We start from the raw sequence: 144,179 nt of genomic DNA, 5'->3' as shown, positions 1-144,179 counted from the left end.
AGGCGGAGCCGCCCGCGAAACTACAGCTCCCAGCGCGCCGCGCGGGCCAGCCAGCCAGCCCACTAGGCTACATGTATCCGAGCGCAGGGAGAGGGAGCAGCCAGACAACTGGAGCTGCAACTGCTGGTGAGGGTTTTGGGGGGGGGGGGGGGGGGTGGTGGCGGGAGATGCTGGTGCAAGCAAGGAGTACACAAGACAGCGATTTTCAGAGAGAGGAGGGGAGAAAAAATCTGCAGAACAAGTGAGAGCGTCAAAAAAAATAAGCAAATAGAGACAGAGAGAGAGAGAGAGAGAGGCATTCATTCATCACAGATAATACAGAGCATTTGCAGCCTGTGAAAATTGCTAGTGATATCATAGCTTGTTGAAGGTATCTCTTTTCCTCTCTTGACCTCTGTCTTTTTTTTGGGAGGTGGGGGCTGGTTGGTGGGGGAGGCTGCATGTCTGTGTCCAGCTGCAACTGCAAGGAGGGGAGCTGCCAATAACTTCTTGTTTCTCAGCAAAAAGCGGATGCAGTGAGTTGCAGTGAGTCTATAACCTGCACGGTTGGTGCACGGTGGGGGTGGGTGCTGGGGATGTGGACTCTATTCTTTTGGCGACCCAATGTCTCAGAAATCATCATAACTTTGAATCAGAATGCGAACCCCTTCCTTGTGGTGCGCTGGAGTTGTGTGCGCCTCTGCTCATTTGTTGAGCGGGTCATGTAATCCGCGTCTCTCTGCAGCTCAGCGGCTGTCAGTGTCGCTAAAAGCAGAGAGCTGCGAGCGGGAGCGGCCAGGGGGACAGTACAGGCACGATGGGCCGAGCAGCCGGCATCTGTGCTGCATTGACCGTATTTGGAGGGAAAAAATAATGCAATCATTAACAAAAAGATAACCCCCCCCCCACCCACCGCCACAAAATCAGGCGCTATAACCGTTTTCCACAGTGCGCGTATTGGCGTTGGTTTTGTTGCCGCGATCAATAATAGTTTATTTGCTCCCGAAAATGACACTTAAGACTGTGGGTCAGAGTTAACTAGTTAGAGAATTACAAGGGACCAAAGACACCGCCGGGGTGAACGCGAAAACAAGTCGTGCCATTGCCGAATCTCGTTGCCCTTGTCCCATCTTTCTCTAAATATTTAGCTAAGCTTTTTGAGATCTGATCAGCTGCAGGGACAACCACAAAAAAAAAAGGAGCAGCCTTGCTTATTTTGGAACAGAAGTGACTGCAGTGATGAAGCTTGTTTGGCTACAGCAGAGTGTCCTGCGTTTGGGTTTTGGAACTATGTCCTTATTTTAGTATATATCGTTTTAATTGAAGGTCCCTTTAATTCGCACATCGCCATATCGAAAGCCGTTGAAACAGACTTTGGAAATAGCGTAGTGCGGGAAAGTGACAGCACTCACACCTTTGAAATTAAGCTTATAAATCCCCAATTTTTTTTTCTCTGAAAGAAATTTCATCCCGTTTTCTAATATAAAGCCAAGCATCTGCCTCCTCGCGGTAAAAAAAAAAGTTGTCACGTTCATATCAGGGTGAGTATTTCCATAATGTTAAAAGTAGTCGGCTGAATTGCTTGAAAAATGTACAAGTGTGGGGCACTTGGAGACAAAGAAACTGGCTTGGGAAGATTCAGTCTCGTCTGTAGGTTCCACTGTATTGTGTATGCTACAGAAGGTATTGTGTAACAGAAGGGCCGCACGGACTGGTAATGGAGTTGAGGGCAAGAACGAGCCTTTCACTACGGATCAAATAGTTCATGTTAAACATGTGCATTTTTAATTTCTTTTGTCTTTTTTTTTAAAAAAAAAGCTTCCTTTTCACAGAATCGCACAGTGCAGAAGAGTCTGCACCGATACGCTTACCGTCGATCATATTTTCAGATGCTCCCGTTTATTTCTTGACTGGTTGTAGAAAAATAACTTGCTGTGAGAGGAATATGCAATATCATCTGCTTATTCTGTCTCAAGACATTTCATGAACAAAGTCCCACTCTCCCTTGCCCCTCCCCCCCCCCCCCCCCCCCCCCCCCCTTCCCCAATACAGCTTTCTGTAAACTTATCCAGAATAATAAAGTTGAAAGACTCCAGACAAATCTCGGCTAAAAAGGATGTGCCTGTGAAATCGGTAAACTGAACTGATTTGTCACAGAACCAAATGGGTTTTCTTGGTTCTTAGGGGTTAAATAGGAACATTTGGCTTGCTGCTCCTCACAGGAGGATTACATGTGTTGAGAGGGTTTCTGTTGCTTTCTTTTTAGATCATAGAATCATAGAAGAGTTACAGCACAGAAGGAGGCCATTCAGCCCTTTGTATCTGTGCTTGCTCTCTGTCAGAGCTACTCAGCTCATCCCACTCCCCTTCTGTAGTCCTGCATTTTTTTTTCTCTTTAGATAATTATCCAATTCCCTTTTGAAAGCCAGGACTGAATCTGCCTCCACTGCACTCTCAGGGAGTGCATTTCAGATCATTGCATAGGGGTTTTCCTCTGTTGTTTTTTGGTGATTACCTTAAATTGGTGTCCTCTGATTCTTGACCCTTCTGCCAACTTCACGTGTTATTTAGGCAAATAATGATGGGAGCATGTTGATGAATTGTGTGAATCAATACTTGATAAATACCCTTGGCTCAGCTCATCTCTAAGTCACAAAGTCATGAATTCAAGTCCCACTCCAGACACGAGCACATAATCTAGGCTGACACTCCAGTGCAGTACTGAGAGAGTGCTGCACTGTCAGAGATACTGTCTCTCAAATGAGATGTTAAACCGATGCCCTGTCTGACCTTGTTTCTGGACATCACTGATCTAGGAGCACTATTCAAAGTAAGCAGAGAAGCTATCCTGGCAAATATTTGTCTCACAATCAAGACCACTGTAATAGATCATTTGGTCATTTATTTCATTGCTGTTTGTGGGAGTTTGCTGTGTACAAATTGGCTGCTGTGTTTGCCTTCAATGCAACAGTGACTGTTTCAAAAAGTATTTCATTGCCTTGGGATATCCTGAAGATGTGAAAGGTGGTGTAAAGTCCTATCTTCGTACCACTTGCAAATCAATAAGTTTTGTTTACAAGTTGTAAGAAGCAACTGCCACCTGTAACTACACCCAGCATGTGATAACTTTGGTAATATTCAAATTCACTTCAATCTTAACTTCATTATTTTTCTTTTGCAGGTAATGAAGTAAATAGTTGGCTGTCTGCCGGAAGTGACGGCGTGTTGCACAACTTGTCCCTCCCGAAGGAGCACCAATAGATTAGCAGAGCTTTAAGTCAGATAACAGGGCTTTTCAAGAGAAGGAAATAATACAATAAAAGCCTACATTTCTGGGAAACCTAAAATTCTTTTTTTTAAAAGAAAAGAGAGACTGCTGTCAGTGTGAAGATGGAGACAGTTTCCCAAGATTCACAAATGGAATGCCAGATTTGTTTTAATTACTACAGCCCACATCGCCGCCCTAAGCAACTGGACTGTAAGCACACCTGCTGCTCTGTCTGCCTTCAACAGATGAGGAGCAGTCAGAAGGAGCTGATGTGCCCCTGGTGTCGGAGTGTGACCAAACTCTCCCCCAGCCTCTCAGTGTCTCAGCTGCCTGATGACCCAGAAATAATCACAGTGATCAGTATCCCCCACACTTCAGACCGCACCCCAGTCTTTATCAGGCTCCCAAGCAGTGGTTGCTACATGGTCCCTCTGACTGTAACTAAGGAGAATGCTCTGTTGCCAGGAGAGGGGGGTTGCCGACTGTTGCCAGGGAATCAGCGGAAGACTGTAACTGCTGTGCTCATCCCCGGGGAACAGCAGCAGCATCGACAGCACCCGATGCAAAATGGACTGAGGGAGGATGAGGAAGAGGATGAAGGCAGGGAAGGTATCAAAACTTCCACTTGCTCAGGCGTTTGCACTGTGCTACTTGTGGCCTGTGTCCTCCTTTTCCTACTTGGTATCGTCCTGCATAATATGTCCTGCATATCAAAGCGATTTACTGCCATTTCTTGTGGCTGATATGACTGCTAACCTGCAGGAGGCGTTCAAAATTTACCCATGTGCGTGATACCCGGACGATGGCTGAACTGAAGAACGCAAACCATTTAATCTCTTAAAGCATGGGCTACAGATCAGTGCTGGGGAAGTTGAATAAACACATAAAACTGCAAGAAAGATTCATTTGGGAAGTGATTTGCACCTAAGGTGTAATCTGGTAGATCAGCTGACAACAGTACTTTGTGGTGGATTTTGAAAGGGTTTTGCCTTTGAAAGCGTGCACAATTAATAGAAAGTGATTTCCTTTATGTGGCATTGTATTTCTAAACCTCTATTAATTATAGTCTCCCTTTTAATGGGTGATGCAATAAAAGTATTCACAGTGTAACTTGAGTCCGCCTGCTGTTGATGTTGGTAGGCAGCATCAGTTTATACAGTGAAATCTAGACTATCCTGTAAAACCTGGATTTTAATTCATTGTAATTCTTCCAGTTGTAGCAATCTCCTCCAGAAGTAAAGCTCATATTTTGTCACCAGCATCTGTGATGTGAAAAGAGGATTTAGACAAGTGCAATACAGTTGCAGTCAAATTTTAAAAAAACACCACAAATTTATTTGGGGCTAAATTGTATAAATTGGTCTATACTTTTAATATTTAAATTTTTAAACAAACTGTTGGAATTGAGCGTTTAGATTTGTATATACAAGTGTAGCAGTTTTTAACTCTAGTACTTAACACAGTGGTATATATTCATAAGGAACATAAACTAATTCAGACAACTTAGGTCAACTGGAGATAGTTTGCCATATTTTATATGTGTGCAGATATTGAGAACAAACGGTAGACTGAGTTGTAATTATACTTTATTTTGCTAGTACAAGATAGAACTATAATGGTGGATTGTTTTAGTTCATAATTGACTATATGATAGTTCATCTGTTTAGAAAACATATTCAATATGTCCAATTGGACATCATTTTCAATAGAGATGAATTTCAAATTGTGAGTTAACTTAGTGGCAAAGTCAATTATCGTTTTTAAGTATCAAACATTCAATGTGACAAAACTGATTTTCGGGCTGTTTGGGATTTTGCCAGATTTATTAAAAGTACTGGTCTTTGAATGCATAACATTTTAAATTAGAAAAAAAAACATAAATTCATTTGCTATTAAAGATGTAATTTGGTGTCCTGTGGTTATGGTGCTTGATGTTTGAAAAGGCTTGAATAGCGTTGTTGGAAGTGACTGCAAACTGTGGCAAGGAATACCACAAAAGCAATGTTTGGAGATTCAGGTGATGTCGAGCGAGGAGAATGATCCATTATGACTTAAGATGACATGGCAGAGAAATGAAATGAGACATTATGGATGGAGCTAGGTTGAAATGTTAAGCGTGCATTGTCAGCCTTTATTCAGATTAACAGGTAAAGAATAATTGTGCGCTCTGCTTTAATTTAGGTTTTGTTGGTTTTCTCTACAAGAAGTCAAAATCCCATTAATCCAAAATTTTACACAGTTCCTTCCTACAGATTTCTAAGTAGAAAATTCAGACATATTTTGAGGATGAAGCACAGAAATTTCCCTAGAAATCCTTTTAACCAATTATACCTGTGGAGCCATTGTTTATTTTACTTATCTGGGTATTTTCATTTACAGTCTTCATTCTGATCCCAGTGTCAGGATTTTATTGCGTCTATGCTAGTTCAGTGGGTGCAAGAGGTAGCAGATCCTTTGTCTCGCAAAGCAAGCAAAAGTGGTTGATAGGACGGTAATAGGTCTCAGTTAATATCTCACAATCACTGCTGCCTGCACACTTTGTGAAATGGTTTTAACCTTTTCACTGGGTTATTTGGTTTACAGACCTGTCATTGTGACTAAGCAAACTGAGGTATATGAACTGCCAGTGTGTGCACATACCTGTGGTAACCTGCCAAAAGATATGTATTTTTAAGAGAAAGTGAAGCTGCTGTTCATAGTTGCTGACTGTTGTATTGTCACTGTGCTCTAGTAACAGAACAGAAATGCATGGAGCTGCAATAGAGCATTTTTTTCCTCACTGACCTATTTTTTACGAGCAGTGCTCTAAACCTGCCTATTATTTGTATTAATGTCCATTTTTGTTTAATGATGATTGTAAGGAGTGCATTGATATAAATAGACCACTGTACTGTGACTCTGGTTGTATTGACAACGTTACTCGAGACTTTATAATAAACTTCAATAAACATTATCCAATTTGTTTATTCAAGCAACATCACACTCGACAAACATTCCTGGAAAGAAACAGTTGCTTAAATTATTTTCTACTTTTGCAAATATGCAAGAGAAAAAGGCAGTGGAGGATTTTTGGTTTTGATTTAATTATTTGCCACAATCTGGTGGAATCGTTTTTCCTCTGGGATTTTTCTTCAGCAAACACGGAATTCTGAAGTACAAAATTTGCATCAGTAGAATTTATTTTGTTAACGGGCAACTTTATTATGGTGGAACGGTATTTTCTATACGCCAGAGGATCAGCTGGGGCCTAACCAGCGAGAAACTTAAGTGCTCACTAAAATGACTCTCTGCTTGTATCCTCTAGGTCGGAACTTTGGAGGGGTGGCAGTCGCAGTCGAATTGCCACTCTGTTCCCTTCTAGTTACCTTAGTCAGGAGCTGCACATTTCCCTCCTGACTTTCCAACTCGGGCCGGGTGAGAAAAGTGCAATGCAGCAAGTCCCTCAGGCCCTCAGTGCAGCGCCAGGGGAAGTGAAGTCACATCCTCTTTTTACGGCACTGGGTAAGTTTAAAGGTCCTGACCACTTTGAGAAACCAGGGAGAAGGAAAATGGATCAGGGGTCAGCGGTTAATGTGGGGAGGGGTGAATAATGGGTCGGGTGGTGGGGTACAATGGGTCAGGGAAGTGGTCGGATGGTCAGTCAGGGGTCGGGGGTAGTTGGGTTCAGGAGGGTAGTAGGGGGGCGGAGGGTAGTCAGGCAAGTGGGAGTTGGGGGCATCGTGGTCAGGAGAGTAGTTGGGGGTTGGAAGTAGTCAGGCTTTCGGGAGTGGGAGGTAGTCTGGGGATTGGGAGGGTATTTGGGATGTTGGGAGGGTTGTCGGGGGCAGTAGGAGAGTAGTCGGGGTTGTGGGGGGGTTGTTTAGGGATCCAGTGGTCAGTCGGGGCTCAGTACTATGGTTACCCAGAATTTAGAAGTGGTTTTAATCCTTCTGACTTTTCCTGGGTAACTATTCTAGTAAAGAGAGTCAGAACCATCCAAAGTCTCTGATTTAAGTTGGAGTTTCAGATGGTTCCCAGTGCAGGGTAATTGCCCATCGGAAGTTTGAACTTCCTGGCAATTCCCATGCAGTCCTTGTGTGGGGATTTCCAGGAGGATCCCAGCTCATCTTCTGGGGTACCACCGGGGTATGACCCTTCCGGCCCATTTTTTATTCTTTCACGAGATGTGGGCTTCGCTGGCTGGGCCAGCATTTATTGCCCATCCCTAAATGCCCTTGAGAAGGTGGTGGTGAGCTGCCTTCTTGAATCGCTGCAGTCCATGTGGTGTAAGTACACCAATGGGGCTGTTAGGAAGGGATTTCCAGGATTTTGACTCAGAGACAGTGAAGGAATGGCCGATATACTTCCAAGTCAGGAAGGTGGATGGTGGCCTGGAGGGGAACTTGCAGGTGGTGGTGTTCCCATGTATCTGCTATCTTCCTGCTGTCTGCAGCTTTCTTCCTGACTATCCAGTACACGATCAATTTTTGTATCTGCAAACCTCTTGCTCACCTCCTCTCCATTTAAGTCTAAGTCATTGATATATACCATAAACAGCAAGGTACCCAGTACCTCACTGGAAACAGCCTTCCAGTCACAAAACACCTGGCGACCATCACTCTTTGTTTCCTTGTCTTTTTGTTGTACATCAAATAGCTTAGGTATTTAAGACACAAAATGTTGAACTTTGCCACATGGTAATGTCCACCTTTATCACTGAAGTCTTTTATGGAGCACCTAGCTCACGTCCCATGTTTGAATTGTTTGAGTGTTGAGTGTATTAGTCTGTGGTTGGAAAATATGTTCTCATTGCTGCTAGCTGGGAATTATCCAGAGTTGCGTCAGGCTCAATTACTGTCTGCTGCTTTTAGTAATCAGGATAAGCATTGACTAACTGGCAGAAGGTTTTGTCAGTGTTACTGCATCACTCAACATCCAATCTAGTGTGCATTATAGAAATTATACTGCATTATATTTACAGTAACAGATACAATGTTAACCAGCGTTAAGTGTCACCTTGGCTCAGTGGTAGCACTCTTGCCTCTGAGTCAGAAGGCTCCAGGTTTTAGGTGCATAATCTAGGCTGAGACTACCGCGCAACGCTGAGCAAGGATTGTATTATTGGAAATGCAGTCATTTAGAGCAAACTGTTAAACTGAGGCCCTGCCTGACTGTTCAGGCGGAACTAAAAGATCCCATGGCAGTTTTCAAAGGACAATGGGGTGTCCTTGACCAACATTCTTCCTCGACCAAAAGCAAATTTAATGATCATTCATCGTATTGCTTCAGGGACCTTGTTGTTGGGTGTAAATTGGTTGCCAAGTTTGCCTGCAAAAAACAACTTTGATTACGTTTCAAGTTAATTGGCTCTGGAGACTTTCTGGATGTCCTGGGAATGTGAAAGATGCTACACAAATGCAAGACTTACTTCGAATGCTCTCAGCCATTGGCCAACTGACCAATCCCAGTGTTGAGTCAGAAGCAGCATTATTTAAGAGAATATCATTTTAATTTTGTGAACTCTCCTGGTTCTACGCGAGTCTTTGATCTTTTATTCTTTAAGTCAGTCTTCTGCAGCAACTCTTCAAAATACCCTGTATCTCAATTCTCTGGTGCATGGTGGCACCCTGCATCAAAACTCCAGCAGAGTTCTCTTTTCACTTAAAAGTAACAAACAAAGTAAGATTAGCTGGCTGAAAACAAACCTTGCACCAAAATATATATAAAAAAGAAAAGTTATTCCACGAATAAGAATAGTTGTGACAATAGCTTCAAAAGTGAGCACAGTGTGTTGTTTTTGAAACAAATTTCGTTTCTCCCAAAGCACCCTGAAGATGACATGCCAGGTTGGCTCCAGATATCTCAATACCTTAATCATTTCTTTACAAAGGATCACAAAAAAGTTGTCTTGTATAAAATGAGTTCTTAAAAATGGGGGACAGTAAGCCTGTCAGAAGTTTGTCACTTAGACCTTCAATTGGAAGGAAACAAGGTCAAATTCCAGCCCTGACTATTGTATGAATTTCTGTGATCTCACCGACCTGAGTAATTAGCCCCAATCTCATTGCTGTGAAGTCCGTCGGATTTTAGTTGTACACTAATCTTCATAATGATGAGAGGGCAAAGCTACTTTTTCAAGTGGCATTGACCCTCTTGCTGAAAGCACTCCCTCTGGTTACAAAGGTATGTGTGAGGGAGAAAAATGTTATAAAAATTAAATAAACCTCTATCGTTTTGTCCAAAAAAGAATTTATAGCTTGTCTTAATAAGTTGCTAACTCGGATCTGATGGCCATAATTTCCTGTCAAAGTAATAGTGAGGCCAATGGCGCAGTTTATTATTTATGTGCAAATGCCACCGCAGGTTCAGATGTGGGGCAGTGTGAGATGTGCCGCTCCAATGTTAACTCCATGAAAATAGCATTTTGCTGTCTTTCTGTTGAAATACAGTGGCATCAAGTTGCAGGACTCATGCGGAAACTACAAACTAAGCTGACTACAGGGAGTTAGAGCTGGTCTGAAGTGAGGCTAGGAACCTGGTTTAAAGCCAGTTAAAACCCACACATATTTAAGTAAACCTAGATTAGCTGTCTGAGATTCTTTTAACAATGTGCAAAGTGCTAATTACTGCCAATGAACCTTTCTGGGACCCAAATTTAACTATTACAAGACTGGAGTGTCCTTCCTTCAACTTTGAATTGTTGGTGGAGATTTTAAAAAGGTGAAATGTAATTTTTTTGAAAATACTTTTCCTTTCTATCTCTTTTTCTTTGTTCCTTAATCCAATGATTTTCTTTGACTTTCTGTACCTGATTTGATATTGAATTTACCCAATCTAATTTACACTTCCTCCTCAGTCCTTGTGCTGTTTATTTCGCAATCCTTTGATTAAGGAGAGACTGATTGCACTCAAAACACTGTTATCAGCTCACACTTTCAGCAACTTGTTATGCAAAATATCATTAAGATAAAATGGCAAGGGCAAGTCTAAGTAACAGCAGACACTGTTAGATTCATACCTGTAGCAATTATGGTGCAATATTTAGGAGCTATGAAAGAACATGGGTCAGGGAACTTGATTTGGAAAAGTAGGCAAAAGTTCCATATGCCCCGATCTTTTTGTCTCCGGATGGTTGTATCCTGAAGATACCCCAGAAGATGAGTTGGGTGACCCCCTGGAAGTTCCCATGCAAGGATTGCATGGAATTGCCCAGCAAGTTTCAACTTCCGTTGGGCAATTACCCTGCATCCGGAACCCTCCGAAACTCTGAGTTAAATTGGAGACTTCAGATAGTTCCAACTCTCTTAGCAGAATAGTTACCGAGGAATAGTGTCCTAATAGTTACCCCCAGCTATCCCCCCAACCCCCCAGACTAACTGACTACCCCCCCCGCAACACCTGACTACCCGGCCCCCCCTCCATGACCACCCGACTGGCCCACTCCTGCTCCTAAATTCTATGTTCCTTTGACTACCCCCCCCCAATCTCCCAACAACCCCTCCCACGCCTACCTCTCCAATCCTGACACCCACCGCCCCCGACCACCTGCCTACCCTCCTGAGCCCCCCCAACCACCCAACTATCCCCCATCTCCAACCCCGCTGACCACCCGACTAACCCCCACGCCCAAATACACTCTCATCCACCCTGACCCCGTTACCTCCGATCACCTGACCATCTGCCCCAGCCGCCCCCCCCGACCACCAACCCACTTTGAACACCTGACACCCTTGACCCATCCCGACCCACCCTAACCTCTCAATCACTTACCCCTGATACTTACCTCCTCTCCTAGCATGTCAAAATGGCATTTAAACAATGGGACATTTAAACATATTAAAATACAGCAGCCAGTGGTGTATAAACGGGGCATAACCTTGTTTCCCCCTGACACTCCTACACTACACTGAAGGACTCCAGGAGTAGCTACACTTCACATTTCTCAACAGACCAGCGCTGGAAGTCTGGAGAGAAATGCGGAGCTCCCGACTAAGGTAGGAAGAAAGGAGTGGGAGTGGGAATCCAACTGTGACTGCTGTTTCACGGAAGATTTGGTCCATAAAGATTCTTGGCCATTGGTGGGACTAGCTAGAGACGATGTGAAAAAAAAAAGTCTTTAGTGAATGCTCAGCCTGACGTGATGGGAAAGCCAAGCCCCATCTCAACGTTATAAAAGAAGTGGCAACATTAATGAACTGAGGTTTTGGATAAATTATGGAGGAAGGTATGTCAGAACCTCGAGTGACATGGTAAACATCAAAAGCTGATGAGCGAAGTGTTCACAGCGTGTTCAGTCTTTAAAGGTAGTGAAGAATACCAGAAAAATGTGAAGACTTAAGATTTCAATGATATGGCTGGAGAAATGAAAGAATTGCTCATCTTGCCGTGATGCGACTGCTCATCCTACAACATGGACCAGCTGCTCTCATTGATGAAAGATCGGGTCAAGGACAGCGATGTGAGATTTGGCATTATCAATTAAAACTGATGCGAGAGGGAAGGACGTATGAGAAGGTGGAAGACCTACAAATGAATCACCCCTTTTAGCAGTCAGAAATATTCCAAATGCCTGAGATCAATTGTTACAAGATGTTTCAACTTTAAAGATGTCCAAAAATTGTCATCAGGCTAATTGGTTTGAGTTTCATGGATCAACTTTTGGCACTGTTATTCTGAACAGTTGTTCTGTGCTTCATAAGCCTGGAATATTTTAAAAATAAATTGATTCTAGGTTCAAATCCCTTTAAGCAATAATAATGAATAAAAGGTCCTACACATATTCTTGATTGAGCATATATTTCTGCCTTCCAATTAAAGGGATAATTTTATGGTTTTAATCAAGATAATTATATTAGCTTTAATGTAATGTTCTCAGGATGAATGGGGGCACAGAATGTACAAAGCTTTATGCAGTCACTTTTAGGCTAGAAAAATAATCGTACTGGCTTAGCTAAAACTAGATGCCAAAAGGTCATCAACCTGAAATGTTTACTCTATTTCCCTCCCCACAGATGCTGCCTGACCTGTTGAGTATTTCAACAATTTTCTGTTCTTATTTTAGATTTTCAGCAGCAGCAGTTTTTGTTTTTATAATCTATGAAAATCTACATAGCCATCTATCACCATATCCTGCATGGTCTGCTGGTGTGGGCATGATCACTCAATGTTCAATATCCTCAGCTGACAGCCCTTTCTTTTGTCCAATTTACCTATTGTTCTCGGGCAGTAGTTCGTTTCTCCGGCCAAAGTAAAAGGCCTAAGGGCACTATTTCAAAGAAGAAATGGGAGTTACCCCTGATGTCCCGGCCAATATTTAGCCCTCAACAAACATCAAGAAAAGCACAGGGCCACAGCCATTCACAAAGCTCCTTCGACAGCACCTTCCAAACTCGAGACCCCTACCACCCAGGAGGACGAGGGCAGCAGATGCATGGGAACACCAGCACCATCCTGACTTGGAACTATATCGCCCATTCTTTCAATGCCACAGATCAAAATCCTGGAGCTCCCTTCCTAACAGCATTGTGTGTGTGTACCTACACCACACTGTAGCAGTTCAAGAAGGTGGTTCACCACTACCTTCTTAAAGGTAATTAGGGATGGGCAATAAATGTTGGGCTTGCCAGCAATGCTCACAACCCACAAAAGAGTCAAAAAGTGATCTGGTCATTATCACATTGCTGTTTATGAGACCTTGAAATTGGCTGCTGCACTTCATACATTATAATAACAACAGTACTTTAAAAAATGCTTGTAAATGCATTTTGGGAGATCATGAGACTGTGAAGGGCAAAACATAAATGCAAATCTTTTATGGTGCTCAGACAGTTTTTTTTAGTTCTTCAGTAATACTGTGAACCAGAAAAACTCATACTTACCACAACTATTTTCAGACTTGATCATTGCCGTCTACTCTCAGTGTGTTACTCTGAGAGCTGAAACATGTAACTAAAAATATGCAAAATTTGTGAATTTGCTGAAGTCTGGTCGGTGCTCGTACATTTGACATGAAGAAGTACCAAAGGGTCTCTGTGGCATAAATCACAGCTGAAATAGAACTGTAAGCATAATTTTTCGTACAAATTGATGTTCCCTGGAAATATAATCCCCTTGACACAATATCATGTGGAACACTATAATTGCCTTTGCTTCCTCTGAGGATAAACTCTGGGCACCGACCTAATAATTTGCTAGTTGATGTGATAGCAGCTCTAATTGTAGCGGTAGCGTTGTGGTAGTGCCACTGGACTAGTAATCCAGAGAGCCAGGGTAGTGCCAGGGGACCAGGGTTTGTATCCCACCATGGCAAATAGTGGAATTTGGATTACATAAAAAAAAATTCGGACCATGAAACCATGGTCGTAAAAACTCAACTGGTTCACAAATGCCTTTTGGGAAGGAAATCTGCCATCTTACCTGGTCTGGTCCAGATCCACAGCAATGTGGTTGATTCTTAAATATCCTCTGAAATGGCCTAGAATGGTATCAAATTGATAAAAAAAAGTCCAAAATGAATGAAACATGGTGGACCACCAGGCATCAACCAAGGCACCAGAAACAACAACGGCTAGCTCAGCCCTGTCGACCCTCTACTAACATCTGGGGGCTAGTGCCAAAATTGGGAGAGCTGTCTGACAGACTAGTCAATCATCAGCCTGACATAGTCACCCTCACAGAAACATATTTTACAGATAAGGTCCCAGATACCACCATTACCATCCCTGGGTATGTGGTGTCACACCGGCAGGATAGACCCAGCAGGTTTGGTGGCACAGTGGTATACAGTCAGGAGGGAATTGCCCTGGGAGTCCTTAACATCGACTCTGGACCACATAAAGTCTCATGGCATCAGGTCAAACATGGGCAAGGAAACCTCCTGCTGATTATCACGTACCACCCTCCCCCTCAGCTGATGAATCAGTGCTCCTTCATATTGAAAACCACTTGGGAGAAGCACTGAGGGTGGTACTGAAGGAGGCAGAATGCACTCTGGGTGGGGGTTTTCAATGTCCATCACCAAGAGTGGCTCGGTAGCACCACTACAGACTGTGTTGGCTGAGTCCTAGAGGACATAGCTGCTAGACTGGGTCTGCAGCAGGTGGTGAGGATGAGATCAAGTATGTTTTCCCTTTCTTGGTTCCCTCACCACCTGCCTGCCACAGATGCATCTGTCTATGACAGTACCAGTAGGAGTGACAATTGCACAGCCATCGTGGAGGTGAAGTCCATTCTTCACATTGAGGATACTCTCCATCGTGTTGTGTGGTACTACCATCGTGCTAAATGGGATAGATTTTGAACAAATCTAGCAACTGAAGACTGGGCATCCATGAGGTGCTGTGGGCCATCAGCAGCAGCAGGATTGTACTCAACCACAAGCTGTGACCTCATGGCCTGGTATATCCCCCACTCTATCATTACCATCAAGACAGGGGATTCAGCCCTGGTTCAATGAAGAGTGCAGGAGGGCATGCCAGGAGCAGCACCAGGCATACCTAAAAATGAGGTGTCAACCTGGTGAAGCTACAACACAGGACATCTTGAATGTCAAACAGCATAAGCAGCAAGTGATAGACAGAGCTAAGCGATCCCACAACCAACGGATCAGTTCTAAGCTCTGCAGTCCTGCCACATCCAGTTGTGAATGGTGGTGGACAATTAAACAACTCATTGGAGGAGAAGGCTCCACAAATATCCCCATCCTCAATGATGGAGGAACCCAGCACATCAGTGCAAAAGATAAGGCTGAAACATTTGCTACAAGCTTCAGCCAGAAGTGCCGAGTGAATGATTCTTCTCAGCCTCCTCTGGTGCTCCAGAACTTGCTGTGCCCCTAGCCAAGCTGTTCCAGTACAGCTACAACACTGGCACCTACCTGGCTATGTGGAAAATTGCTCAGGTATGTCCAAAAAGCAGGACAAATTCAACCCGGCCAACTACCACCCCATCTGTCTACTCTTGATCATCAGTAAAGTAATGGAAAGGGTCATCAACAGTGATATCAAGCGGCACTTACTCAGCAATAACCTGCTCACTGACGCCCAGTTTGGGTTTCACCAGGGTCACTCACTCCTGACCTCATTACAGCCTTGGTTAAAACATGGACAAAGGAGCTGAACTCCCTGAGGTGAGGTGAGAGTAACTGCCCTTGACATCCAGGCAGCATTTGACCAAGTGTAGCATCGAGGAGCCCCAGCAAAACTGAAGTCAATGGCAATTAGGGGGAAAAGTCTCCATTGGTTGGAGTCATACCTAGCACAAAGGAAGATGGTTGTGGTTGTTGGTGGTCAGTCATTTCAGCTCCAGGACATCACTGCAGGAGTTCCTCAGTGTCCTTGGCCCAACCATCTTCAGCTGCTTCATCAATGACCTTCCTTCCATCATAAGATCAGAAGTGGGGATGTTTGCTGATGATTGCACAATGTTCAGCACCATTCCCGACTCCTCAGATGCTGAAGCAGCCCATGTCCAAATGCAGCAAGACCTGGACAATATCCAGGCTTGGGCTGACAAGTGGCAAGTAACATTCACACCGCACAAGTGCCAGGCAATGACCATCTCCAACAAGAAAGAATTCAACCATCGCCCTTTGATGTTCAATGGCATTACCATCACTGAATCCCCCAATATCAACATCCTGGGGGTTACCATTAACCAGAAATTGAACTGGACTGGCTATATGAATGCTGTGCCTACAAGAGAGGTCAGAGGTTAGGAATTGTGTGATGAGTAACTCACCTTCTGACTCCCCAAAGCTTGTCTACCATCTACAAGTCACAAGTCAGGGGTGTGATGGAATACTCCCCACTTGCCTGAATGAGTGCAGCTCCCACAAACTTGACACTGTCCAGGACAAAGCAGCCTCCTTGATTGGCACCACATCCACAAACATTCACTTCCCCCACCACCGACGCACAGTGGCAGCAATGTGTACCATCTACAAGATGCACTGCAGGAATTCACCAAGGCTCCTTCGACAGCACCTTCTAAACCCATGACCACTGCCATCTAGAAGGACAAGGGCAGCAGACACATGGGAACACCACAACCTGGAAGTTCCCCTCCAAGCCACTCACCAGCCTGACTTGGAAATATATCGCCGTTCCTTCACTGTCGCTGGGCCAAAATCCTGGAACTCCCACCCTAACAGCACTGTGGGTGTACCTACATCACATGGACTGCAGCGGCTCAAGAAGGCAGCTCACCACCACCTTCTCAAGGGAAATTAGGGATGGGCAATAAATGCCGGCCCAGCCAGTGAAGCCCACATCCCGTGAATGAATGAATAAAAAAAAATTCTCAATCTAGGGCGGGATAAAATGCCCAGAAGCTGTTTGAAGGTTGAGAAGCTATGGGCAGAATGGTGCCCTTGATGGATGGGCGGGCCCCACCGGCTCGGAGGCGGGCGGGCAGCCGATCACCACCGCTGAAACGGGCCCCGCTGCCATTTTGAGTGGGCGGGCCAATTAAGGCCCACCCAGCAGGCTGCCCGACAGGAAGTGCCATGTGCTTCCTGTGCGCGGTGGGGGGGGGGAGTTCCCCAACTGTCAGAGTGCGCTCTTTCGTGCGCATGCGTACATCTCCCTGAGACTAAGTGCTGCCTCAGGGAGATCGCGGAAAGGCTGGCAAATATAAAAAAATAGAACAATAAAACATTCATTAACATGTCCCCCTGATGTGAAAATGTCACACGAGATGGGACATGTCAACGAAATAAACACAAACTTTATTAAACTTTTTTTAAAACCGCCATCAAACCTCATCCTGCCACTGGATGAGGTTTGTTAAAAAAAATCACCTACCCGCCTGCCCGTTGGACCCATGCGCCAAGCCGAAGTTGGCAGGGGCCCCTCAAAATCGTCGGCGATTGGCAAGTTAAGGGCCTTAACGAGGCCTTTAATTAATGGTGGGCGAGCGTCCCACTGTATAGCGCGCCCGCCGACCGAAATATCGCGATGCCGCCCGCTGACATCGGGATGCTCGCGCGATGTCAGTGCGCGACATTTTAAGCGCTGGCCTGCGGGCTCCGCTACCCGCACGCCAGCCAGAAGATTCTGCCCTACGTGTGCGGCTGTCAGTTATTTGTAGTTGCATTAGAGGGAGCTTGTGGCAAACTCTCCTGTGCAAATATCCTTGGAACAATACTGCTTCCCCCTGAGGGCAGATCCACAGCAGTTGCCAGCCTTCAGGGATCTCGTTGTAAATCGCCCGCCCACACCCCTCGCTTGCCTCGGTGCCCACCCCACCCCAGCAGTCCTGAGCCTCTCTCAGTGCGTGTTTCACGCCGGCCACCGGTTAGTTGGCCAGCTAGCGAGAAATCGCGGTCAGAAGCGTACATCGCGTCCGCTTCCGAACACACCCATCATGCTTGCATGAGCGCATAATTTAAGCCCCTATGCTCGACAGGTCCTTGGCACATATACAATCCCACCTTCCTGGCTTTGCAAGGTAGGGAGAGATTTCAAGAGGCAAAATACTTCATTTTTTCCATTTCAATCTCTGAAAATCGGCGTCAGTGCTCATCCTTCCTGCTGTATTTCAGAATTCACGTTCCGCCACACTTTGTGCACATGTCATTCTTCACTTTGGCTCAAAGTTCATTTCTCTAAAAGAAAAATGAATCAGAACTCTGGAACAATGAACAGGGAGAAACGGAGGTATCAGTCAAAATGCAGAAACATCTCACCACAAAGATATTGTTCATAAGATTTTTCTACAGCCAGCTCACTGCAGGCGAGTTCACTGAACAAATGCGAAGGTTTATAACCTGAGTAACCAGTGAAAGCGTACACATTTTGTGGTATTTTCCTTTTGTATCTTTATGTATCTTTATTAACATAAATCCTCAGACTCTCTGAAAAACCCAAAGGTTTAAGCTGATATTCCACCCAGAGGGGGAGTCTATCAGTTAAAGAAAGACACACACGTGTGCTTTCAATTTCTGAAATACCTATCTGTCTCTGCGTTGTTGAGATATTCTCAGCTTGCCCCAGAATGACTTTCTGAGTTAATCAGTGCTGGGATTCAAAGTGAATCATTCCTCAGGCGACAGCAATTTGAATTTTCCAAATTACAGAAACCGACCATAAACTTCAGAATCTTTATGTGGGAAGGTGTTGGGGTAGTGGGGAGGAGGCGGCGGGGAGGTTTGGGGTCGGGGGAGGGGTTGGCGGGGGAGGATGTTGGTGGGGTAGCTTTGAGTAGAAAATTTTGCAAGTGCTTATTTTAACTTCAGAGATGCATTGAGAAGCTGGCTGATCCTGTGTGTGATGTTGACTTTTCAAAATTTGCAATATATTGTCCTGGCAAAAGTTTCTGATGAGAATAATAGAATAAGACAATTTGTAAAGGTGGAGGTTTGCTCTTGTCAAAACCACTATGTTAAAGAATAGGTTAATCCCAGAAAAAATATTGGGATAGATTATCATCTTCATTGCCTGGTCAATAATCTGATGGAATAGATCAAACACCAGTTAAAGAACTTCTCTGGGTTTCAGAATGACAAGTGGGTGGGTTCTGTAACAGATGGGTGACAATCTCACCAAGTTACTATTCAGGAGGTGGAGAGGGAAATCTAACCCAGCACAGTCAGGAAAGGCAAGACCCTGTTAACACACTGGTGATGTTAATAAATGAGTTCTGGATCTATGCAGTCGCAACACGAGTGGTATTCACCACTAAGAGGACGCTGCTGTAAAGCCAAAAAGACATTCTGCCCATCACACAAATGAATAATGTGGTATGTGAATTTCAGTGCCAGTGTGATGCCAGGAGTGTAGGCTTATGTCCCAAAGACAGGCGGATCATATCAAACAGCATGTCCCAGCTGCTGTTCATAGCGGGTGGGGTACAGACCATACGCAACCAGCCCGTGCTTGCAAAACTCAAAACACAATGTCCAACATTAGATGTGATTCTGCGATTGGACAACATTTACTAAATAATCCTCAGGGTGCTAAAAATTACTCTGACAACCAATTTAAGATTGTCATTCAGGCTTGCAATGTGGTGCATTTGTGTGTACTGGAAGCTACATATATTAATACACAGGGCCCTTTACTTTACAGACAGAAAGAACATGTACACACATTGCACAAAATAAGTGACAGCCATTGTTAGTCTTGAACTTCAAAAGGACATAGACATATTGGTGGATTGGGCAAACAAGTAGCAGATGAAGTTCAATGCAGAGAAGTGTGAGGTGATTCATTTTGGCAGGAAAAATATGGGGAGACAGCATAAGATAAAGGGAGAAACTCTAAAGGAGGTGCAGGGACAAAGAGACCTCGGTTATATGTACATAATCATTGAAGGTGGCAGGGCATGTTAAGACAGCAGTTAAAGCATGTGGTATCCTAGGTTTTATTAATAGAGGCGTTGAGTACAAGAGTAAGGAGGTCATGTTAAACTTATATAAGGCACTAGTTAGGCCTCATCTGGAGTTCTGCTTCTAGTTCTAGGCGCCATACTTGAGGAAGGATGTGAAGGCATTGGAGAGAGTACAAAGGAGATACACAAGAATGATCCCAGGGATAAACAACTGTAGCTATGAGGATAGATTGGAGAGGTTGGGTCTGTTTTCCTTGGAGAAAAGAAGGCTGAGAGGAGACTTGATAGAGGTATTCGAGATCCTGAGGATATGGACAGAGTAAGTAGTGAGAAACTGTTCTGACTCAATAGTACGTCAAGAACTAAAGGGCACAGATTCAAAATAATGGGCAAAATGAGGAGAAGTGATGTGACGAAATATTTTCTTACTCACAGGGTGGTTGGAGTCTAGACCGAACTTCCTGAAAGGGTCATAGAGTCATAGAGGTCCACAGCACAGAAAAAGGCCCTTCAGCCCATTGAGTCTGTGCTGATCAAACAAGTACCTAACTATTCTAATCCCATTTTCCAGCACTAGGCCCATTGGCTTGTATGCCATGGCATCACAAGCGCACACCCAAATGTTTTTTAAATGTTATGAGGTTTCTGCCTCTATCACCCTTTCAGGCAGTGAGTTCCAGATTCCCACCACCCTCTGGGTGAAAAAAATTCTTCCTCACATCCCCTCTGAACCTCCTGCCCCTTACCTTAAATCTATGCCACCTGGTTATTGATCCTTCCACCAAGGGGAAAAGTTCCTTCCTGTCTACCGTATCTATGCCCCTCATAATTTTATACACCTCAATCATGTCCCCACTCAATCTCCTCTGCTCCAGGGAAAATAACCCGGGTCTATCCAATCTCTCCGCATAACTAAAACTCTCTAGCCCAGGCAACATCCTGGTAAATCTCCTCTACACTGTCTCTAGTGCAATCACATCCTTCCTATAATGCGGATTCCAGAACTGCACGCAATTCTCTAGCTGTGGCCTAACCAGCATTTTATACAGTTCCAGCATAACCTCCCTGCTCTTATATTCTATGCCTTGGCTAATAAAGGCAAGTATCCCATATGCCTTCTTAACCACCTTATCTACCTGTCCTGCTACCTTAAGGGACCAGTGGACATGCACAACAAGGTCCCTCTGATCCTTATTACTTCCCACGGTCCCTTGTATTCATTGTGTGTTCCCTTGCCTTGTTTGTCCTGCCCAAGTGCATCACCTCACACTTATCTAGATTAAATTCCATTTGCTGCTGATTAGCACATCTGACCAGCCTGTCTATTTCCTTCTGTAATCTAAGGCTTTCCTCCTCACTATTTACCACCCCACCAATTTTCGTGTCATCCAATAACTTACTGATCAACCCTCCTACATTCAAGTCTAAATCGTTTATATATATCACAAACAGCAAGGGACCCAACACTGATCACTGTGGAACCCCACTGGACACAGGCGTCCAGTCACAAAAACACCCCTCGACCACCACCCTCTGGTTCCTGCCACTCAGCCAATTCTGGATCCAATTTATAAAATTGCCTTGGATCCCATTGGCTGTTTCCTTTGTTATCAGTCTCCCATGTGGGACCTTATCAAAAGCCTTGCTGAAGTAGACTACGTCAAATGCATTGCCTTCATCTATACAACTGGTCACCTCTTCGAAAAATTCAATCAAATTGGTCATTCATGACCTCCCCTTAACAAAACCATGCTGACTGTCCTTGATTAATCCCTGCCTCTCCAAGTGTAGATTAATTCTGTCCCTCAGAATTGCTTCCAATAGTTTCCCCACCATTGAGATTAGACTGACTGGCCTGTAGTTCCCTGGTTTATCCCTTTCTCCCTTCTTGTACACCTCAATCATACAGTACCACATTGGCTGTCCTCCATTCCTCTGGCACCTCTCCTGTGGTCAGAGAGGTATTGAAAATTATTTCCAGTGCCCCTGCTATCTCCTCCCTTGCCTCACTCAACAGCCTGAGATACATTTCATCCGGGCCTGGAGATTTATCTACTTTTAAGCCTGCCAGACCACTTAGAACTTCCTCCTTTTCTATGCTAATTTATTTAATGATATCACAGTCCTTCTGCCTGATTTCCATACCCACGTTGTCCCTCTCACTTGTGGACACCGACACAAAGTATTCATTTAGAACCCTATCTATGTCTTCTGGCTCCACACACAAATTACCACTATGGTCCTTAATGGGTCCTATTCTTTCCCTAGTTATCCTCTTACTCTTAATGTACTTGTAAAATAACTTTGGATTTTCCTTTATTTTGCCTGCCAATGTTTTTTCATGCCCCCTTTTTGCCCTCCTAATTTCCTTTTTAAGTTCCCCCCTACACATTCTACACCCCTCTTGGGCTTCTGCTGTTTTGAACCCTCGGTATCTGCCATAAGCCTTCCTTTTTCTCTTTATCCAATCCTGTATATACCTTGACATCCAGGGTTCCCTGGATTTGCTGGTCCCACCCTTTATCTTTACTGGAATATGTTGGCCCTGTACTCTCCCTATTTCCTTTTTGAATGAGTCCCATTGCTCTGACGCAGATTTACCTAAAAGTAGCTGCTCCCACTCCACTCTGGCCAAATCATATCTGATCTTATTAAGCTTGACCTTCCCCCAGTTTAGAGCCCTGATTTCTGGCTCATCCTTGTCCTTTTCCATAACAACCTTGAATCTAATTGAGTTATGATCACTATCTGCAAAATGCTCCCCCAATGATACCTCTACTACTTGCCCAGCTTCATTCCCTAAAATTAAGTCCAGGACTGCCCCCTCTCTTGTAGGACCTTCTACGTACTGGCTTAAAAAGCTCTCCTGGATGCATTTTAAGAATTCCACTCTCTCTAAACCTATCACACTATGACTAACCCAGATAATGTTGGGGAAGTTGAAACACCCTGCTATTACTACCCTATTATTTTTACACTTCTCTGAAATTTGCCTACATATCTGCTCTTCTATTTCTCTCTGACTGTTTGGGGGCCTGTAGTACACTCCCAGCAATGTGATTGCTCCTTTTTTGTTTTTAAGTTCTACCCATATGGCTTCATTTGAGGAGCCTTCTAAGATGCCATCCCTACTTACTGCTGTAATTGATTCCTTGACCAATAATGCAATACCCCCTCCTCTTTTATTCTCCTTCCCTGTCTCGCCTGAAGACCCTATATCCTGGAATATTGAGCTGCCAATCCTATCCCTCTCTCAACCATGTGTCTGTGACAGCAATTACATCACACTTCCATGTATTAATTTGTGCCCTCAACTCATCTGCCTTATTCATCAGACTCCTTGCATTAAAATAAATACCATCCAACCTTGCCAAACTCCCTTGTGCCTTAACTGGCCTATTATTTCTATGCCTTCCAGACTCACTTGCTCTCTCTTCTAATTTTGGCTGTGCATCTCCCCCTGCTAAACCACCTCTCATGATCCCATCCTCCTGCCATGTTAGTTTAAACCCTCCCCAACAGCACTAGCAAACCTCCCCGCAAGGATGTTTGTCGCATTCCGGTTTAGGTTCAACCCGCCTGCCTTGTACAGGTCCCACCACCCCCAGAAATGGTCCCAATGTCCCAGAAACCTAAAGCCCTCTCTCCTGCACCATCTCTTCAGCTGCACATTCATCTGGACTAACCTCCTATTTCTATACTCACTAGTGCGGGGCACCGGAAGTAATTCAGAGATTACTACCTTTGAGGTCCTGCTTTTAATCTGCTTCTGAGCTCCCTAAATTCTGCTCACAGGACCTCATCCCTCTCTCTACCTATGTTGTTGGTACCAATATGTACCATAATCTCTGATGTTTGCCCTCCCCCTATAGAATGCCCTGAAGCTGTTCTGTGACATCCTTGACCCTGGCACCAGGGAGGCAACATACCATCCTGGAGACACATCTACGGCCGTAGAAATGCCTGTCTGTTCCCCTTACTATCGAGTCTCCTGCCACGATTGCTCTTCCCCTCTTTTTTCTACCCCCCCCCCTGCAGCTGAGCCACTCACAGTGCCATGAGTGTGGCTGCACTCCCCAGAGGAACTGTCACTCTCATTGTTTTCCAACACAGAAAAATGGTTTTCGAGTGCGATACACCCTGGGGATTTCCTGACTACCTGCCTGACACCTTTCTCTGATTGATGGTCACCCATTCTCTCTCTGTTTGCACTTCCATAAGCTGTGGGGTAACCACGTCCTAGGGAAGAAACTTTATCAATAGGATACCACATTCAAAACTGTGTTTGGGTTGCATAAGAGATTCAGAATGCAGTAAACACTGCTGCACAAATGTGCTTTGACAGATGTGCAGAGACATGAAGGTGGAAATTGCATTTTAATATGCATGATAAGAGCAGAGTTGATACATCCATGGTAATTGTAATCTACGTGGTTCACTTGCCTTTCTGGATCTTTCCAAGTCTCAGTGGAAATTATTGAGTGTAAAGAAGTGCAAATTCTACAACTAGCCCTGTAGGAATAGAATTAATTTTGGAAAAGTGAAAGGGTAGCTTGACTTTATTGATTCAGAGCTTCAGCTACAATTCAAGGACATGTGAGAGACATGGTTTACTGACCATTATTTTGAATGGCCAGAAAATCACAGCCAGCTTGCCTCCAAATTTTCAGTTGATGTTTGAGTACCAGCATGTCAGAAAATCACTCCACAGATCAAGAGATTTTAGGAAATATGATCCCACAAACAAATCCTAGTTAATGCTTTACGGCTGTCCAAATCATTAGAATGATACGTTTGATAGTGATACTAAGAGCTATATGGTTTTATTCAGCAGGAATTCAAGCCTTGGATGACCTTTACTTGAAATCATCTGCTCTTTGCTTGGTGATAAAGATGTTAATGGCTTTTGAGTATATTCAGTGGTGCAGAAAATACAGACAAGTTTCAGGATTTTCTAAAACAAAATCAGAAACAGAAATACCTGGAAAAACTCAGCAGGTCTGGCAGCGTCGGCGGAGAAGAGCACAGTTGACATTTCGAGTCCTCATGACCCTTCAACAGAACTAAGTAAAAATAGGAAAGGGGTGAAATATAAGCTGGTTTAAGGGGCAGATTTGCACCTCATGTTTTGTGGAAATCAGGAGTGATTTCCTGACATGCTGCTACTCAGACATCAACTGAAAATTTGGAGGCAAGCTGGCTGTGATTTTCTGGCCATTCAGGATTTTCTGTTGCTTATTATTGCAATCTCATACTTACTTTGTTTTTGGGAAATAACCTTTCTGTGTCGGCTATGAACTACACAGAACAAAGGACTTAAACCAAATTATCGGTATGGAATCATGGTTTGTATTTATCAGGCAGAGTGGCAATTAAGCGACCAATTAGCTGAATTCGAGCAAAGCACAAGTCAGGGTAATTGGAAAAACATGAGATAGGTGTGTATTCCTCCTATAGTTTACTTAAGTTATTTGAAAGTACCTGAAGCTCAATCAGCTAACTAGACTCAGCTGATATACCAATTCAGTAATGTTGGCAATGCTTTTGGAGTGTCTTAAAAAAGTGTGTTAAATCACTAAAATCAAATTAAATATTGTTGAAAAGAAAGACGCTTTGAGGAATAGGCGTGAATTGGTTATCAAGTCAACTCTGACTGGCCAAGTCATTGTCATGGAGAAAGCAACAGACAACTATAAGTTCCCCAACGCTCTGGGTGACTCAAAAAAAGCACAAGGTTTGAACATATTCCTTTTGTTTTCGCAGAATGGGTCCCTATGTCTGAATGTTTGTTGCTTCTAGCAAGCATAAATGAGCCACATTATGAGCTCAACTGATTATCTTAAATTGGTTGTTAGTGTAGTTATTAGCACACTCAGGATTGTTCAGCAAGCGCTGCCCAATTGCGGGATCACATCCAACAGTAGACTGGTTTGTCCTGATGAGTGCAAGATGAAAAGCTTTGGCAACATGTCTCTCTTTTCAGCAATGTTCAAGTTCTGCACTACCAAGAGAAGTACTAAATTGTTAATAATGGGTAAGCAGAAAATAATCCATTCTGCTCATGCTCATTCCATGAAATGTGCTCCATTCAGCATGGGTAATGTGTGCACTCAAATTATCCTTTATTTTTAAACTGCTCAAACATCAGGCTTAACTGTGAGGGCACCTGGTTCAAAATAATGGCTGACTGATTATGCAGTGAATCATATTGTGGAATAGTTCAGGTCACTGCTCTCCAGCTCTGAAGACAAAAGTTAAGACCAACCTGATTTATGCATGAGTGCATCTGTCCATGTGTGTTGTCTGCTGTGAGAGGTTGGGTTATATGTGAAATGAGTTTTTAGTAACATCGTATTAGTTATAGAGGGCAGGAGTGTACAACAAATCACTTCCCCTGACATATCTGTATGGCAGCGACCAGTAATTTCAATTCTGACAGCGTGCAAAAATTGAAAGCTGCTGAAAATTTATTTCATTTACTTTTTAAATATAATTTTGAGTTATTTTTTTATAATTGCACCACTCAAAATGAACAAGCATCAACGTGCAGAGAAAGATGTGATGGTGTATGTGAGACAAACTCAAATCTTGACATTTCATTATGCTGGTAAGAACTATAAAAACTTCTATATATAAAAAACACATTAACAACAGATTCCAAGCCCCCCTTCTTCCCTTTGATACTTACTGGGATTAATATTTCTGTTTGTGTGTTAGTTTATTAAAGATGTTGTCAGAGCTATCCTTTGTCAGTTGGAACAACAACAAGATTGTTGGAGAACCTCTTCTTTCTTAATTTAATTGAGACATTAAGAAGCTAACAGGACACAGAGATATACCACTAAAAACCAATTTATTTTGTTGCTTCTACACAAGCAAGAAAAATATGGACATTACAGTTCAAGATTTTTCTCAACACCTTTATTAATGTGGAAACCTTAGATGACAATCTCCACAAGCAGAATGAGTCTGGCATGAACTGAAACCCATGTCTTTATTCTTTGTTTTACTGTTTACTGATTCTGAACTACCGGGGCCCTAAGCTCCACGATACCCTCTGTAAAGCTCTCCACCTCACCAGCTATCTATCCTCCTTTTAAGATGCTCCTTAAAGCCTGCCTCTTTGACCAAGCTTTTGGTCATCTGTTCTGATTTCTCCTTAAGTGGCTCAGCTTCAAATTTTGTTTGATCTGTGTCTAATAATTAACCCCAATCATTGCAAGTTGATGACTGGGCATTGCTCATGATGCTTACTATGCCCTCAAACTCACTGGACTATTAGCAATATTTCACCACTGGACTATTTTATTCAAACTAAAATAATGCAAAAAAATGCTAAGTGGAAGTAAAACATGTTTGCAGGCTTCTAACCAGCGCACCGTTTAGATAAGAGAAAAGGATTTGATCTGAGCTAGTACTGTCTGTTGCTTTGGAGCCCCTTGTCTTGCAACACTTTTGGAAGAAAACAGTTGAGCCTTCCTTTCCTTGATGTGCAATGCATAGACCCTGAAATTTAATGGGGGCTCGAGAGATCTCTCACAGTAACATTAATGGGAGAGCAACATAACTCCAGAGGAGCAGAGTAAATGGTTACAGATCAGGAGAAACTCCACAGAATGGTCTTGACAAGGCACATGTGGAAAGGATGTTTCTTCTCATGGGTGAGTCTAGAATTAGGGGTTTTAAAATTAGGGTCACTCTTATAGGACAGAGATGAGGAGAATTTTTTTTCTCTCAGAGGGTTGTGCAACATTGGAACTCTTTGCATCAGAAGGCGGTGGAGGTGGGGTCCCTGAATATTTTTAGGGTGGAGTGTTATGAGATGTGTTATGTCACAGTGGATGATAAATGCCAAGCTGTTCAAATCCCAGGGGGAAACTTGAAACTGCTGCCACAACTGTTTTGCAATTTGTATTTTATTTTGAGTTGCGTGCCCTGAATTCAGAAGTAGTAAGACCACCACAATTTCAGAGGTTTTTAGAAAACTAAGTTAAACCTTTATTAACAAAAGAAAGATTTCAAGCACATACATTGGTCTACAAATTAATACTATAGTAACTCTTAAAATACCTAATTAATCTGGTTCCCAGTTACATCTCCATTAAGGCAACAGCAAAAACAAATACATTTAAACCAACCCAAGCAAAGCAACACAATACCCTGGACAATGAGTTTCAAAATGAATTTTCTCAGCTTCAGTTCCTATAGACAGTCACTTGGTGTACAAAGGCTGGAGGCTTTTCACACTTGTGTTAGATCTTAGAATTCCTTCCTCCTTACAAATAGCCTTATCTCCTTTATACATATTTCTCCCTTTTTAATGTAAACTCATTGTTCCCATACGTTTTTGCAACTTTATTTTTCTCATAATATAAATCTTTCATAGTACTAATTTTATCAGTAACCTTTGGGAAAAATAAACATGATATTTGTCTTAGTTTCTTCTGGCTAGGTGTAACATCATATTAACTCTTTGAAATTCAAACTAATCTAATTTATCTAAAAATGCAGATGTATCTTAAACCTTACATTCTAAAACTTCAGCCATGTTTACATATTTAACATCTCAAACCTAGCTTCTTTTTGATAACTCAAAACTTCCAGACCCGTCGTCTCCAAGTCAATTAAATCCCCTCCCACATACGCATACACACAAAGAAACTAATCCAAACCCCCACTATTAACCCACTTTTACAACAAATCACAATAATATTATGAAAATTATTATATTTTCATGACAATGTGGCAGGTGATATGTGCCAGCAGACCAAATCCGCAAGGGAAACTTGGTTGCGCTATCACAATGGCTTTGCAATTTGTATTTATTATGAGAAGATGTGTGCCCTGATTTCATAACTAATGAGTCCACCAAGACGTTTAGAGATTTAAAAAATTAAATTAGAATATTTATTAACAAAATAAAAGATTTCAAACACATGCATTAGACTACAATTACTTAATACTATAACAAATCCTAAAATCCCTAATTGACCTGACTCCCAGTTACACACCCACTTTAAGGCAAGTGTCCAAAATAGATTTTAGATTTAAAACAAAACCAACAAGTCAACACAATATCCACTTGATAGTGGAATTACAAAAGGCTTCTGCAACTTCAGTCACTTTACATAGCAGACTTATACACAAATTGCTGGAGGCTTCTTGAAGGCTGTTTCACACACTCCTGTTAGATCTTACATAGCCCTCCCCTCACCTGGCCTTTCATTCTCCTTTATATATGTTTCTCTCTCTTTAGCATGTAAATTATATAGTTCCATATGCCTTTGAAACTATATCTTTCTCATAACATAAAAACTTTCATGTTGCAAATATTGTCAGTTAGCTTTGGGAAAAATAAACACACACCTTAGCCTTGCTTATCTGGCTAGTTGTAAACAGACTAATATCCCTTTGAAACCCAAACAATCCCTTCATTTATCTAAAAAAAATGCAAATTCCCTTCATACCTTACATGCTAAGCCAGTAAACATATTTACTCATTAGCATGTCAAGCACATTTCTACACCTAGTTTCTTTTGATGATTTCAATCTTGCAGTCTACTTGATTCCAAATGTAATTAAATCACACAGACAGAACCACCTATACTTACACCCATAAACCTACTTTACAATGAACCAGAAAAATATGAAAATTATTATACTTTTGTTACGAGGTAGATAATTTCTTGTTAGGCAAGGGAATCAAATGTTATTGGGTGTAGATGGGAATGTGGAATTCAAATCACAAGCAGGTCAGCCATGTTCTTATTGAATGGTGAAGCAGGCTTGAGGGGCTGAGTGGCCTACTTCTGCTCTTATTTCATATGCTCATATGTATGTTCGTATTTGAGGCCTCTGGTCTCTTAGGAATGAATCCCTATGCATGGAATATGATTGGGATTTGCTTTGGAAACCTGGGAGACTTCACCAGAACTAAAAGTGCTGAAAATTTTCCCAGAATGATACCGTTTAATCACTTTGAAGAAAGTGTAGGTAATCACTCATTGCCGAAGTTGGCCCCACGACATACTAATGAGAAATTAAACACAGAGTATGATCATTTTTAACCTTAAGCACTCTCTGCACAGAGCTTTGCATGTCAGTCACACATTGGAAATTCAGTTGCTCTCCCAAGTCATGACTTTATAATTTTCCACCCAATAATTTTAATGAATGGAAATTAATGGTTTGAAAAATTGGATGCACACCTCCACATTCCTGATTTGCCCATCCAGCATGCAGAACACTGAAACAGGACAAAAGTTTCAATTCCAATCGCGCCTAAGCCAAAGCACCTTTAATTTTCTCTTAAGAACATTAGAAATAAGAGCAGGCATGGGCCATTTGGTCCTGCGAGCCTACTCTGCCATTTAATAAGATCATTCCTAATCCTTGACCTCACCTCTACTTTCTCATACTATTCCCACATTAATGATCACTTGATAGTACAGAACTTGAGTATTGGTGAAGAAAGAGAAGCATGCTGTCAAAGTTTTTCATCTCGTTCTCATCAGAGCAGACACAAGAATACCACATCTCAAAGGGAACAACAATTTAGGTGCTGATTGGTTGGCAAATGGACTCTGATTGGTAGAGGCATTGCCATGGAGAATGCACCAGGGAACAGTTAACAGCCAAGCTTTTGTTTAAATTCAAACCAGGCAAGTCAACTCTGATTGGTCAAGGCATTTCCCTGAGGAATGAACCAGGGAACAGTTGTCCCCCAAGTTACCCTAGCCTCACATTGGCACAGAAATTCATATGCCACACTACTCATTTGTGTGGTAGGCAGAATGTCTTTTTGACTTGATGGCAGCATCCTATTCGTGGAGAATACCACTCGTGTTGTTAATCTGAATAGACGGGGCACTCTTCAGGCCCAATATGATGCCAGGTATGTAGGCTGGATGTCCCTATGCCTGCTGGATCATATTGAACAGCCTGCCTCTTCCGTTGTTGACAACGGACAGAGTACTGACTGTATGCAACCAAATAGTGTCCAACATTAGACGTGATTCCGCAACTGGACAATTCTTACTAAACAAGCCCAATAGAATTACACCAACAACTCATTTAAGATTATCAGTCAGGCTCGCAATGTGGCTCACTTATGCTTGCTAGAAGCTACATATATTCATACGCGGGGCCCTGTCCTTTGAAAACAGAAAAAAGCATGTCCAGGCATTATGCAACTAAACATGCCCAGGCATTTTCAACCACACAAAAGTTTTGGGGATAACTGTTCCCTTGTGCATTCTCCATGGCAACACCTCTAATAATCAGAGCCCACTTGCCAACCAATCAACATCCTTTTCTCATGCAATTTAAATTGTTGTTCCCTTTGAAATTTGGTATTCTTGCAATTCTGTCCTGATGAGAGCAACATGAAAAGCTTCGACAATATGTCTCTTTTTTCAGCAATATTCCCATACCCTTTGATTCCCTTAATGTCCAACTGAGCATCCACAGCCCTCTGTGGTTGAGAATTCTGAAGAATCACAACCCTCTGAGTGAAGAAATCCCTTTTCATCTCAGCCCTAAAAGGCTGACACCTTATTCTGAGAATATAAGCCCTAGTTTTAGATTCCAAAACATCTTCACTTGCAAACCTTCTTTCAGTTAGATCACCTCTCACATTCTAAACACTATTGAATAGAGGCCCATTCTATTCAATCCCTCCTCGTAGGACAATCCTCTGATTCCAGGAATCAATCTAGTGAACATTCATTGCATCCACTCTAAGGACAGTGTATCCTTGCTTATGTAACATTTTCAGCTTTGATGGTTTCCTTTAACAGAATATCTCCTTTTTCTTTGTAAAGGTGCAATCTCCATTGTAAACTAAATAGTTATATTATGTTGTGCAAAACTCAAGGACAGAAATTCCTTTTTTGGTGATAGTGGGTACCAAAGTAATAATCAGTTAAATACTTTCAGGATTCAACACCTTAGATAGCTGACAAGTTAACAGAACTGTATTGGAAAACTATGTGGTTAAAATCTAGATGCTTTTATTTAACAATGTTTCTCAAACATATACGACTTGTACTTATGAGCCAATGCGGATGAACTTCTCGCCTTCCTCTGGGAGGATAGAATTAGTCTTCTGAGGTGTTAGTGTGTTAATTATTCTTCCTGGATCCTCTGCTTCTAGGTAAAGGCACCCTCATCCTGGTGACCGAACCTGGCTTAAATCTTAATCTTAGTGTAACTTGTACATCCAATATTTGCCTTTACCTGCCAGGTATTTTAAGAACTCCTACACATCTTACTGCAAAGAATTTTGTAAGAACCACCAAAAGAGCCACAACTAAGCTTGGAACTAAGATTGAAACTTATTGCCAAAACACTGTCTCATATATCATTCGTTTCCAAAGGAAGCTCCTCATACCGATTGACAAATTTGAGTGACATTGTGAGCAAGGTTCAGTCCTTCCAATGTCAATCATCTCAGACAACTTCATTGGTATGCTGTTGATAACCAAATCAATAAATCACTAGTGCATACTCATGCCAGATCATTGCTTACTCAGGTGTTTGCTACTAAAGAGGATGCCCACAAGTCCCGATAAGGCAGGACATCTTTATGTGCCCTCTGTGAGACATCTCCAAGGTTGTGATTGTGATGCTTGGTTTTTTATCCCTGTTAAGGAATTCTTTGTTTGTATAAGCTTTCCTGGTTTTATTAGCTATTTTCTTTCTTAGCTTTCCGTCCGAGCTTTCAGTCTGACTACTGACTACAATTTAGATAATAACAACAACTTGCATTTATCCATCATCTTTAATGTCGTCAAATATCCCAAGGCGATTCTCAGGAGTGTTATCAAAGGAAATCTGACAGCAAACCACATAAGGAGATATTAGGACAGCTTAGTCCAAAAGATAAGTTATTGGGGTTCTCTTAAGGAGGAGAGAGGTGGTGAAGTTTAGAAAAGGAATCCTAGAGTTTAGAGAGCAGACAGCTGCAAGCATGGCTACCAATGGTGCATCAGTTAGAATAGAGGATACTCAAGAGGCCAGAATTGGACAGGGCCAGGGATCTTGGAGAGTTGTAGGGCTGGAGGAGGTTGGAGAGACAGGGAGAGGCAAGGCCATGGAGGCATTTTAAAACAAGGGTGAGAATTTTTAAATTGAGATATTGCCGGACCATGAGCCAGTGTAGGTCAGCAAGCATGGTGCAAGTTAAGAAACAGGTAGCAGAGTTTTGGATGGTGCTAAGCCTACGGAGGGCAGAAGGTGTGAGACCAGCCAGGAGTGCATTGAATTAGCCTAGAAGGGATGAAAGGACAAAGGCAGGAATGAGAGCTTCAGCAGCAAACGAGCTGAGACGTGGGCAAAGTTGAGTGATGTAATGGAGGTGGAAATAGGTGGTCTTAGAGGTCGGAAACTCATCTTGGGATCAAATATGACACCAAGATTGTGAACATACTGGCTTAATCTCAGCCTGTTGCCAAGGAGGGGGGTGGAGTCTGCTGTCAGCAGCTAGGGAACTGAGTTTGGAGTGGGGACTGTAAACAATGGCTTCAGTCTTCCCCATATTTAATGATAGGAAATGATGACCCATTGCTCTTCCCAATGAGCCCTGCCCCCATATTTTGTTCAGCTCCATTAAGGGGGTGCCGTTACATTCTGCTTTCTGATTCTGATGAAGTGTGTATCTCTCAAATGCTAACTGAACGTTGCCGTTACATTCTGCTTTCTGATTCTGATGAAGTGTGTATCTCTCAAATGCTAACTGAACTTTGCTCTTTTCAGATGCTGACAGACCCGTTGTATATTTACAGCAAAGTTGTTATGTTTTTTTAAAAATTTGTCACATTAACATTGGCTCTCACATTGGTCAAGCAGGCCACGATTTAGGGCAAAAACAAAAATACCTAGAAAAACTCAGCAGGTCTGGCAGCATCTGCGGAGAGGAACACAGTTAACGTTTCGAGTCTGTAGGTCTTTTCAACAGAACTAAGTGAAAATAGAAGAGAGGTGAAATATAAGCTGGTTTAAGGAGGGGTGGGACAAGTACAGCTGGATAGAGGGCCAGTGATAGGTGGAGATAGCCAAAAGATGTCATAGACATCACGATTTAGGGGTTTTCGTAGGTGCCAAAATCATATCTTCAAATCTTTAGAGTGTCTGAAATTCCCAAGTGAAACAAAGCACATTTTTTTTACATTTAAAAGTCTTATTTCAAAGAGCACTGATTAAGCCATCTCCTGCCCAAGTCAGAATTTCATTAAGCTACACAGCATGCATAAAACTGCAATTGTCAGGAATCAGCTCACCTCCTGCAGTTCTTACCATCGTTATAAGATCGTACTATCTGGGTACGTGTCCTAATTTTACAGCATCAGCAGAGACAATAGAGACATTTCAAATTATTTTAGTTACATCCATCCAATGCAAGTGTCACTCTATGTAAAGTGTCAGCTTTCAACTAATTGTTTGAGCAAGGTCCATATTATTCTTTAAAAAAGATCCCACATTCCCATCTTTCTGACTGATAAGGAAACCACCCCTGAGTATAGAGTTTATTTAAGTTCATTAAGTAGCTCCTTGGTTCTAGTTTCAGTTGGGGGTCTCGTGGTGGTAGGGAGGGGGAGCAGTGGGTATGTTTTATGGGGCCTAAAATGAGCACAACAAAAATCTTGGATATTGCTAAAAAGAAAGACCTTGCTGAAGCTTTTCCTCTTGCACTCAAGACAAACGCAAGAATGCCAAATTTCAAATGGTCATATCAATTTATACCTCAGGTGATGGTGGCATAGTGGTAATCTTGTTGAACAAGTAAACCATAGGCCTAGGCTATGCTCTGGGGGCTTGGGTTTAAATCCCACTATGGCAGCTGGTGGAATTTAAATTCAATTAATAAATCCAGAATGCAACATTAGTCCCAGTAAAGGTGACCAGGTAACTATCATTTATTGTCATAAAAACCCATCTGGTCCACCTATGTCCTTCAGGCAAGGGAATCTGCTGTCTGGCATATATGCGATTCCAGACCTACAGCAAAATGGGTGACTTTTAACTGCCCTCTGGAATGGCCTGGCAAGTCTCTCTGTTCAAGGGCAATTAGGGATAGGCAACAAATGCTGGCCTTGCTAGTGACACTCAAATCCCATGAAAGAATAGATCATGAGAAAAGGGTGCTGACTGGTTGACAAGGAGTAATAATAACAAAAATCAATTTAGCAGGATAGCCTAATTTGCATAGGTGCTCAGATTTACTTGGAATTTAAAGGGACCTCTGGTTGCCGCTCACAGGAATAGCTTCCAGACGTTTCAGGGATGTAGAGTTGGAAGGAGCAGGAGGAATCCTCTAGGCTACATAATAAGGCTGCAGGCCGCTGCCAGCTTTCCCTCACCCCTTCTCATGAACTCTGATCACTTCTTCTCTCCTATTGGACTTAAATCTGGGCCTAGGTACTGCCTGCTATTGGCTCGGGCCCACGAGTTGCTACGCGCCAGGCTGCAGCTCGCCTGAATTATTACGGTGAAGCCCAAAGATAAATATAGGGTGAACCTTGGGCCTCTTCATTCTGGAGCCCTGTGGCCAAGTCTCAGCGACATCGTGCCCGGTCTCAGGCACTAATGAGTGTAGGCCCCGTGAAGTCATGAAAAAGATTTCATGCAACGAGTGGCTCTTCCGTGGTATTGCACACAGTAAGTCAGAGATTGGATGACTTTCTAACTTGACTGTGTTGGCCTGCCCTTGATGTTCATTTGTCTCCTGCTCTGTGTCTATTTGTCCCTTAGTTTCTGATACCAGCTGTGTGATAATATCCTTGATGGATATTTCCTATTGCTCACCCCATATCTGTTGTTTTTTCACTCTTCCTCACTTTTATCATGTCTGTGTGCTTCCCTTGAAGTCCTCACATTGCTTTCCCCTCATTGTTGCTTCCAATCGCACTTTGAAGTATGTAGTGAAAGACTGAGCTATCTCCCGCATGCCATTTCATCGTTGACTTCTCTATGTTGTGCTCTTCCATCCAGAGTGTTCCAGAAAGCACCTTCCAGCTAATGGAGCACAGTGATTGTTGTAATGTAGGAACAGGAGGCAAAAGCATGTTGAGCATCAGGCATCAACTACAGAGCCCAAGGAAGTCAGAGCCACAACAGGAGAAAGTGTACTGGAACTGGGCCAGGATGGATGGGATTTGGAGCGAGTACAACTCAGATTCACCGGAAATGATACTGGGCCTAAAAGTGTTAAATTACTTGGAGAGTTTGGATTCTCCTGAATGTAGAAGTTTGAGGGACGATCTGAAAAATGTTAAAATTATTTGGTCGCTTGGGTGTAGAGAAACTAATTGCCTCTGCTGAGAGTCAAAAGTTAAATCAGGTGGAACATTGTCATAAAAACAATAGTAAAACTCACAAACTCTCTCTCCCAAAAGGCTTTGGCATGCTGGAGACCAACTGAAATTTTCAAAATTAAGAGGGTGGAATTTTGTCAGGCAAGGTGAGGTCCAGGTTAGCTATGATCTAATCAAATGGCAGAACAGGCTTGAGTGGCTGAATGGCCACATCCCATTCCTAGAAATTGGAGGAAACCTTGGAGAAATGGGCGAAATATGTCTGTCTTCCAATCTGCCGATCTTCTGCAGACCTAAGTCTTGCAAACCCTCCAGGATTGTGCTAGGGTATCCAGAACCAGAAAGGTGCAAGAATTCAAGCATTTAAGAAGCAAAAAATATCCACTTAGTATCTATGGTGCAGCAAAGAAACAAGAACAAGGATAGCTATGGGAAAGACTATATTTAATAAGAAGAAATGGTTACTGCCTGAAAGCTGAATAAACAAGTGGCTTGTAAAGAGCTTGATTTGGAGTGTTGTTTTGTGTGGAAGTGAGACTTGAACCTCACCAAAAGAGGAGACCAACTTGCCGTAATACCTTTGAAATGTGGGTTTGGAGAGGAACAGAAATCTGTACAGAAAAAGTAACAAATTATGAATTTCTGAGGAGAGCGAACAAACAAAAAAACTCACTGACTGTAATTAGGAAAAAGCAGGGAGGCTGGTCCGAGACTAGTGAGAGATGTGACAGAGGTAATATTTCAAGGAAAATGAGAATATTCAAGGAGAGGAAGAGAATATCAGTGCTGGATGGCTTGAAAATTGATGGAAGTTATTGACAAATGAAAAGACTGGCATGGGATTGAGAGACGTACATCCTATGTTACAATAGTGGCCATCATTCAGAAGTACTTCACTGGCTGTAAAGTGCTATAGGATATCTGATGGTCATGAACACAATATATAAACACAAATCTTTCTTTCATCCTTTTTACAATATTCTCATTTTTAAAAAAAATTCATTCGTTCATGGAATGTGGGTGTTGCTGGCTAGGCCAGCATCTATTGCTCATCCCTAATTGCCCTTGTTCAGGGAGCATCTAAGAGTCAACTATATTATATCGTAATAAAAACAAAAAAACTGCGGATGCTGGAAATCCAAAACAAAAACAGACCCTTCGACAGAACTTGAGTTCGAGTCCAAGAAAGAGTTGAAATATAAGCTGGGTTAAGGTGTGTGTGTGGGGGGCGGAGAGATAGAGAGAGAGAGAGGTGGGGAGGGGGGGGCGGTCTGTGTGGTTGTAGGGACAAACAAGCAGTGATAGAAGCAGATCATCAAAACATGTCAACAACAATAGTACAATAGAACACATAGGTGTTAAAGTTGGTGATATTATCTAAACGAATGTGCTAATTAAGAATGGATGGTAGGGCACTCAAGGTATAGCTCTAGCGGGGGTGGGGAGAGCATAAAAGATTTTAAAATATTTAAAAATAATGGAAATAGGTAGGAAAAGAAAAATCTATATAAGTTATTGGAAAAAAACAAAAGGAAGGGGGAAGCAGAAAGGGGGTGGGGATGGGGGAGGGAGCTTAAGACCTAAAGTTGTTGAATTCAATATGCAGTCCAGAAGGCTGTAAAGTGCCTAATCCTCCAGTTTGCGTTGGGCTTCACTGGAACAATGCAGCAAGCCAAGGACAGACATGTGGGCAAGAGAGTAGGGTGGAGTGTTAACATGACAAGCGACAGGGAGGTTTAGGTCATTCTTGCGGACAGACCGCAGGTGTTCTGCAAAGCGGTCGCCCAGTTTACGTTTGGTCTCTCCAATGTAGAGGAGACCACATTGGGAGCAACGAATGCAGTAGACTAAGTTGGGGGAAATGCAAGTGAAATGCTGCTTCACTTGAAAGGAGTGTTTGGGTCCTTGGACGGTGAGGAGAGAGGAAGTGAAGGGGCAGGTGTTACATCTTTTGCGTGGGCATGGGGTGGTGCCATAGGAGGGGGTTGAGGAGTAGGGGGTAATGGAGGAGTGGACCAGGGAGTCCTGGAGGGAACGATCCCTATGGAATGCCGACGGGGGGGGTGAAGGGAAGATGTGCTTGGTGGTGGCATCATGCTGGAGTTGGCGGAAATGGCGGAGGATGATCTTTTGAATGCGGAGGCTGGTGGGGTGATAAGTGATATTGTATCGTACTATATTTTTCTGCTTGCAGTCAGCCAACAGTTAATGTTCCAGCACTGTATGGCAACAAGGTGGGATAATCAATGCAGAAATTTTCATATGCCATAGATCCTTTAAAAAAAATTAATCCCGATAATAGTGAAAAAGTATTATTGCAGCTCTCGCAGGGAGTTGTTTGCAGGTTCATGGCCTACCGGTAGGTGGGGACTGTGGGGCCTGATGGTAGATGAGTTGGAATTGCATCCATCAACCTTCCATAATCTAACTCTATGATCACCATGGTTTATAGCTGCTCTGAAAATTCACATTTGCTGTAATTTGCAGCAGTGTGACAGCATGAACAAAGTAAAATCAATGCGGGCTTAAGTTTGACTGAAAACCTTCACCTTCCAATGAGTTGAGTGACTTGCATTTATGTAGCGCCTTTCATGACATTCCAAAGCACTTTACAGCTAATAAAGTACTTTGAAACTGTAGTCACTGTTATAACATAGAAAACACAGCAGCCAAATTTGCACATAGCAAGCTCCCACAAACAGCAATGAGCCAAATGACCAGATAATCCTCTTTAGTGATGTTGATCAAGGGATCCATGCTGGCCAGGAAACTGGGGAGAACCCTCATCGCTCCTCAAAACAGTGCCACAGAATCATTTGCATCCATCTGAGAGAGAGTAGACATTGCCCCAGTTTAACATTTCATCTGAAGAACAATATGTCCAGTACAATACTCCCTCAGTATACCATTGGAATGTTAACCTAAATTTTTGTACTCAAGTCTCTGGAATTGAACCCACAACCTTCTAGCTTAAAGGCAAGAGTGCAACTCACTGTGCCATGGCTGACAATCCAAGACAGCTATTATGTGAATGACTGGTGTGAATCTCAGCACTTATTCCAAATTCAATGCAGGTTTTGGGCAGTTGAGTTCATATCAGCCAAGATATGAAGCTGAATCTCAATGACCTCAGAAAAGATGATCACTTGAGTTTAAAACAGCAGGAATTCAAGATGAAATCTGAGAACATGTGGAACGATTGACTGTAGGGTAGGAAGCAGAAAATACTAGGGAAGTTATCATTAAATAGTACAGCACAGAAGGAAGCCATTCAGCCCATCCAGTTTGCACAGCTCTTTCAAAGAGTGATCCAGTTACTCCTCCACTCTTTCTCCATGTCTCCTTCAAGTATTTATTCAATACCCTTTGAAAGCTATGATTGAGTCAGCTTCCACTGTCCTGCCAGGTGCTGGGTTTCAAACCCTAGCCACTTGTTGCATAAGAAAAATGGAGGTCGTGGTGTTTTGGGTTGGGCCTATCTTTGGGCAGAGACCTGAAGAGGAAACCCTTCACGCCACACCTCCGTCAGATCTCCTCCTAGCCTTCTCTGCGCTAAGGGGAACATCCCCAGGCAGAAGAGGGCTGATTGGGAGTACCTCACACATTGGTGACGTGATACTTATTTATTCTGGTTTGCATTAGTGATTAAGATTTTTGCTCAACACTCTTGTTTGGATTTGTAAAATCTCTCAAACTGAGGGGAGGGGGGGGGGGGGGGATGGGGAGGATGCCGGGTGAGGGGTAGAAGTTGAAACTGAGGAGGTAGCAGATATTTACCAAATAATTTAAACAAATATGTAAATTGGCAGAACAGTGGTAAATAACATTTAATACAGACAAGTTTAGATTATTACCCACAGGAAGAAAAAAATGGGAGACATATATCACCCATGAATTAAGAGTGAAATTTAAAAGGTGAAAGTTGATACTCCTGAGATTTGAGCACATAATTTAGGTTGACACTTCAGTGTAGCGCTGAAGGAGTACTGCCATCTTTTGGATGACATTGCTGCAAGGTCTTGTGTACTTTCTAAGGTGCTTATAGGACCTCCTGTGACATCATTTGAAGAAGAGTTGGGAAGTTCTCCCAGAGTCCCGGCCAAATCGGTACCATTAAAACAAATTCTCTGTCCATTGCTATTTGTGCGATCTTGCTCGGCACAAATTGGCTGCTAAATGTCACTATATTACGACAATGACTGCTATTCCAAAGTAAGGGTTTCAAAATCATGAGGTGTCTGGAGAGAATGGATAGAATGTTCCCCCTGGTGGAAGGATCGAGACGGGGAGGGTTAATGTAATTGGCAATAGTAGGAATGGAGCCACAAGGAGAAACTTTTCCAATCAGCAGGTGGTTGGGATCTGGGATGCTCTACCTGAGAGTGTGACAGAGGCAGGCACAATCAAAGCATTCAAGAGGGAATTGGATTATTATCTGAAAAGCAAGAATGTGCAGGGTTGTGGGGAGAAGGCGGGAGAATGGCCTTAGGTGCATTGCTCATTCAGAAAGTCAGTGCAAACATGATGGGCTGAATGGCCTCCTTCTGCACCTTAACAGTTCTGTGATGCTTCATTGATTGAGAAGTATTTTGGGATATTCTAAAATTGTTAAAAGCACCACAAATAGATTTGCTTAATTATTTCAACCACTTTGGACCAGCAATCAATAAGAAGTATAGGCCGAGAAATTCACCTGCTCAGCACCGCCCCCTCACTTAGAAACCCTGGCCCAGGAAATGAAGCTCAATCTCCAAGACACTGTTGTGAACCACCCAAGAGAAAAATCGTAGAGGCATTAAAAATATTGGGCTGGATATTTTGATGCCAAAAGCAGAGAGTGTCGGAACGTCTGACACTGTTGCACTTTAGGACTCATCAGAAGTTCTGGACATGCACATGCGTGGTAACTGCCCTGGAAGTTAAAACTGGCTGACAGGTTGCCTGGGACACCATGAGAATGTCCGTGACACCGAGCTCAGGTTGGAGACTTGGGCTAGCTACGCGATACTTATCTGAATACTTAGCGCTGTTTAATTCCTGCTGTAAGTCAGTGATTAACAGCGGAATCTAACCAACCAACCCCCATAAATACCCCCCAAACCCAATGACCCACACCCCTTGTGATGACTCTATGGAGCAAGTTGGTTTTGTCAAGAAACAGTTAAACTTTATTACCGAGACGTTTTCAGTGCTTGCACGCTCGACCAGATCTCTCATCAGAAAAGACCCACCCCTCGGATTGCCCGCACTAAGAGCTCACTGGCGGAGCCCCCACAGTATATCACATGATCCATCATTGGCTGAAGGGAGTGACTGTACATCCAGTTAGCACACCCCTGATCCTATGACCTACCCCCTGCTGCCCCAAACCGGCCAACCATTTGCCTAAGACCCAGCTACCCACCTCCCAACTCCCCAAACTGACTATCCACCTTCTGAACCCTCTGACCCGTCTAATCCCTCCCAACCCGATTACTCACTCCCATCCCTCCAAATATACATTCACTCACTCAGTTACCCAAGCACTCACTCACCCACCCACTCACTGACTCACCCACTCACTCACCCACACATTCACTCACCCACTCACTCACTCCACCCACTCACCCATTCACTCACTCACCCACTCACTGACTCACCCACTCACTCACCCACGCATTCACTCACCCACTCACTCACTCCACCCACTCACCCATTCACTCACTCACCCACTCACTCATTCCCTCATCATTCACTCACCCATGCACTCACTCACCCACACATTCACTCACCCACTTATTCACTCACTCAATGGCTCACTCACTTACCCTCCCTCTTACTCGCCCATCCACACATTCACTCACCCACTCACATCCACCCACTCACCCAAGCACTCACTCGCCCGCTCACCCATGCACTCACTTGTCCACTCACCCACTCACTCATCCATGCAGCACTCACCCACCCATTCACCCATCCACTCACTCACTCACCCACTCATTCACCCACCCACTCACCTACCTATCACTCTCTCACCCACTCACACCCACTCCCCTACCCGCTCACCTGCCCACTCACCCATCCATCCACAGACCCACTCGCACATCCACTCCGGATCCAACTACTGACCCTCTGAACCCCTGATCTGACTACTCCCTCTTGACCTGACAACCCACTCCCACCTCAACAAACCATTCAAATAGTCATTTAGTAGTACAGAGCTTGAGTATTGTTGAAAAAAGAGACATGTCGAAGGTCAGTCACCATCACTGGTACTTTCTTCATGACAACACCTCCACCGATCAAAGTCCACTTGCCAACCAATCAGCTCTCTCTTCACATACTGTATAAATTGTTGTTTTCCCCTTATATTGGTATTCTTGCGGTGTCCTGATGAGTGCAAGATGAAAAACTTCGACGTCTCTTTTTTCAGCAAAACATCCATTCACTCACTTACCCACACAGTCACCCACTCACTCATTAACTCCACTGATAACTTTTAAGACCATTAAAAACTTACTTAAGTAGGCCAGCTGATGTAATAAGGGAGCGTGTCCTCTCTGCTGCTCCTCTTCACCAGTGCTTTCTGTGTATGGCTGCATCGATGGATTGTAGCTGCAGCCGGGACTGAAAGACCCGACTGTAAGGATGCAAGAAGGTAGGGTCGCAATTATCCACACAGTCAGTGGCGTTGTCCCCAGCATCACTGCTAACCACAAGATCTGGGCCATTGTGTGCCTTTCAAATTTCTGTCTATCAATTCTATATATTAAAGGTGGGAGGAAAGTGGCTGAGCAACAATTGCAGAATCATCCAATTGGGTAACAAAGAGTCTATTTGCTTTCTGATTGGCTGTGGGAAGGCAGGATACATTGAGGGTGGATGTGTGGGTGACCAATGGCAAAACTGTGGATACTGGGCAGTTGGAGGTCAGAGGTCAGAGGAAAAAACCTCCAGGGATACGTATAACCAGAGGTGGGAACCCTCAGCAGAGTTGGTCGGTGGGATGGAGTTGCTCCGGGCTAGTGAGAGTGGAGGAGTGACTGACTCAAACAGGGAGCACATTTCAACTGTTGGACATTTAACTGGAGGAGATTGTTGCCTTTAACTGAGAGAAGTAGTGACAAAATTGGTCAGGTTTTACTTTTATTAAAACAACTGCTAATGCACTGACAACCAGCACATCAATATTCATTTTTTAAGAAATTAACAAATGTACAAAAAAATTCCATAAACAAGAAAATACACCATTTGTGGTTTAAAGGTTCATGTGTTCTCCATAGCTGCATCAGAATTCCCTTTTCAGGTACAACAGTAATAGTACAGATCAAACCAGGTGAGTAATAAAACTGCCTCTACTGCAGCAAGTACAGGAAACACAAAGATAAAACACTCTGAAGAATGCCCTTCTCTTAAATCCTGTGGGCACTACACACCCAGACTAAATTCAGAATCGGCGGATTCATTTGTTTCTGAAATGTCTCCTGGGCCAGTGAGATCGAGCAGGTAAATATTCACTTTCAAAGCCAGTTGGGTGCATAAAGCACGTCCAATAGCACCGGAGAGAGTGGAGTCTGTAATTCAATAAGCATTGCTTGTCTATTTACAGTTCTCTGATCCAATATTATTTAGCTACATGTACAGTCAGTGAAAATGAGTTTTGCGTTTCTCACTCCAACTTAATGTCACTATTTTTGTGCCCTGTCTGTGTTTAAATGCAATTTTTTTTGTGTTACATTTTAAAACTCTTTGTTTGATCCCTGCTACTATCTAACACTTGATTCAGCTGACACTGGGTGACAGTCAGAGTCTCCGATTCACTGGCATCCACTAAGCCAGTGTTTAACAAACATCTGGTGCGCGTCGCTGGACTCTGCTGTGTTTGTCCACTTCCACAGCCCCTCTCTTATGGGACTGCCTGACTGACTGCTTCAGGATTAGAGCATTGAGCAATGTGACCGAGAATAGTTTGAGTACTGAAGCAAGTAGGGCTTTAAGAAAGAAAAAAAAAAATCCAGATTTAGTTCACTTCATCAATGACTTCCCTCCATCATAAGGTCAGAAGCAAAATGGCACAGTGTTCAGCTTTATTTACAGCTCCCATATGATGAAGCAGTCCATGCCCACACACAATAAGAGCTAGGCAACATTCAGGCTTGGATTCCTAAGTGGCAAGTAGCATTCGCACCACACAAGTGCCAGGCAATGATCATCTCCAACAAAAAAAAGAGTCTAACCATCTTTTCTTGATATTCAATGGCATTACCATCGCTGAATTCCCCCAATATCAACATCCTGCTGGGGGTGGTTACCATTGACCAGAAACTGAACTGGACTAGCCATATAAATACTGTGGCTACAAGAACAGGTCAGAGGCTAGGAACCCTGCAATGAGCAACTCACCTCCTGACTCCCCAAAGCTTGTCCACCATCTGCAAGGGCCAAGTCAGGAGTGTGATGGAATACTCCCCACTTGCCTGGATGAATGTGGCTCCCAACAACATTCAAGAAGCTCAACACCATTGACACCACCTTCTCAAGGGCAATTGGAGAAGGGCATTAAATTTTGGCCTTTACAGCAACACCCACATCCATGAATTAAAAAAACAGGCTTGTGGGTTCAAACCTGGGGTAGTCTGGATGGGTGTTACACCTCAAAGCTGTGAACTGTGCCTGTGTATTTAGACTACATAGGTAGAGCTTGCATGGAGATGGGGTCTCAGCTGGTCTGACCAGTCTTTCAGCATACATCCACATTGTCAGTTTGTGTGATTCTTCTATGTACAGGGGAATTGTTTTTTTTTGACAAATTGTGATTAAACCAAGTAGAAAAGAGAGAGCCTTGTTCATAGCTCAACAACAGTCTGCTGGGTTACAACAGTGCAGCTGTACGAATCTCCACATTGGAAATTAGCCTGCTTACTGTGTGACTAAAGCAGTGGTCTGATTAATAAGCGCTGCACTTGCGCACGTATTTACAGTGAGTTCTAAAAAGGAAAAAGCAAATTTCAAATGTAGGTCAATCCCATTCTGATTGAAGAATGTATTCGCCTGAGAGGTGGGGGATGTGCAATGCTGTTGCTCAGCGTTTGATTAGTGTTCAGTATTACACAGGCAAGATCTAACCGCTTTAATTCTCAGAGACTGAGCAACCTTAATGTCTTTCATTTTCTGTTCTTCTTCCCCCACAGGCGAATAATGACTTCAGCAAATCAGGGTTATTTTTCCATCGTTTTTCTCTCATGTGACTGTGCTGTTACAGCTGCAGTTCTTACATGGTGTGATTAAAGCTGGTAGAAAATCCAAAGACACTTCAGCCTGACTATGGGCCTTTTAGGCTGAAATGGAAGGAGTTCCACATTTACACAGTTTGTCGCAGCTCAAGAAGCTTCCACTCACTGGCTACAACGAGTCTTCGGTACGCTCAGAGACCCCATACATGTCGGCCAGCTTCTTGAACCGAGGACCCCAGTCGGTGAGGTAATCGTAATTGAGGTCTGAGTCTGTTGTGGCCGACTCGAAGGAGCTCAGCGATTCTGCAACGGAGCCATTCCCCTCGAAGGCATAAGTCTGCAGGGAATCGAAAGGGGGGGCACAGGGGTCTGAATTGGCATCGTGCAACTTTGCAAGAATGTAGCTGTTTACATTGTCGTCCCCTGCTCTGGACTGTGACACGTATCTGGAGAGGCTTTCAATTTCAGGCAGCATATCCCTCCTGGATTTTGTCATCTGGACTTCTCTGGGATTCCACAAGGCAGCAATGTCAAAGGCCTCTGTGTCCTCTTCTCCCCCACCCTCATCATCGTATCGTACAATATTTTCATGGATGTTTTCCTCATTGTCGATGATCAGGGATTGCTTCTGGTGTCTCCTCATTGTTAAAATAAACAATACCAACACTGAAAGGCAAGCACAAGAAATGGTTGTAGGTTAATTGTGATTGGGTCAAGGCTCTTGTATTGTTGCAGAAAAAAAAAAGAGATATGCTTTGAAGCTTTTCATCTTGCACTCATCAGGACAGATGCAAGAATGCCAAATTTCAAAGGAAGCAACAATATATACTGTGTGAGAAAAGGATGCTGATTGGTTGGCAACTATTGTCAACTGGTGTATTCTCCATGGCAATGCCTCGACCAATCAGAGTCAACTTGCCAACAAATCAGGACCCTTTTCTCATGCAGTATAAATTATTGCTCCCTTTGAAATTTGGTATTCTTGTGCCTGCCCTGATGAGTGCAAGACGATTAAGCTTTGACAACACATCTCTCTTTTCAGCAATACTAAAGCTCTGTACTCTTGTATTACCTAAAGAGGGACACTGGCCTGAATGGACCCAAAAGGTAGGGAGGTCATTCCTACTTAAGGTAATTATATAAAATGGGGGCTATCATATTAGCTGCCTTTTACATTATCACCTCCCAATTTCTTTATCACTGAATTCAGTGCAAGAGAAATTTGGGGGTGGGTGTAAATTGACTGAAAAATCATTATAATGAATTCAATCTAATCAATTTGGCACTATTGCCCAAGTCAAAATATCCACCAACCCCACCCACCCTACCCCACCCCACCCCACCCAACCCAACCCCACCCCACCCACCCCACCCCACCCCACCCGGAGACCTGTCAGACTCCTTCCTCTGAGGGAAGTTTATTCATAGTTTTCAAAAGACAATCAGCTAATTATCTGAAGAGAAAAGATTTGCAGGGCTATGAAAAAAAGGCAGGTGACTAGGACTAGGTGAGTTGTTCTTGTAGAGAGCTGGCACAGACACAATGGGCCAAATGGCCTCCTTGTGTCCTGTAGGCATTTTATGATTCTATCTTCAACCACACCCATCCCTCCGCCCCCAAAATGTTGGCCTGGGATTTTAATCTGGAACTCCTCCTCTCTCATGGTTTCAGGTGGGGTCGAGAGTGCATCTGTTGTGAACTATTGTAACTCTTTCAAGTACAAACCTGTTTCCATCTGTTTCAGATGAAGTTACATTGTTTCATAGTTTTCCATTGTGAGATTTGAACTCTTGATACTCTTTTGAGTAAACCTGTTTCCATCTGTTTCAGATGAAGTTACATTGTTTCATAGTCTGCCATTGTGAGATTTGAACTCTTGATACTCTTTTGAGTAAACCTGTTTCCATCTGTTTCAGATGAAGTTACATTGTTTCATAGTTTTCCATTGTGAGATTTGAACTCTTGATCTTGGGGTTACAAACCCAGTACCATAACCACTTGGCCATTTAGGCCAAGCCTCATTTGCTGTGCTACGCAGGGTATCATGATTGTGTGTGACAGGTTGGATGGAGCAGAGGCTCTTTTCTAACCCATCTTGGTCATAGCAGAGAAACTATGGCCAGGTACATAAGTCAGGTTGGAGGTGTGATGGCTATATAGTTTCACCACTAAAAAGGTATCTGTCTGAACCCATCGATGTTTATAACAACTCTACCATTCCTGTAACAAAAAACATGGCCATATGATAATATCCTTTCGTAAGTTTTTAAATGTTCCAGGAATTTGAAAGAAGCAATTCTTAATCTTAATCCTACAGCACAGAAAGTTTGAACAAAGCACGTACTGTGTTCTGATAACTGACTTTGTACAAGGTGTGTCATCGGGGAGTTAGCAAATCACAGAATCTCACAATGCAGAGGAGGCCCTTCGGCCCATTGAGTCTGCACTGACAAGTGAGAAACACCTCACCTATCTACCTAATCCCATTTACCAGCACTTGGCCCGTAGCCTTGAATGTTATGATGTGCCAAGTGCTCATCCAGGTACTTCTTAAAGGATGTGAGGCAACCCGCCTCCACCACCCTCCCAGGCAGCGCATTCCAGACCGTCACCACCCTCTAGGTAAAAAAGTTTTTCCTCACATCCTCCCTAAACCTCCTGCCCCTCACCTTGAACTTATGTCCCCTTGTGACTGACCCTTCAACTAAGGGGGACAGGGAACACCCTGTCCATACCCCTCATAATCTTGTACACCTCGATCAGGTCACCCCCCCAGTCTTCTCCGCTCCAACGAAAACAACCCAAGTCAATCCAACCTCTCTTCATAACTTAAATGTTTCATCCCAGGCAACATCCTGGTGAATCTCCTCTGCACCCCCTCCAGTGCAATCACATCCTTCCTATAAAGTGGTGACCAGGACTGCACACAGTACTCCAGCTGTGGCCTCACCAAGGTTCTAAACAACTCCAACATGACCTCCGTACTTTTGTAATCTATGCCTCGATTGATAAAGGTAAGTGGCCCATATGCCTTTTTCACCACCCCACTAACATGCCCCTCCGCCTTCAGAGATCTATGGACACACACGCCAAGGTCCCTTTGTTCCTTAGAACTTCCTCGTGTCATGCCGTACATTGAATACTTCCTTGTCAAATTACTCCTTCCAAAGTGTATCACCTCACACTTTTCAAGGTTAAATTCCATCTGCCACTTATCTGCCCATTTGACCATCCCATCTATATCTTCCTGTAGCCCAAGACACTCAACCTCACTGTTAACCATCCGGCCAATCTTTTTGTCATCCACAAACTTACTAATCTTACCCCCTGCATAGTCATCTATGTTGTTTATATAAATTACAAATATTTGGGGACCCAACACAGATCCCTAACAACTAAAGGTGCCAATTGGAAATGACCTAAATTGTGCAGCCCCACTCTCAATATCTCAGCTGCACAGCTTCACAAAATATAATTTTCATTGCCTTGCATCACCAGAACTGAGGGAAAACTATGTTGTTGCCTGAACTGTATCTGACACACAGGTCTGTCATATGAACATACGAATTAGGAACAGGAGTAGGCCATTTGCTTGCTCGAGTCTGCTCTGCCATTCAATAAAATCAAGGCTGATCTGATTATAGCCTCAACTCCACATTCCCACCTACCCCCTCGTTTATCAAGAATCTATCTACCTTTGCCTTAAAAATATTCAAAGCCTCCGTTCCACTGCCTTTTGAGGAAGAGAGTTCCAAAAACTCATGGTCCTCTGAGGGAAAAAAATTTTTCTTCATCTCAGTCTTAAATGGGCAGCCCCTTATTTTTAAACAGTGACCACTAGTTCTAGATTCTCCACATCCACCCTGTCAAGACCCCTTATATGTTTCAATCAAGTTGTCTCTTACTCTTCTAACCTCCAGTGGATATAAGCCCTGCTTGTCCGACCTTTCCTCATGATCATTGTCTTCTTTAGACTGTACACTGTTTTGTATACAGAAAGTTCTGGGGATTTAAGTCCATTTTGCAAAACCTTAGAACTGATTTTGGCACAGTAGAAGTGGAAATCCAAGATAAATCTCCAGCCCATGCTCTCATCATCTGTAATGTGGAGGATTCCATGATCTCCCAGGCAGTGCCTCGAGCCCAAGCAGCTCATGATTTTGGGTTAATTGATTTTAATGTTTGGAATTCAATGAGTTTATCATTTCCTGAGATATGCTCCCTCCAATGTTGCTCCGTGCTGGAAACGAGAGGCTACAGTCTCACCTCAAAAGAACCAATTGATGAAAGGCTCAGTTTAATGGATGCAAGCTACTACCTGGAAAACAAATCCTACTGAAACATGTTCAGTAAAATCTTTATTATCTGGCATAGTGGGGAATCAAAAAATGCAGTTTAACAGGAAGTTCCATTTACCAATGGAATATAGAACAACACTTGAAGCATATATTTGCAAGTGCTCAGGAAGTAACGAACAGTATTCTTTGAAGCTTCTAATCTTCAACAGTATGTTAAAACATTAAGTATAAAATGATAGTGTACAGGTTCAGGTTCCGGATATTTTCGGAATTCCTTACGGTTGGTAAAGTGATGATTCGGACTTGGGGAACATCAGAAACTCTGGTTAGTAGAGTATTCTGGCTAGTTGAGAATTCCAGTTGGTAGAGAATTCTGATTAGTTGAGAATTCCAGTTGGTAGAGAATGCTGGTTAGTGGGGAATTCCCGACTGTGGACTTCCGGATAACACAAAGTTTACTGTGTCAGGAAACCATAGGCTCGCTCTCCTTGATGTAGCTGGTAAAATAATTTCTGATGGATGGAAAATCACCATTGGGATGATATCTGAGATTTCCGAATATGTAATCGTGTCAGGTGAAACTCCCACCAGGAGCACAGCCTCTTAAATTGGGCCTTTACTATTCATCAGCAATCTCTGCAGGATTAATTTATCCAATAGTCAACTGCATTCAACCCTCAGTCTGCCATGGCAAACAAAAAGTATCTGCTCAGCAACTACATTAAGGATCAAAGATAAGTTAACACCCTCAAGATTGCATTGTAGGTGGTTTGGCTTTAGAAGGTGTTACAAGATGCAAATAAATAGGAACATAGGGAGGCCATTTAGCTCCTCAAGCCTGGTTCACCATTTGGTGGGATCACGGCTGATTGGTGACCTAACTCTATTGGCTGGAATTTACCAGTTGCCATGTTCCCTGCCCCTCCCCCTCCCCGACTAAAAGGTCAGCTGGAAACCCACCCACAAAATTGCTGGCAGCCCGGCAGCCATTTTACACCTGGTGAGGTGTTAATTGGCTCAGGGTGAGATTCCCATCTGCCTTAGAGAGCTGGCCGCACTAGGTTTGAGTGGTGTCTACTGCTGGGATTACACCCAGTCCCCGAAGAGGAGGTGTTATTGTCATGAAGCTACTACCTGGGAAACCAATCCTACTGAAACATGTTCAGTAAAACCTTTATTATTTGGCATAGTGGGGAATGGGTGGTGCCGGTGAATCAAAAAATGCAGTTATGTAATATGTAATATTATTGGAAAATACTTTTCTTTTAAAATAGAGGTTTAGTCTGTGGTTGTGTCTTAATTGGATTAAAGACAGCTAGTCTGGGTGCTTTGATGTGTACTAGTTTTGCTAATGTAAGAGGGATAGCCTACATTTGCATTTTTTGAACAGAGAATTCAAGAAGTGGGGTGAAAACTGATGCCTATCTAACAGACACCAAACAATATGTTATATGACAAGTAAAATTGGTACTATAAAAGGAGTTTTATTGTTAGAAGAGGCTGGTGATACAATGGGGATTTACATTCAATGGGTGGTGGTAGGTATAACTTCAGTTTTCGGGAATGTAGAGGAGATGCAATGTAACATTAAAGCAGCTGTAAACCTCCAGCTGTCTCTACCGGAACCAAAGTGAAAAGAACCTCATTTTGTATTTGTACGGTGAAAATGCTTTGCCTGGTGTCTGGTTAAGTCTATGGGTTGCTGTTGCCTTAATGGAGATTAGTTTGGGAATTTGTTAAAAGTTATGATAGTAGTAATTTGTAGCCATGTGTATATATATTTTAACCTGTGTAAATTAATAAAATGTTTCATTTAGTTTAATGTAAAATCTCAAGAACTGGTGGTCTGATTCCTGAATTTAGAGTCACATCTCAAACATAACACTTAAAATTATAAGTTATGATAGTTGTTTAAAGTTTCCTTCTGGGATTTTTAAATAACTCAGCTTTACCAACTGCATTGGTCATAACAGTTATGGAGGCTGGACTGAAGGTAAGTCCAGGCTATTGGTGGGGCCTGGAGGGGGTTGGGGGTCCAGGTTGGAGAGGCCAGGAGGGAGGGTTAAAGGGCATGACTTTGGGGAGGGATTGCCTCTGATGGACACAGGGGACCCCTGAAGGACACCAGCCTTTCTAGTTAAAAACTGCTGGGCTACCCGCTTGGCGTGGGACTCCCCTTGCCTTGAACTAAATTGTGGTGAGGCCGGATGACTTAAGTGGCCATTAATTGGCCACTTAAGGGCCTGAATAGGCCCAAGGGTGGGCAGGCTGCCCGATTCCTCAACTGTAAAATGGGAGACAGGTCGGGGATGTTCAAGAAGGTGGTGAGCAGGCCACATGTTGTATTTTATAAGCCCCCATCTTCTAACCCGCTGGCAGGGGAGCATAAAATTTAGCCCCATATATCAGCTTTCACCCTATATCACTCAGTTCCTTTGGATAACAAAAATCTACCAATCTCAGTATTAAAATTAACAACTGATCTAGCATCATTTGCCATTTGTGGGAGAGAGTTCCAGACTTCTGCCACCCTTTGCGTGAAGAGGCGTTTCCTAATTTCCTAATGAAATGTCAGGCTTTCATTTTTTGGACCAATGTAAGGACTATGGATAAAGACATTAGCTTACCCAGAAGTATGAAGATGCAGCTGAGAATAGCGATAAGTGCACCTCTGCTCAGGCTGACTGGAAGACTATAGGCCTCGACATTACAGGACCTAACATTGCCGTCAGTGTCACAGCCACACACTCTGATCGTCAGAGTGCTGGTGCTGCTCTGCATTGGAAGGCCAGCATCTGCGATGAGAATGGGCAGGTAATAGGTGCCTTGCTCCTGGTGCTTGAACCCGCCTCTCCTGGTCAGGATCCAGGCAGTGTTGTCTGAAAGGATAAAATACAGCACAGGATATATAACGGCGTTTCATTAGGTATACAAAATTCACCATTTGCAAGGTACCATTTTTTATTCATTCGTGGGTGTTGCTGGCAAGGCAACCGAGAGGTTTGCCTGGCCATTTTAGAGTCAATCGTGTTGCTGTGGGTTTGGAGTCACGTGCAGAGCAGATTTTCAACGCTAAAGCATATTAGTGAGCCAGATGGGTTTTTACAGCAATCCATGGTTGCCATTTCTGAGAGTCATTTTTCATTCCAGATTTATACAATGAACTTAATTTAAATTCCTTAGCTGTCATGGTGGGATTTGAACTCGTGTCTCTGGATTATTAGTCCACTAACACAACTGTTATGCTACTGTACCAGTTGCAGGTCATTTGTCACCACAGGTCCATATCAGTGTTTACAAAGGAACATAAGAAATAGGAGTAGGAGTAGGTCATTCGGCCCCTCAAGCCTGCCCCAGCATTCATTAAGATCACGGCTGATCTGCCTCCAGTCTCAGCTCCTCTCTCGTGCCAGCTCCTCATAGTCCTCAACTCCCCGATATTTCAAAAACCTATCTACCTCCTCTTTAAATACTTTCACTGATCTAGCCTCCAGAGCTCTCTGAGTTAGAAATTCCAGACATTCACTACCCTCCGAGAGAAGAAATTCCTTTGCATCTCAGTCATTTTTAAATGAGTGTCCCCTTATTTTGTAAATATGTCCCCTAGTTCAAGATTCCCCCACTAGTGGAAACATCTTCTCAACATCTACCCTGTCAAGCCCACGCAGAATCTTATACGTTTCAAAAGGATCACCCCTCATTCTTCTAAACTCTAATGAATAAAGACCTAATCTGTTTAGCCGTTCTTGATAAGTCAACCCCTTCATCCCAGGAATCAGCCTAGTGAATTTATTTGCCACATGAACCTCCTCCACCCTACTCATCCAACCCCATCAACATATACTTTGAGACCTTACAGTTTACAATTGTTTGGTTTATTTTAGAAATGCATTCCAGTTTATTATGGTGAACATGGAAAGTGTTAGCTCCTTCCCCAGTTTCAGCACTAAGGGCTCTTGAGTCTGGTATAGCAGTGAGATAAGAAAGGAATTAAACTCTCGGTGTGTCCCGCTCTAAGCTCCAGAAGAATCTTCTCCTCCACTGTTGCAGCAGTGCAACATATTCCACTGAAAAATACAAGACTCTGAAGGGGCTTGACAGGGTAGACAGGGAGAGGTTGTCTCCCCTGGCTGGGAAATCTCAAAGAACGCAGGGGAGCCATCTAGGAGTAAGGAGTCAATCACTTAGGACTGAGATGAGGCAAAATTTCTTCACTCAGGGTTAGGAATCTTGGGAATACTCTACCCCAGAGGGTCGCGGATGCTCCGTCGTTGAATATATTTAAGATCGACATAGGCAGATTTTTGTTGTCTCAGGGAATCAAAGGATATGGGGAGTAGGTGGGAAAGTGGAGTTGAAGGCCAAGATCAGCCACATTAAGTGCTGGAGCAGACACGGTGGGCTGTATGGTCTACTCCTGCTCCTATTTCTTATGTTCTCATTTTCAATATTAGCCAATCCTGTTGCCTCTTGATAGCCACAATCAGCTGAGTGCCAAATTAGAGTTGGTTTTATGCGGTGGACCCCCACATATCAGTGACAAGGTGATTCTGCTTTATTTTCATTGTCAAATGCTAATAATGAGAGGAAACCCAAGCTATCAGACTAGGTACCAGAGATAATGCTCGCATTCTCATTGTTTATCTACATTACACTCATTATTTCCTGTTGCACATTAAATTTGCTTACTTCTCATGCATGCATTCTCAAAATGAGCACACACTAAAGAACACACTGCTTAGTGGTTTCTAAAGAGCATTCAAGGCCTAGATTTATTCAAGTTTGCTTAAGCTTACAGAGATTACATGTATTATTCACAATGATGCTTGCAGTGAGTTAGTTTGCTAAATTAATAGCAAGATGTAAATGTTTAAACAAAGCATTGACAGTGTGGTGGTGCTGCAGCATCGCTTATTCATTCAACTTAACCTGGACGGCCTGACCTGATCCTGACCCAGTGATAGAACCACCCTCGCCCTCCTCCCAGTGACAGCCAGCATCCAGTTCAGCTTCTTGTAGTAACTTAACCCAACGGTCCAGAACAGATAACACTGAAAAGAACGAACCCGCATCCAAGGGGACACCACTGCTATAGAGACAGTGGACAAAGATAGTGAATGAAGTTGTCAGTGTTTGGGTTATAATGGAGGAAACACAGCATCTAATTTGTGCACAGCAAGACTCCACTAACAGCAATGCGATATCGGCTAAACAATCTGTTTTTGGCAACGTTGGTTGATAGGTCAATCTTGGCCTGGACACTGGGGGAAACTCCTCCCTCTTCTTCTTCAAAATGATGCTGGGGAATCTATTATGTTCATCTGAGGGGGTAGATGGGCCCTCGCCTACAAATACAAGAACATAAGGAACAGCAGCTGGGTTAAGCCATCTGGTCCCTCGTGTCTGCTCCATCATTCAGGAAGATAATGGCGGAACGTCTACATCAGCTGTGCCTTCCTGCCCACTCCCAAAACCTCTTGACTCCCTTAGTATCCAAGAAAAAGTCTCAACACTTCATCAAAAGACAGGAGCTCTGACAATGTAGCTCTCCTTTAGCACTGGAGCATCAGCCTGGATTTTCTGTTCAAGGCAGTGGGGGGTGCTGGGGTGTGAGGGTAATGTAGTGGGATGGTGAGGGGCACTGTGGCTGTCACCTACCCACCTCCACTGCTATTTTACCAGTAGTGAGGTAGGCGTTGGGCAGCCCACCCACCTTTGGTCCAATTGAGGCCCTTAAATGGCCAACTAATGGCGGCTTAAGGGCCTTTCCTCACTGCCTTTGGTATTTTACCAGCAAATGGGGCCCCATGCCATGGGGAGAAGCCGTCAGGTTTACCCTGATGGCCTGGCTATGGGCTTGGTGGGGGGAGGTCCCTCATATTTGGGCACTCAATATCACATGTAGGGCCCGCCAATAGAAAGGGCTGTCCCATCCCCTCTGGCCTCATGATTGCTGCTATCCCCTCACTTCATTCCTTGCTGGGGCCTGCCTGACTGGACATGCGTGAGGTCACTCCATTTACCGAGAACTCTGGCCGTCTGATTGGCTGGGCAGCCTTGGAGGTGGGACATCCTCCCTTGGGTTGTGGGGGGAGGTGTGGAAGCCACCGTCTTGGGCAATTAACCACCCGAGCCACTCAAAAATATTTCCTGGGCTGGCTCCTGGGTTTTGAGCCAGTGGGCGAGGCTACCGTCTACGTGTATTCCCGAGTCTCTGGAGAGAGGCTTGATGCTGCAACCTCCTGACTCAGAGGCGAGAGTGCAGCCCACTTACAACTGCTGACATCCTTGTACAAACATCTCAGTCAAATCAGCCAAATCTCACACATCATGAATGGTTGCTTTCGGGAGGGTTGACTGTGCCGGGGACGGGTGGGTTAAAAACAAATTGCAAGAACAAAGGAACAAAATCTTAGAATCTTCCCCAATCTAAATACATCACCAGTAGTCACAGAATCAAAGAATGGTTTCAGCGCAGAAGGAGGCCATTCGGCCTGTCGTGTCAGTGCCAGCTCTCCGAACGAGCAATTCACCCAGTGTTACTCCCACACCTTCTCCGCGTTGCCCCGCACATTCTTCCTTTTCCTACAATAATCCAATTCCCTCTTGAATGCCTCAATCGAACCTGCCTCCACCACCCTCCCAGGCAGCACATTCCAGGAGTTGATAAATTAGGCAAAATAATGGACCTGGTCTCCTGAGATAAGTGTCACTACTGGACAGTGCTAAGTTAGCCGTATTTCAGTTCTGCCTCATGATTTAGCCAGTTTCTCCATTCCGCCACAAAGCACCTCGAACAATGTTAACAATGCCTGAATGCATTGTTAGCAGATTTTCAATGTGCATATGAATAAAAAAAGATTATTTAAATACAAATAAATAAATGCATGAGCTGCAATTCTGCCACAATTTCATTCATTTGAGTGTGTGACCATTTTATCCATATAAGTTGTGGCTTTGAGGACTACCATTGAAATTATTATTCCCACTAACATTTCCTCTATGCTAGTCCTTATAAGGCCCTACCTATCTCCGTTTAGAGTGGTTGATCTGTTAACCACACACAGCTTCATCACTCAAATAAGCTTTGAGCGTCAATGACAGTGGATACAAAATCACAGGCAAAACACTTGCGATTTTTAAATAAGTTGCCTGCTAGGTGTGTGCGTGGGGGCTGCAGAAAGTTCTAGTAAGACATCCACTGACCTTAAAATAAGGAGAAGAGAAGAGTTGCATTTATACAGAATTTATCAAGCTTCTGCAAAATGTCTCAGAGCACTTTACATTTAGTAAACAATTTTGAAGTGCTATGTAAGTCAGGTCTAATGACAAACTATTATACTTTTTTTTAAACAAAAACTCAATACAATAAATACAATGCTTATGTTCAATGATGTAAATCTGTGGTTGACTCGTCAGCTGCAAATTCATTTGTTTGAGTAAATGTTACTTATTAATTGCAATACACATTACTATTCATGCTAAGACTGGTTAATTTGAGTGGGGGAACTGCCAATGAAAGTCAAGGTGAGGGAGTGTGAGATTATTGCCGGGATTCATGTCACTTAATTGCTATAACCAAGACTTGGGACATGATGGGGCTGGGTTGGGTTATTTCTCAGGTTCATATGTTAGGGAAGCTTATAGGGTTGGATTTATGGTGAACTATTAGAATTAATTTTCAGAAAAATGTAAGGTAGCCATGTCAGATGGTCATGGATTTTAATCAAACTATCCAACAGGATCTTCGTCAGAAGCTGTAGTGTACACGAGGCATATATACAGTGATTAGCAATCTCTGCTTTTGCAGAATCCTAGTCCACCAGAGTCATCCCAGGAGTTCTGAGGCAACTCCTGATCCCAGTTGTGTTTGGGTTATTTTGCATCATCTGCAAGATGCACTGAGGCAACTTGCCCAGCCTCCTTCGACAGCACCTTTCAAATATGCGACCTAGAAAGGACAACAGCAGCAGATATATGGGAACACCAACACCTGCAAGTTCCCCTCCAATTCACTCACCACCTGGATGTGGAGCTTCATCGCCATTCCTTCACTGTGGCTGGGGTAAAATCCTGAAACTCCCTCCCTAACCGCACCGTGGGTGTACCTACACCACACAGGCTGCAGAGGATCAAGGAGGCTGCTCAGCACCACCTTCTCAAGGACATTTAGGGATGGGCAATAAATGCTGGCCCAGCCAGCGATGCCCATGCCCTGTGAAAGAATAATTTTTAAAAATTCAGTTGGGTTTCCCTCCCTCCCTCTGAGACCCCATCTGGGAGCAGTCCGAGGGTGGATGAACATTGAGCTGCTGCAATGCTGACTTTTGCTGGGCAATGGGACACGATGACCAGGTTCCCACCGAGACAACATTAACAATTGTTTTGTACGAAGCCCGAGTCCAGCTTTCTAGAATGTTGACCTAACTCCTACCCAAACCCGGTGACAGAAGCAAAAGTAGCACCAAAACTAACAATGCATTTTCTCCTAAATTAAAGATTTTTGCTTATCAAGTTAGTTCAAAGCTTTGAACTTAAGGGAAATTTCACGAGTAGTTAATTTCTGCACACCTGAAGCTGAACTCACTCTCTTCAGTTCTCGCCTTGTTAACAGTGCTATTTGTCTCTTTGATAACATGGTGGTTATCATTGAAATGGCAATACAAATGCTTATACATTTTGTGGGGTAGACTATTGAAATAATCTAATCTTGTGGACCAAGGGTGTGCACATTAACACAAGGTAAAAGCACGCAAACACACTGCACACAAAGAGTCCTCATGCTGAATTTCATGGATCCCTTGAAAAGATCCCATGGCACTATTTCGAAGAAGAGCAGGGGGCTTCTCCCCAGTGTCCGTGTCAATATTTATCCCTCAATCAACATCACTAAAACAGATTATCTGGTCATTATCACATTGCTGTTGGTGGGAGCTTGCTGCGAGCAAACTGGCTGCCGCCTTTCCTACATTACCCCAGTGACTACACTTCAGAAAGTACTTCATTGCTGTAAAATGCTTTGGTCCAGAGGTCTTGAAAAGTGCAATAAAAATGCAAGCCTTTCAGTTTAGATTCTAAGAGCTAATTTCAAAGCTGCTTATCCATTGCTTTATGGATACTTCAGTGTTTTATTTCACACTTGAAACACGCTTGGGCCATTTTTAAAGGACGGCATGTTTGGTCCCTTTTGATGACACTAATGATGTTGGTGACATTGGTTTTAAGTACACTGTACAGCTCTGTGGCTGGCAAACAATGCAGGTTGTGAAACGTGAGACAATGTGAAACCCAATAAGCATGCTGAGGGAAGCGATTAAATACCACTGTGGTATAACAAAGAGTGCGTGCCTGGTACTAAGATAAAGACTTTGTGCCAGGCACTGCTTTGTTTTTCTTTGGGAGAATTCTAATACTTCCAGTGTTTGCTTTGTCCAAAGCAAGTTACTCTTTTGAAACTCTTCATGTTTTGCTGCGTTTCCAGAACAATAGGCTGCTTTGAATGTCCATTGCTGAAATATTCAGATATCATGAGCAAAATGTCATGCACAAGTAAACACATAACAACAATTCGCCAAAGGCCAAATACAAGCACGAAACAGAAAGCTGGATCAAAGACAAAGACAAAACTCAAAAAGGAACCATTCAGGTTTTTTGTTTTGTTCTCCTGTGTATAGCCCTGAGGAAAGTTGCAATGTGGGATTAATGATCGCGTAGGTAAATTCCATTTACCTTGATTATCACGCACAGTGAAGTTTGGATTGTTCACTGCTTCAGGAGCCAAGCTGTAGTAGAAGTGATGACCGCCCTGAGGGTTATCCATGTCCACCGCACTGACCATCTGAATCAGCTGTTGAAAAGGAGCAAATTGAAACTCTTCACACAAGCTATTCTCTTGTCAACAGCAGCTGATATTGTGCAAATCTTTTTCTTTTTTTTACAACAGGTTAATGAAAAGTTGCTCCAAACAATTATGCACCTCAGTGATAACTGCCTTAGACATGTAAATATGGCATAGCTTTCTGTTATGGTCACTGATTAAGTTGATTTAGTGTGATAATGCTGTAAATCAGAATTTCATACTATGCTTCTCAAAGGTAAAAGTATGTTTTTCTTAAAATTGGTTTATGGGATGTGGGTCTCACTGCTTAGGCCAACATTTGTTGCCCATCCCTAATTGCCCTTGAGAAGGTGGTGGTGAGCTGCCCTTCTTGAACTGCTGCAGTCCATGTGATGTAGTTACACCTATAGTGCTGTTAGGGAGGGAGTTTCAGGATTCTGGCCCAGCAACAGTGAAGGAATGATGATATATTTCCAAGTCAGGATGGTGTGTGGCTTGAGTGGGACTTGCAGGTAGTGATGTTCCCATGCATCTGCTGTCCTTGTCCTTCTAGATGGTAGAGGTAGTAGATTTGGAAGGTGCTGTCAAAGGAGCCTTTGAGCAGTGCATCTTGTAGATGGCACACACTGCTGCCTCTGTGCATTGGTGATGGAGGGAATGAATGTTTAAGATGATGAATGGGGTGGCAATTAAGCAGGCTGCTTTGTCCTGGATGGTGTCGAGCTTCTTGAGTGTTGTTTAAGCTGCACTCATCCAGGCAAGTGGAAGGTATTCCTTTACACTCTGGGCAACCAAGTTTTGGATGAGCTATGGAGGATGGAATGTGGGGCTGGCCAGGAGTGCATTGGAATAACCAAGTTTGGATGTTTAAGGGATGCTAGTTTTGAAGGGGGTGAGTGCCCTGTTGCAACACTTTATAAATTAGACTTGACTGACCCTTGCAGTTAATCCCTGTTTTTAGTAATCTGGGCTCTGAACTATTGCTACTCTCCATTTATGGGGCAAGAAGTCAGAAGGGCAGTACTTTTCAAATCGCAGAAGCAGTAAAAATATTTATTTTGCCCTTTCCCTGTTCTTGTCACTATAGTTCCACTGGCATCCCTGTCCAACACACTTCCCAAACAAAAGCAGAAAATGCTGGAAAAACTCAACATCTGGCAGCATCTATGGAGAGAGAAACAGAGTTAACGTTTCGAGTCCGTATGACCCTTCTTCACTGCCGAAATGATTATTCTGCAGAGAAGCAAATTACTGCAGACACTGGAAATCTGAAATAAAAACAGAAAATGCTGGAAAACTCAGCAGTTCAGGCAACATCTATGGAAAGAGAGACAGAGTTAACGTTTCAGGCTGATGACTTTTCATCAGAACTGGGAAAGGTTCAAGATGTAATAGGACTTGAGCAAGGGGTGGGTGGGACAAGACAGAGGAAGGTCTGTGATAGGGTGGATGACCGGAGGGATTGAAGAGTCAGTCTTACAGGGCCAAACAGAATGAGGATGGGGCAAGAAAAGAAACAAAGGACCAAATGATGTGCCCAGCACAGGTGTGCTGCTGTCTGAAAGCAAAAACAAGAGAAAAAGCAAAACTTGCAAAGTAAAGGAAAATGGGAGGATAATGTTTATGGTCGGAAATCGTTCAACTCAATGTTGAGTCTGAAAGGCTGCCAAGTGCCTCATCAAAAGATGAGGTGCTGTTCCTTGAGCTTATGTTGAGCTCCACTGGAACAGTTCAGCATATCAAGGACAGAGATGTCAGCATGAGAGCAAAGTGGAGAATTAAAATGACAGACCAGCAGAAACTCAGGGTCACTGATTTATTCTGCAGATTCCATTCACTCTCACTGGGATAGAACATCACAAGTACCGACTGCTTTTCACTACCTTGCCCCTCTGCTTTCTTTTGCATCTCAGCATGGAAAGAGATCATTGACCCAGTCACAGAGGGGCTCAGAGCCAACCCTGATCTTATCCAGATCCAATGTCTTTGCATGTTCTCCCCAGCAAGGGTCATGATTGGTGGTTGGCTCCTGACTGGTCATCCTCCTCTTCTCACTTTGGGCTATTAAAGCCAATTGTCAAATTCAACTGCTGCACAGTACAGGATCACCCTCCTTACAACAGGCCTGGAACTACATAGAATTATGAAGAACTTACAACACAATAGCAGGCCATTCGGCCCAACAGCTCCATTCTGGTATTTATGCTCCACATGAGCTTCCTCCAACCCAATTCATCTTATCAATTAACAGATCCTTCTAGTCCTTTCTCCCTCATGTGCTTATCTTGCTGCTCCTAACAGGCACCTCTGCTATTCACCTCAACTACACACCTACAAATGTGCTTTCGGGGATCTTGTGGCACAGTGGGTAGTGTCCCTGCCTCTGAACCAGAAACTCCAGGTTTGAGTCCCACCCCAGGACTTGATTGGCAAGGAATGTGTTCCTAATGCAGCCAAACAGGTCGATTACCAACCTGAAAAACCTTCCAACATGTGCCAGTGAGTGGTTGCAAGAGCGGGAGATTCTTGATCAGCCATGTGATGGATAAAACATTGGAGTCTCTCCCATCACTATCCATAGCTCAAGACTAACACATTAAAGGTGCATGTTGCCACAGCAACTTGGACTCCCTCAGTGAACTCTAACACACCACCACCACACACGTGACAGACACATGGGAACACCACCACCTGGAAGTTCCCCTCCAAGCCACTCACCATCCTGACTTGGAAATGTATCAGTGTTCCTTCACTGCCGCTGGGTCAAAATCCTGGAACTCCCTCCCTAACAGCACAGTGGGTGTACCTACACCACAGGGATTGCAGCAGTTCAAGAAGGGCAGCTCAGCACCACCTTCTCAATGGCAATTAGCGATGGGCAATAAATGCTGGCCTAGCATTTAATGAATAATTTAAAAAAGGCCATTTGGCCCATTACACCTGCTCCACCGTTCAATAAGATCATGGCTAATCTGATTATGATCTTAACCCTACTTTCCTGTCTTCCCCCCAAAACCCTTGACTCCCTTGTAGATCAAAAATCCATCAATTTCACCCTAAAATATATTTAATGCCCAGCTTCCAGAGTTCCCTGTGGAAGAGAATTCCAAAGACAAATGGCCCTCTGAGAGAAAAAATTTCTCCTCATTTCCTTCTCAAATGGGACACCCCTTATTTGTAAACTGTGCCCCCTAGTTCCAGATTCCCCAGGGAGAGGAAACATCCCTCCAGCATCCATCCTGTCAAGCCCCCTCAGAATCTTGTAATGATTCAATAAGATTCTTCTGGACTCCAATGAGCAAATTCTTGACCTTTACTGTGCACGTCATGATTCACTTTCTGACCACCCTGGTTTCTCTCCACCTTCCCCTCTAAATTAGGGAATACTAGATTCAATCTTGTATGAAGTCGATGCTTCATTAACAATTCTGAAGGTGTTAAACCAGTGGTTGCGTGAGGAGTTGTGCGATAGCTGAACAGGAATCTTGAAATTTGTGTTTCTAACGTTCCCTCTGTTAGTTTCTTCATGCCTGTTTTAAAGGTTTGTACTACTCTTTCTGCTAACCCCATTGGATTTGGGATGTTGCGGTGCTGTTCTGATGTGCTTAATCCCATTTAGGTTCACAAATCTTTGCAATTCAGTGCTAGTAAAAGCAGTACCATTGTCTGACACAATAACTTCAGGTAAACCATGAACACTGAAACTCTGGCGCAGTTTTTCAATGGTTGCAGACAAAGTGGGTGATCTCACTTCAAACACGCCCATCCATTTGGAACGTGCGTCAATAATCACAAGAAACATGGTACCTAGAAATGGACCTGCATAGTCTATATGTGGACTAACCCAGGGTTGACCATTGCCACGGATGCATTGGAGCCAAAACGGGCAACTTCTGTTGTTGCTGGCACTGAGGCAGTGTTTAATCATTTTTTATATTTCACTGTCTATACCTGGCCACCAGATATAACTTCATGCAAACATTTTCATTTTCGAAATACCAGGATGCACACTATGAAGTTCTTCTATTAATGTTTCTTTTCCTTGCATAGAGACAATTACTCTTGTTTCCCATAATAAGGTACCATCTTGACAACTCAGTTCAGATCTACGTATAAGGAATGGTTTTAATTATTTAGGAACTTGTGCATTTGGCCATTCTTGTAATACTTGTTCGCGGACTCTTGCTAAAATTGGATCCTGACTTGTCCGATTCTTTATCTGTCTCGCACAGACTGGTGAGTTCAGGAAACTCAACACAAGTACTACCCCTTGAGGTACTGGAACATGTGTAATATTATCGGGCAAAGGGAGATGACTGAGGGCTTCTGCATTTGCTATATGCACATTTGGGCGGTGCATAGAAGTGTACTCATATGCCGACAAAAATTAAAGCCTATTTTTGAATTCCAGCAGAGGCTATTGGTGGGATTGCCTTCAAAAAAATTACGTGAATGGTGTTGCTCTGAAGGGATAAAATTTCTCTATGATTCAGAAACGGGAAAATACCGGCCTTCTTGAGCAATTAACAGCCCGACTAAATTGCATATTTGAAAGGCGCCCGTTCTCGCAATCTTATTAGCTGAATAGAGCAAGTGTTCCTTGCTGAAAGAGAAATTTTGACCCCCCTCTCGGGCATCTCCTGCAAAGGCAGAGCCCTACTTTGTGGCTTTCAATCAAAAGTGGAGGCCCAGACTTGGTGCTGAAATGTCCATCAGTGCTCAGATTCCAAACAGACTCAGAAATCACAATTTCAAACGAGTGACACCGAGAGTTATTGACCTCAGTGAAAGGCAAAATTGGAGGTGGATTAACTTCGTGCCGCTGTGTCAGACAAATACTCTGCCCTTCAGGAGAGTTCGAAGCTGCGCATTGGTGATGCAAACGACATGCTTCACTGTGATGTTTATGATTGTAGGCACTTTCTTTTACCAGGTTTGCCGTTTTTAACTCTTTAACTCTCATTAACTTTAGGGAAGAAAATGGAAAATGGGAAGATGGGATCAGGAGTTTCAAAAACCAGAATTTTACGGCTCCCCCACCAGCCTGGGAGTAGGGGGGGAGTGGGGGGGGGGTAGGGGGGGTGGTGGTGGTGGTGGTGGTGGTGGTGGTGGTGCAGGTGGGACGCGTCTTAAAATTGTCTGGCATGGCGGGGGCACGTTTCATTCGCCTCCCCTGGAATTTTTACCTGTGGCGGGTCAGGGGTTGGGCGGCCAGTCTGACCTTGATTCGATTGGGGCTTTTAAGTGGCCAAATTAAGGGCCAGAAATGGGCCTCTTCCTGCTGCTGCTGAATTTTACCAGTGGTGGGGTGTGCCCATTAAAGGTAATCCCCACCCTGGCTTATTCAACGCCTCCCAGCCACCTGATTGCAGCCACCCTTTCCCCACCCACTTCACTGGAGTCCTGCCTCACTGGTCCGGGCGAAATACACCTGATCACAGCCTCCCGCCTCACCCTCCCCCCACCCCCCCACCCCTTCGCCCGCCACCCCCCCCCCCCCCCCCCCCCCCCCCCCCCCCCAGGCCCCTTCACCAGGCCCTGCCTAACGGGACCCAGATAAAACACCCCCTCTCACCTTGGCACGACGATCCTTGTGCGGGAATGGCTGCAGTTCCAGCAGTGGCCAACATTCCCAATGGCGCTGCTGAGACTGGAGACCTGCCTCCAGCAGCTCTTGGAGACAGGGGCAGAAGCCACGGCCTGAGCCAATTAACATGCCGACTGCTGCAAAATCAGTTTGGGGCTTCCAGCCCTGCGGAGGCGAGCTTGCCCTGCCTTTTCAGCGAGGGGCGGGGCCACTGCCTTCACATAAAAATTCGGCCATAGAATCATCGAATGATGCAGAAAGAGACCGTTGAGCTAATCTTGCCTGTGCTAATTCTTTGGTAGCACCATCCAAATATCTCACTGCTCTGCTTGTCCATCATGGCACTGCTACTCCTACCAGGAGACCTGCTGTCTTGGTATGTCACCTTCGCTTGTCTCGCGCCATCTCACACTTCCACTGTAGCCTATCTGCAACCACTCTGTAACATTCATCACGCGCCTACATCTAGGTCAACTCCTCTTTCTGCTGCCCTCCACTTTCCCCTCTGGAAACGATCTCCGTTGCTTCTCAGCTCTAATCAAATGACCAAAAACACCGACATTTTCTTTTCTGGATGTCACTTTCCAGAGTCCATTTTGCTCTTGCAATTTCGAGCCCTCCTTGTTTGCCTTCTGGTCTGTATATGGAGCTTTATGCACACATATTAGCATCCACCTTTCAAAGGCCTCGATTTTCTTCCACAGATCTTTATCTGTTGTCCGGGTTTCTCAGGCAAACAGAAAAGTTCTCCCACAGGTCTGTAAAATCTTCTCACATTCAGGAGAAAAACTCAACAGTGTACATCAGGGGCTTACCTGAGACTATGAGATGTAAAGAATTTTCTGACTGACTTTCCAACAGCCAAAGCACATGCAGATCAGGAAATCAGAAGCACACAGGCTGTTCTTTAACAGAATAGCTGCATGTGCGCAGTTTCTGGATCTGGGTTCCCAGGAGAAGGATTGAAGGTGGAGGGGCATGTTAATGAGGTGGTGAAAAAGGCATACGGGACACTTGCCTTTATCAATCGAGGCATAGATTACAAAGGTAGGGAGGTCATGTTGGAGTTGTATAGAACCTTGGTGAGGCCACAGCTGGAGTACTGTGTGCAGTTCTGGTCACCACATTATAGGAAGGATGAGATTGTACTGGAGGGGGTGCAGAGGAGATTCACCAGGATGTTTCCTGGGATGAAACATTTAAGTTATGAAGAGAGGTTGGATAGACTTGAGTTGTTTTCGTTGGAGCAGAGAAGACTGAGGGGGCGACCTGATCAAGGTGTACAAGATTATGAGGGGCGTGGACAGGGTGGATAGGGAGCAGCTGTTCCCCTTAGTTGAAGGGTCAGTCACAAGGGGACATAAGTTCAAGGTGAGGGGCAGGAGGTTTAGGGGGGATGTGAGGAAAAACTTTTTTACCCAGAGGGTGGTGATGGTCTGGAATGCGCTGCCTGGGAGGGTGGTGGAGGCGGGTTGCCTCACATCCTTTAAAAAGTACCTGGATGAGCACTTGGCACCTCACAACATTCAAGACTATGGGCCAAGTACTGGTAAGTGGGATTAGGTAGATAGGTCAGGTGTTTCTCACGTGTCGGTGCAGACTCGATTCTGCACTGTGTGTTTCTGTGACTCTGTGAGAAGAGACTTGGGAACCAGGAGAGAAAAATTGGAAAGTTTACCCTACCTATAAAAAAACTGTAGATTGTTTCACGTAGCTCTCCTCTCCGAGTTAAATAAAATATGAGCTTGTCTTGTGAATCTCTGGCAGACGTGTATATAAACTCTGTCAAATGATGCTAGCGTCCCTTCTCTTACCTGACCAGGTTTAACATTTTCACAGATGTAGGCTTCACGGTCCTTCACAAACTCTGGTGCATTGTCGTTGATGTCGAGGACTTTAATTGTGACTGAAACACTCCCAATTTGTGTGGGGTTCTCTGAAATGAGACAGGCACTATCTAAACAGCTGGTTTGACCAAACTTTAACATCTAACATTATTTAATGTGCTCTGGTGCCAAACCCAGAGCTGGTGTTAGTCAAAGCCATGGGCAGGAGTTTCTGGCCCCGCTTGCTGCCAGGATCGCTTGGTCCCTCCGAAGGTCAATGGATTTTAGACTGGTCCCCGCCGCAGGTCCCACAAGGCAGGGCCAGAAAATCTCGGCCCATGTTTTTTAAATTTTACTTTGCCGTCTCAGTTTGGATTTAAACACGTTCAAACTTTGCTGAAGGTAGTTTTATTCTGGCCTAAAGACGGGAAACAAGGTGAATTTATGTAGCGCCTTTCATTACCTCAAGTATCCCAAAATGCAGCCAATGAAGTACTTGTAAAGTATAGTGCACAGCAAGATCCAACAAACAGCAAGGCGGTGATGACCAGATAACCTGTTTTTTAATGATGCCGATTGAGGGAGAAATATTAGCGTGACAGACAGGGATAGCTCGCCTGCTCTTCTTTGGAACAGTACCATGGCAATATCAGCCTCCACTGACAGAGGCAGCTGGCACCTTGGTTTGATGTCTCATCTGAAAGACAGAACATCTGACCATGCGGCACTCCCTCAGTACCAGGGAGTTGAGAACTTACTGTAACAGGGACTTTATAAAACTCATAAATAGTATGGAAATGATTGAGAATTTAATGAACTCACCCTGGCAACACATGGTCTATGGACTTTCATACATAATGCAGAGTGCAGTAGACCTTCATTTTTAGATTAAGGAGACCAGCATTTTGCAACATAGTGAATTGTTTTTATACTGACATGTTCATAATTGTGCATCCTCTTTATTATTTATACTTTATTTTAATGATTGTCTATAATTATGTCATGAATTATGATTGTCTCTCCATCTGTCCATCCATCTGTCTGTCTAATGGTTAAACGATAATGTAGATGGACATAAGAGGAGGTGATATAAACATAAAAATAAAGGTGTTTGATACAGTGCCACTCAACAGACCTGTGAGGAAAGTTATAGGTCATGGAATAAAAGGGGCAGTAGCAACGTTTATACAAAATTGGCTGAGGGATAGGAAACAGAGAGTAATAGTTATAATTAGAGTATTTTTCAGGCTGGAAGAAGGTTTGTAGTGGGGTTCCCAGGTATTGGTATTGGGACTCTTGCTTTTTCTGATATATATATAAATGATCTGGATCTTCGTGTGCCGGGGACAATTTCAAAGTTTGCAGATGACACAAAACTTGGGAGAATTGTAAACTGTGAGGAGGACAGTGTAGAACTTCAAAAGGACATTGACACGTTGGTGGAGAGGGCAGGTAGGCGGCAGATGAAGTTCAACACGGAGAAGTGTGAGATGATACACGTTGGTACAAAGAACATGGGAGAGACAGCATAAAATAAAGGATACTATTCTAAAGGGTGTGCAGGAGCAGAGAGACCTGGATGTATATGTACATAAGTCATTAATGGTGGCAGGACAGGTAGAGAGAGGTGTTTCTAAAGCATACTGTATTCTTGTCAACATTAATAGGGGCATAGAGTACAAGAGCGGGGAGGTTATAACGAACTTATATAAGACACTGGTTAGACCTCAGCTGGAGTATTGTGCACAGTTCTGGGCGCTACACTATAGGAAGGATGTGAACGCAGTGGACTGAGTGCAGAAGAGGTTTACAAGAATGGTTCCAGGGATGAGTCACTCCAGTTATGAGGAAAGATTGGAGAAGTTGGGACTGTTTTCTTTGGACAGGAGAAGGCTAAGGGAAGACTTGATAGAAGTTTTCAAAATCATGAGGGGTGTGGACAGAGTAGATAGGAAGAAACTGTTCCTGTTCGTAAATGGATCGAGAACCAGAGGGCTCAGTTTTAAAGTGTTTTGCAAAGAAGCAAATGCAAGGTGAGAAAAAGCTTTTTCACACAGCGAGTAGTTAGGGTTTAGAATACGCTGCCTGGAAGTGTGGTGGACGCAGGTTCAATTAAGGCATTCAAGAGGGCATTGGATGATAATTTAAATAGAAACAATGTGCAGAGTTACAGGGAAAAGGCAGGAGATTGGCATTAAGTTAAAATGCTCAGAGAGCCGATGCAGACATGATGGGCCGAATAGCCTCCTTCTACACCGTAACATTTCTGTGATTCTGTGATATGAGGGAAAGAAAAGTGGCTTATAGCTTACAGAATTAGATGAGGAAAGATAGGAGGATCTCAAGTGCATAAACAACAGCATGGACTGGTTGGGCCAAATGGCCTGTTTCTGTGCTGTATAACCTATGTAAGATTTTTATGCTTAAATTGCTGGAGTGGGACTTGAACTCACTGATCCACATTTGCACTTGGTCAACAGCAAGTAGAATAACTTATCCTAAGAATCAAAATAACTTTTACATGAGTTTGCTGGTGTTACAGATTTGGCCTTGATGTTATTATGCACGGATTGGAAACTCAGTGAGGTTGATCATTGCTCTTGAGGTTTGTTCACTAGTTTGATCCCTGGAACGAGAGGGTTGTCCTTTGATGAGATGCTGAGTAAACTTAGTGAATACTTTCTGGAGTTTAGAAGAATGAGAGGCGATCTCATTGAAACAAAGAAGATTCTGAAGGGTGTTGATAAGGTAGACACAGAGGATTTATTCCCTTGGCTGCGGAATCTAGAACACCTCAGTCTCAAGATAAGGGGTTGATTGTGTTGGACTGAGATGAGGAGAAATTTCTTCACTCAAGGTTTGTGAATCTTTGGAATTCTCTACCCCAGGGGATTATGGATGCTCCATATGGAGTACATTTAAGGCTGAAAAAGGCAGATTTTTGATTTCTCAAGGGAATCAAGGGATCTGGGGAGTTGGGAAAAGAGGAGTTGAGGCAATAAATCAGCCATGACCTTATTGAATGGTGGAGCAGGCTCAAGGGGCCATATTGGCTAAACTTGCTTCTATTCCTTATATTCTTATGTTGATAGTGATTTTCTGCTCACTCTGTCACTCACTATCAGCACATATCAGAAATTTGTGAGCATGGGATCTCCCAATACAGAGCCTTAGTGAGACTGCATCTGGAGTGCTGTGTACAGTTTTGGTTTCCTTACTTAAGAAGGGGTATAATTGTATTGGAAGCAGTTCAGAGAAGGTTCTTCTGATTCCTGGGATGAAGGGGTTATCTTATGAGGGAAGGTTGGACAGGTTAGGCCTGTATCCAATGGAGTTTGGAAGAATGAGAGGTGATCTTATTGAAACACATAAGATCCTGAGGTGACTTGACAGGTTGGATGCTGAGAGGATGTTTCCCCTTGTGGGGGAGTCTAGAACTACAGGACACAGTTTAAAAATGAGGAATTTTCAATTTAAGATGGAGATGAGTAGAAATTTTTTCTCTCAGAGGGTCATCAGTTGGTGGGATTTTCACCTCCAGAGAGCAGTGGAGGCTGAGTCATTGAATATATTCAAGGCTGAGTTAGACAAATTTTTGACTGACAGGGAAGTCAAGGTTTATTGGCGGGGAAAGTGGAGTTGAGGCCACAAGCAGGTCAGCCATGATCTTATCGAATGGCACAACAGGCTCGATGGGCCAAAAGGCCTACTCCTGCTCCCAACTCTTGTGTTCTTGCAGCACAGGGGCTTTCTTGCCCTCTCAGTACATACTCCGAAAACTAGGTCATGAAGCCAGTACACGCTCCATTTATGACACTCATCATCCTGATCATTTCACAGCTGAACAGAAGTGCATGACACACCACGTAACAGGGAGCGAGAGAATATCTGACCCTCATGTACAACTGAATCTCTGACTTGGGCAAATACACCAGGGCAGATTAGACAGGTTACTGCTCCACGTAAAGAGCTTTACTTTTCATAATGTATCTTTAGGAGTGTGTTAATCTTCATGTTTAAATTTCAAACGTGAAGTCCCTGTCATGCCGGATACACTGTTTTGTAAAACTTACCCAATTGCTTGTAAAATACGGAAGGCTTTTCCCCTCGAGGCAATTAATATCTTTAAAATACTGCGCAGGGTAAACTAATAATATGTTTATTTAAAGGCCTCTTTATTGCTCCTCTGATCCTGAAAGCATATTAACTTTTACTTTCAGTGCAGCCTCCTTGCAAAGCTGCTCATCAAAAAGCACAACGTTCACTGCAAAACTTTATTGACGTGGGAAAAAAAATGGCTGCATACGAAATAACATCTAAACTGTCGATGGTTTGAAAGGCTCCTTGGAAATTTGGCTCTATGCCCACTTGCTCCTGACAGGGTATTTGAGCACATTTTCCATGTCAGCAACTCCTATTAATTCATGTTGCTTTCAGCTGCAAAACCTAATCAAACCGAATTAAAGCAAACAAACCCTTAGCACACTAAAAAACTCTCATTTTTAATCAAATGTTGGATGATCTTCAGATACGTACTCATTTCCATTGCCAAGATTGTGATATTGTGCCATGAGAGTTGCTCGCGGTCCAATGATTTTGCAGTCATCAAAGCCCCAGAAGCTATGTCAATGTAGAAGAATCTTGTGGGATCGGTGGATCGATCGATTGAATATCTTTGAAAGTGGAAGACAAGAGAGGAAAATGCACCATTAATAATCCACATAATTTTCTTACATCTGCAGAAAGCGATTAAATATAACTTAGGATCAACCCAAATTTCCCAGATAACGGTTTCCTCTTTTCAAAATTCGCTGGTTAAATATTATTCCAAGAGTCTTCTGAAATGGATTTTAAATATAGCGTATTCACCCTCCTTGAGCACTGTGTATAGTTTTGGTCTCCTTATTTAAGGAAGGATATAATTGTGCTAGAGGTCTTGTGGCACAGCGTGGTGCAGTGAAGTGGTTCAAGACGTACTTCAGGACTTGATCGCCATGGAAGGTGTGTTCATAATCAAGCCAAGCAGGTTGGGTATCAGCCTGTAAATCCTGCCTGATGGCAGGTAGTAAGAGTGAAAGTTTCCTGGTCAGCCATGCTGTGGAAGGCCATTGGCATGGACTTACCAAGGCTCCTTTGACAGCACCTTCCAAACCCACAACCACTACCATCTAGAAGGACAAGGGCAGCAGGTAGTTGGGTACACCACCACCTGGAAGTTCCTCTCCAAGTCACCCACCATTCTGACTTGGAAATATATCTCTGTTCCTTCACTGTCGCTGGGTCAAAACCCTGGAACTTCCTTCCCGACAGCGCTGTGGGTGTACCTACACCACACGGACTGCAGCGGTTCAAGAAGGCAGCTCACCACCACCTTCTCAAGGGCAACTAGGGATGGGCAATAAATGCTGGCCCAGCCAGCAAAGCCCAAATCCTGTGAATTCATAAAAATAAGTCGACTAATTCAACAGAAATCCATGGTTGCCAGCACCCTCCTAGGGCTTGGTACCTGGAGGAGGAGATACTTGCATTGGAGGCAGTTCAGAGAAGATTAGGCTGATTCTCGGGATGAAGGGGTCACCTTATGAAGCAAGGTTGGGCCTATACTCATTGGAGTCCAGAAGAATGAGAGATGATTTTATTGAAACATTATAAGATTCTGAGGGCGTTTGACAGGGTCGATGCTGGGAAGATGTTTCCTCTCCTTGGGGAATCTAGAACTAGGCTGCACAGTTTAAAAATAAGGCGTCTCCTATGTGAGAGGGAGATGAGAGAAATTTCTCCTCCAAGAAGTTCATTAATCTTTGGAATTTTCTTCCACAAGGAGCTCTGGAGGCTGGGCATTGAGTATACTCAAGGCCGAGATTGAGGGATTTTTGATCTACAAGAGAGTCAAGGGTTTTGGGGGAAGACAGGAAAGTGGAGTTAAGGCCATAATCAGATCAGCCATGATCTTATTGAATGGTGGAGCAGGCATGATGGGCCAAATGGCCTTTTTTTTTTTACAGGATTTGTTGCCCATCCCTAATTGCCCTTGAGAAGGTGGTGGTGAGCTGCCTTCTTGAACTGCTGCAGTCCATGTGGTGCAGGTACACCCACAGTGCTATTAGGGAGGAAGTTCCAGGATTTTGACCCAGCGACAGTGAAGGAACGACGATATATTTCCAAGTCAGGATGGTGAGTGGCTTGGAGGGAACTTCCAGGTGGTGGCGTTCCCATGTATCTTCTGCCCTTGTCTTTTAGATGGTAGTGGTCGTGGGTTTGGAAGGTGCTACCTAAGTAGCCTTGGTGAATTCTTGCAGTGCATCTTGTAGATGGTACACACTGCTGCTGCTGTTCATTGGTGGTGGAGGGAGTGAATGTTTGTGGAAAGGGTGCCAATAAAGTGGGTAGCTTTGTCCTGGATGCTGTTGAACTTCTTGAGTGTTGTGGGAGCTGCACTCATCCAGGCAAGTGGAGAATATTCCATTACACTCTTGACTTGAGCCTACTAAATGGCAGTCAAGATTTGGGGGGGTCAGGAAGTGAGTTACTCGCTGCAAGATCCCTAGCCTATGACCTGCTCTTGTAGCCACAGTATTTATATGGCTAGTCCAGTTCTGTTTCTGGTCAATGGTAACCTCCAAGATGTTGATAGTGGAGGATTCAATAATGGTAATGCCATTGAATGTCAAGGGGCGATGGTTAGGTTGTCTCTTGTTGGAGATGGTCATTGCCTGGCACTTGTGTGGCATGAATGTTACTTGCTGCTTGTCAGCCCAAGCCTGGATTTTATCGAAGTCTTCTGCATTTGGACATGGACTGCTTCAGTATCTGAGGAGTTGCGAATGGTGCTGAACATTGTGCAATCATCGGCAAACATCCCCACTTCTGACCTTACAATGGAAGGAAGGTCATTGATGAAGCAGCTGAAGATGGTTGGCCCTAGGACACTGAGGAACTCCTGCAGTGATGTCCTGGAATTTAGATAATTTACCTCCAACAACCACAACCATTTTCCTTTGTGCTGGGTATGACTCCAACCAGCTGAGAGTTTCCCCACTGATTCCCATTAACTCCAGTTTTGCTTGGGCTCCTTGATGCCACTCTCAGTCAAATGCTGTCTTGATGTCAAGGGCAGTCACTCTCACCTCACCTCTGGAGTTCAACTCTTTTGTCCATATTTGAACAAAGGCTGTAATGAGGTCAGGAGCTGAGTGGCCCTGGCAGAACCCAAACTGGGTGTCAGTGAGCAGGGTATTGATAAGCAAGTACCACTTGATAGCTCTGTTAATGACCCCTTCCAATACTTTACTGATGATTGAGAGTAGACTGATGGGGCAGTAATTGGCCGGGTTGAACTTGTCCTGCTTTTTGTGTACAGGGCATGCTTGGGTAATTTTCCACATTTCCGTGTAGATGCCAGTGTTGTAGCTGTACTGGAACAGCTTGAGCTGCTCCTTATTTGTATTATCCTATGAGACCTCAGTTCATGAAGGAGCCTGAATTCAGAGACAAGTCATAAAACAGATGTAAGATCTTACAGATGCAAAGCATCTTGGAGTTTAACATCGGTTTATTATTTTGTACACAAAATATAGTGGATTGAATATTTCACAGCTTCTGACATTAAGTCAGCGTATTGTGCACAGATTTAATATGGAGCCTTTGCGTATCCTACAATATCAAAGTATGGGGCAACAATGGAAGGAGTTCTTTTTTTACTTGTTCATGGGATATGGGCATTGCTGTCAAGGTCAGTATTTATTGCCCCTTCCCAATTGCCCTTGAGAAGGTGGTGGTGAACCATAGATATGAAAATATGTCCCACTACATGCCCTAATGCTTGCTGCTAGGAGATGCTCAAGTATTTACATAGTTGATGGTTTCATAGAATCATAGAATAGTACAGCACAGAAGGAGGCTATTCGGCCCATTGTATCTGTATCAGCTCTGTTAATGAGCAATCCAGTTATTCCCACTACCTGTTCTTTCCACATATCCCAGCAATTTTTTCTTAATCAAGTAATTAACCAATCCCCTTTCGAAATCTACAGCTGAATCTGTATCCACCACCCTATCAGGTAGTGTGTCCTAAATCCTAGCCACTTGTTATATACCAAAGGTTTCCTCATGTCTCCTCTTGGTTCTTTTACTAATCACTTTAAATCTGTGTCTTCTCATCATTTGACCCTTTTGGCGTCCTCTGGTGGAATCATGGGTCTGAATTCCCTCACTTCCTGCTGCCTGGCAGCCTGAGCCACACCCAAACCTTACAAAATGAGGGAAAGGGTAGGGGTGGAGGGTTGAGGCACAAAGACAACCAGCAGGCTTCTTGGGACACCCCTGTGCCCTGATGCAAGCACAGGGAATTGAGGGAGGATGGCTGAAAGCATGCGCCATCCCCAATTCCCCAGCCTTGCTATCAGTGAAACACTGGAGCTCGAAAACCTACTTCAACCACCAGGGGCTATGCTTAGAAACTCCACCGCAATGTCAAAATGGGTGGAGATCCATTACAATAGATCTCATCATTTTACAGACATGTCCCCCGTTGGCAAATGTCATGAACAAAAATTAAAAATTGGCTCAGCTGCTTATCACTGGACAGGAATAGGTCATTTGGCCCATCAAGTGTTTACCTTCATGGGCCCCATCTTTGTCGAATCCCATTCTCCTGCTGACTCTCGGTATCTTCCAATGTTCCTCTTTTCCAAACGGCTGTCGAGTTCCCTTTTACATAATTTATAGATGCTGCAATGGCTTTTAGCAGAGTTTCAAAATTCAAACCACTGCCTGCGTTTTGAAAGAAATTGCTTTTTGAAGCTCCCCCTTTGATTCTAATGCACTGCTTGCAGCCGAATGTCAATCATTCAGCAAGACTGTGCGTTTAGTTTGTACAAAGATACACGAGAAAAAAAAGGGCATTGGAAAAACGGATTGAGAAAGGGCTATTCAGCTCATTCTATTCTGGATATGATAACCCTGTAACTACATCAGTTTGGTTTGCTCGAACAGTTCGATCTTTCTTTTAACATAAAGAAATTTAAATCACCTTTTCGATGGGATATTTACAAGTCCTTAATAAGCTGCAAGTCATTCTAAACGACAGGATTTGCACCGCTTAGCCCTACAGCTGAGATATTTAGTTGCAAAGCACCTGCTTTGGTTGATTGTGCTCTCACCTTTGAATCAGAAGGTTGTGGGTTCAAGTCCCACTCCAGCACTTGACCTAAGCTGGCAATACAGCGGCAGTACTAAGGGAGTGCTGCACTGTTGAAGCTGCTGTCTTTTGGATGAGACAAAGGGTGGAATTTTACAGGCCCTCCCACCGGCGGGATTTTCCGGTCCCGTCGCAGTCAATGGACTTTTGAAGAGCTTGCTGCATTTTACAGCCATGACCCCGCCATGATGAGTCTGTAAAATTCCACCTGTAAACTGAGGCCCCAAGCGCCTGGTTAGGTGGGTGTAAAAGGTTCCGTGGCACTGTTTTGTAGAAGGGCAGGGGAGTTCTCCTTGGTGTCCCGGGCAGTATTTAGCCCTCAATCAACATCCCAAAAACAACTTACCAGGTCATTATCACATTGCTGTTTGTGTGAGCTTGCAAGTGTGCAAATCGGCTGTCATATTTCCTACATTATAAGAGTGAGTACACTTCAAAAGTACTTCATTAGCTGTAAACATTTTGAGACGTGTGGTGGGTGTGAGGAGCGCAACTGAAATGCAGGTGTGTTTTTTTTTAAATCAGGCACTGAACAGCCTCCTATGCCTCCAATATGGTGGGTAGGAAGTGTGCTCTCATTAATGTTGTCCTCCTACCTCTCCCTGGACCATGACCCCACCACTGAACATCAAGCCATTGTTTCCAGGACTGTCACTGACCTCATCTCCTCTGGGGATCTCCCTCCCACAGCTTCCAACCTGATAGTCGCCCAACCTCGGACGGCCCGCTTCTATCTCCTACTCAAAATCCACAAACAGAACTGCCCCGGTAGACCGATCGTCTCAGCTTGCTCCTGCCCCACAGAACTCATTTCTCGTTATCTTGAATCCCTTCTCTCTCCCCTTGTCTAGTCCCTTCCCACCTATATCCGTGATTCCTCTGACACCTTACGTCACATCAACAATTTCCAGTCCTCTGGCCCCAACCGCTTCCTCTTCACCATGGACGTCCAATCCCTCTACACCTCCATCCCCCACCAGGATGGTCTGAGGGCCCTTAGCTTCTTCCTCGAACAGAGGCCCGAACAATCCCCATCCACCACTACTCTCCTCCATCTGGCTGAACTTGTTCTCACGCTGAACAATTTCTCCTTCAACTCCTCTCACTTCCTCCAAATAAAAGGTGTGGCTATGGGTACCCGCATGGGCCCCAGCTATGCCTGTCACTTTATGGGGTAAGTGGAACATTCCTTGTTCCAGTCCTACTCTGGCCCCCTTCCACAACTATTTCTCCGGTACATCGATGATTACTTCGGTGCCGCTTCATGCTCTCGTCGGGACTTGGAAAAATTTATTAATTTTGCTTCCAATCTCCACCCCTCCATCATTTTCACATGGTCCATCTCTGACACTTCCCTTCCCTTCCTTGACCTCTCTGTCTCAATCTCTGGTGATAGACTGTCCACCAATATCCATTACAAACCCACCGACTCCCACAGCTATCTCGACTACAGCTCCTCACACCCCGCTTCCTGTAAGGACTCCATCCCATTCTCTCAGTTCCTTCGCCTCCGTCGCATCTGTTCCGATGATGCTACCTTCAAAAACAGTTCCTCTGACATGTCCTCCTTCTTCCTTAACCGAGGTTTTCCACCCACGGTGGTTGACAGGGCCCTCAACCGTGTCCGGCCCATCTCCCGCGCATCCGCTCTCACGCCTTCTCCTCCCTCCCAGAAACATGATAGGGTCCCCCTTGTCCTCACTTATCACCCCACCAGCCTCCGCATTCAAAGGATCATCCTCCGCCATTTCCCCCAACTCCAGCATGATGCCACCACCAAACACATCTTCCTTCACCCCCCCTATCGGCATTCCGTAGGGATCGCTCCCTCCGGGACACCCTGGTCCACTCCTCCATCACCCCCTACTCCTCAACCCCCTCCTATGGCACCACCCCATGCCCACGCAAAAGATGCAATACCTGCCCCTTCACTTCCTCTCTCCTCACCGTCCAAGGACCCAAACACTCCTTTCAAGTGAAGCAGCATTTCACTTGCATTTCCCCCAACTTAGTCTACTGCATTCGTTGCTCCCAATGTGGTCTCCTCTACATTGGAGAGACCAAACGTAAACTGGACGACTGCTTTGCAGAACACCTGCAGTCTGTCCGCAAGAATGACCCAAACCTCCCTGTCGCTTGCCATTTTAACACTCCACCCTGCTCTCTTGCCCACATGTCTGTCCTTGGCTTGCTGCATTGTTCTAGTGAAGCCCAACGCAAACTGGAGGAACAACACCTCATCTTCCGACTAGGCACTTTACAGCCTTCCGGACTGAATATTGAATTCAACAACTTTAGGTCATGAGCTCCCACCCCCATCCCCACCCCCTTTCTGTTTCCTCCTTCCTTTTCTTTTTTTTCCAATAAATTATATAGATTTTCCTTTTCCCACCTATTTCCATTATAAAAAAAAAATATTTATTTATTTATTTTATTTTTGTTTTTTTACATCTTTTATGCTCTCCCCACCCCCACTGGAGCTATACCTTGAGTGCCCTACCATCCATTCTTAATTAGCACATTCGTTTAGATAATATCACCAACTTTTAACTTTAACACCTATGTGTTCTTTTGTATTATTGTTGTTGACATCTTTTGATGATCTGCTTCTATCACTGCTTGTTTGTCCCTACAACCACACCACCCCCTCCACCTCTCTATCTCTCTCTCTTCGCCCCCCACACACACACACCTTAAACCAGCTTTTATTTCAACTCTTTCTTGGACTCGAACTCAAGTTCTGTCGAAGGGTCATGAGGACTCGAAACGTCAACTCTTTTCTTCTCCGCCGATGCTGCCAGACCTGCTGAGTTTTTCCAGTAATTCTGTTTTTGTTTTTGTTATTATTATTAATGTTGTATGTTGGTTGGACTGGCTGACGAATGGCTGCTGAGACCTTGGTATGCCTAACCAATAACTGGTTTATTGGATATAACAGAGCTATATATAGATATACATGACTAGTGTTATTCTGCCTAAACTAGAAGCATTCTCCCTCTTGACTCTTGGGGGTCATGTGTCTCTTACCTCATCATTATCGGAACATAGGAGCAGGAGTAGGCCATTCAGCCCATCAAGCCTGCTCCGCCATTCAATATGGTCATGGTTCATCATCCATTTCAATGCCCTTTTCCAACACTATCCCCCTATCCCTTTATGTCATTGATATTTAGGAATTTGTCAATCCCTGATGGTGGATGGTGCTATTTACATAGCCCCACACATTAGCCCTTTCAACCCTAACATTACAATTATGAGCTGGAAGTGTTATACCTGTCATCTTGGTCAAAGCCATAAAAATTAGTGTGCGGTGTCCACACCTAAAACAAGCGTTAATCCCTTTGTACATGGGAACAAGGGTGTCTATGGCCGATTTGAGGATCTCAGGCCAGCCTGTGATCTAACAATGGCCTTTAAATGTGACTGCCCCTTATCTCCATGCTCATGCCAAACTGGTTAATTCCACTGCTCTTTCCTGACCTGGTTATGCCTCCATTTGGTTGTCCCCTGTCTTCCTCAGCTGAGGACTACCGAGACGCCAGCAGCAGCCCTATCATCAGCCATGACCGGTGAAACGAAGCCTGAGGCCCAAAATTGGATGTGCCTCAGGCTTCAGGTCACAGAGCAGGAGCTGTTTCCCCTTGACCCTACTCACCCCTACCCCACATGCCCAAAACTAGGTGCACACCTATTTCTGAGCGTGTTGTCTTTGGGAGAACAGAATAGTAACGAAAACCCAAAGCATGTCTGAACTGGATGAATAAAAACAGGATTTAGTGATTGACAATCGATGACACTGTGATCATTGTTTCTAGGCCAGAGCACAGGCTGAGCATCTGAACCATTAAAAACATTTGGTGACAAACAGATGGGTTGAAATATTCTCCATTAATTCCTTTTGGACTGACATTGTAAATGACTGCCGGTGAATTCTGGGGGGCGGGGGGGGTGGGGGGGCGGATTTTAACTAGCAGTTTAGGCTGAAGCCATCAGTTATATTCCCTCTGGCCTGCGATGGAATGCGTCTGCAGCGATTTTAACCATTTGGTGCATTTTGGGCGGCAAGTGACTGCTCAGCTGTGGAAACCTGGGGACAATGTGGTAAGTATGGGGTTTCGGGTGGTGGGGTTGGGGCACAGGGCTGGGGAAGGAGGGATGGAAAGAGGTGAGGGTGTGGATACCAGAAAAAAGAACTTAACTTGAATGGTCTCTTCTGTTTCTGACCTCTCACCTATCTTTATCCGGTTGGGAAGTGGCAGCAACTGCTCAGGTCAAAGTTAAAATTACAATCGTGATGATGCCGTCTGAGTTTGATGGGTATATTGAAGGGGCCCCACTGCTTGTAGGCGGAAGACTTAACTGCCTGCTCAGAAGATGGTTGGGTCCATTTGAGCCAAAGGCAGGCAATTCAACCAATGGATTTCAATCCCTGGCCCTCCCAGATTCTGCCAAGCACGGTTACAATTGGCCATGCCCAGCTCCTTGTTTAGTGACGGGAAATCGTTTCGAGGGTGAATAACATTGATGAAATCATCACTTAACATTCTAGACAGCATGACAGGTGAGTTCCTTCGGAAGGTAGGAAACCTATAGTTATCAAGGGCCTCAGAGGACACAGGTATTAAGTGGGATACAAGAGAGGGAGAGAGTGCTGCTCAGGAACGTGTTCTTGATGAAGTCAGGACACTTGCCAATTCTTTTTCTGCTTTTGGGTGAAGCATTTCTCAAAGTCGGTATAACATGGTTTATTGCCAACAAGGATTAAAGGAAGAGACCAGCAATGAGCCAGTGGGTGATAGTCTCTTTTGGGCCTAATTTGAATGGCCTTTGCCTGGTGTTAACTCCCTCAAAAGGAGGTAAATGGCCTCATGGCCCCTTTAATGCCAGCCTTGCTGCTGACACAATTTTCCAAGGGGCCAATTGCCAGGTGTCCAAAGCACTGCCTGATTCAGGCAATAGGAAATCAGGGCCCCGTGATGTGAATAAGATTTCAATTGCCATTTTAGCTCTGAATTGGCTGAAAACTTTGCAGAGACTTCCAGGGGTGATGGAAGAGAACAGCCTGGTCAAAGCTAAGTATTGAATTATTTTTGGAGTCCCCGGAGGAGCAGGATTTCAGAAGGTTAATCTAGGCCGCTGACCCCTCCAGCAATGCCTACCTTCTGTGAGCCCCTTCCTGGCAACAGTTCCTGTTTGTTTTCCTGCGCTGAATCCAACGAGCTGAGTCGAGGCAGCCTGTTTGGCTCCTTGTGACATGCCTGGTGTAAGTAAATGAAACCAAAGCCTCAAAATCATCAGGGGGTTGTGGGGGGGGGGGGGGGGGGGGGGGGGGGGGGGGTTGGGGTTTGGGGGGGAGTGGATTGGGGGAACAAGCAATGCATTCCATTGGCATTTCTCCAAAGGTCTACATCTACCCCCTTGTGCCAATCACCACTGGTGTGAACAAGGGCTTCGATGTGAAAATTAATCTTGCCGGAATGTTCTTTACTATCATGCAGATTGAGACTGGTGACACTGCCGAATTTATTAGGAACCGTAAACAAAGAATGTTCAAACCCGATTATCTACGAGGGAAGAGGGGAACAAATTACATTTGGTGATGGTGGTGCCTTAGTATTTAAGGAACAATATCCCACCTCGTAGAACGTTTTGTTTGTGTTGCTGGAAGAGAAGAATTCTTCACTAAGTTGGTTCGTCACAGGTTGAAGGTATGAATTCAGAACAATATATAGTAAGTACCATCTAAATAGGGTGATATCGGCAGTGTCTGTTGGACTCTGGTGACTTCCTCTGAGAAACCATCGGATCGTAATCTGTAAAGACTGGAAACATCTGCTTCTTCGATAACATTTAAGCTGTTTAGATCCAACTTTTTTTCTTGCTTTTATGGGTCACTAGCAAGGCGAGCAGTTGCTGTCCATCCCTAAATGTCCTTGAACTGAGTGGCTTCCTCAGCCATCTTAAAGAGTAGTTAAGAGAGAAGCACATCACTAAGTATCCGGAGTCACACGAAGGCCAGGCCAGGTAAGGTTGGCAGATTTCCATCCCTAAAGGGCATTAGTGAACCAGATAGGTCTTTATAACAATAGATGATAATTGTTGAGATTAGCTTTATATTCCAGACTTTTTATTAATTGAATTTAAATTCCACCAGCTACCATGGTGGGATTTGAAACCACACCCCCAAAGCATTAAACTGGGCCTCTAGATTACTAGCTGAGTGACATTACCATTATACCGCCATCGCCTTCTAATGGGCATTGAGTCGTGGTCAAAGCTACCCGGAGAATGGGATACTGCAGTGAACCATTGAGATTATTTTCATTCGTTCCCAGGATATGGGTGACATTGGTAAGGTCGGCATTTACCGCCCATCTCTAATTACCCTGAGAAGGTACTGATGAGTCATTTTGGCCAAATATGGCTTTACATTAATCAGAAAGCAGCACAGGAAAATGTGGGGATTGTCATCTGTAATCCAGTTCTTCTATGGTATGTTTTTAGTGGTAACAAAAGTAATATATATGTTGAAATGATGAAACTATCTGAGCCAACCGGACCAGAAATTGCTGTGAAACCCGAAATTAGCCAGCACTTCATTAAGAAAAAGTACAAAGCTTTCAAGAACAATTTACAATGACCTGGGATTGGTTAGCAGCCGTTCCTTCTTGACGATTCTAATTCTGATAGCTGCAGGAACACACAGTACTTGAACTAGTTTTACTAAATACAGAAAAGAAGACATGTCTAAATCAATCTCTTCAGTTTTTGTCGTTCCAAAGCTATCTTTAGGAATAGTCACTTACAATCCTTTACACCACATTCCTCTCATTGTCTGAGCTGCTTCTACCAGGCTACTTTAATTAAAACTTATCTTTGCCAGTGTCCTCGCTTGTTAACTGGTTACATTTTCCACTATGGGTTGGCTATGTAAAGAATTATAAGTTTATCCTGACTTTATTCATGTAAATTAATTCACATGGATAAGACAGTTTGAAAAACACATATATAACATACACACACACATATGCACAAAAACACACAACAGAGATCCACAATAAAAAACAACACACATGCACCCCCTCCAAACACACACATATACACATATACACACACAAACACCCCCCACCCCCACCTCACCCAAACAATCTGGAACACGTACAGAACAGTAGGTTAAGCAAATGCCAGATGCTTTTCTCTTTCAGACACTGTGGGGCATGCTCGAGGGCAGTAGTTTTCAAACTGGGGACTGCGGACCCCTGGGGTCTGCAGAGACTTTCTGGGGATCCGTGAAATAATATGAAGATACGAGCTGGGAGGTGGGAGTGGAGTGAGGCTGCCACAGTGCAGAATGGGCTAATGGTCTCACCGTGGAGGGGGGTACACATGCAGAAGGGCTGAGGCCATCACAAAAGTAAACAGCTATTTTTTGAAAATTTATTAAAATATTCTTTTCATGCAGCACTTTCAAACCATGTCTATTATATGGTATTATAATTTAAACGGGGGGATGCATAGTTACTGATCTATTTGAAAAGGGCTTCTTCAACCAATGGAATTTGTGAATCACTACTTCAGGGAGTGCAAACAGGACAGCGCTGGGATGGGTGGTGAGCATTATTCACACCCTTCATGCTGCACAGCATTGTAGTAAATCAGGAGGAAGAAATCTGCAGCAAAAATAACCAAGCAGTATAGATTATGAAGGCACTTGGAGATATGCCAGAAAAATGACAGAAGGAATGTATAATCTGAGTCAGACATTATGCAACCAAACTTTTTTACCAAGGCAACCTGTGCGTTGATTGGACTAAACCTTGTGACCAGCCAGAAGAATGGGAAATGTGCTAGTTCATAAACTGTACCCCCAAGATATAAAAGCTACAGGACGCTGTGGATAATGCACTGGCATCTGGTGCTAAACTACTACCAAGGGCCATGAAGGCTTGGTGAATCAGTTATTGGCTGAACTCTAGTAAGGAGGATGTTACTGTTGATTCATTGGTGCTGTCCCTGAGATAAAAATACACTGAGGCTCATTGCCAACGTCACTACATACCTGATCGAGTTATTGGCTGCATCTGGGTCTTTTGCCGAAACAGTTTGGATGGTGGTGCCAACTCCGACATCTTCATAAACTTCCACCTGGTAGAAGGTCATGTCGAACTGTGGCGGTTCATCCACATCCTCGACAGCCAGGACCACCCTGGTCGTATCCCGGAATGGACCAAAGTTTAAAAACCGCAGGTCCAGATGAGTATTGGTTCCCTCCACGGTCAATGTGTAGCTGTCCTTAGTTTCAAAATCCAATGGCTTAGAGAGGGGGCGATGGCGGGGGAGGGTGGAGAACCAAGGGATGAATAATCACATGTTAGGAATTTATTTCTTCATAACATCGCCCAACTTCACCTGTGTCTCAGCTCATCTGCTGCTGAAATGCTCATTCATGCTTTTGTTACTTTTAAACTTAGGGAGGGTGTTCCAGAGTCTGGGGTCAAGGCAACTGAAGGTGTGACCACCAATGGTGGGGCAATTAAAATTGGCGATGCTCAAGAGGCCGGGGCTAAATGAGCACGGAGACCTCTAGAGCTGTGTGGCCGAAGGAGATTCAAGAGCCAGGGAGGGGTGAAGCCTTGGAGGAATTTGATTTGACTATACCAACGTGTTCCCGGCTGGTCTCCCACATTCTACCCTACATAAACTTGAGGTCATCTGTAACTCTGCTGCTCGTGTCTTAGCTCACACCCTGTCGTCCCTGTGCTCCCATTGGCTCCCGGTCAAAAACATCTCCATTTAAAAACTGTCATCCTTGTTTTGAAATCTCTCCATGGATTAGCCCCTCCCTATCACTGTAATCTCCTCCTGCCCCACAACCCTCCAAGATCTCTACACTCCTCCAATTCTGGCCTCTTGAGCATCCTCAGTTTTGACTGCACTGCCATTGACGGACATGTCTTCAGCTGCTCAGGCCCTAGGTCTGGAATTCCCTTCCTACATCTCTCTGCTCCTCTGCCCCACTTTCCTCTTTTGAGACACCCCTTAAAACCTACCTCTTTGACTAAGTTTATGGTCATCAGACCTAATATCCCCTTATGAGGCTCAGTGTCAAAGTTTGCTTTATAACACTTCCAGTGAATCGCCTTGGGGATTTTATTACCATAAAGGTGCTATCTAAGTACAAGATGTTGTTGTTGTTCTGTCAGGCCATAGCACAGTACATTAGAGCTCCAGATTCTGCCACTACATTGTACATTGCTATCTTACCTCCTTTAAGATGATGATGCCAACTTGGTTGCTATTATCTGTGACAATGTCAAATACATTCATCCCATCACCATCGATGAAACTGTAGCTCAGTTCGGCATTTAACCCCTCATCTGCATCTTTAGCAAGAATTCTCCCCACTGCTGAGCCGACCACTGCAGACTCCATCACAGTCATCTGATACAGCTCTGGGTGAGGATAAAAACACATACGCACATTAACTATGCAATTTTTCTTGGGATGTGGGCTTCACTGGCAAGGCCAGCGTTTATTGCCCATCCCTAATTGCCCTTGAGCGGGTGGTGAGCCACCTACAACCGAGGGGCTTGCTGGGCCATTTCAGAGGGTAGTTAAGAGTCAACCACATTGCTGTGGGCCTGGAGTCACAGGTAAGCCAGACCAGGTAAGGGTGGCAGATTTCCTCCCTTGAAGGACATAAGTGGACTAGTTGGGCTTTTACAACAATTCAGCAGTTTCATCAACATCATCTTTATCATTAAATTAGGATTTTATTTCAGATCTATTAATTAATCGAATTTAAATTCCACCAGCTGCCATAGTGGGTTTTGAACCAATGTCTCCAGAGCATTAATAGGGTCATAGAGGTCTACAGCACAGAAAAAGGCCCTTCGGCCCATCGAGTCTGCACCAGTCAAACAAGTACCTAACTATTCTAATCCCATTTTCCAGCACTAGGCCCATTGGCTTGTATGCCATGGCATCGCAAGTGCACATCCAAATACTTCTTAAATGTTATGACGGTTTCTGCCTTTACCACCCTTTCAGGCAGAGAGTTCCAGATTCCCACCACCCTCTGGGTGAAAAAATTCTTCCTCACATCCCCTCTAAACCTCCTGCCCCTTACCTTAAGTCTATGCCGCCTGGTTATTGATCCCTCCACCAAGGGGAAATGTTCCTTCCTATCTACCCTATCTATGCCCCTCATAATTTTATACACCTCAATCATGTCCCCCCTCAATCTCCTCTGCTCCAGGGAAAATAGCCCCAGTCTATCCAATCTCTCCGCATAACTAAAACTCTCCAGCCCAGACAACATCCTGGTAAATCTCCTCTGCACTCTCTCTAGTGTAATCACATCCTTCCTATAATGCGGATTCCAGAGCTGCACGCAATACTCTAGCTGTGGCCTAACCAGCGTTTTATACTTTTATAATCTTGACGTCTGGATTGCTAGTCCAGTAACATTGCAAGTATGCAAGGCTTGGTATTTAAATAGACAACTACTAAACTTTACAATCCTGTTATGGTCCCACACTTTGCTTCATCGTTTGAAGTACACATCTGCACATACAATTTGGATTAACTTTTAAGTGAAAGTACTCATTAAACCAATGTGCCTTTACAAATTGGCACTAAGTAATGAGATGTAATCACGTTTTATTCATGGCTCCAAGTTTTGTCCCTCTCCCGAGTAAAAATGGTTTCAGAAGGCAACATTTATATTTGGGTTTAAGAGCTGAATTGAGGAAAACAGGGTTTCCAGAGTGAGCAACAGCGTTAGGTTTCCCCCTAGTGGCGCTGAGAGAAAACTCTCATCTCCGTCCAATCTGTCCATTTCCTCTCTTGAGGGCATTTAGACATTAACAAAAGGCTTAAGCATCCCACTAACACCCTTTCTACACTGCGGTGATTTATTTTTGCTGTAATATATAGTGATAAGGGTGCTAAATTTAGATTCCCAAGCACCTCCATAAAGCGCTTAGGGTTATTTCCTTATGTTAAAGGCAAGGCATTGTTTTCAAAAGATCATATTCCAGTGCTAATTGGAGCTATTTCGGCACAGCTATTACCGTTTGGGAGTATTAGTGGACAAATGTGGCAGACTTTTGTCTGCCCTTTTAATAGGAGGTGTTAACCTTTAAATAGATCCATTGAAACTTGTGTTAAAATAGAGTCATGGGGCAGAATTTTTCCTGCGTTGAGCAGGCTCGGTGGGAGTGAGGTGGGGGTGGGGGGGGTGGTGGATGAGAACCGGACCGCCGCCCGGCGTAATCCGCGAGCGGTAGCTCACGCTCAGCGCTACCTGTGCGGGTGGGGGGGGGGGGGGGGGGCGCCGGGGAGGAGGGAGAGCCGGGGCCAGCGCTCTTTCGCACCTGACGCACAGAGGAGCACAGCGATTTCCCTGGAGCACGGAGCTGCCTCAGGGAGGTGGAAGCACTTTTGAAAATAATTACCAAAAATCGATAAAAATCCAGTGAAACACGTCCCCCCACGTGGCGGTGCCGCACGAGGTGGGACATGTCTTTGTGTTTCAGGAAAGCCTTTTATTTGATTCGCAAAAGCTTTTAGGAAACCTCGGCCCGCTCGTGGATGAGATTTCCTAAGAGACGTGTAGGCCACTTGGGCCTTTTCGCCCGCCCGACAGCCGTGAAGTTGTGGGACGGGGCAGCGTTGGCTTGGACGTGAATTAATTCGTCAATGGCCTTAACGGGCCTATCAATTATCGGCGGGCACCGCAGCCGACTCTGGCGCGCGCCTGATGTCATCGCAGGTCATTTTACGCGCCCAGCGTGTCAGGCCCCCCCACCAACACCCCCCCCGCCCACCCCCACTCCGCATGCCAACTGAAAAATCCTGGCCAAAGTAAAACCATCAAGCGCCTATTGGTTAATGTTACTGTAATTCTGGTCTTCTGTCACTTACAAACTGGTATCTGCTGAAATATTTCACCAGAGAGACTGTCGGGCGTGGGAGCAAGTACGTTCACAGATTTTGTCCTTAACAAGGAGATGAATGCTACTGCTGGGAATGGGACACGTGACATTTCAGGCAACTATTGTCAGCGTCAAGCCCAGTTAGTACGTTCATACAGAAATACAACTTGTCATTATCGCCGGCCTGATTATTTCTCCCCCTGAAAGTAGATTAATGAACGTTAGTGAAAACTGAGGAGAAAGAGCTGATTTTTTTTTCACTCGTTATGTTTATTAACGGTGAACTTGTGCCTCATACCAGAACTGCACAGTGAAACGGAAAAGTAAATGACCCAGGGTTTTGCTGTAAGAATGACAGTGAGGTAATCGGTGCTTCGAGTAAATTGGACAGCAACTTCTGCCGTCTGCACATGTACAGTTAAACATGGGAATCCAGGGCCACTCTGTTCCTCCACAGGGTGTACTGTTGCAGTCCTTGCCAATAGACTTGGCACTGAAATGACTACAGCATCACAAACTTAGGTTACTTGGCCACTATTTCCACACTAAGAACTGCTGTTGCGTTCAGGAGCAAGTGATTTTTTTTTTTACGGCATAATAAGTGATGGTTACTGCTGAATGATGTCTCTGCACTTGAATCTTGCTGAAAAGAGTGACATATTGCTTAGGCTTTTCATCCGGCACTCATCAGGACAAATGCAAGAATGCCAAATTTCAAACAATCACAACAATTTATACTACAGCGGAAAAAGGTTTTGACTGGTTGACAACTCGGCTCTGATTGGCTGAGGCATTGCCATGGAGAAAGCAACAGGGAGCTATAGCTTCCCAAAATCCCGGCTAATTCACAAAAAGCGCTTATGAACATATTTCTTTTGCTCACAGAGAACGGGCTCCGCCTGTGTATGAATGTACGCCGCTTCTAGCAACCGTAAATGAGCCACATTACGAGCTCACCTGATTATCTTAAATTGGTTGTTAGTGTGGCTATTAGCACACTCAAGATTGTTCAGCAAGTGCTGCCCAATTGCGGAATCACATCTAACAGCACAGGTTTTGTTCAGGGTTTTGCGAGCACAGGCTGGTTGAGTACAGCCTGTAGTCTGCCAATTATGAACAACCAAAGGAACACACTGTTTGAGTCGATCAGCCAATTGTTGGGATGTAGGGCCTATGTCTCAGGCATTACACTGGCACCGAAATTCATAACACAATGTTGTGTGGTAGGCAGAACGTCTGTTGGACTGGTGGCAGTATCCTGTTCCCCCCACCACCGCCCCCCCCCCACCCCCCACCCCCCAGGATGTTGACAGTGGGAGATTCAATGATGGTGGTGCCATTAAATGTTAGGTTCTCTCATGTTGGACAAGGCCATTGCCTGTGTGTGGTGTGAATGTTACTTGCTGCTTTTCAGCCCTAGCCTGAATGTTGTCAGGTCTTCTGCATATGGACATGGACTGCTTCAGTATCTGAGGGGTTGTGATGGCACTGAAAATATCCGTGAATATTCCCATTTTTGATTTTATGATGGAAGGAAGGTCATTGATGAAGCAACTGAAGATGGTTGGGCCTAGGACATTACCCTGAAGAAGTCCTATAGAGATGTGCTGGGATTGAGATGATTGACTTCCAACAAGCACAAACATCTTCCTTTGTGCTAGGTAATGATTCCAACCAGTGGAGAGTTTTCCCCCTGATTTCCATTGATGTCAGTTTTTTCTAGGGCTCTTTGATCCAACACTTGGTCAAATGCTGCCTTGATGTCAAGGGCAGTCACCCTCATCTCTGGAGTTCAGCTCTTTTGTCCATGTTTGGACAAAGGCTGTAGTGAGGTCTGGAACTGAGCGACGCTGGCAAAATGCAAACCGAACATTGGTAAGTAGGTTTTCTTGTGCAAGTGCCGCTTGATAGCACTGTTGACCACTCCTTCCAACATTTTTCTGATGAGGGCGGTAATTGGCCAGGTTGGATTTGTCCTGCTTTTTGTGGACAGGACACAGCTGGTCAGTGTTCCACATAGCTGGGAAAATGCCAGTGTTGCAGCTGTACTGGAACAGCTTGGCTAGGGGTATGGAAGCTGGAATGTTGTCCAGTATCCAGTGCCTTCAGCTGTTTCTTGATATCACGTGGAGTGAATCGAATTGGCTGGAGACTGACATCTGCGATGTTGGGGACTTCAGGAGGAGGCCATGATGGCACTTCTGGCTGAAGATGGTTGTAAATGCCTCAGCCTTATCTTTAGCATTAACGTGCTGGGCTCCCCCATCATTGAGGATGGGGACATTTGTGGAGCCTCATCCTCCGGCTGGTTGTCTAATTATTCACCATGATTCGCGAGAGGACGTGATAAGACTGCAGAGTTTAGATCTGACCTGTTGGTTGAGGGATCGCTTAGCTCTGTCTATCACATGCTGCTTCTGCTGTTTGGCACACTAGTAGTCCTGTGTTGTAGCTTCACCATAGCTTTTAGCTATGCCTGGTGCTGCTCCTGACATGACCTCCTGCTAACCTTTCCGGCGATGGCCACATCCTGAGATCTAATTTTTAAAATCTGTAGTTATCTTGGGAACTGTAAGGATCAGAGGTCAATTGAAGGTCTTGTGGAGTCAAAGGGTATTTTCTTGTTCACTGGCCTCAATGTCATAAGGTTCTGGGGTCAAGTCCCGCTCCAGGGCTTAACCACAAAAATCAAGGTTGACACTCCAGGGCAGTACTGAGGGAGTGCTGCACTGTCAGATGTCCTGTCTTTTGGATAAGATGCTAAACCAAGGCCTTATCTGTCTGCTTGGTTGGATGTGAAAGATTCTGTGGCACTATTTTGAAGAAGAGCAGGGGAGTTATCCCCGGTGTCCTGGCCAATGTTTATCCCTCAATCAACATCACAAAAACAGATTATCTGGTCACTATCACATTGCTGTTTATGGGAGCTTGCTGTGTGCAAATTGGCTGCTGCGTTTCCTACATTACAGCAGTGACTACACTTCAAAATGTATTTCATTGACTGTTAAAGTGCGCACGTTTTGAGATGGCCTGGAAAAATGTTACATAAATGCAAGTCTTCCTTTGTTTCTAAAAAGTCTAGTGTTCTGGAGTTAAAATCTATAGTGTTTTACGTAGAAAAGTTGTATCCAATGGAAATGCAAACACGATTACATTTTTATATGATTTTAAATCCCTCCCAGCTTTTGAATTGCTCTTTAATACATAGGGCAGATCAAGACTTAACAGTTCTAAAGCCGAAACACTGCAATTAGTGCAGCATTCAGCTTCATTACAATGGGAACATTACAAGTATTGCTGCCATTGTTAAATTGCTTGGTGTTCAGAGTGCTCCTGAATTGATTGCTGTGTGGTTGTTCAGTACAGATTGCCAGGAGAACATTATCACCATTCAGGATTTACAGGGTCGCTTTGGGGAACTGCAAACTGCATGGTCAATGAAACCTTTGCCAAGTTGTCGTTTCTCCATATGAATCCAGAGGGGGATGGAAATGCCCCACACAGCTGATGGCCACACCACATAGAAAAGCTGTGAAAGAATCATCTGAGGGGCACCTTTTCTCAGACCCACTTACTTTAAAAAAAAAAAAATTTTTGCAACAGCAAGGGCAATGAGCAGTTGAAACATTTCATTGGGATTGTGTGACAAGCACGCAGGACAATTGTAAATATTGAAACAGGACATATCAATCATGCCATAATGTTTGAAACTCCTGACAAAAGTTTCCCAACTGTTAATCAAGAAAGACACTAGGAATGTAAGGAAATGAACCAGAAGATTGTTTTAACATTGATACTCAGCAATAGATGCAATAATGTATTTCCAAACCAGTCCCTGAGTTTCACTCTTTAAAAGAGCCAGTTAAGCGGCTCTCTTTCAAGTTTGGGATTTTGTGGAACCACTTTCTCATAGGTTTCCATAACGTGCTTTAGCAGAGATTTATTCTGCTGCATTTGCCAATAGCCTTCCTGCGACAATTTGCTCACTGAATTTATTGTATTCTCACTTCAGGTGGATATGGATATTACACACAGACTCAAGCCATTTGCTCATATAATCACTTACAACTAAACATTAATGTAAAAAAATGGCCAGTGCTACAAGTATAACATGGCCAAAAATCTGCAGCCTTTACTGCCCCACTCCCAGGAACACAGGAATGGGAGGAGGCCATTCAGCCCCTCGTACCTGTTCCACTATTCATTTAGATCATGGCTGATCTGTACCTCAACTCCATCTTCCCCATCCCCCCCGTCCCACCCCTCACCCCTCTTAGTTCCACATGTCTGAATGTCCGACTTAACAAAAAAAAAATCTATAGTTTGATGATCATTTAACCTTTGCAGGATCGGCCTGAATTCTTGGGATGGTGGAGTCTTGCTTCCTGCCAACCGAAGAGTCCACACTGACTCCCAGTGTCCCGCAGCCACTTCCCGTGGGAATGAGTGTTAAGCGGCTGCGGGTGGGACTTCTGCCTGTCGCTCGGGAGGAAGTCCACGCCTGAGAGAGCTGCCAGCCACAGTGCTGCAACGGATAGAGGAAGAAATACAGGAAGATGTCGGAGCTTAATTCTGGGCACTGGAGGCCCAGGTAAGTTCAAGGGGTCCCAGAGCATGGAAGGTAGGGAAGGCCTGGGGGGGGGTGGTTGGTGTTGTGAAGGAGACAGTTGGGGTCTCGGGGAGAGGCCGTGGGGGTGGAGGGAGGTCCGGAGGACACTAGGCATTAGGGGAGGGTGCCCAAATTCAGGAGTGGGCTTCCAATGGAGGACATCACCCCGCCCCCCACCCCCCACCCCCCACTGTCCCCACCCCACCCCCTCAGCCTACCTTCCTGATTGAGACGTAAGACTGCTGATTTCTGCTCTTCCCCCACACAAGGGCGAGAGGAGAGACAGTCGGGAGATTGGAAACAGCACGAGAGGAGAGACAGTCGGGAGATTGAAAACAGCGCGAGAAAACAAGCAGTGACATCACAGCAAAGAAGCAATTTGATTGGTTGGAGAAGAAACTAGCTGTTTGGTGAGTTTCTGGTGAGTACCTAGTTAGTGGTTAAGCTTTATTCTGTTCCTAGGATTTATAATAGTATTGGCATTGTACTTTTGTAAGTTGATTGGCCGATGAATGCTTAGTGTTAGGGATAGTGTGATAATAGCCAGCTTAGGACACAGGAGTTAAGGTGATCCACAAATAAAATAGAACTAAAACTTTGAAATTAAAAGCAAATAATAGCGCTTGTGTGCGGATGTCACGCTGGGCAAGCCTTAATTGGCCCGTCCACTTAAAATGGCGCCGATCGGAAGTGCACTGCGCCATTCAACTTTGGCCCCAAAAGGGGGAGAATTCTGCCCGTAAAGACAGACAGTAAGAGTTTCTATAGATATTTATCTATAGATATTTAAGGAAGAAAAAAAGTTAACAAAGTTAGTCTTGGTCCTCTCGAAAGTGAGCCTGGGGAATTAATAATGGAAAATAAATGGCCGATGGATTGAACAGGTATTTTGCATTAGTCTTCACTATGGAGGATACAAATAACCTCCAGAAATAGCTGTAGATCAGGAAATGGAAATTACAATCACCAGGGAAGTGCTACTAAGCAAATTGTCGGAACTGTGGGTTGACAAGTCCCCAGGTCCTGATGGATTTCATCCCAGGGCCTTAAAGAAAGTGGCTAGTGAGATAGTTGATGTGTTGGTTTTAATTTTCCAAATTTAACTAGATTCGGAGCAGGTTCCATTAGATTGGAAAATAGCGAATGTAACTCCTTTATTCAAAAGGGAGGGAGAAAGAAAGCAGGAAACTATAGGCCAGTTAGCTTAACATCAGCAATAGGGAATGTGTTGGAAGCTATTATCAAAGACATTATAACAGGGCACTTAGACAAATTCAATGTAATCAGGAAGAGTCAATATGGTTAGTGAAGGAAAATCATGTTTAACCAATTTATTGGAGTTCTTTGAAGAAGTAACAGGTGTCATGGATAAAGGGGAACCAGTGGATGTGCTGTACTTACATTTCCAAAAGGCATTTGATAAGGTGCCTCATCAAAGGTTATTGAGGAAAATAAAAGCTCATGGTGTAGTGGGTAACGTATTGGCATGGATAGAAGATTGGCTGGCTAACAGCAAACAGAGGGTAGGCATAAATGGGTCATCTTCTTGCTGACAGGATGTGACAAGTGGTGTGCCACAGGGATCAGTGCTGGAGCCTCAACTCTTTACAATTTATATAAATGATTTGGATGAAGAGAATGATGGTGCAGTTGCTAAATTTGCCGCTGACACAAAGGTCGGTAGGAAAGTAAAGTTGTGAAGAGGATGTAAGGAGACTACAAATGGATACAGATAAATTAGTTGAGTGGGCAAAGATTTCGCAGATGGAGTATAATGTAGCAAAATGTGAGGTCATTCAGTTTGGCAGGATGAATTAAAAAAAAGACATATTATCTAAACAGTGAGAGATTGCAAAGCTCTGTGATGCAGAGGAATCTGGGTGTCGTAGTGCATGATTTGCAAAAGATTAGTATGCAGTTGCAGCAAGTAATTAGGAAAGCTGATAGCATGTTATATTTATTGTGATGGGAATTGAATACAAGAGTAGGGAGGTTATGCTTCAGTTATACAGGGGACTGGCGAGGCCACATTTGGAGTGTGGTGAAAAGTATTTGTCTCCTTATTTAAGGAATGATGTAAATCCATTAGAAGCAGTTCATAGAAGGTTTACTAGATTAATACCGGGAATGGGCAGGTTGTCTCGTGAGGAAAGGCTGGACAGGCTGGGCTTGTATCCACTGGAGTTTTGAAGAGTAAGAGGCGACTTGATTGAAAACATATCAGATCCTGAGCAGACTTGACAGGGTGAATGTGGAATTTCTTCTTCTGGTAGAATCTACAACTGAAGGTCACTGTTTCAAAATAAGGGCCAGACATTTCCCTCATTGGGGTGGGGGGGGCGTTGTGCAGGGCCAATTAAGGCCCGCCCAGCGTGATGTGTGCCCTGAAGCACTGAGTGCTCCCTATGCGGGTGGGGGAGGGATGCCCTGAGCTGGGGTTTGCACTCTTTCGCGCATGCGTGTGAAGGAGCGCAGAAATCTCCCTGAGGTGTGGGGAGATCAAGTTCGGAACGTGAGTTCTTATTAAAGTCAGAAAAAAATTATTTTGACATGTTCCCCTCCCGCCAGGCTAAAAATTGAGGCTGGGTGGGAAACTGCCCTTAAGTGGCCATTACTAGGTCACTTGAGGGCCTCAACTGGGGCCAAGGCGGACTTCCCATCTGAGACCTTTCCTGCCCCAGCGTAAAATCCTGGGGCAGGCAGGAACCTGGAGGGGATCCTGTCCTACTTCAACTTCACGCCCCCCACACCCCCCCCACCACACTCCCCGCACCCACCCACCCCAGCCCCCCACCCCGCCTAGAAACCCGCCACTGGGGGAGTGTAAAATTCGGGCCATAAATTTTGCGTGAATAAATCGGGAATCACTGGGATCCATAAACTTTTGTATTACCGATGTCAGGAGAGGTATATATAAAATCTGTGATAAATATTGAATGAAGTCCGATTATTGTATTCAATGGCCAACTTTCACGTCGAAGTCTTAAGAATGCTTTACACCATGATGCTGTTTGTTGTTTGATGTACAAATACAGCAGCCGTTCAGCAGCCACATTAATCTATTTTTAATCAGATTAGTTGAGGAAGGAGTATCGATCTGTTTCGAATAATTCTGTGGAATTTTTAACTTCTACCTGGACAGGTGGAAAAAAAACGGTTTCGGGCTGGATGTTCCCGTCGGATTTGGGATCCTGATACTGGGGCCAACCTTGGGGTCCCGAGCCCGCAGTTTCCAGGGGCCAGTTCGGGGGTGGGGGGGGGGTTTCTATTTCCCAGAAGGTGGCCTCCCAGTTAGCCGCCTCTGAGATCGCCATCCAATTAAGGATGGTGGGCGGGCTTGTAATACAGCCCCGGTCCTATCCGAGGAAAGGCAAGGGCAGCCTCAAAGTGGAGGTGCTCCCGGAGGGGTGATGAGTCACAGAAGTACGAGAGGGAGGCAAGCAGGCTCCTCCGATCGGAGAGGAATTCACTCCGGCGGCAGCGTTTGGACCGGAGACTGGGTCTGCTGGGCGGCCGGAGGTCCCCTCTTTGGGGGAATGGGAGCCTCCCGTCTGATCATCCCCCCACCCCCCCCACCCCCCGGACCGTGTAAGGGGGGAACTGCCTCCATTAAACTGGCAGCCTCTGCTCATTCTCTGTTGTGGCAAAATGCTGACAAGCATTCTAAATGACCCTTAATTGGGGCTTAAATATGTAGCAGCTTCCCAGGCAGCGGGAATGTATGGGGAATCCGTCCCAGATGTGCCCCCCCCCCCCACCCCAGCTATTTCCCCGACCCCCCCCCCCCCCCACCCCCCGGCTTCTATCTCCGCCATCCCGGGACTGGGAAAATTCTGCCGTGGTTTCTACATTGTAAAGGGCTTTGGAAAATCCTTTCTTTATTATTCCTTCGTGGGTTGTGGGCGTCGTTGGCAAGGCCAACACTTGTAGCCCATCCCTAATTGCCCTCGAACTGAGTGGCTTGCTAGACCATTTCAGAGGGCAGCTAAGAGTCAACCACATTGCTGTGGGTCTGGAGTCACATGTAGGCCAGACCAGGTAAGGACGGCAGATTTCCTTCCCTAAAGGGGTATTGGTGAATCAGATGGGTTTTTACAACAATCGATGATAGTTTCATGGTCACCATTAGTGAGAATCTTTCTAATTTGAGGTTGTGAAAGGCGTTATATAAATGCCAGCCTTTCTTTCTTTCTTCCTTGTTTAAGGACTGACAGAGGGAGGATTGCAGTGGGTAGCCTGATTGGGACAGCAGATAGACTGAATGCTATCTAACGCCATTTACTGAAGAAGGCAGAATGGGGAAGTTGGCAGGTGCAGGAGGCAAAAAGGAATAGGAAGATACTATTATTCATTCAAGGGATGTGGGTGTCGCTGGCTAGGCCAGCATTTATTGCCCATCCCTAATTACCCTCATTCGGAGGGCATTTAGAAGTCAGCCACATTGCTGTGGGTCTGGAGTCACGTGTAGGCCAGACCAGGTGAGGTAGGCAGATTTCCTTCCCTAAAGGGTATTAATGAACCAGGTGGGTTTTTACAACAATCGACAATGGTTTCAGAGGGCAGGATTTTTCAGTCGGCCTGCTGGGGTGGGCCCAACACACCGTCGCATAACGTGAGGCAGGGCGTGCGTCCTGAAGTCATCGCGCAGTCCCCTCAGTATCTCGCAGGCGAAAAGCCCAAGCGGCCTTGGCGTTTTTTTTTAGGAAACCTCATCCACGGGCGGGATGAGGTTTCCTAAAGCTTTTGTTAAATAAATAAAAAAAAGTTTTCATACATATAAAAACATGTCCCATCTCACATGAAACAGTCACGTGAGGGGACATGTTTAAATACATTTTTAAACCTTTCATTTAATTTTTTTCAACATCGATTCAATGTCCCTGAGGCAGCTCCGTGACTCAGGGAGATTGAAGCCCTCCTTCGCGCACTCTGTGACTACCCCCCCACCCTGCCACACACCCGCTTCCCCCCACCCACCCACCCCAGGCCGCCCACCATAGGAACAATTCTGCCCATGGTCATCATCAGACTTCCGCAATTCCAGGTTTTCTCAAATCTGAATTCAAATTTCGCGAACTGCCAAGATGGGGTTCGAACGCGGGTCCCCAGAGCATTACCCTGGATCTCTGGAATACTAGTCCAGTGAGATAAAGCAAGGTTGGGGGGGGGGGTGGGGTTCATGTGGGACACCAGCACTGGAAGCTGGACTGAATGGCCTGTTGGTGTGTTATAAATTCTATGTAAGCTCTTAGCGATAAGCATATTGCAGATGAGCAGTTGATGCATTGATGGAGGCACTCACTTTGAGGGAACCTGGGAGGGTTGTCGTTGACATCGGTGAGCGTGATGTTTACAGTTGTTGTCCCAGATAATCCTCCCATTTGTCCACCCATGTCCTTTGCTTGTACAACCACTTGGTACCCATCCTTTACCTCTCGGTCCATGTTTGATAACGCTGTCCTGATGATACCTGGGCGGGGGGGGGAGAAAACAGACTTAATCATTTACTGTATTTTGAGAAGTGATCTGCAGGAGGCACCAATTCCACTGTTGGAATCTGTTTCAACAAAAAGCAGATTAGCAGCAGTGCAGAAAATGCGGAGACTTGACTCAGTTCATCTCAGGGTGAATCTTCTCTGGATTTAACCTTGAAATTGCCTCTAAAGTGAACAAAGTTGTGTGAAATCTAATGCCTGGCTATCTTAATTAATTTCTGTTCCTTTTTCAAAAAAGGAAAGCTTATATTTATACTCTGCTTTTTACGACCACCAGGTGTCTCAAAATGATTTAGAGCCAATGATGTATGTTATGAGGTGAAGTCACTGTTGCAAATTTAGAAAGCGCAGCGGGAAATTTGGGCACAGCAAGCTCCCACAAACAGCAACGTGATAAAGGCCAGATAATCTGTTTTTGCGATGTTGATCGGGAGATAAATCTTGGTCAGGACACAGGGGATAACTCCCCTGCTCTTCATCAAAAATAGTGCCACAGGATTGCTTATATGCAGACAAGCAGGCATATGGAGGCTTGGTTTTAACACAGCACCTAAAATTCAGCACCTCCAATGGTGCTGCAGTGGAGTGTCAGCCTTGATTTTTGTGCTCAAACCCTAGAATGAGACTTGAGCCCAGAGCCTTATGAATTAGAAGCAACTGAACCACCTTTGAAGTTTTTACTTTTGTACTAATCGGAAAATAAACTGCATCCAGTGATCACACGTTAAAATTTTGGTCAAGTGAGATGATTGTTGGTGAAGATGTGTTGGGTTGACTTGCGAACTGAATGTATTCCTCACTTTGTTTGCTCAAACCATTCCAACGTAGTTCTGCCATATTCATTAGGCTTTGCAGCTAGTTCCTTTTTAATCTAATCCTCGACTCCATTTAAACAAAACAGTAAAATGGAAGATTTATTACGTCAACAAGTTTCTCACTTTTTTGGCTAAAATTTTTTGAATCCCCACCATGAATTCGACATTGATTGAGAGCTAGATTTCTCTCTCATTTTTGCAGCTGGGCTTGCTGTTTTGACTTGACTGTAACCCAGAGCCTTTTGCCATGTAGTAGGATTCACTGGCACACAGAGTGGACTCCAGAGGGGGAGTCTTGTCCCCCCCAAAGGGTGCCCGTCTTTGCCCTGGTGGAAGATTCTGGCAATGCTGCTGTACCAGAAGCAGCAGCAAGGGTTTGAAGGGAGCTGACGAGTCCCTGAGAAATAAAAAGCACAATTTTTCATTTAGGCCTTAGCCTGAGGCTGAAAGCAGTAAATCTACTGGTCTTCAGGTGGAGTGAGAGGAGACCGTTCAGCCTATCTCCTCCAGACAGCGACTTTGGATGCTTACCAACTACTAGACTTGGCAATACAGCTTTGCTTTTGCTACGTGGTGCCTGGAGTTGATGCTGATAAACGGGGAAATAGCGTATCCCAGCTCTAGCTTCTAGCATTTTCTGTGGTGCTTGTTTACTTTGCTCTGAGTCAACACCCCAAGCTTAACCAATCAAGCACAGTGAGCATAGATCAGTTACCAGACTCACATAATTGAATACAGAACAATTGAACAATACACTGTGGTGCTGGATCAAATTGGACAGCTCTTTCAAAGGGGCATGCCTGGCAGAATAGCCTCCTTCTGTGTTGTAAAATTCTATGGCTGATTCCATAACAAGTGTGAGGAATTCTTTGCATCAGCAAACTTCTATAATATCCTTATGCCACTGCAGAAATGGAACATGAAGGTGGTCCCAACACACATACATGGGCCGAAAACAAACAATGCTGGAAAAATTCAGCAGTTCTGACAGCACCTGTGGAGAGACAGACAGAGATAACATTTTGAGTCTGTATGAACCTTCTTCTGATCTGAAGAAGAGTCATACGGACTCGAAATTTTATCTCTGTCTCTCTCTCCACAGATGCTATCAGACCTGCTGAATTTTTCCAGCTTTGTTTTCATTTCCAGCATCTGCAGTATTTTGGCTTTACACATACATGGGCATTGCACCAACCCGCAAAACATCTATTTACCTCTGTTCTTTACTTTTCGTTCCTCCCTGCTATGCTCTTTACCTTTGTATTCATATCATATGCCTTAATTTTGTAATAAGCCTCCCATGTAACACCTTATCAAAAGCTTTCTAAAAATCCACATATAATAAAACATTCCCTACATCTATATAACCTATGATTTCTGCAACCATATTTCCATCCCAGTTACAGTCTCCCTCCCTTTGTTCTTTTTCTATGCAAACACCAAACACTAATATTACAGAAATGTAGTGTCCAACCGTTCGATTATGTGAGTGTGGTAACTGATTATTGCTCACTGTCCTTGATTGGTTAAGCCTGGCTGTTGACTTAGAGAAAAGTAAACCGACACCACAGAAAGTGTTGGAAGTAGCTACGAGCTATAGCTGGGATAAGCATGGCGCAGGCATTTTGTGATTTCAGAAGTATTTTAAAATCCTTGTAAATAAACCTGTTGCATGCTTAGAAATTAGTGTCATCTCTCCATAGCTCCGAGACATAAAAGATGCAACACAGCTTTCTTCCCATAACCCTGCAAATTCATCCTCATCACATAAATGCCTTTTGAAAGTTCCTACATAGTCCAGCTGAAACCACCCTAACAGTTAGTGTGCTCCAGATCTTACCAACCCTTGTTTTTAGAGATGAGGCTGGAAGAAGAAGGGGAGAGGAGTTTGTGGAGACACTTGGTAGAGTGGTTAACTTTAAGAGATTCACCATAAATCCACCAGCAAAGAAAATGCACAACTTGCTGCTCACCGCTGCTTCGTGCTTGAAACCCAAGCAGTGGTAGTTTTTGCTTACCTGTCCTCGCTTCCACCGAGAAGTATGGCTGTCCCTGCAGGATGCTGTACACCACTCGAGCACTATTCCCATAAGTGGGGTCATCAGCATCACTGGCTGTGAGCTGTATCACCGATGTACCTGTATAAAGATGAGACATAGTCATGCCTCTATCATGTTGGAAATAGAAGAGTTTGCACAGTTGGTTAGCTTTCAGCTTTGCAAATTTAAGGGAGCTCGATGTACCTGTGTAATAGTGTCAAGTGGATAATCGTGAATCTGCTGCCCATTTTAAACTCTCTCTCCATTTTTATTTCCATTGGCCACACCATTACACAAAGTCTAGAACCACTGATATTGCTAATGACCATTGGGAGTGAACAGAAGGGCTTCTGTTGACAGGTCTTGGATGAGAAATTGTTGATGTTTCCTTTCAGGAACATATAGTCCCAACAGGAGATTTGGGGCGTTTCTGCACCATTCATGATTATATTGATTTCGGACAATTTATTTCTTCGCACAGTATAAAGCTGTAGCAGATACAGCAAAACTGTATATTTTTTTTGCACAGGGGCATTATACTTTTACGTTTTTTTCTACTAAGTGTAACTAAATAATCGTGGTTACTGATTTATGGTCACTAAATTAGTCACATCCCATTTTTATTATATATACACCTGGGGAATGCATTCTGTGATACCATCTGCTGGTGCACAAAAGTAGGAAGTCAGTGACCATCCTCCTATTCATGAGTGAGACAGTCATAATTGACTTGTGTGGACCATCTTGAGCATATGGGATAATACAAGTGGCAGAGTGTGCTACATTCAGTCTTTTGGGTGATATTGTTTACCATTAAAGCAATGTGATCATAATCTCTCTGTCACTAAGACCACCTGTTTCCTCCTCCAAAAGATCGCTCATCTGTGCTGCTGTCTCAGTTCATCTGCTGCTGAAACCCTCATCCATGTTTTTGTTATCTCTAGACTATTTCAATGTTCTCCTGACCGGCCTCCTAACTTGCATCCTCTGTAAACTTGGAACTCATCCAAAACTTTGCTGCCCACGTCCTAACTCGGACCAAGCCTTGTTCACCCATCACCCTGTGTACATTGGCTCCTGGTCTGACCACACTTGGATTTTAAAATTCTCATCTTTCCAAATCCCTCTATATTGTGTCTGATAATGGTGCTGTGATGGTGCCTTGGAAATTTTTATATTAAAGACGCTAAATAAATGCAAGCTGGTGTTGTATATCAATGACGATGTAGACCCTGATTTTCACGGTTTCCACATGCTGGGAGTGGGCTGTTAGTGAGCTGGAGGTGAGGGATCACTGCTCACTGCCCCTTCCTGTTCCCAATACAGTTGCAATAATTTTGTTCGGTAACAGGGTGGTCAGAGCATCTGAAGAAGGGTCATAGGGACTTGAAACATCAACTCTGCTTCTCTCTCCACAGATGTTGCCAGATCTGCTGAGTTTTTCCAGCATCTTCTGTTTTTTATTTTGATCAGAGTGAATGTCTGTTTCAGGCGGGAAGCAATCTGTAAACTACAAACGGGGGTCTTGCCTTGACTGTAGGGCTCTTGACGCAATTTTGAGGGAACATGTGAAACCTTCTGACTGGCTGCCAGCCCCCTTACAACTGCCGCCCACTCCTCCATTCAATGCTGGCTCTTTCACTGGGCTCTGAAAAGGATCTGGTACCACACTCCCTCCAGTTGGTTCAATACACCGAGCTTGCTGGCATCAGGGACTCGTAGCCTGAAAACAGTTCAGGCATCTCACCAATTGCACAGAGTGGGTGGCCTAATATATCAGCATGCACCCATATTTAAAGTTGCCCACCAGAACCTAAGACTGACAATAATATTAAAGCATATCCTATTGTGAGAATCCTGGAAAATCCCTACTTTTGAGTTTTCTCACTAATTAACAATTAACTTAAACACTATGACTGATTGTAAATTAGAGTTTTCACTAGTTGTAATCTAATAAGGTTTATACTGAACTCTATCTTTGACTCTGCTTGTGAAATGCCTGGATAGAAATGGCTGAGAGCTGAATGATAGAAGATTGTAGCCTGGGCTTTCATTGATCAAATGTTTTATTGGCTCTGACTATTTAAAGGAGACTAAATGGCAAAATTTCAGTGGAAATTCAAGCTGGGTGTGAAAACAAACAGACTGTGTGTGTGTATGTAACCCAAAAAATAAACCCTTGGTAGGATTATAGAGACCCAGATAAAGTGCCAGGGAAAACGATGGTGCTTCGAATCTCAGGCAAGATAGCTGGGTATCAAGGCCAACATCTTTTACTTGCTTTAGTTAGGTGTTGGCATTAAATGTTCACAAGCTGCTACGTGGAGTCAGGATTCATGGGATACTGACCTAGTTTGGGTGGGCTGATGGGTATGTGACATCTCTTTAATGGGAGAGCTCAAATTATAGCAAGCAATGATTGGGTTAAACTGGTCTCCTTAGATTTTGCTGCATAGAAAGGGTATAAGTAAGGATGTCCTGAGCGCTTAAGATGCAAAGGCATTTGTCCAGACCCTTGGGACCATCCCCCATGTGGAAGGACGGACTGGCGGAGGGACCCCATGTGTCACATTGACAGATGATAGCGCCCGGGACACAGCCACCAGTAGTAGCCACGTGGAGATCACACTCCTACCCAGCACGTAAGGGTAATGCTGTCGGTGTTTTGATTCTGCTGCTCAGACATTAACATGTGTAAAGTCTTACTGAATAAAATATAACCACTGTCAACATTAGGCAAATCACTTTGAGTTATTTCAGAACTTGAGAGTGAAGGGGTTAATTTGCTCTGACCCCTAAGGTTCTGATTTCCTGTGTAACAAATGCAAGTGATTGTTTGTTGAGAGGAAGGGTGTAATTTAAATTTCTTTTTGGCTGTTTTATTTTGCCCAGCTGATGGGCAAATTTGATATAATTTGAAGTGTAGTGATGCTGAACAACTTAAAACTTGTTTTACTGCATGTGCCAGCAGAGACAGACTGTATTTAATATACCTCAGATTTATTTATATTGTTGGAAATGTTGTCCTGTAATTTTCATGGTGTGGGTATTAAGCTTGCTTGAATAAAAACAGAAAGTTCTAGAAATCAGAAGTTCATAAAAATATAGAAGCAGGAGTAGGCCATTCAGCACATCGAGGTTGCTCCGGCATTCAATAGATCATGGCTGATCTGACTGTGACCTTAACTCCATTTTCTTGCCCATCCCCCATAAGCCTCGATTTCCTTGTCAATTAAAATTCTGTCTAACTCAGCCTTGAATATATTCAAAGACCCAGCCTCCACAGCCTTCTGTGGAAGAGAATTCTAAACACTAATGGCCCTCTGACAGAAGAGATTCCCCCCTCATCTCTGTGTTAACTAGGAGACCCCTTATTCTTAAACTGCGCCCCTTAGTTCTAGATTCCCTCACAAGATGAAATATCCTCAGCTTCCACTCTGTCAAGCCTCATCAGAATCTTATATGTTTCAATAAAATCACGTCTCATTCTTCTAAACTCCTTCGAATATAGGCCCAACCCGTCCAACGTTTCCTTATAAGCCAACACCTTATTTTCTGGAATCAGCCCAGTGATCCTTCTCTGAACTGCTTCCAATGCAAGCGTATTCTCTCTTAAATAAGGAGATCAAAACTGTACACAGTACTTCTGGTGCAGTGTAACCAACGTCCTGTACAGTTGTAGCAAGACTTCCCTACTGTTATACCCCAAGCCTCTTGCAATAAGGGCCAACATTCCATTTGCCTTCCTAATTACTTGTTGTACCTGCGTGCTAACTTATTTTTAGAAATACTTACTAGGTCTGGTAGCATCTGTGAAGAGAGATACAGGGTTAACATTTCGAGTTGAACATGACTCTTCATTACAACCCTTGAGCTTCCTTTGGCCTTCAGAGTTCAGCAGCTCAATGTGATGGGGTTTTAACCAGCTGCTCTAACAATATCCATCGTAGGCTTTTCACGATCAGCTTTTCATTGCATTACGCCAGAGCACTGAGCGGAATATAAATGAAAGAAATCCCATTGCATTCGGGTTAGGCTAATAACAACTGCCTGACTCCATTCGCTGAAGTGCTGTCATTGAAAAGCAGGTCATGTTGCTGGAAAAGCTGCCAGAGAGGGAGAGATGGCCATGACAACAATGTGAATGACACCAGGTTCTTGTGGATGGACTGAGCTCAGTTTGTAAACAGAGTGAAAGTAGCTTCGGTCACTCATTTCAGATCAGGAAATCCTACACAAAACGCTAGTGTAGTGGGTACAATGTTGCTGGCAAGAAATTGCGGGCATTAGCAAAGATATACCATAGTAAACAGGGATGTCAAATTGTATCATTTTACTCATAACTTCAGACCACAAGCCACTGTATTTCTCTTAAAGGCGAAGGGAGATCTTGAGCAGCATTTCTGGTTCAAAACACTTCTTTTATTAATAATTGTGACAGTAGTTTTGCTTTAAACTAAACAAAAGCCATTTTTATTACTGACATGGAGGCACTTGTCTTGGGTTCCGGCTGCAGCATCAATTATGGAAATGGTGCCTCATGTGTCCTGGAGTGGGAAAAGAGAGTGGGGCATCAGATTGGTATCAGTCCCTTTCTGAAGCTTCTTGGAAACTCAGAAGAAAGGCCAATTGGATGTCATGTCCCTTGTTGGTTGTAATAGAGCATCTCCAGGATATCTGGATGCCCCATTATTCAAACTATTGGGCTGGCAATGAGAGTGATTAAAGAAATATGCTTTTATAACAAGGAAATACCTGATAAGTTTGTAATGATCTGCTATAAAGAGTCACTTGGTAATACAGAACTTGAATATTGCTGAAAAGAGAGACATGTTGTTGAAGCTTTTCATCTTGCACTCATCAGGACAAATGAAAGAATGCCAAATTTCAAACAACAATTTATACTACAGGAGGAAAGGTGCTGATTGGTTGGCAAGTCAATTTTGATTGGCTTCCCAAGCTCCCAGGTAATTGAGAAAAGGTGCAAGGCTTGAACATATTCCTTTTGTTTGCAGAGAATGAATTCCTGTGTATACATGTATATCACTTCTAGAAAGCATCATTGAGCCATCTTACAAGCTTTACTGATTATCTTAAATTGGTTGTTAGTGTAGCTATTAGCGCACTCAGGGTTGTTCAGCAAGTACTGCCCATTCACGGAATCACATCTAACAGTCGATGTTTTGTTTTGGGCTTTGCAAGCATGGGTTGATTATGGTCCACATGATGTACCAAATCACTTTATAGCTAATGAAATACTTCTGAAGTGTAGTCACAGTTGTAACGTAGGAAACACAGCAGCCAGTTGACACTCAGCAAGCTCCCACAAACAGCAATGTGAAAATGATTAGATCATCTATTTTTAGTGATATTCATTAAGGGATAAATATTGGCCTGGATGCCAGGGATAACCTGCCCTTTTTTGAAATAGTGACACATGACCTGTTACAGCCTGAGATGTAACCTCAGGTTTATTGTCTTATCTGAAAGACAGCACCTCAGATAGTGCAGCACGGGTGCATCAACCTTGATTTTTGTGCTCAAGCCCTGGAGTGGGTCTTGAACCCAAAACCTTGTCACACAGGGGCAAGAATGCACTGCAACAGTGTCACTGCCATAGTAATAACATGCAGGAATATTCTAGAATTACCGCCTTGTTCAAAGAAGCTATCACAAAATTGATCCTTACCCATCGGGGACATTTCAGGAACACTGGCTATGTAAGGTCCATCAAGAAACTTTGGTTCGTTGTCATTGATATCCTGGATTTTGATGATGAATTCAGATTCAGGCTCCATTGGCCTCCCAGTCCATCTGTCTAAGGCTTGCGCACGTAAGGTGTAGTGTGTTTTCTTCTCCCGATCTAGCCTCTGTACAGCATGAATGTCTCCAGTGTTGTCATCAATAGTGAAAACAGTGCCAGCTCCATCACCAGAGAGGATGTATCTGACAGAACCTTCTCCTTTGTCCATGTCTGAATGAAGCTATAATTACAGAATGATAAGCTGGTTTTATTATTATTGATTTTTCCACCTTCACTTTCATCTCTTCAAATATTCATGTCTCTGCCTCCTGCTATACTAGTTCCTTTCTCAGTGGGAGCATTAGGTGGGTGTGGGCTGCAGAGTTCCTTATGATTTCTGATTATTTGATCCCCATGCTTCTTGCCTCACAGCAGAGGAGGTTAAGAGGTGATATGAAAGACATGCTCAAAATCAGTTTTCTTAGAGTAAATAAGGAGAAACTGTTTCCAGTGGCAGAAAGATTGTTAACCAGAAGACACAGATTTAAGATAATTGGAAAAAGAACCAGAGGTGGCATGAGGAAACATTTTTTTTACACAGCGGGTTGTTATGATCTGGAACACGTTGCCTGAAAGGGCGGTGGAAGCAGATTCCATAGTAACTTTGAAAAGCTAATTGGATAAATAATCGCAAAGATATGATTATATGGCTATGCAGAAAATGCAAAGGGAGTGGGATAAATCGATAGCTCCAAAGAAGCAGTACAGGCATGAGGTCCAAATAGCCCACTTCTCTGCTGTAACATTCCAAGATCCTGTGAACCTTTCTGAATGTTTCCGTGTCTTCTAGCAATTATACCTAAAGAACAATGTTACCCGTAGCAAAAACAAAAATACCTGGAAAAACTCAGCAGGCCTGACAGCATCTGCAGAGAGGAATATTGTTAACGTTAACTGTGTACCTCTCCGCAGATGCTGTCAGACCTACTGAGTTTTTCCAGGTGTTTTTGTTTTTGTTCTAGATTTCCAGCATCCACAGTATTTTTGCTTTTATTTTAATGTTACCCGTAAGTTGTGCAGCAACCGGAGAGTCTGCACAAGGGCTGTGCACCAGTCGACCCCTTTAAGTTAACACGTGTGTGTGTGGCTGTGCAAACAAACATAGAGGGACACCACACTTAAACAAAATGCCTGCACACTAGAAAAGAAACTACAAGGGCATGTTATTGAAGAACAGAGCTTGATACATGAGTGGAAGCAGATTCAAGAATAACTTTCAATATAGAATTAGATAAAGGTTTGAAGGGAAATTAATTACAGGGACTAAATGGATAGCTCTACCAAACAGCTAGCATTGATACAATGGGCCAAATGGTCATCAATGATTCTATGGAATACTCAGTCTCATGGTACTATTGAGAACTTGCCCTAAAGAGGTGTGGCAGTAATTTTCAACCTTGATACCTGGGTGGTAACTGGTTGGTAGGGATCATCTGCCTGAACCTGATTATTGTTCCACTAATTCCCACTCAGGTGACAAAGTTGAAAATGATTCCTTTGAGTCTTAAAAATATTAGTGTTAACTTTCCTCTGCCCTGTTGGCAAAGGACACCCAAAATGTGCAGAGGAAAAATGGGATTTAATCTTTTATTCTCATTTTTCTCCTGAATAGCACAATACATGAGCTTACAGTATGATTTTCTGGTGTCTAAGAGGCATGACAAAGTAAATTGCATGTCACTGAAAGTCAGAGTCTTCTGCATTCAAATTTCCTCTAATAGCACTAGAGTAGATCGGGGGCACATTGGTTTCCACCAGCACCCCCAACCCACTGCCGCACACCCCAAAAAAGTTACTGATTTCTAGAATTTCTGGTCATGGTCACATTTGATTTGATACATTGACAGGATTTTCTGGTCCTGCCAAGGGTGGGCTTTGTCACCGTTGGGGTCGGAATATCCCACCAATTATTGCGATAATTGTTTAATCGGTTTATCAGCAGCTTGCTTGAGAGTGGAGCTAGCCCACTCAATTCAAATACAAACATTTAGTTATGTACCTATTTAGCAGCTGTTTTTAAGGAAACACCTTCGGACAGCTATTTAAGCTCATGAAGCTCCAGTTCTAGTGTTGAATAGATGTGTCGGCATTCTTTGCTTAAATCAATGAGATGGACTAGAGCCTCGGAAGGAAAACGGTTTGACTGGTACCTCTTTATAAAAGTTACCTGGCTTAGCTAATTCTATAGTGGGTGAAGGAATAAGAGGGTATCACTAAATGAACATACATTCGAACAGAATGAATTAGGAGCAGGAGTAGGCCACTTGGCCTCTCGAACCTGCTCCACCATTCAATAAGATCATAGCTGATTAGATTGTAATCTCAACCCCACATTCCTGCCTACTCCCTATAACCTTTCACTTCCTTGTTAATTAAGAACCTATCTAGCTCCGCCTTAAAATATTCAAAGGCTCTGCTTCCACTGCCTTTTGAGGAAGAGAGTTCCAAAGACTCACTACCCTCTGAGAGAAAAAAAATTCTCTTCATCTCTGTTTTAAATGAGCATTAAAAAAGTAATTAGATCATAACTTTAGTGCAAGACTTATAAATACTTGTCACTAATCGAAGATCTAGCCAAGTTTAACAGCGACTGTAAAAATGTTTTATTATTAAATATTAGTATTGCTAATATTATTACTATTTGCTTGTTCTATTACTACTTAATAATTTTGTTAGGCAGTTCAAATCTTAAATCTGTTGCCTTCAGGAAATAAAAACGGTCCCTTGGTGTTATAGATAGAATCAATGGCTGAAATATTCCAGTAAAGGCTTCTCTATTCATTATTCTGGATACACTGAGATATTTACCAAGGTTTTAGGGAAAGTGAAAACACTCCTGAGGATGTAGGGAGCTGGAGTTCAACAATTTGACTAGTCCAAAACAGGCACCAAAAACAACGAGAGTAAAATATGTATAAGATTCACAAAAATGTAACAAGCAATAGTTCATTTGCTACATGTTATGTCAGTGGTGAAAGTTGAATTCCCATAATGTGTGTGTGTATGTATATATGTGTGTGTGTGTGTGTATGTGTATGTATGTGTGTATGTATGTATGTGTGCGTATGTATGTGTGTGTATACGTGTATGTGTGTGTGTATATATGTGTGTGTGTGTATGCGTGTGTATGTGGGTGTACATATGTGTGTGTGTATATGTGTATGTGTGTATATATGTGTGTGTGTGTGTGTGTATGCGTATGTGTGTGTCTATGTATATATGTGTGTGTGTATGTATGTGCGTATCTATGTGTATGTGTGTGTATGTATGTGTGTATGTATGTGTGTGTGTATGTGTGTGTATATATGTGTGTGTATATATGTGTGTGTATATATGTGTATCTATATGTGTGTGTATGTGTGTGTGTATATATATGTGTGTGTGTATGTGTATATGTGTATGTGTGTGTATGTATGTGTGTGTGTGTGTGTGTGTGTGTGCAGCCAAAACACAGTATTTATGTAGCATCTTTCATGAGCTTAGGATATCCCAAAGTCCTTTAGAGCCAACAAAGTACTTCTTGAACTATAGTCATTTTCATAATGTAAAAAAAATCGCAGCATGCTCCCACAAACACCAAGGTAATGATGACCAGATAATCTTTTTTTTTGGTGATATTCCAATTACCAGGACAGCAGGGATAATTCCGCTGCTCCTCTTCAAACAAATACATCTCAGCCGAGAGGTATCACCTGCACATACTATACTCAAGTGTCACGCAAGAGTTTTGCAATAAAGTCTCTGGAGTGGGGCTTGAACTAACAATCTTCAGACTCAAAAAAAAAGCAAGAGCACCACCCGCTGAGCCCCATCTGAAACCATTTGAGAACATGTTTTGCATCTGCCTTCCCAGCACTCAGCCAACCTTGGTCAATCTTCTGGGGCTGCCCCTCGCTTTTACTAGCTGATGTCTAATTTACCAATCGCTGGAAGCTCTAAGATTTGGGCAGAGATATTCCACCTCTCTCTCTCCACTTTTAATCATTTCCTCAAAACCCATCCCTTCCACCTACCTTTCAGCCATTTTTCCAAAGTTCTTCCTCCTGACTCAGAATCAGTTCTCCTCAGGTCTCATTGGACGGGATCTGAACATGTTTCTTTAAGATTTTCCGGTCTCTGGATCATCAGAAACCAGATGTACGACCCCAGATGTGCGTCAGGACCCCATGGAAGCGCCAACGTGCTGACCCCCAAGTGAATTGCCTGGGATGTCTGAACTTCAGATGGGCAGTTCTCCTGCTCCCCAGGGCCCTCTGCCAAAGTCTCTGACTCTGAGTTAGAGTTGGAGACTTGGACAGTTCTGATTAACTTACCTGAATAATTAACCAGGAAATCTTTGATGGAAAAACCTTAGTCTAAGCCCTGGGTAACTATACAACTGACCCCCCGCCCAGTCACTCACACTAAGTCCCCTGACTCCCCCTTTGACCCCCTACCTACCTCCTCGCTCCTGACTACCCCCGATCAGCACCCCCGATTATGGTCTACCAACTTGACTACGCCCCTGACCCAACCCAGCTACCCTTCCTACCACGCTAACCCCTGACCACTGACTACCCCTCCAACCTGACCTGACTACCTCCCAACCTGACCTGACTACCCCCACCACCGACCACCCCCTGACCTGCCTGGTCCAGCTCTCAACCTGAGTGCCCCTCCTGACCCAACCATCTGCTTCACTCACCTTGCTCACCTAACCATCTCACCCACCCTACCACCCTGCCCATTCACTCATTCATTCACACACCCATTCACTAACATTCATATGGGACATTAAAACTTACCTTACGGCAGTAGTGCTGTAAAAAGGGGGTGTTTCCAAACCCCCCCACCATCCACATCACCTCCCCAGCACCCCCTCCACTACTCTAATGTGATGGACTGTACATTCCGCATTTCTGGAGAAACCGGACTCCGAAGACCCGGCCAGAAATGTGGACCTGCGCCAGGGTGCAATGAAGTAGGGTCGGAGTGTCAACCCAATGGCGGTTGCTGCTTCGCAGAAGATTCCGGGCCAATATGTGATCGCAAGTTGTTTTCGATGTCTCCGCCATGCAGAACGTCAATCTGGTTTGTACAGAACTGATCCAACATTATTTAAGTATGGGGCTGGATGGTAAGTGTGGGTCTGCTAAAAGTTGCTAATGGGTTTAACTTCATTATTCTTTTGAATCTGAACATTTATTCCCCCTGTTCTTACCTTGCCAACATATAAAGGCTCTGATCCGGTGTATTCCTCCAGCACAAAAAACTGGTTCCAGACCCAACCTCTCTTCACACGATGATGCAACACCTTATCTTGCTGGTTGTTTTCCACTGCAGTTACTGGCTGCAAGCCAAACACTTGCACCAAATCAGCTAGACACAGAAACAGGCAGACCCCAGGTAAATATTTATTACCCATCATATTGTAAATCCAATTGTTACAGGAAATGTAGGCGGAGAAATGGAGGAAAGGGGGCGATCCTTTGCCCACTTTTTTTATTGAAAACTCGGTGTGACAGTCTTTGGTCAAATAATATCTTCGTCAAGAATTAGGTTGTGGTGGTTTTCCTCTGAATCAAGTCTTTCACTTTTACTGTCAGCTGAGTCTTGAGCCTTTTGTCCAATGGAATTTTGCAAAATTTCATCAGCACTGGACCTGCAATGAAAACACAGTGAGCTTTCAATAGTGTGCTGCAAATGTAAAGAATAGCAAACACGTTTCAGAAAGTATTGCCAAACTGTGCATCACAAGTAAGGTGAACGATTCTGCTAAGCAATAGGTTGAAATGAACAGTGAGCTTTCTTGTAATGAGCTTTACTTAGGGTAAGAATGGCTACAAGTTTGGTACACCAATCATCACAAGAATTAGTAATGTTTGCTTAGATTGGGAACTGCTTCCTGCATATGCTTGTTCATGTGAGTTAGCAAAGAGTGCGTGATCTTTTATTAAACATGCATCAGGAAACCATGAGATTTTGTAACACTGATACATATTTTTTGACAGATTCAACTAGATAGCTACAAGAAAATTATCTTGATGATCTACGTTTTGTATTCTTTAAAATATATTTGTTGCCCCCACCCCATCTGTTTGTCTGTCTTTCTTCTTATAGTGAGAAAGAAAATACTTCATTTTGATGTTCAGACACTCTCTTACAAGCATGTCCACAATTTAAAAACTGTTGAGGCACGAATGAGTAATAATGGGTTTTTACTTCAATAAAAAGGTCTCGAGTATGTTGGTGGGGTGGCAGCTGTGGCTTAGTTGGTAGCACTTATGCTTCTGAGCCAGAAGATTGTGAATCCAAGGCCCACTCCAGCCATTTGAGCACTAAAATACTCCAGTGCAGTACTAAGGGAGTGCTGCACTGTGGCAGGTGCTGAATTTAGGATAAGAGGTTATACCGAGTCCCTGTTTGTCCTCTCATGTGGGTGATAAAGATCTGAATGCACAATTTTGAAGAACAGGGGAGTTATCCTCAATATCCTGGCCAATATTTAGCCCTCAATGAACATCGCAAAACAGGTTATCTGGTCATACCATGCTGCTGTTTGTGAGAGCTTGCTCTGTGCAAATTGACTGCTGCGTTTCCGACATTACATCAGTCAAAAGCACTTCATTGGCTGCCAAGTGCTTTGGGGCATCCAGTGGACGTGAAAGGTGCTATATAAATACAAATTTTAAAAAAATCATTGTCCATTTATTCTGTGGGTGTTTATAATGGAACCTTCAAGAGGAAGTCTTCCTATCAGGATCCCTGTTGCAGAAGCAAGCAGTTAAAAAGGTTTACCATTGCTTTAATATTTTTAATTTAACCTGCAGAAATAGAAGAGTGCTTCCATATATAAACTACGTAAGGCTGGACGGAAGGCTTGATACTGAAGCTTTGCAAGGTTAATGACTGCCAATGTTTCTCCAGCTTCCTGTGATGGGGTCAGTAATCCCTTCCAGTCAGTGTTCCAGTGATGCTGCTATTTAAGGAAAGAATATTTATGGTTTTGTTTATGACTGTAGTGCCTCCAATTATCTTTCTTCCTGATTAATTTTTTGTGCTGTTCCTGCTTTGTTGGTTATACTTTTTTCCTTTCTGCATATTTTGACTCACCGATTAAATCCCACGACCAAATGACCAGTAATGTTTCAGTAACTAGGTGCGGTTATTTCCCTAGGCTACAGCGCTGCACAATGGCATTACTTCAGAAACTGTCACCACAAGATATGTCGATGGAAGAGCCGGGAGTCTGTGTGTCCTGGGTTACAATCTCCATTGCCTGTCCCCTAGCAAGTCCCATTCACTCGCTCACCAGGAATGATTCCCCAAATCCGCAGCCTGTCCTCGATGTACCCCTGGCTGGGCCTCCAGTCTCCACCCAAAATATTAGAATACAAGAATACAAGGGATGCAGTAGAACTTAGAATTCAGCTGTACAAAGCCCTGCTAGACAACACCTGGGGTACTGGCAGTGATTCTGGGCACAGTACTGAAAGAAATTGGGGTCTTGAATAAACAGATATTTTCTGCAAAATATAACACATCTTTTTCAAAGAGTCTGTGGAAACAGGGAAGGTCACTTGGTTCACGTTGTCATTCCTAAGTTAAGATGGTGTCTTCTGTATCCACTTATCCATGCATTTGTTTAAAAAGGGCCAGGATATGACCCTGAGCAAGATGTAAACTAAAAAGCTGGCCTCAAGCAGAGTGACGCACAAGGTGGGTGTTTTGAGTACTTGTCCTGTGCCGTTGGTCAGGATGGTTAGATCGTTGATTGACACTGGATAAGCTACCAGCCCCCAAAAAGGGTATATAGATTGGTGTCATAATGGTCGTGAGGGGCTGAGGTGCTGGTGAGGTGCAAGGCCTGTGGTGCTGGTGAGGTGGCAGTGCTCGTTGGGTATCTGCCTTCTTCAGATGGAAGATGGACCACAGGAGGAGGAGAAAGATCAAGGGATCAAGGAAAGAGTTTCCTAACACTTCAGACTGGAGGCGGAATGCTGTTATCACAAGCTGTTACCGGTCGTGTTAGTTACTGTATCATATGTAAACTGTTGTTTCTTAATAAACTCAGTAAACTGTCTTAAAATTACATATGAATAGTTGACTACCTATTTAGGTATCAGTGGTCCCGAACCCAGAAATCTTACAATACCTTATTTTGGCCTTGGTGGGAGCTCAGCGTAGATTTACCAGAATGGTACCTGGACTCCAAGGGTTAAATTATGAAGAGAGATTACACAAATTGGGTTTGCGTTCCCTGGAATTTATAACATAAAAGGGGTGATTTGATCAAAGTTTTCAAGATATTTAAGGCCGTCAGATAGGGTAGATAGAAAGAAACTATTTCCACTCTTTAGTGAGTCTAGGACTAGGGGTTATAGTCTAAAAATTAGGGCCAGACCATTTAGGAGTGAAATTAGGAAATTCTTTTACTCACAAAGGGTGGTAGAAGTTTGGAACTCTCTTCTGCAAATGGTAATTGACGCGAGATCAATTGTTCATGTTAAATCTGAGTTTGGTAGACTTTGTTAACCAAACTTTTTAAGAACTATGGGGCAAAGGTGAGTATATGGAGTTAGGTCACAGTTCAGCCATGATCTCATTGAATGGCGGAACAGGCTTGAAGGGATAAATAGCTTTTCCTGTTGTTATGGTACCTGTAGAGACCGTGAACATTTAAAGAGAAATTCAGAACCCTTCTATCTATCGAAAGAGTGAAGCCACAAGATTCCCTGGTTTACAAGAGTCAGACAAAGCAAACACTAAAACACAGGGCGGAATGGTCTCACATTTGCACTAAGTGCGATAGCGGGAGGGGAAAAGGATGTTTTACCCGCTGGCAGCAATGGCAGCTTTTCATGCTGTATCGACCCAATCCCGCCTCATTAATCATGCGTTCCTGGGAAGCGTGCCGCTTCGATGGCGGGCAGGCTCTCATTCGGCCGCCATACCATCACCTCGCCGCTTCCTCACGCCGGGTGTAACATTTAAAGTGCAGCTGCATGCACATCTTTCAGCGCTTCCAGCCCAGGGCTGCTGCAGTGAAGACATGGCCCTGAAAGGCAAGGAGACTGCAGCTCCCTGGTTATGTGATGTGTCCCTCGAGCACCTTTTGGATACCATGGAGGCATGCCATGATATCTTCCACCCCCACTCTGGTTGCAGGAGGGGCAGCAACATTACCACTCTGGCTTGGTAGGCGATGGAAGTGACGATCTGTGCCAATGCTGCACAGAAGAAGTTGGCCATACAGTGCAGATACAGGATAAATGATCACATCCGTGTAGCCATCTCATCCCTCCAAACTCACACACTCACAAGCCCATCACACATTTCACTGGCATCTCACTCACTGCCAGCTCAAGGGACATCACCACTCACTCTCTCCCACACACCCTCACATCTCCATCTGGCCTCATCTCCTCTGCAGACTGCCTCCTCAGCCCTCACCATCTTGAGGCCACTTGCACTGATCAGCATGTGCCCCACCCACACACACCCTGGGATACCCCCCTTCCCCAGTACAGCCCTCACCCTGCAGACTCTTCCCTTGCCTGAGGCCACTTCTCACTTTTCCCCAAGCAAGACTTTGCCCTGCAGCCATTGAAAAGCCACCCCCCGCCTTATGGCTGGTCTGGCAGGTATTGACCTGCCCATGAAGCCCCCCTAAAAGTGATGCGGTGCTGCCTGTGAAGCCTGACATTGATGACTGTGACTGGTGCCCGAAGCAAGGTGGGCAAACAATCCTCAAAGTCCCGAGTGAAGTGAAGCTGCCAGGTGCATGTCACTTATGTACAGTTGTGAAAATGTCGGCATACAATCACACCAACATGCTCGGGCAATCCAGCTTGGGGGTGGGGTGGGGGTGATTCCAGCGAGCTGGGCTAATAATGATATGCAAATGTATTGCAGTGAGGTTCCCGATGTCCGATAGTGGGAAATGTGGCCCAACATTGATGGGCAGAGCAGACGATTGCAAACTGGTTTCACAATGCCACAAAACTGATTTTTGGCCTTCTCACCATATAGTTCACTTATGCGGCTGAACATGCCCAAAGCCAGCAGGCACAGAAAATTCTGCCCAGACCCTTAGGTTATCAATTATACTTTACACAAAAAAAACCCCCAATAAACACGATCACTTATACTTTAGAACTGAAATCCTTAACCAAACCTTTCCCTTTTCACTTTGACTTTTCCCCTAGAAAGTCTTTGGCCATCAGGCTGTTGAAAGTTCCTTCACTTCTTGAGACCAACCCAAAATGCTACAGTTCTCAGGAATGCTCAGTGTTCTTGCTATCCTCTGAGGTATGAGCTTTCTTAAGGGTCCTTCCATTAGTGTTTGGCTAGGAAACCCTTCACAGCTGCTTAAGCACTTGACGATTTTGGACACTCCAGTTCATGCATGAACTTCACTGCACTCTGTCTTTTGTTTACAGCTGCCTTTCTGCTCTTAGCAGATTCTCCCTCTGCCTGCTGAACACAGGGCTTACACCCACCAACTTGGGTGCTTTCAGCTCCAACCCCAAACACCTTCTAGAAAAATCCCGCAGACAACTTCCCAGAATTCCAACCACGGCTCCATCCTGAATCACTCATCTCTATGGCAACAGGGGATAATTGAGATAAAAATCTGGAACTAAAAGTCTAATGATGGCCATGAAATCATTGTTGATTGTAAAAACCCATCTGGGTCACTAATGTCCTTCAGGGAAGGAAAGCTGCCATCCTTACTTTGTCTGGCCCACATGTGACTCCAGACTCACAGCTATGAGGTTGACCCTTAAATGCCCTCTGAGCAAGGCCAACTAAGGATGGGCAATAAATGGGCACCCACATCCCATGAACGAATAAAAAAAAAGTGTGCAATAGATATTTGCATTAATGAACTTTAGTTTCAAAACCGAACATCTTGACCCTGAGGTCTGCACGAATAATTCAAATTCCCAGTGACGTCAGGACAATTCCCCTCAGACTTACTGTCTGCAGTTTCCCAGTTAAAGGAAGGTCACCTGCCTTTAATGGCTTTTACCCTCCTAACTCTGATCTCATAAATACATGTGGAAGCCTTTGCACTGCCACTACTGGAGGTAATCTGACAATTTCTAGAATCAAGTATTTTAATTATCTTACCCGTACAAATTTAATCTTTCCAATACTAAATGTTATTTCCAAAATATTAATACGAACCATGGAACTAGATGATTATGATACTGTTCCTATGTTCCTACTGCCCCCAGCCATCAGCCCCACCTTATATTTAAAAAAAAAATCCTTCTTAGCATGTGGACATCACTGGCCAGGCCAGCATTTATTGCCCATCGTTAACTGCCCTTGAGAAGGCGGTGGTAAGCTGCCTTCTTGAACCGCTGCAGTCCATGTGGTGTAGGTGCACCCACAGTGCTGTTTGGAAGGGAGTTCCAGGATTTTTACCCAGCGACAGTGAAGGAACGGCGATACATTTCCAAGTCAGGAGGGGAATTTGGAGGTGGTGGTGTTTCCACATGCCTACTGCCCTTGCTCTTCTAGGTGCTAGAGGTCATGGGTTTGAAAGGTGCTGTCAAAGGAAGCTTTGCGAGTCACTGCAGTGGATCTTGTAGGTGGTGCACACTGCCGCCACTATGTGTCGATGGTGGAGGGGGTGTCGATCAGTCGGATTGCTTTATCCTGGATGGTGTCAACCTCTTGTTGGAGTTGCACTCATCCAGGCAAGCTGGATGTGGAAGGAAGCATAGCTTTTTACAAAAAAGAGATAAACAAACCCAATAAGACTAAAGGAGGTTAACACTATCCTTTCAGGGTATTTTTTTCTGAGAGTTCTATTGACACCTCACTTTAATAACCTTCTCAATAATCATACAGCATTGCACATCACTTCTGACTGGTAAGTGCATTGAAGCAACGCTTAACCCTGCTCATTTCAGAAGAGAGCTTTGAGTGCAATATATTCAACCAATCTGGGAAGTAATGAAATAAAAACTACATCATATTTAAATACAATTTGAAATGCACTTTGGGCTCCGGCTATGCTGCATTGCTTGATCATGTTTTCCTGCTCATTCACTTTTTAACAAGCAGAAATTCACAAACTGCTGATCGTAAAAAGTAGAAAACCCCATCTAACTGGATGGTTTTGAGAATTTGACCTTACAATGACCGTTTTTGACAGCTTTGGTGCTTTTGCACATAAACCCCTGAGGCAAGAGTCCATAGAAGAAATAATTAAAGTTCTAAAACCTCATCTTTACTGACCAACTCAATAGTTTCCTGAACAGCTAATCACATTATATATATTTTGATATCTCAGATCATTTTTCATATTCTAATTCTGATAAGTAATATGAATTGATATCATGGACAAAAATCACACTGGAAGTAATCTTTCTCTCTCTCCATGAACACACTGCATCTGATGCAGATTTTTCATTACCTTTGGGGAGTAATTTTGACTTTGGCTGGTAAACGAGAGACAGCGTGTCAGCTGCCTGCATCTACCTCTCCTGATTATGAAGAAAGGCATGCATTTATGTAGCGCCTTTCACGGCCACAGCTACTTTTGATATGCAGTCACTCTTATAATGTACCTAGTAGAAGTGGTGCTGATTTGTAAACAGCAAGATCCCACAAACAGCAATGTGATAATGACCAGATAATCTAGCAACCCTGAATGTCTGCTACAAAGAGGCATAATTACTGTTGTTAAGAAACGCAAATACTTCCCTTGTTCTGTATTTGGAGGCCGGGAGCTTCAGTTCCCAGCGGACATCAAACCTTCTGCACAAGCGCCAGCCAGAAAGTGGCTGCACATGCGTAGTTCATTTGTCTTCACATCTTCAGGCCGGGAACCAGCACATGCACAGAAGGGAGGAAGAAAATAAGGGAAATGGCGTGGAAGGGCAGGTCACCATTTGAGAGGTGGTGTCTTAGGGAGCAGGACACGGGGAGGGGGATAGGGAGAGGTTCCCAGCCCAAGAAGATGGTCCAAAACCAGGGAGTAGGACAGAAAGAGGTCCCAGAAGAAAGTACCAGGCATGAGCTAAGACAGGGATCAGAGATAGATCCCATTGAGTCAAGATAAATGACAGAAGCAGAGAAAAATGCTCCAAGTTAAAGTGAAAGCTGCAAAGAGCAGACTTGAAGCAAAGTGGGCTTGAGAGAAGCTCAGAAGATCCAAGAGGGCAGCTAAAGGTTGGTGCTGTGGGCCATAAGGGTAACGGTACCCCTTTGGAACAGTGGTGTTCTGCTTGGCAAGCTGAAGATCTGAAGGTATGCTTGGAAGGTGAAGCTTCAGTGTACTTGGTGGTCCAGGAGGAAAGAGTCTCAGGAGATGAGATTCAAACTCTGGAGTTGGATCCTTGTGGAAGCCAACCAAGTGGGAGTGATGCTTGGAGAGAATTCCAAGACGAGTTCTTCAAATGTGGAGATTGGAAACCCTCGTAAGAAAGACGGAGTTTCAATGAGACTCGTTGGCTTACAATGTGGCAAGCATCTGGATGGATTATTGAGAAATCTGTGGAATCTGCTTTGGTCACATCTGTCATTTACTTTGCAGTGTGGCTTGTCGGATCATAGTTCTCCTGTTAATTCACATGTACCTCAGACTCACTCTGAATATTAGAGTATAAAATAGATATGGTGAACTATTTCATCTTTCTGAATTTGTCTGTGTCTAGAAAGAGATAGCTGAGGTGAAGGAAAAGTGAATATTTGAATAATTTTCCTGTGTTTGTATTGAGGTCTTTCCAACATTTTTGTCTGGTGTAATATAATTCATTTTTCTTGTTTAACAAATGTTTTATTCTTTGTGTTAAAAGTTCATCAGCAGACACCTGGGAATTTGTTCAGCAACTTTCCTCCACTGTTTCAAAAAAAAGTTAGGAGCTATCAAGCCAGATTCCCCTCTGGAATCTGACTTGTTCAGTAATGACATCAGCTGGGATCATAACACTGTTGGGTCGGTAATGAAAGAAAGTGGAATGGATAGAAGGTTATCACATTGCTCCTGCTCCTCATCTTAATGTAGCAACTTTTGTCATTGACTGGAAACCAAGGTGAAAAATTTCTGAACTCCACAGTTCACAAAAGGAGCTGTGATATGTTATAGTAGATACTTGCCCTACGCAGAGCAGACCCCAACTCCGAGTATGCAACACAAGCTTTATGTTGGATTGTGTTCAGATACATTACTCTGAAGTGTCTGAATGCTTTTATTTTTAAAAGCAGCAAATTAGTTGAAAGGCACATTCTTGGGCAGCCTTCAATACAATAGTGACAATTTGCATCTTTAGAGCACCTTTGACATAGTAAAGCATCCCAAGGTGCTTCACAGGAGAGTTACCGAGTGACATGACAAGATATTACGATAGGTGAAAGAAGTAGAGAGGTGGAGAAGTTTGGGGAGGGACTTCCATTTGAATAAACTATTCTTGGGAGAAGGTTATCAGCTGATACACTTCCATGAGCATGGCTTGTGATTTAAAGTGGATCTCGTGACATAAAGAGCAGCTATTCAAAATGGGGTCCTGAATCAAATTCTAGCTCGTAAGATGACATACATTATTAAGTTAGGAGATAATTCAAACCATCTTATTTTCAGAGGCTAATGTAATCGGAGTTACAGTCCACAGAGGCAACTGTCTTCCTGAAAAGATGTTTGGCAAACCTTTTAGGAGGGAGAACATTTTTGTGAATACAACATTATGCACAAGTGACATGATGCATTTCAATTTGATTTAGTGATTGCACTGGGCATGTAAACAAACAAGAACAACAAATTCTTTTTCTTGAAGGCAACGTGCTTTAAGCTACACAGATACAGGGAACATTTACCATTTATTTGATGGAAGCATGTGACAATATATCCTAATGACTAAATAATTCAGGATGTTGGTGGCCACATCGTGTGAGAATTAACATATTTTTCCTTCAGGGTCTCTGTAACCTGACAGCAATGCTGATCGCCGGGAGAACATTTTTGCAGTGGTTAAGGGTCTTTTGTTAAGATCAATTCAAATTAGCCTGAGACCTCAGCTAGTTCAGGCCAATTTTTTTCTACTTGTTCTGTGGCTGCATTCAATGAACTCTATTATTCATTCAGTGCACACAAACCATCCTCTATCTGCATGGCTCTGGGTTTGAATAGCTTCTGTGCGAGCAGCTCACAGTGGGGTCAGTTGGTTACTGGTGACTATTTAAGGACAGGGACGTGCATGATGAGTCATAAGTGGCAGAAGAAACTAAGGCAAAAAAAAAGCCCCAAAACATCGTCCTTGATTTATATAATGTAAAGAACTTCATTTTTCTTTTTACCGATGAACATGAATTAAACCATGGCTATTTTATCAATGGAGAATATGGTTACAATAGATAACTATTCACAAGCTGTTAAGACACAACCTTGGCATAATTTAGGCATTCAATGGTGATTTACGCCATCTTATTTTACAGCCTAAATTATGGTCGTGGACCCTCTCTTAGACAGAAAGGAATAAGCAAAGAAAATATGAAATTGCTTTAAATTTTAAAAACCTCCAAGAATAATTCTCTACCTGCCAAGATGTCTCTGGGCTAGATAGGGTGAATGGTACTGCAGGAACATAAAAGGGCCTTCACACTGTAAAGTAACAGCCATAACAATCTGCGGCAAGGTTAATTCATTATTCCAGTACAAAAGCTGCAATTTCTTGAAAAATTTAAAAAAATACCTCTAAAGAAACAACAAATGGAGGCATTACTCCAGGTCTGTGAATTGTCCAGAAATTCAATCGAAATTGACACAAAAGAAGCCACCTTCATACTGGAATGAACAGACTCCGAATATATGCTACTTCTTGCAGCTGAACTATAATTGCCCTGTGAGTGCTGAACACCCAGAAGCAGATAACTGCGGAATCATTTTATGTTTGGCATCAGGCAATTTTTAATAAAGAATTTTCCTCTCACTACATGTTTCCCTGTCCCTCCTGAAGGCACTAAATTGTGCAGCTGTTCAGTGCCACCTGTGTGAAGCATTTTTCAATATTGCCCCAAAGAGGCCACCGCTCATGCACGGGGGGGGGCAGTAAATATTGACAGTTATTCTTCCAAGGGAGAGTCTTACATCTAGGCTTAATCCAATCCTCATGTAACATCCACACTTCCCAGCCAAGGAGCTGCAGCTTTTGTACTTTTCCCTAGAGAAAGGATGTTGAGGCTATTTTAAAAACCCTCCTGCTAATCTGTTCAAGGGCACTAAACGTAGTATAGACCAGGGATAGAAATTTCCTGGTCTGCATAGGTCAGCTCAATGCTGGGTAATACATCTACCTACTGAGTCACTGGAGGAGGCTTAAGATTAGATCCTTTGACCAAGTCCCATTCACGTATCACCCCCATGCTTACTGATCTACATTGGTTCCCGGTCAAGCAATGCCCCAATTTTAAAATCCTCATCCTTGTTTCCAAATCCCTCCATGGCCTCGCTCCTCCCTGCCTCAGTAATCTCCTCCAACCCCCCACAACCATCTGGAATCTCAGCACTCATCCTTTTTTTATTCATTTATGGGATGTGGGCCTCGCTGGCTGGGCCAGCATTTATTGCCCATCCCTAATTGCCCTTGAGAAGATGGTGGTGAGCTGCCTTCTTGAACCACTGCAGTCCATGTGGTGTAGGTACACCCACAGTGCTGTTTGGAAGAAGTTCCAGGATTTTGACCCAGTGACAGTGAAGAAATGGTGATATGTTTCCAAGTCAGGATGGTGAGTGACTTGGAGGGGAACTTCCAGCTGCTGGTGTTCCCATGTGTCTGCTGCCCTTGTCCTTCTAGATGGTAGTGGTCGTGGGTTTGGAAGGTGCTGCCTAAGGAGCCTTGGTGAGTTTCTGCAGTGCATCTTGTCCATGGTACACACTGCTGCCACTGTGTGTTGGTGGTGGAGGGAGTGAATGTTTGTGGATGTGGTGCCAATCAAGTGGGCTGCTTTGTCCTGGATGGTGTTGAGCTTCATGGAGTGTTGTGGGAGCTGCACTCATCCAGGCAAGTGGAGAATATTCCATCACACTCCTGACTTGAGTCTTTTAGATGGTGGACAGGTTTTGGGGAATCAGGAGGTGAGTTACTCGTTGCAGGGTTCCTAGCCTCTGACCTGCTCTGGTAGCTACTGTATTTATATGGCTAGTCCAATTCAATTTCTGATTAATGGTAACCCCCAGGATGTTGACAGTGGGGGATTTGGCGATGTTAATGCCATTGAATGTCAAGGGGCGATGGCTAGGTTCTCTCATTTTTGGAGGTGGTCATTGCCTGGCACTGGCGTGGTGCGAATGTTACTTGCCACTTGTCAGCCCAAGCCTGGATATTGTCTAGGTCTTGCTGCATTTGTACATGGACTGATTATCCTGGTCTCTTAAGCCGCACATTCAGCTGCTTGGAGCCCAGGCCCTGGAATTCCTTGCCTGGGCCTCTCCAACTATGTCTCCACCTTTAAACTGCTTTATAAAATCTACCTCTTTAACCAAACATTTGGCAATTTGCCCTAACATTGCTTTTGTGGCTCGCTGTCTAATTTTGCTTCACAACACTCCCATGAAGTGCCTTGGGATATTTTACGACATTCAAGGTGCTATATAACTACAAAACGTTGTGGTTACCATTGAAATGTTTTACAACGATCAGAAATTCGGTAATGTGAGGCAGATTGAGAGAGAGTTTGGAACAGTGGAATTATCTTCACCTGAAACTGGTCCGTGGAGTTTGGTAGACTTGTTGTGGCAGAGCGGGTGACACGGGCTCAGAATTTGCTGGGAATACATTAACAATTTAATGCCCACAATTATTATTGTGTTAATAATTCAGCAAACTGCGGCGAGGAAGAGGTATCCCACGAGCTCTGAATCGTGCTAAGTTGTTGGACGATTTGACCCACTCCATCGTTAGCACCTCGAGCGTTGCAGCTCGCCCTCAACCTTTCCACTAGCTTGAAGAAATTTCAACACCTGCATTGTAAATATGAATTAAACTTACCACAGAAAATTAGGGCTGGTACTTAATAACGTAAGGACCCCTCTTATTGATGCAGTTTATGTTCCTGCAATACCACTTAACTTCTCCAATTAAAAAAGGAACAACTGAAACAGTGGAGACTCATTCCTGCAACTAGTGAATTGCTTTTGAAGGTTTTTAAAATGTTGAATTTTAAATAGTTCATTTTTTTTTCTTACTTTTCCTTTCTGTCTCTTTTTTCTTTCTCCTAATCCAGTCTTTCTTTCCCTCCTTACCTCTCCTTTTGTGTCTAATTTGACTCCAATTCACCCAATTTCCTTCTCCATCATTCCTGTTTCTTTCCCAACCCTTAAATCTCATTAGTTATGGAGATAGACTGTTGGGCCTCTTGTTCAGCAAAGTCCCAGATGCCCTATTGCCTTCGTCACACCATTAACAGTTCGCACTTCCAACAACTTGTGGCTAAAAAATTGTGGAGCTGAAGGACAAGAAAAATAATCTAACAAAAATAGAGCGCATAACATGTCAACCTCGTCTCAGCTACTTCCTTTGATGTTCCGACAATCTTCACTGACCCCCTGATGTGCTGGTTCCTGATTTTGTCCTTCCTTGTTACTCCACACATCCATCTCAGTATCCCGTATCTCATTCGTATCCAGTTGCTGTTCCTCTCTTCTCGATAGTGCCCAAGTTTTTGCACCATATAACAAGGCTTTACTCACAAACATGCTGTTGATTCTTCCCTTCAGTTTCAGCGAGGCTTTTCTATCACATAATCCTCCCATTGCGCCTCTTCCTCTAAGAGTGGGGCATCACCTGGGCTGGAGTGAAAGAAATTGCGATGGGCTGGGGCCGGTGGCGGAGTCTTGCTGCCCATCGTTCCACACGGGACCAGAGGAACTAAATCCAAGTAAGCAAGCCCTTCATCGAACTATTCCAACCAGAGCCAACCCGCTGCTTAATTTCCATTGCCGCGCTTCCATCACCAGTACATACTAGCTGAGGTGATTTATTTTGAAACAGTGCTCACACGTCATGTTGAGTGAGGCTGCTTATGTCAGCTGCTGCAGAAAGTCCACCTACACTCCTCCAACACAAGGGGGAGCACCTTGCTTCTCCTGTTGTAAGAAAATGTGTCCACTGGGTTTCTCCACAAGCCTGGCAAGTGCAACTTTCAACTTCTTACAACTTTACAATTTGGTTTCTTCAGAGGTGGAAAATCTGTGTCTTTTACGTGTGTGAGGTCTGGCTGGTTTTATTTTAACCAGGTGTCTGGGTAAGGTAGCATAGTGGTTACGTTGTTGGTCTAATAATCCAGGGGCCTGGGCTAATCATCTGGTGCTGTAAACTCAAAGCCCACACTGAAGGTAAAAACCAGTAAAACTTGGGAAAAGATACTGGTCTTGTATACCTTAAAATGGAGCTCCTGTTATGTGCAAGTTTTACTGTTTTTTTTCCTTCAGCAGCTGCATGAATTTAGAATTCAGTTAATTAATAGACATGCAATTTTTTTTTAAAAAGTACCGTCAGTAATGGTGGATGTGAAACTATCAGGTTGTCATAAAAATCCATCTGGTTCACTAATGCCCTTTGGGGAAGGAAATCCGACTCCTTACCCGGTCTGGCCTACAAGTGACTCCAGTCCCACAGCAACATGGTTGACTCTGAACTGCCCTCTGAAATGGCCGAGCGACTCACTGTAGTTGTGCCAATCAGGCAGATCTGCAGCAGCTTCTCGAGGACAGTTAGGGGTGGGCAATAAATGCTGGCTTTGCCAGTGATGCCCGCATTCCGTGGATGAATGAAAAATGGTTGGTATTTTTGTATTCTACCTGGTATTACCCAAGAACGGTGGAATTTTTTGGAATCGTCAAATCTGGAACTTTTCATAAAACAAAAACAAAAATACCTGGAAAAACTCAGCAGGTCTGACAGCATCTGCGGAGAGGGACACAGTCAACATTTCGAGTCTGAATGACCCTTCAACAGAACTAAGTAAAAATAGAAGAGAGGTGAAATATAAGCTGGTGTAAGGGGGGGGGGTGGGGGTGGTGGTGGGACAAGTAGAGCTGGATAGAGGGCCAGTGATAGGTGGAGATAACCAACAGATGTCATAGACAAAAGGACAAAGAGGTGTCGAAGGTGGTGATATTATCTAAGGAATGTGCTAATTAAGGGTAGAAAGCAGGACAAGCAAGGTACAGATAGTCCTAGTGGGGGTGGGGTGGGGAGAAGGAATCGAAAAAGGCTCAAAGGTAGAGATAAAACAATGGATGGAAATACATTTAAAAATAATGGAAATAAATGGGAAAAGAAAAATCTATATAAATTATTGGAAAAAAAGGGGGGGGGGGATCGGAAAGGGGGTGGGGATAGAGGAGAGAGTTCATGATCTAAAATTGTTGAACTCAATATTCAGTCCGGAAGGCTGTAAAGTGCCTAGTCGGAAGATGAGATGCTGTTCCTCCAGTTTGCGTTGGGCTTCACTGGAACAATGCAGCAGGCCAAGGACGGACATGTGGGCAAGAGAGCAGGGTGGTGTGTTGAAATGGCAAGTGACAGGGAGGTCTGGGTCATGCTTGCGGACAGACCGAAGGTGTTCTGCAAAGCGGTCACCCAGTCTGCGTTTGGTCTCCCCAATGTAGAGGAATACGCATTGGGAGCAACGAATGCAGTAGACTAAGTTGAGGGAAGTGCAAGTGAAGGGCTGCTTCACTTGAAAGGAGTGTTTGGGCCCTTGGACGGTGAGGAGAGGGGAAGTAACGGGGCAGGTGTTGCACCTTCTGCGGTTGCATGGGAAGGTGCCGTGGGAGAGGGTTGAGATGTAGGGGGTGATGGAGGAGTGGACCAGGGTGTCCCGGAGGGAATAATCCCTGCGGAATGCCACCAGGGGGAGTGAAGGGAAGGTGTGTTTGGTGTTGGCATCATGCTGGAGTTGGCGGAAATGGCGGAAGATGATCCTTTGAATGCGGAGGCTGGTGGGGTGATATAAGTGAGGACAAGGGGGACCCTATCATGTTTCTGGGAGGGAGAGGAAGGTGTGAGGGTGGATGCATGGGAGATGGGTCGGACACGGTTGAGTGTCCTGTCAACCACCGTGGGTGGAAAACCTCGGTTAAGGAAGAAGGAAGATATGTCAGAAGAACTGTTTTTGAAGGTAGCATCATCAGAACAGATGGATCGGAGGCGAAGGAACTGAAAGAATGGGATGGAGTCCTTACAGGAAGCGGGGTGTGAGGAGCTGTAGTCGAGGTAGCTGTGAGAGTCGGTAGGCTTGTAATGGATATTGGTGGACAGTCTATCACCAGAAATTGAGACAGAGAGGTCAAGGAAGGGAAGGGAAGTGTCAGAGATGGACCACGCGAAAATGATGGAGGGGTGGAAATTGGAAGCAAAATTAATACATTTTTCCAGGTCCTTACGAGAGCATGAAGCAGCACCGAAGCAATCATCAATGTACCGGAGAAAGAGTTGTGGGAGGGGGCCGGAGTAGGACTGGAACAAGGAATGTTCCACATACCCCATAAAGAGACAGGCATAGCTGGGGCCCATAGCTACACCTTTTATTTGGAGGAAGTGAGAAGAGTTTAAGGAGAAATTGTTCAGTGTGAGAACAAGTTCAGCCAGATGGAGGAGAGTAGTGGTGGATGGGGATTGTTCGGGCCTCTGTTCGAGGAAGAAGTGGAGAGCCCTCAGACCATCCTGGTGGGGGATGGTGGTGTAGAGGGATTGGACGTCCATGGTGAAGAGGAGGCGGTTGGGGCCAGGGAACTGGAAATTGTTGCTATGATGTAGGGTGTCAGATGAATCACGGATGTAGGTGGGAAGGGATTGGACAAGGGGAGAGAGAATGGAGTTAAGATAGCGAGAAATGAGTTCTGTGGGGCAGGAACAGGCTGACACGATCGGTCTACCGGGACAGTCCTGTTTGTGGATTTTGGGTAGGAGGTAGAAGCGGGCCGTCCGAGGTTGGGCGACTATCAGGTTGGAAGCTGTGGGAGGAAGATCTCCAGAGGAGATGAGGTCAGTAACAGTCCTGGAAACAATGGCTTGATGTTCAGTGGTGAGGTCATGGTCCAGGAACATTTTATGTTAAGATTTTTGTGACATCTAAAATGGCAAGAAAAAAACCCATTAATTATTTTCTGTCTTCTGGGTAAAATTGTGAAAGAGATGCAATAACATCACTTCTTTGTCTTCACCGTCACAACCACCAACCAACCAATGATGTGAAATGATATATTCAAGGCAAATTGATCTGTTGTACTGAATGGCTAGGTTACCCTTCTCTATAATCAGTGGGTTGTCAGAGATCCTGTTGCATACTGAGTGGAGTATCTCAGCTTTTAGATTTGATCATTGAATGATACAGCACAGTGCAGGCCATTTGGCCCATAGCAGCTGTGCCAGCTCTTTTAAAGAGCTATCGTTAGGAAATAGAGATAGTTTAAGTAAGTTATATGTGTAGATGGGTGTGCTGGGAATAAAGCATAGCTTTAAGTTAAATTTGATTTGTGTCTCTGTATTTGTGTGTTAAGAAAAGAGGAAGTTGAGTTTTAGTTTCACTTTAAAAGATGCCTGCATTTTAATGAAGGTTTTACGACTCTTGAACGGGAGTTAAAATAAACAAGTCACTCGAGAGAAAGCATTGTTTGGGAGAAGATTCCAAAGCGAGTTCTTCGAAAGTGGAGCTAGGAAACCCTTGTGTAAAAGACAGAGTTCAGTGAGACTGGTTGGCTCATGGCGTGATAAGCATCTGAGGGGAGAGTTGATGAGGGATCCATGGCATCTGTTTGGGGTGGTTTCAGAGTGTGGTGTGCCTGACCACAGGGTGCCTATTGGTTTACATGGACTGTGTACTCACTGTGAACATTAGAGTATAAGATAGCTTTAGTAACTTGTGTTATCCTTACATACCTGTACATATCTGTAAAGGTATAGTTGTGGCTGAAGGAGTATTGTAACATAGTTAATCTTTTCTTGTTTAATAAATGTTTTATTCTTTTGCTAAAAGTTCACCAGGTGACTCCTGTGTCTTCCCATAGGGGGAAACATCCTTTCAGCATCCACCCTGTCAAGGCCCTTCAGGATTAGATATGTTTCAATAAGATTGCCTCTCATTTTTCAAAATTCCATTAGATTCAGGCCCAACCTGTAAAAACCTTTCCTCATACAATAACTGCTCATCCCAGGAATCAGTCAGGTGAACATTCTCTGCACTGCTTCCAACGTAATTACATCCTTCCTTAAATAAGGAGACCAAAATTGCACACAGTACTCCAGATGTGGTCTCGCAAATGCCCTGTACAGCTGTAGCAAAATGTCCCTACTTTTATATTCCATTCCCCTTGCAATAAACGCCAACATTCCATTTGCCTCCCTAATCACTTGCTGCACCTGTATACTAACTTTTTGTATATTCATGTACCAGGACACCCAGATCCCTCTGTACCGCAAAGTTCTGCGATCGCTCTTCATTTGCTGCTTTTCTATCCTTACTGCCAAAGTGGACAGGTTCTCTTTTTCCTACATTATATTCCATTTGCCAAATTCTTCTCCACTCACTTAACCCATCTATATCCCTTTGCAGACTCCTTATGTCCTCTCACAACTTTCTGTCAAATATCTTTGTGTCATCAGCAAATTTGGCAACCATGTGTTCGGTCCATTCATCCAAGTCATTGAAATAAATTATAAGTAGTTGAGGCCTAAGCACCGATCCCTCTGGTACTCAATTGGTTACATTTTTCCAACCCAAAAATGACCTATTTATCCTTACTCTCCGTTTCCTGTGAGCTAGCCAATCCTCTAGCCATGCTAATATGTTACCCCCTACACCATAGCTCTTTCCCTACAGCACGGTAATATTTTTCATTCAAGTATTTATCCAATTTCTTTTTGAAAGCTGCCACTGAATCAGCTTCCACCGCACTTTTATGCAGCCCATTACAGATCATAACAGCTTGTGCTGTTAAAAAAAAGTTTCCTTATGCAGCCTCTGGCTCTTTTGCCAATTACCTTAAATCTGTCTCCTCTGGTTACCAAATTGTTTTTGTTCTGGAACACTGGCTGTTTCCAAAGCTACATTAGCTTCGATTAAGAAAATCAACCTAATATTACCTAATTTGCACAGGCCGGGCAGGATTTTATGCGTTGGCGAGTGGGGGCGGGGCCTGCTCACCGACGCGTAAAATGACGCACGGTGACTTCGGGGGGAACTCCCAACGTCACCCCGCCCCATTTAAATTTTCAGGAAGGCGGGAGCGCAGCAAAATCAGCTGTACACCCGCTGACCTGTCAATGGCCAATTGAGGCCATTGACAGGGTCAATTAAGTAATTAAAAGGACCTGCCCGTCCAACCTTAAGGTTAGCGGGCAGGCCAGGAGCCCCGGTGGCAAATAGAGAAAACATGAAACCTCATCCACCGGCGGGATGAGATTTCATGTCGGCTTTAAAAAATTTTAATAAAGGTTTTGTAAAAATTATGGACGTGTCCCAACTCATGTGACATTGTCACATGAGGGGATGTGTTAGGGAAATTTTATTTTTAAATTTTTATCATTTTTACATATGCAGCCGATCTCCCTGAGGCTGCACTTAGCCTCAGGGGGATGAATGTGCTCTTTCCTGCGCGTGCGTGAAAGAGTGCACTCGAGATTTTGGGATTCAACCCCTCACCCCCCAACCGCACAAGGAGCACATAGCACTTCCATGTGGACGTCATGCTGGGTGGGCCTTAATTGGCCCGCCCACGTAAAATGGCGGCGTGCCTCCCATCAGGGGCGCCGATCTGAAGTGCGTCCAAGCTTGCCCGCCCATCAACTTCCCCCCCGCCCCCCGACGAGGGGAGAATTCAGCCCATTAAATTTAAAAGGACATTTGAGGTGGTAAGTATTCAAAGAACAGGAGTTAGATCAAATTTACAAATTGGCAAATCAGTGGAAAATGAAATTCATTATCCATTGCTGGAGGATTCCAAACATTGGAAGATAGAATGAGTGCCACAGATAGGTTATGGATGATGTAGAAATGGCTTAAGGTGAAGTGGAAAGATGATGATTACTGCTTAAAATGTCAAATTACTGTAAAGCAACAACAGACAAAGCACATAAACACTCAAATGTATTATTAGTTTTAGTTTAACTAAGTGCAAGTCAGGTGATGCCATCCTAATACCATCCATAAATACCCAAAACCATGGAGGTGGTGCAAGGAAGATTGACACCAAAAAAGTTAAACTCCTTTAACATGTGTCACTTAGGTCAGTCACTGGAACTTTGTTTGTACTCATTCATGAGATGTGAGTAGCATTGACAACTCTTAGCATTCATTGCCCATCCCTAATTGTCCTTGAGAAGGCGGTGGTGAGCTGCCTTCATGAACTGCTGCAGTCCATGTGGTGTAGGTACACCCACAGTGTTGTTAGGGAGGGAGTTCCAGGATTTTGACCCAGCGACAGTGAAGGAATGGCGAAATATTTCCTAGTCAGGATGGTGAGTGACATGGAGGGGAACTTCCAGGTGGTGGTGCTCCACGTTTTTATTTATTCATTCATGGGATGTGGAGGTCGCTGACTAGGCCAGCATTTATTGCCTCTTGTTCAGAGGACAATTAAGAATCAGCCACTTTGCTGTGGGTCTGGAGTCACATGCAGGCCAGACCAGGTAAGGACAGCAGATTTCCTTCCCTAAAGGACATTAGTGAACCAGATAGGTTTTTAAAACAATTGACAATGGTTTCATGGTCATCATTAGGCTTTTGTGTCTGCTGCCCTTGTCCTTCTAGGTGGTAGAAGTCATGGGTTTGGAATATGTTGCTGAAGGAACCTGAGTGAGTTGCTGCAGTGCATCTTGTAGATGGTGCACACTGTTGTGGCGGAAGGAGTGAATATTGAAGATGGCGGATGGGGTGCTGATCAAGCAGACTGATTCATCCTTGGTGTTGAGTTTTGCGAGTGTCATGAACCTACACTCATTCAGACAAGTGGAGAATATTTTATCATGCTCCTGACTTGTGCCTTGTAGATGGTAGGCAGGCTTTGGGGAGTCAGGAGGTGAATTACTTGCTACAGAATACTGTGTGCAATTTTGGTTTCCATATTTAAGGAAAGATGTAAGATGTACTTGCACTGGAGGCAGCAAAGGTTCATTAGATTGGTCCCTGGGATGAGAGGGTTGTCCTATGATGAGAGGCTGAGTAAATTGGGTGCATGTCCACTGGAGATTACAAGAATGAAAGCTGATCTCATTGAAACACGCAAGATTCTGAAGGGTATTGACAGGCTAGGTACTGAGGCATTGGCTGTGATTTTCTGTTTCAGCAGCGGTGGGCATCATTTTGAGTGGGATGAGAAAATTTGGAGAGTGGTCAAAAGTGCAGTGACTTTTGGGTGCTCTCCAAGTTTTCCTGTCCTGCCTGCGACAATGCCCACCACTGGCAGGGCTGGAAAACCCCACCATTGTTTCCCCTAGCTGGGGAATACGAATATGCATATGAACATACAAATTAGGAGCAGGAGCAGGCCATTTGGCCCCTGTTCTGCCGTTTGATAAGATCATTGCTGATCTGAGTGTGGCCTCAACTCCACTTTCCTTCCTACTCCCTATACCCTTTGATTCCCTTGCCAATTACAAATCTATCCAACTTTAGCTTTAACAATATTGAATGACCTTGTCTCCACCCCTCTCTGGGTGAGAGAGTTCCTCAGACTCATGACCCTCAAAAACATTTCCCCTCATCCCTGTCTTAAATGGGAGACCTCTTATTTTTAAACTGTGTCCCCTTTCTCCCACAAGGCAAAACGTCCTTTTAGTATCCACCCTGTCAAGTCCCCTCAGGATCTTATATGTTTCAGTTAGACCACCTCTCATTCTCCTAAACTCCAATGGATACAGGCCCAACCTGTTCAATCTTTCCTCATAAGTTGACGCCTTCATCCCAGGAATCAGTTGAGTGAACCTTCTCTGAACTGCTTCTAATGCAATTACATTCTTTCTTAAATAAGGAGACCAAATTGAAAGAAAAAACATATAACGTGGCAAAGATTAGTGGTAAGCCAGAGGATTGGGAAGTTTTAAAAACCAATAAAAGATTGCCAAAAAAAAAATAAAGAGGGGGAGACTAAACTTTGAGGGTAAGCTAGCAAATAATTTAAAAATGGACAGTAAGAGCTTCTTTAAATATATATAAAGGAAGAGAGAGGCCAAATTGAACATAGAGAATAAGGCTGGAGAAATAATATTGGGGAACCAGGAAATGGCAGAGGATTTGAATCAGTCTTCACAGTAGAAGACACTAAAAGCATTCCAAAAATATTAAATAATCAAGAGGCAAAATGGGCGAGGGGGGAAGGAAATAAATACAATAACTATCACTGGAGAAAAAGTACCAGGGAAACTAATGGGGCTAAAGGCACTCAGTCCTCTGGATCTGATGGGTTGCATCCTAGGATATTAAAGGAAGTAGCTACAGAGATAGTGGATGCACTGGTAGTAATCTTCCAAGAATTCTTAGATTCTGGAAAAGTCCCAGAGGATTGGAAAACTGCCAATGTAACACCCTTATTCAAAAAGGGAGGGAGACAAAAAACAGGTAACTATATGCCCGTTGGGAAAATGTTAGAGTTAATAATAGTCTATTATAAAGGATGTAATAGTAGAGCATTTAGAAATGCACAATGTAATCAAGCAGGGTCAGCATGGCTTCATGAAGGGGAAACCATGCATGACCAATTTATTAGAATTCTTTGAGGAGGTAACAAGCTGGATAGATAAAAAGGGGAACCAGTAGATGTAATATATTTGGATTTCCAAGAGGCGTTCAATAAGGTATTGCACATAAGGCTACTTAATAAGATAAGAGCCCATGGTGTTGGGGCTAGTATTTTAGCATAGATGGAGAATTGGCTAACTAAAAGAAGATAGACATAAGGGGACATTTTCAGGATGGCACCCTGTAACTAGTGGAGTGCCACAGGGATCAGTGCTGGGGCCACAATTACTTACAATATATATGAATGACTTAGATGAGGGAAGTGAATGTACTGTTGCCAAGTTTGCGGATGACACAAAAGCAAGTGGGAAGTTAAGCGGTGAGGATGACACAAAAAAAGAGTCCACAGAGGGATATAGACAGGTTAAGTGAGTGGACAAAAAAGTGGCAGATGGAATATAATGTGGGAAAATGTGAGGTTATGCACTTTGGCAGGAAGAATAGAGGAGCTGAATATTATTTAAATGGAGAAAGGCTGCAGAAAGCTACAGCACAGAGGGATTTGGGGGTCCTCGTGCATGGATCACAAAAAGCTAGCATACAAGTTCAGCAGGTAATAGGGAAGGCAAATGGAATGCTGGCCTTTATTTCAAAGGGAATGGAATATAAAAATAGGGCAGTCTGGCTAAAGCTATATAAGACACTAGTTAGACCACGCCTAGAATACTGAAAACAGTTTTGGTCCCTTTACCTAAGGGAAGATACACTGGCATTGGAGGCAGTCCAGAGAAGATTCACTAGGTTGATCCCAGGTATGGAGGGATTTTCTCATGAAGAGAGGCTGAGTAGGTTGGGCCTGTACTCATTGGAGTTTAGAAGAATGAAAGGCGCCTTTATTGAAACATAAGATTCTTAGGGGGCTTGACAAGGTAGATGCTGAGAGGTTGTTTCTCCTTGTGGTAGAGTCAAGGACCAGAGGGCATAATCTCAGAGTAAGGGGTCACTCATTTAAGACAGGGATGAGGAAGAATTTCTTCTCTCAGAGGGCAGTGAATCTATGGAATTCTTTACTGCTGAGGGCTGTAGAGGCTGGGTCACTAAATACATTCAAGACTGAGATAGACAGATTTTTAAATCAGTAAGGGAATCAAGGGTTATGGGGAAAAGGCAGGAAAAGGCCATGATCTCATTGAATGGCGGAGCAGACTGGATGGGCTGAATGGCCTACTTCTGCTCCTACGTCTTCTGGTTTTAAAACTACTCAGAACTCTAGATGTGATCTCACCAATCCCTATATATCTGTGTCAAAACATCCTACTTTTATTATCCATTCCTTTTGCAATAAATAACATTCCAGTTGCCTTCCTAATTATTTGCTGTACCTGCATACTAACTTTTTGTGATTCATGTACCAGGACACCCAGACCCCTATATATCTCAGAGTTCTGCAATCTCTCCCCTTTTTAAATAAAATGCTGCTTTTTTATTCTTCCTGCCAAACTGGACAAGTTCATATGTTCGATCTGCCAAATTCTTGCCTACACACTTAACCTGTCTATATACCTTTTCAGACTCCTTACATCCTCTTCACAGCTTACTTTCCTAAATATCTTGTGTTATCAGCAAATTTAGCTAATACCATACATTTGATCCTGTTATCCAAGTTATGAAGGTAGCTTGTTAGTTGAGGCATTCCTGTGGCATTCCACTCGTCACAGCTTGCCAACCAGAATATGACCCATTTATGCCTACTCTATTTCTTGTTAGCTAACCAATCCTCTATCCATGCCAATATGTTACTGCCACATCATGAGCTCTTACTTTGTGTAGTAATTTTTGACGTGTGGCACCTTGTCACATGCCTTCATGAAATCTAAGTACACCACATCTACAGGTTCCCCTTTATCCATGTTGCTTGTTACTTCCTCAAAGAACTCCAAAAAATTAGCCAAACATGATTTCCCTTTCACAAAACTATACTGACTCTGCATGATTACATTGAGCTTTTCTAAGTGCACTGCTGTAATCTCCTTAATGATACATTCCAGCATTTTCTCTATGACAGATGGGAAGCTAACCAAACTGTAGCTTTCTGCTTTCTGTCTCCCTCCTTTCTTGAATTGAGGAGTTACATTCTCTATGTTCCAATGTAATGGGACATTTCCAGCATCTGTGGAATTTTGGAAATTTAAAATCATCAAACATTTCAGCAGCCATTTCTTTTCAGACCCTAGGATGAAGTCCATCAGGCCCTGGGGACTTCTCAGCCTTTCGTTCTAATGATTTTCTCAGTACTCTTTCCCTAGTGATTAATTGTTTTAAGTTCCTCCCTCCCTTTCACCTCTTGATGCACACTTATTTCTGGGGTGTTATTTGTATTCTCTACAGTGAAGACAGATGCAAAATATCTGTTCAATTCATCTGCCATTCCTTATTTTCCATAATTAATTCCCCAGACAGGCTCTCTAGAGGACCAATGTTCACTTTACTTACTCTTTTCCTTTTCAACCACCTATAGAAACTCTATCTGTTTTTCCATTTCTGTTCAGCTTTCTCTCATCTTCTAATTTCTCCCTCCTTATTAATTTTTTAGTCATTCCTTGCTGTATTTTATATTCTGTCTAATCTTCTAACCTGCCACTAATCGTTATGGAATTGTACACTTTTTCTTTCAACTTGATACTATCTTTAACTTCCTTAGCTAGCACAGATCATTGGCCTTTCCCTGGGGGTCTTTCTGCTTGCCTGGATGAGTGCAGCTCCCACAACACTCAAGAAGCTCAGCAGCAACCAGGTCAAGGCAGCCCACTTGGTTGGCATCCCATCCACCACCTTCAACATTCAACTCTCTCCATTACAGATGCACAGTGGCAGCAGTGTGTACCATCCAAAAGATGCATTGCATCAATTCACCTTCGACTGCAACTTCCAAACCTGCAACCTCTACCACCTAGAGGGACATGACGAGCAGATGCATGGGAAGGCCACCACCTGCAAGTTCCCGTCAAAGTCACTCACCAGCCTGACTTGGAAATATATCACTGTTCCTTCACTGTCAAAATCCTGCAACCCGCTTCCTACCAGCATTGTGGGTGTACCTACACCACATGGACTGCAGATGTTCAAGAAGGTGGCTCAGCACCACCCACTCAAGGGTAAATGGAGATGGGCAATAAATGCTGGCCTAGCCAGCGATGCCCACATCCCATGAAAGAATAAAGAAAAACGACTTGGATGTATGGATTGCTTTGTGTGACAGGCGCTTGGCAGCTATCATGTAACGGTTAAAAAATAACACAAAGGCATCTGTGTGCTAGTCTATAAAGGTTCACTTTAACTCTAAGCATGGCTTGATAAGGAGGTTAAGGGACTAGTGAGGCAAAGAAGGGTTCCCAGTCCCTCAAGCCATATTGGACATCTGTATCTTGGACATCTGCAGATTGCCTTGGCAGTACCTTTCTGGGACAATCATTAATGTGGCAAAAGCCCATGATTAATGCTAACTTCCTTGCAAGTTATTTAAATGTTTTGGATGGCTGACAACTGCTCCAAGGCCCATGGTAGGTGATTGGTTAATGTGCCGTCTCCTGGGCTTTATTAAGAAAATGATTCTGAATCAGGTGTCACTGTGGGATGCAAGAGCAAAGCCCATGATAAATGCAGTCTTCTACAGTGTCAGATGAGGCTATCTTTTCAAAATGAGACACTATTAAGGGTATAAAAGTGGCAAAATAATGAGAAATATCAATTCTGCAGGAGTCAAATGAAAATCTTTGTCATTTTGAAAACCACAAAGGCTTTTCAGTGGTGAACGGGTTACAGATTGTTGCATAGTTCTTAGCAAGGGTATCTTATGAATATTTTATATGAATATTTAATAAGAGTACAGTATAAAGAGATAAAATACTGATGTTCAAAATTTGCAAGCACCTGAATAGATCACGAGTGAGGATGTCACATGTGAACTATTCTGTTCTTTTATAACTAAGCTTTGTATTGTCCTGTGTGAAAGTTTGCTAATTCAACATTAAAAAAAATACGTGTGTGGATGTAACCTTCCTACATCATGGCTTTGTATTAATTTCAATTCAATATGAAATAACCATACTACAGTCTTCAGCTAATTTTAAATTAATTACACAGCATTTGCATTGTTATGAAGCTTAAAGATTTTTATATTTCAGCAGTGATTCCACAACACAATTAAACTAATGTATAAGCCTTTTCTCTTCCCTTTCCCCCCTAAATGAAGTGCTCCTGAAACACACACCGCTGAATTCTCACCAGTATTTTTATGACAATTGTCTCATTAGCGGTGCGTTACCAACACTGCTTACTGGCAGATTATTCTCAGCTGTCTCCTGATCATATCCAGACAGTGGCTAAGAGTGAATCTTTTGAATGCCTTTAACTGCCTGCGAAGCTGGTCTTCTTTTCTACCCCCTTACTGACCACTCTGAAAACACGAAGCTATCCAAAGCACTACAGCCAACTGCTTCGTAAGTCAGACGTTTTACCCTCAGTGAAGAGGTGTTGGCAAAAGCACAATAAACACAGAAAGTTCTGGAAAAGGGCAGCAGGTCTGGCAGCACCAGTGGAGAGAGGACCAGAGATAATGTTTCGAGTCAAATGTTAAATCTGTTTCTCTGTCCACAGACACTGCCAGACCTGCTGAGTTTTTCCAGCATTTTCTGTTTTGATTTCAGATTTCGAGCAGCTGCAGTATTGTTATCAAAGGAGACATCATTTTGAAATAAAAACAAAAAAACTGCGGATGCTGGAAATCCAAAACAAAAACAGAATTACCTGGAAAAACTCAGCAGGTCTGGCAGCATCGGCGGAGAAGAAAAGAGTTGACGTTTCGAGTCCTCATGACCCTTCGACAGAACTTGCGTTCGAGTCCAAGAAAGAGTTGAAATATTTCAACTCTTTCTTGGACTCGAACGCAAGTTCTGTCGAAGGGTCATGAGGACTCGAAACGTCAACTCTTTTCTTCTCATTTTGAAATAAACTGCTTTTTAAATCATATCAACCATTACAATGTTATCTTTGTGCTTAAAAAAACATCTACTTTACCTTATTCTAAAATGGCTATATATATATATGCATATATGTGAGAAAAAAACAATTAAAATAAAACATTTATGTTAGCAATGCTGTCTCGGAGATGGTTAAGTCCTGGTTACATTTTCAAATGAGGATAAAATGCCTCTTCAGACAATGTGCCCCAGCTTGTGTCCCATAATTTCCTCTTCAATTTTCTTTAAGATTTTTGACATTGTTGCAGTATCTGTGAATCCGATAGCTGCATACAGGCACAAGTTCACAATATCTATCTTACTATCGCAAAGGGAAATAGGAAAATGTAGAAAAGTAGGTGGGGAACACCACAGCCTGTAAGTTCCCCTCCAAGGCACACAACATCCTGACTTGGAACTATATAGTTGTTCCCCTATCTCTGCCAAATCTCTTCTTAACTCTCTGTGCTTTAAGAAGAACAGCCCCAGTTTCACCAGTCCCTTCACATATCTGAAGCCTTTTATCCTTGGTCCCAACCCAAATCTCTGCTGCTTGTGCCTTAACTCGCACCAAGTCCTGTTCCCCTATCACCCCTGTGCTCGCTGACCTACAATGGCTCCCGGTCAAGCAACATCTTGATTTTAAAATTCTCAACCCTGTTTTCAAATCCCTCGATGGCCTTGTCCCTACCTATATCTGTAATCTCCAACACCCCACCCCTCCAAGATATCTGTGCTCCTCTAATTCAGGCCTCTTGTACATTTCTAATTATCATCGCTGCACCATTGGTGGCTGGGCCTTCAGTTGCCCAGGCCCCAAGCTCTGGGAATTCCCTCCCTGCCCCTCTCCAGCTCTCTGCCTCACTTTCCACCTTTAAGGCACTTCTTAAACTTCTCTTTGACCAGCTTTTGATCAAAGCTTATCGGTCTCAGTGTCAGACGTTCTTTTATAAAGGTCCTATAATATGCCTTGAGATGCTCCATTATAGTAAAGGCACTATATAAATAGAAGTTGTTGTTGCAGATCTCCTCTACACTGTCTCTAAGCCCATGGTGTCCTTCCAAAAGTTTGGCCGACCAAAATTGACCACAAATCATCCACCAACACTGGGTCAAAATCTTGGAACTCCCTCCTGTGAAGACGGATGTTATTAATATTTTTGGGAATATGGTGGTATTCTGTAAAGAAATCTGTGTGTGTGGGTCTACGATTAATTAAATGGTGGGGGGGAGGAGAAGGTTCACAGACACAGCTTGTCCATGGGAACTGAAAGTTGAAAGGTAAAGGAGTTGGATGCATGCATTTGCAATGAGAGGCTATGGTGAAGTTGGAATTACAAGTAAGTAGGTTGGCTTTTAAAATTTGCATTAGGTGAGAGGTAGGGACATGACTTTTCAGTTGCTAAATTTCAAAGGGGAGTTTAATGGGCCTTTACAACTTAGAAAGGCTTCATAAGTAAACAAGGGAAGATTAATAAATTTTATTTGACCCGAAAGTAGAGGCAAGAGGAAGACGTGAAAGATTTTTATATTTTGGAAAAGTTGGGTTCAAAGAGGTGCTTAGGACAATGGAATCTAGGATGAAAGAGAAAAATAGATATTTAAAGGAAGATGTTTAGTTGAGTTGAGGTGGCTGGGTGGGGGAGAGGTCCTGAGACCAGCTCTGTGCTGAGAATATTTGTGAATTTGAAGCAGCCATCCGGTTTCAAGTTGGAAAAATCCTTGTTTTCGGAAAGCTATCTGTTTCTGAACTTCCTTTGGATTTCCACAGCAGAGTGGAATAGAGTGAGAAGTCGTGTTGCATACTTTATTAAAGTAGCAGCAGTTTTTGCCTTGGGTAATATTACTGGATTTTTATGATTAGAAAGCCCTAAAGGAGTTGTTGCCAAGTAGTTTACTTGTGTCTTTTAACAAAGTGGGTTTTTTTGGGGAACATTTGGAGAGGCTGTTTCAACTGTGTAATTCTACTCTTATGTGGTTAAGTTTTTTATCTTCTTGTCAATAAATCTTTTAATTTTAAAATCCTAAAAGTGTTACTGGGATTCTGGGATCAGGAGTTTTATCCTTGCTTTCCAAATTCAAAACAAAAGCAAGGTTATGATCAGCAAGACGAGTTTCCCTCTGGGATTTGGCTTGCTCAGCAAGTAACATTGGCTGCAGTCGTAACACTTCCTAACAGTGCTTTGGGTGTATCTACACCACATGGACTGCAGCGGTTGAAGAAGGTGGCTCACCACCATCTTCTCAAGGGCATTTAGGAATGGGCAATAAATGCCGGCCTAGCCAGGGAAGCTCACATCCCATTAATATGTAGATAAAATGTCATCAAAGTTCCTAGAGCATGTATAACTGGTAGGTTAAATTTTATTTGCTTTATATGATAGCAAAAGTTCAGATTGGGGTCACATTTTGCTTCAAGCTATGCCTCACTTACTCTTATTTGCTGCCTCACACTTCCTTTGTGGTGTATATAAAGGAGAAGACAAAGCATGTGATAATGTGGCCAAAGGATTTTTGATGGTTTCAACAATTTTCTAAGTTAATTGATTTCCATTATTTGCCTAAAACCTTTGGTGCTGAGAGGGATCCCTGGTGTCTCAGCCCCTGGTTACCACCTATCCCTCTGGTACCTGACTATCAGGAGTCACTGGGATGTGACTTTGCTTCCCTCGTTTTCACCTGGAAAATGTTGGAGTGGGAATTGGTTTAAAGTTCGCCCCTCACTCTATGGGTAGGATTTTGAGTTGGGTGGGTGGGTGTGGTGGGCAGGCCTGGGAATGGCTGGGAAGTGGGCTGCCGCCCTCGATCGGCCCCCGACCACGATTTCACGCTGTCTGGCCAATAAAAGGCCAGCCCGTGTGAAAGGCGCGCTGAGGTGCTCAGCGCTGCCGGGGTGTGGGCTGGAGGAGGGCAAGTGTTGAAGTCAGCGCGGGGGTGGGAGAGCGCTCACAGCTCCCTGCGAGCAGAGAGTTGCCTCAGGGAGCTCAAGAATTGAAAAACCCTAAATAAAGATTTCCCAACGCCAAAAGAAAATGTCCAAGCATCAGGATCAGTAACCTGATGTAAACTCTGTCTAAACATTTGAATCATTTTTCAAACTTAATATCGGAAACCTCATCCCGCCCTTGGATGAGCTTTCCCCAGAAGCCGATTTGCTTGCCCGTCAACTATAACGTTGGATGGGCAATGAAGAATCACTGCTGATTACTACATTAATGACCTTATTATGCCTCTTAATAGTCGGCGGGCACGCTGCTGACTCCTGTATGCGCCCACCGACTGAAATATCGTGCGAGTGCACGATAATGTTGGGACGCCTGCCCAACCTCATCAGGCGCTATTTCACGCTCGAGCGGGTCGGTCGCGTACCCACATGCCAAGTGAAAAATTCTTACCCTATGGCTCTTATCCTGAGTGACGTAACTACACCATTTGATTCGACACTTTTCAATGTAGCGTAACAATCCCCAGCACCCGTGTCACATAAGAGTTCGGGGGAGGTGGAATACGTCTGTCAAAAACACAAAATAATTGTTTGGAGGCCATCAGTTACCACAAGTTGCATTTATATAGTGCCTTTAGTGTCGAGGCATGACCTGAGGATTTTTTTCTCCACAGAGGTCCAGTCTGAATGGGTGCTGAGCTAAGGGGGGGGTACAAATATTGTGACTAGAGATGGAGGAATAGATTTGGAGTGAAGTGGGGTGGAGGGATTGGAGCGCTGGAGGAGGTTAAGGACATATGGAAGGGCAAGGCTCCTCATCAAGGATGAGAATTTTAACTCAGAAGCACCGTGGGATTGGGAGCTAATGTAGCTCAGCAGCAGGGGCAAAGGATGAATGCGACTGGGTGCTCGCTAGGATATGGACAGCAAAGTTTTGGATGAGCTGAAACTTATGGAGTGACAAGAATGGAAGTCTGATCATTGAGCCGAAGAAGGTTGAGCATTGTACAGTCAAATCTGGAGGTGACAAAAAGTTTGGGCAAGGGGTTAATCAGCAATGGACTGTGTTATGATCTTGGACCAGATGTCCAAATTTATGTCCAACTCTTGCTAGGGACCAGTGAGCGTTTGTTTAAAGTAGTCAAATTTGAGATCCCAGAAATTTGCTAAGAGAATAAAACTACAGGATTCCATGGTTTTTGAACAAATACAATAAACGTTACCATACACTGTCAGAAAAGTAAAACAATTCACAATATATATCTTACACTGTAACATCCAGAATCAATATTAAGTACATTTGAGTTAACAGGCAAATTGTGGTTGAACACATGACGCTGCACAATAATGGCAGATGCGACCAAGACAGGTCCCATGGATTTCTCAACTTACCCAGATATCAGTAAACACTATGAATCAACCAATCTCTCTCCCTCACAAGGGATTCCAAACTTTTAACTCTTGAAGATCAAGTCTCTGAATTCCCTCAAAGCTGCTCTGGCTCGGACTGCCTTGACAACTACTTACCTCCCAGGGTTTCAACTCATCTCCTGAGACTCCATTCCCCTGGATTCCTGAGCCTGCACTGCAGCAACAACTCAGAGGCACAACTCCAGCTCTGCAGCCTCGCCAAGCAGAACGCCACTGCTCCAAAGGGCTGCCTTTCCCCCAACGGTGTGTAGCACAGAGTCACCAACTATCCAATGCCTTTTCACGCTTCAGGGCGGCCCCCAAACACTCACCACTTGGGAGCCTGTCAAGCTTACAGGTTTACTGCTTGGAGCCTTTTCCTTTGCACATCTCCCAGTGGTTTCTCTCCCCAGTAGTTCTTCTCAGTTATCTCCTCCTCCTGGTGGCTCCTTCCCTGATCTTATCTCTCTCTCTCTCTCTCTCTCTGAGATCTCTCACTGTCCACTCTCCCTGAGTTCCTTCTCTCTTGGTTCCCCTTACCTCTCTGGGACCTCTCCGGGTCCCCTCGCTCTGTCCCCTGTCCCAGGGCTCCTCCCTGTCGTGGCA

At 43.8% G+C, this 144,179-nt stretch overlaps 2 protein-coding genes across 5 annotated transcripts; one reads left to right on the top strand and one right to left on the bottom strand.

Annotated features, from left to right (window-relative positions):
• Window positions 1-42: 42 nt before the first annotated feature.
• Window positions 43-6,200, top strand: rnf152 (ring finger protein 152). 4 transcript variants are annotated; one of them, XM_041183122.1, is made up of 2 exons: window positions 43-126; window positions 3,161-6,200. In XM_041183122.1, the coding sequence occupies exon 2, from the start codon at window positions 3,370-3,372 to the stop codon at window positions 3,988-3,990; it is 621 nt and encodes a 206-aa protein (XP_041039056.1). In that variant the 5' UTR covers window positions 43-126; window positions 3,161-3,369; the 3' UTR covers window positions 3,991-6,200. The 4 variants fall into 4 exon arrangements, with proteins under 4 accessions (XP_041039056.1, XP_041039057.1, XP_041039055.1 ...); XM_041183123.1 differs by lacking the exon at window positions 43-126 and adding an exon at window positions 185-241; XM_041183121.1 differs by lacking the exon at window positions 43-126 and adding an exon at window positions 202-370.
• A 38,735-nt stretch (window positions 6,201-44,935) lies between these two features.
• Window positions 44,936-111,933, bottom strand: LOC121276089 (cadherin-20-like). The gene is made up of 11 exons (XM_041184026.1): window positions 111,730-111,933; window positions 106,416-106,710; window positions 100,706-100,825; window positions 97,680-97,847; window positions 85,094-85,281; window positions 83,889-84,142; window positions 71,167-71,303; window positions 66,619-66,740; window positions 59,109-59,226; window positions 52,007-52,258; window positions 44,936-45,746 (listed from the first exon to the last, which is right to left on the bottom strand). The coding sequence occupies exons 1-11, from the start codon at window positions 111,931-111,933 to the stop codon at window positions 45,250-45,252; spliced, it is 2,355 nt and encodes a 784-aa protein (XP_041039960.1). The 3' UTR covers window positions 44,936-45,249.
• Between the last annotated feature and the right edge of the window lie 32,246 nt (window positions 111,934-144,179).

The sequence above is a fragment of the Carcharodon carcharias genome, chromosome 3 (genome assembly GCF_017639515.1).
Source record: "Carcharodon carcharias isolate sCarCar2 chromosome 3, sCarCar2.pri, whole genome shotgun sequence".
Classification (NCBI taxonomy): Eukaryota; Metazoa; Chordata; class Chondrichthyes; order Lamniformes; family Lamnidae; genus Carcharodon; species Carcharodon carcharias.
This window is presented reverse-complemented; position numbering and strand designations above follow the sequence as displayed.

Excerpts from the sequence above, each read along its gene's own strand:
- rnf152 (XM_041183122.1), top strand. The coding sequence starts at position 3,370 with ATGGAGACAGTTTCCCAAGATTCACAAATGGAATGCCAGATTTGTTTT.
- LOC121276089 (XM_041184026.1), bottom strand. The coding sequence starts at position 111,933 with ATGGGTAATAAATATTTACCTGGGGTCTGCCTGTTTCTGTGTCTAGCT. Across the intron at positions 84,143-85,093 it reads GCATCATCATCTTAAAGGAG|CCATTGGATTTTGAAACTAA; the intron begins GTAAGATAGCAA and ends CCCCTCTCTAAG. Across the intron at positions 52,259-59,108 it reads CACTGTGCGTGATAATCAAG|ACAACACTGCCTGGATCCTG; the intron begins GTAAATGGAATT and ends TTATCCTTTCAG.